The 115,754-nt window shown below is 41.5% G+C and overlaps 1 protein-coding gene and 2 long non-coding RNA genes across 3 annotated transcripts; 1 reads left to right on the top strand and 2 right to left on the bottom strand.

The window, feature by feature from the left end:
* Window positions 1–10,819: 10,819 nt before the first annotated feature.
* On the top strand, window positions 10,820–107,995 carry MERTK (MER proto-oncogene, tyrosine kinase). Its single transcript, XM_037527823.2, has 19 exons — window positions 10,820–11,004; window positions 34,785–35,205; window positions 43,087–43,187; window positions 45,373–45,546; window positions 58,134–58,220; window positions 60,707–60,822; window positions 66,293–66,476; window positions 69,705–69,856; window positions 79,095–79,248; window positions 81,959–82,112; window positions 84,881–84,966; window positions 88,169–88,264; window positions 88,657–88,737; window positions 91,646–91,738; window positions 93,055–93,173; window positions 98,312–98,421; window positions 99,956–100,115; window positions 100,808–100,944; window positions 107,047–107,995. The coding sequence occupies exons 1-19, from the start codon at window positions 10,944–10,946 to the stop codon at window positions 107,552–107,554; spliced, it is 2,994 nt and encodes a 997-aa protein (XP_037383720.1). The 5' UTR covers window positions 10,820–10,943; the 3' UTR covers window positions 107,555–107,995.
* Window positions 16,989–54,738, bottom strand: LOC119259199 (uncharacterized). The gene is made up of 4 exons (XR_005128410.2): window positions 54,586–54,738; window positions 29,123–29,187; window positions 27,687–27,830; window positions 16,989–17,797 (listed from the first exon to the last, which is right to left on the bottom strand). It is a non-coding gene; the product is annotated as an uncharacterized LOC119259199 (long non-coding RNA).
* On the bottom strand, window positions 61,970–78,119 carry LOC129146978 (uncharacterized). The gene is made up of 3 exons (XR_008554409.1): window positions 77,884–78,119; window positions 64,730–64,805; window positions 61,970–63,967 (listed from the first exon to the last, which is right to left on the bottom strand). It is a non-coding gene; the product is annotated as an uncharacterized LOC129146978 (long non-coding RNA).
* Window positions 107,996–115,754: the final 7,759 nt, after the last annotated feature.

The following is a 115,754-nucleotide window of genomic DNA, read 5'->3' as shown; positions in this document are numbered from 1 at the left end:
AGGACCTTTAGGAGGGGATTTGGTCATGAGGATGGGGGCCCTCATGAACAAGTTTATCTCCCTTTTTCACAAAGGCCCCACATAACTCTCCACCCCCTCCCACCAAGTGAGGCCACAGCAATGACAGCTGTCAATCAGTAAGTGGGTCCTCTCTGGTGCTGAATCTACCATTGTCATTTGCGGACTTCCAAGTCTCCAGAACTATGAAAAGAAATAAATGTCGGTTATAAGCCACACAACTTATGGTATTTTTTGTTATAACAGCTCAAACCAACTAAGAACTAGCCTCTTTTTTTGGAACTTGGAGTAGACATGCCTTTCACTGAAACCAATATAACCCCAGACTTCCCTGATCTGAGGATACAGAGAGCAAAATTTTCTGTGGAAATTTTGATCAAAGCAGGAAGGGGCCAAAAAACTTTTTTTTCTCCTTCTGATGGCAAATTCCAAGTCGTGGTTTCTCTGCACAGCCTGTCAAGAGACGACTCATGTGGCTGAGGGGGCACACCTGTCAAGCAGCATGCTGAGTTTTGGCAGCCTATTATAAAACAGCAGTACTACACTACTTCTCATCCTTCCCTGCTTCACTTTACTTTTCTTCCTTCCTTTTCTCTTGGATTAATGCCTCAGCACTTATCAAACTTGCCTCTGGCTCTATTTTTTAGAGATCCAGGTGGTATAATCCACAAAGAATGTCTTATGCTACGCATTTTCCAATCTGTAAAGTAGAGTCACAGAAAGAGTCCACCCAGATCTCCCTTCTGGGTAGTCCCTTGTCTATCCATAAATTATTTCATGGCATTCCTTGTGGCCTCAACAGACAATGTTCTTTATGAGGACACCATGGTCTACGCTGATAGTTCCCTTATAATATTCCCAGGAAACCTTCAAACAGTGCCAGAGCAATGCTGTACTCCTTGAAGAGTAACAGAACACATTCCTCTGCCCCCGCCTCCCCCCACCAGCATGCCAATGTCATTAATAGCACCGCTTGGACTCAATATGACAAAATCTCTCAAAAAAGCAAGTCTTTCTTCATTTGTCACTAACCTCTCTGCTCAGGGGTGTCCAAATCACAAATGCAGGAGTTTCAGAGAACAAACTTTTCCTGTTATCTCCATTCATCTTCCAATTCTCTTGGCCTAGCATTTGAGGCTTCCATTTAGCCTTGGCCACAAAAGCCCTGGAGTAGACACCTGCAGGCTACCAACTCAGTGCCACCCCACAACCCAGGCTGAGAGATCCAAAACACTTGTAACACCACAAACACTCCACAATGGGAAGTTCAAATTTCTGAGTCTCCTGGAGTTGATCCTTTGATGCCTATTGCCCTGATCCTCTTTTATACCTACTACCCCTCATAGTACCAGACCCTAGAATACTCCAATAGATAGAAAAACAACAGTTGAAAATCTATCCCTACTAAAATGTATACAAAATCAAAAATGAGGAGATAGAAGAATGCAGCATGAATGACAAAAGAAAAAAAAAACAGAATGAAAATATGAGGCAATTACATTCAGAAATAATGGAGTCAAGGAATACTATAGCAGATATAAAAAATACAATTGTGGACCTCAGTACAAAGAGAAGCATGGAGAGAATAAACAATCTTGAAAACGCTATGTTGGAAAATACAAGAATAGAACAAAGAGAGAAAGGAATAAAAAATGGAAAAAGTATAAAGATTTAAATATATGACCTGCAACAATAAAATATATAGAAGAAAATATCGGCAAAACTTTCCATGATAGCAACAAAAAGACATCTTTGGTGACTCAATATCAATGACAAGGGAATTAAAAACAAAAGTAAGTAATTGGGATGACCTCAAGTTAAAAAAAAACTTATATACAGCAAAAGAAAATACCAGATGATTAAACAGACATCCTACTGAATGGGAGAAATATCTATGCAATGTATAACTGATAAGGAATTAATATCTAAGATATTTAAAACCTCATACAATTCAACAATAAAAAGACAAATATCAAAACAGATATGCAGCAGGCATGAACAGACAATTCACCAAAAGGATATCCAGAAGGCCAAAAGACACAGGAAAAAAATGTTCACCATAACTCCTAATAAGAATGCAGATTAAAACTACAATGAGAAACCACCTCACACGTGTGAGAATGGCATGTATTAATAAGACCCCCAACAACAAGTGCTGGTGAAAATGTAGAGAATAAGGAACCATACTATACAGTTGATGGGAATGCGAACTGGTAAAAGAAACCGCAAGGGAAAGTAATGCAAATTTACCTTTAAAAATTAAAAATGGGATCTCCCTGGTGGCACAAGGAGTTAAGCACCGCACTATGAAGCAATTTTCAGCCTCTGTAGCATGAGTTTAAACCCCAGCCAGCCAGGGAGCAACCCACATGGCGCAGCAGACCTCTCCTGACTTGCCCGCTGCTCCCCTCAGCAATGTACTTCGGTCAATGTTCCTGTTCTGCTCCCCACTCTGTCTCTGGTAAATCCTCTCACCCCCTGCATCTCTGGCCTGTACCCCAGCTTTTGTATGCATAAATAAATAAATCTTTTAAAAAAATTAAAAATAGAACCAGCATTTCTATGTTTATAACAGCACTGTTTATAACAGCCAAGATATGGAATCAACCTAAATGCCCCAGAACAATGGAATACAACTCAGTGTCAAAAATGATAAACTCATGCCATTTGCAACAATATAGATGGAACTGAAAGGGATTAGCCTATGTGAAATAAGCCAGAAGGAGGGAGGTAAATATTAAATGGTTACACTTGTATGTGGAATATATAGACAATGACAAACTTTTTTTCATTTTTAAATATTTTGATATTTTTATTTTTTTAAAGATTTTACCTATTTATGCATACAAGATCTGAGGTGCAGATGAGAGATGCGGGGATGGGGGTGAAAGGATTCACCAGAGACAGAGTGGGGAACAGAACAGGCACATTGACCAAAGTACACTGCTGAGGGGAGCAGCGGGCAAGTCAAGAGAGGTCTGCTTCACCATGTGGGTTGCTCCCTGGCTGGCCAGGGATCAAACTCATGCTGCAGAGGCTGCGGATTGCTTCATAGTGCAGTGCTTAACCCCCTGCGCCACAAGGGAGGCCCATATTTTCATATTTTTATTCTTTCACTGAATAGCTCATCAAACTGTGCTAAGTAGAAAGACAGGTGAAAATCCCCTTTTACAAATGGAGAAACAAATGTGGTTTAAATTACTCACTTTGGCTAGGGTGTATGAGGCAAGTTGTGCTAACAATGCCCCAAGTCCAGGTCACTTAACAAAAGCTTTATACTCGTGCAGAGTCCAGTGTATACAGTTGTCCTCAGGGAGGAGCATTCAGGAACCCAGTCCACTTGTCATATGCTTGCATCCTCCTTCAGGTGATTGCCACAACATCTTGTCCATTCAGCCAGGAGATGGCGAAAGAGTTCACTTTTTGGCTCAGGAGTAGACGTGGCAAATATCATTTGCTCTCCATTCACCCACACTCGGTAGTCTGAGTAGTTCTAATAGCAAAAGAAGCTGGTATAGCTAGTCTACATTGCACCCAGGAGGCAAATGAGACCAGTTTTGGTGAGTGTGTAGCATTGTCTGCCACAGTCAGCAAGAGATCACAGAACATGGCACCATCTGGGCACTACTTACATGGGAGTTTTTCACTTGTGCCCATGTCACTCCTAATCCTGATTCCAGTTTTAGTTTGCTCAATTCCTCAACATAGGACCTATCCCTAGAAGAGAGGGCATCTTCATAAATTCCATTTATTTCACCAAATCATTCTAAAAGTCACAGCCCCTCCCAAGAGAATTAAGAAACAGGTCAAATAGCTGAGAAGCAAAATGAGCTTTGACAATATCTGGGAATTTGAATTCTGACAGGGACACCTCAATGCCATGAGTTTGTCATTATTCTATTGAGTTTTTTTTAAGGGATCCCCAGGATCTTTTCTTTTTTTTTTTTTTAGTGTTGTACCACTATTTTATATCCTTGTTTCTTTTTTCACAATATAGGATTTCTCCCCTTAGGTGTGGTCACCCATGACCAAAGTACCCATATTTCTCCACCATAATCCATGGTGCTGTCCTCCCCTCCTATTTTCCTACCTCCCCATTTCTTTCCTCCTCTCCTTCCTGTCCCTTCTCCCCTCCTGGATGCCTCAGTTCTATGGCCAACTTTCAAGTGTTGGTTTTAAAGTTTGTTTTTGTCTGATCCTTTGTTAGGTTTCTCTGTATTCCATGTATAAGTGAAACCACCTGATATCTTTCTCCTTCTGGCTCACTGCACTTAAAATAATCCCTTCTTGGGCCTCCCTGGTGGCGCAGCGGTAGAGCGCTGGGTTGCAAAGCTGCCTGCAGCCTCTGCAGCGCCTGTTCAATTCCCGGCTGCTCCCCGGCCACCGGAGGAGGGTCCCACATGGCGCGCAGACCTCTCCTGCTGCCCGCTGCTCCCCTCAGCAGTGTACTTCGGTCCTTCTGCCTGCTCTGCTCCCCGCTCTGGCTCTGGTGAATTCTCTCACCCTCCCGCGCCTCTGACTGTACCCAGTGCTTGTATAAATAAATAAATAAACAAACAAACAAACAAATAAATAAAAATAAATCTTTAAAAAAAATAATAATCCCTTCTAGTTCCTGAAAGGTCCATGCAGCAGGCCAGAATGCAAAAGCCTACCCGGAAGCCCACCTGGGGGGCAGGAATGCGGATACCTGCCTGGAGGACTCAGACAATGAACCTCCCCCCTCCCCCTACGAGTCTCATCTCAGACAAAGAACCTCTACCTGCCCTACAAACTTTTCCCGCCTTACTAGCCCAACTACCCACCTGACCTCTCCTCACCCTATAAAACCCTGCTTCCCCCTAACAACGTGCGCGACTCCACTGACACCCGCCTTGGGTGCGTGAGGTCCACCCGGGGCGCAATAAACTTTCCCTCCCTTTGAGAAATTTAGCCTGGCGCTCCTTTTCTTTACCGCGCCGAACCTTTCAGTTCCATCCATGTTGCCACAAATGGCATGAGTTTATCTTTTTTGATTGCTGAGCAGTATTCCTTTACATATGGGTGTGTGTGTATTTATATATATACACCACATCTTCTTGGTCCACTCCAAAGACAAACTTTTAAACCAATCCTTGAAAGCAGTCCATAAATCTGAGGCATCCAGCATGGGAGGAGGAGAGGGGTAAGAGAGCACAATGGACTATAGTGGAGGACTGTGGGTACTTTGGTTATAGGAGAACTAAGGTGGCCACATTTGAGGGTAGAAATCTTATATTGTGGAAAAATTAACAAAGATGTCAAATAATGGTTAAAATAAAAATTTAAAAAATGAATACTATGAATATTATATATTATGTAAAAAATAAGACATATGACTTCTGTGTAGAACAGTTCCCAGAACCCATTCTTGTCAATGTGCATTGCTGGCTGACTAATGTCAGTGTGGCACAGCAATTCAAACTTACTAGAATTTGGACACGTACCCATCACTCAAAAATATGAGAAATGGAAATACTGTACTACCTGACAATCCCACTGTTGGGTATATATCTACATTATAAAATCACCAGTGAAAAAACCTATCTGCTCCAAATAGTCACAGAAGCATTATTTACAATAGCTACAACATGGAGCATTCTAAATATCCTTCAAGGGCAAATGGATCAAAAGGTGTGGTATATGCACATCATGGAGTATGATGTAGCCTCAAGAAAGGATTAAATATAACCATTTTCAACAAAATGGAGGGAATTTGAGAGAATTATGTGCAACAAAGTCAGTCAGAACAATAAAAACAAATATTGGAATTTACATGCTAGAAGACTAGAATTTACATACTAGAATTTACATACTTGAAGACTTTGAGACCTTAGTCTGAGGAAGGAAGGAGAGAGACAAAGGGACACAGGGGAAAAATATTAAATATCTTTAAGCAGAAAAGAAGGAGTGCTAATTAGCAACAAGAAAACAGGGAAGGTAAATATATCACAAAGTGGTGAATTAATCTTTTAAGGTTAGTATGAAAGTTAAAAGACAAAATAGAAAAAAATAACTGTGATTACAAAAATTAGTTAGTGCTCGCTTCGGCAGCACATATACAAAAATTAGTTAGAGAATACATAAAATCAAAAGAGGTAAAATGTGATAGCAAAAATAAAATATGGAGCAGGGAGAGTAAAAATGTTAAGCTTTAGAATGGGAACAAACTCAAATTGTTACCAACTTAAAAGATGACTGTAGATATAAATTGTTATATGTAAGCCTCATAGTAACCACAAAGGAAAAACAATAAAAGAATAAGATCTTGGTGTTGGTTACACAAGTATATGATTATACCAAAAACTGCTGAATTGTACACTTTAAAAAGGAGAATTTTATGCTATGTGAAATATATTTGAATTAAGCTATTCTTCAAGTTCTTAGATTAAAGACCAAAAGCACAATCTATAAAAGAATAAAAAACCCAGAGATTTTTTTATGCTCTTCTAAACACACTCTGAAGAACAAAAAAAAATGTCCACAGGCTAGGAGAAAATATAGCAAATCATGAAACTTACATATGACTTTTCTCCAAAATATTCTCCAGAATTCCCAAACTCAAGAAATAAAACAAATAACCCTCTTTCTTAATCATGTCCTTATCAGGCTTAAAAGGTAACTGTGTTGTGATCATGGTTTCAAATTGATTTATCCAATTATATCCTGACTGACTCATATTGAAGCTATCCTCTCCCCCCCAAAAAAATTTATAGTTATGAAAAAGCAGATAACACTTTATATAATATTTAGCCAATATTTCTCTTTTCAGAGTGGTCTTATAGGCAACACTAATAAATATATGTCATTGATCATAAGTTTTTCTTTGTTTATATTATAATCTCTTATGACATTGCTTATTCTGAATTCTGAGGGATCTTGGCCAAGATACTATATAAAGGATTTCTTGTTCCAGTTTGAACAAGTATAGTAGGAAAAATGACTAGAGACAAAGAATAAATGCTTTTTAATTACACATTAAATAGGTTATTATCCATAATTAGATCCAAAGTAGGTTTGTGCTCCTGGATTAAGCGGTGTACTTTTATGAATTTGCTGCTTCTTAACTAAAGACTGAATTCTCCCTCTGACCTTTAGTACAGGTTGATAGCAGTCTGTGTTGGCTATGTCAGGTTTTTTCTGGAAAGACTGTATCTATAGAGCCCTCAACTGGCTCTTTTGATGTTCCTTGAAGAAGACCAATTATTCTTGGGCAAGATAGGACCCTCCAGAGGAGTTAATAGCTGGATTAATGCCAGCTATTTTGTTACATGAACATTTTTATAGTACTTGTCCAGGCAGATTGTGGTTCAAATTAGGAGCATGCCTTTTTAGATTTAATAGCACTTTATTGTTGGCACATGGAGCTCTTCTTTACATATTAAACTGACTCATGCAAATATTTTGGAGAGCTCTTTAATAATTTCTTTTGGGAGAAAGAGAGAGAAAGCCATGTTCTTCAAACTTTATTTCTGAAAAGGACCAGAAACTCAGAAGTCAGAAATAATCTTCTATGACCATCAGACACCTAGGTCCTTGGCATTCCCCCACTTTCTTAGGTAATTACAAACAGGTCCTCCTGTCTGTAATATACAGAGAAGTCTTAGCAGACACAGGAGATACAGTGGACAGTGGAGTGGGGGTTCACAGTTAATGTTGCTCCACACAATACAGCTTCTTGGGGCAGAGGTCCCTCAAGCACAGAAATATTTGCATAGTATGCGGATCTAGGTGTTCCCCCTCACATTTGTTTTCACATATTTTGGTCACTGGAATAACTGACACTAAATTGCAAGGTCATTTAGATGTATGACAAGTATGAAATGAATACAGTAAGGTTGACAACACACTTTAGCTATGTGTTAGTATTTGTGGAACTTTTAAAACACAGATGCAAATTATCTGATACTTTCATTGTCAAGAGGCTCCTGTCCTTTAGGGTGGGGTTGTGACTGCTTCTACCAAGAGAGTGTGGTGAAGTGGCGCTAGGTGACTCCTGAGATTAGGTGATGCACTGGAACGAATGCTCATTTTGGAGCCTTGAGCTGTTATGCAAGACTTCTTCAAGGCCACATGGAGATGCTTTGTTTAGCTGCTCTGTTCTGCTGTCCTTGTTTTCAAGTCATCCTAGTGCGAGTGCCACTTATACACAGGAGCAAGTCTTCAGATCATGGGTTGAGTCAATTATTTCTGTAAGAGTCCAGATGCTTGTCTTTATGGCTACACGATCTATGTCACAAATACTCAACTGTTCTATCATAGTACAAAAAGAGATAAAGGTAATATGCCCCTAAATGACTGTGTCCAATTTACAAAAGAGGCAGTAGACCTGCAGACCCCTATATTAGATGATTCTAGTCTCCAGTAATTTTAGCCTAAGATCCCAGTAGAAATACATGTGCAAAAATGACTATCTCCCAGGTACCCTGGCCAAAACTCTGCCCCTCAGAGTCTATGATCTAATGCAACAACTGTTGTTTACCCACACTGTATCTGGAGTAGTATGAGATAACTAGAGATAGTAAGAGATAACTAGAGCAATTTTGTACAAGATATGCCTCATTTAGAAGAGAGATTTGAAAAACTTGAAGGACAGTTAACCAAAAGGGTGTATGTCTGGAGGAAGAGTACTCCAGGTAGAGGGAACAGTCAGTGCAAAATCCTGAGGTGGAGGAGATAGGACAAGGAGACTGTAGAAGAATAGCTCTACGGGGATTCCCTGGTGACATTGCATACCTCCACATAGGCAGGTAGACAAGATTTGACTGCAATCTACCTTACTCTTGGTGAACTGCCCTGTGAATCGTCCTGGGGCAATAGGAGGCTTTGGGCAGCTACTGGGGGGCAGTTTCCTATCCCCATCCTGAGAGTGACAGCTGCAAGGCTCTTTCTCTTCCCCAATAGTCTCAGTTGCAGGTTCCTAAGTCTATAAAACTGCTCACTTGCACCTTACAACTGGGAGTGGTTTGCTGTCTTCTATTCATTTGACACCCTCCCCGCCCCCTTTGGTGTCATCCCCTGGGACTCAGAACACGTGAAGCTGACACCAAGTTGCTGTTGCTCTCAGTGTAAGTAATAACCTGTCAAATTCCTTTGGTCTGGTTAGCTGCCCACAGTCACTCTGCCAGAGATGGTGAGTCAGCCGAGGGGTTAGGGACTGCTTGACAAGTAACCAGCACGAATGGAAGTGGAGTGCGGAGATGAGGTCAAAGTGGAAAGGGGATCAGTTAGGTAGGATCTTGGAGGTCACCGGCAGGACTCGGCTCTTCTGCATTCAAAAAAAGCAGAAGCTACCATGGTTTTGAGCAGAGGAATAACATGATTTGCCTTGAGATGTGGAAGTATCACGTTAAGACACATTTATTGTGAAAGTGTTTCCTTTAAGAAAATATGTATATAAATGTAAGCCATTGTTGCGATTATGAGAAATAGTGGCTCCCGTTCCTTTTACGATTAACGGTCTGTGGGGTTGCCTCTTGGACCTTCTATTCGTGCCTCTTTCCATTCCTGCTCTGCACCTTTTCCTTGGTGTTCCTCTCCCTCTGTAACAGGGCGGTCCCCAGGAAAGGGGGAGGTTCCAGGTTCCCTGCCCCACCCAAATGGAGAGTGGAGCTGAGCAGGGAGAGAAGAAGCTGCAGAGGAGACTGAGAAGGAGGGAAGCAGGATGGAGCCAGAAGAGACCTGGAGGAGGCACATGGAGCCTAGAGACTCGTGAAGAAACTGTGCTTGTCTTTTGGTCGTGGACTGGGTGACACAGATGTGGATGAGACCCGTGGGGAGGTGACAATGGCAGCTTTTATCTTGATTTTGATTTTGCTCTTTTCCCTCCAGACTTGTCTGGTTGTTTCTGACCCTTTTCTGTGGGTCCCCACTGGAAGATGCCTTAGACTTGTGGCAGGCTTTGGGGCCTTGCTCTGGGCCAATCCCATTTGGATGGACTTTTACCCACGAGGGGACGGGTAACTTTGGGTGATTGATTTAGAAACTAAATTCTTTGCCTTTCCTGTATTGTTTCCTAATTGTATTAAAGTTCCTTCCCATTTAAATCTCATAGGTTTTGTGTTAATGCAGCGGATGGCAGAACCCATTTAGAATAAGCAGGTTTGCGGGGTTTGGGCTGCCCCTCTCCCTGCCCTGTAACACCTCCACGAGCATCACCCCTCTTTGACTCGTCACTTGGTGGGGGTGTGGGGGAGTGAAGAGTTCTCCGCTAGAATCCTTCCAAGCCTATGCCTGGCCGGGCTTCACATCTTTGGCCGGGTAGCCAGCAGGTGCTGAGCAGAGTGCCGCCCAGGTAGCTTCAGTCTTCGGGAGCGTTACAGTCGAAGGTTTCTGAGTTTCCCCACGCCTAGATGGCCGGGTCGCCGCCGTGCCCCGGATTCGGAACCTCTTGTAGGCTCTGGCGCTGCCCCTGGCACCCTCCACTCCCTCCCCTCCCTCTCTCCCCCCCCACCCACACGTGTCAGACGCCTGGCCAGCTCGGGAAGCCAGAGTCCCCACCTCCTGCCGGGACGTCCCTCTTCTTCGGAGATCTCCAACTCCCTCCCCTCGCTTTCAGCCCTGTCCCTTCCTCTCCCTCTCCCCGGCCGCCCCGGAGCTGCCCGGGGCCCGCCCCTCCCCGCCCCTCCAGGCCTCCCGGGTCCCTTTCCTTCCCTCGGAGACCCGCCTCTCCCGTCCTCCTTCCCGCCCCCTGCCCACCCCGACTCTCTCGGGTCCGCAGGGACTCGGCCCCCGGCCCGCCCCTTCTAGCCCTTCGCGCCTCCGCTCGTCCAGGCTCCGCCACTCCGGCGCTCGCTGCCGGGGCCGCCTGGACTGGGCTGTTTGGCCGGCGCGCTCGGCCCGCGCCAGGACAGGTTCGGGACGTTGATCTCTGTCCGTCCTAAGAGATTTCCCAGAACGGCGGCCCGATGGGGCGGGCCCTGCTGCCACTTCTGCCGTGGCTCTTCCTCCCCGCCTTCTGGAGAGGAGGTGAGTGCAGGGGCCGGGGGCCTGGCACTGGGGGCCGGGGGCGCGCGGCCCGGAGCTCGGGGCGAGGCTGCGCCCCGCCTGCGGCTGGCGGGCGGGTCTGCACACACCTTCCCCCGCCGCAGCGCTGCCCGGGAGTAGAGGCAGGAGCGCCCACCTTTGACAGGGTATGAGGCTTAGTCGTGGGTGCGCTTCTCGGTGGACCCGGCAAAGGGTCCCCTTTATCGATGAGGCGGAAATTGAGCTCGGCCGGGAGCGCTGCAAGTCCCGGAGTTTTTCGCCAAGAGGAAAGTTAGTGGCAGGTCGGCTCGTCGCAGGGAGTTAGCCGAAAACTTGGCCCTAGATGTCGTGGCGTGGCTGGATCCGTCTCCGGAGCGCGTTCTGGACGCCGACGACCCGCTCTGCCGAGGGCCGGGAGCGCAGAGGAGCAGCCTGCGGGGGTTGGCCTCGCAGTTCAGGTGCCGCGCTGAGCCCAGGCCGGGAGTCCCCCGAGCGGGACGCGCGCGGGTCCTGGCTCACCCCGCTAGGCCCTCAGGGGTAATATTAGCGTCCCTGTGCAGTGACACCCTCTGAGAGTGGGGGTCTGGAAAAGGGGGCATGCCTTCTTTTCACCCTTATTATTGCCGAAGAGAACCTAATATGCTTGCAGAGCGTCTAGGTTTATGCCAATTGCGTCAAGTGTTGTAACAGCATGCTAGGGGGAGATCCTGGATTGTTAAGTGAAGGCGAGGCAAGGCAGGCCTATGTTACATCAACAACTTGTTTGGTAGGTGATTAACAGGGTAGAAGTTTGATCACGAATGTATTTCTTGAGGGAGAATGTAGGAATGTAGCTGGAATGTAAGCTGCAAGAATGTAACCAGGTTTCAGGAAAAAGTAAAAGCGAGGGAAAGTTATGCTATTGATAGCTAAACACTTCCCAGGCATTTTCTCTTAGCTAAAAGATTCCGTTTTCATTCAGCATGCGGTTTTGGTCTCTGAATCATGAATATGACTGAGTAGCTCTCACCTCTTATAGTCAAAGATATTTTTAAAAATATCTAGAAAGTCAAATTTATGGTTAAGCAATTTATTTAAAATCCCTTTTAAGGCTTTTCTTTGAAAGCTCAATTACTCAAATAAATTCTTAAAGCGTAAACCCCCTTTTTGCACATTCAAACCAAGCAAAGAACCAAAATAATTCTGCTCTCCACACACCCCAACCACATACTCACCAAACATAAAAATTCCTCAGCTTTTCTGCAGATCTACTTTTCATAATCTGCTATAAATCTGTTGTATTTTACTCCTTGTGAGAACTGGTTGAAGGTAAATAGGTAGTGAATGTAGTGAAAATTATGGGGAAACTAGTGGAAATAATAGAGTAAGGTTAAAAATTGAGTGTTTTTCTAAAAAAATTTAAAGCTGTAATTAACAAAAATTTATAGCTGACAATCAACTTTCCTCACATAAGCAGTCTGTTAAATTCCAGTCAGCAGGATGAATGAACTATTTCTCCAATTTTTCTTCTGCTTTTTGCTTTTTGTCTGAATTTACCTGAGAGATGTCAGACAGCATTACATCTTACCTTGTGAAAAACTTAGCGCATGGCATCTGCACTGGCAGAATTAGAGCAGAGTAAGAGTGTGGTGGGAAGAAATTAAAAATAAAAATTAGATTGTTCACCTAGTTTTTGAGATTTGCATATTGCACATTGTGGGTCCAAATGTTCTCTTACCAGAGACAGGGAGGAATGTGTATGTAGAGACTCCACTGTGTTGGAATGAACAATAATTAAAATTTATGCATCACTTTAACCCAGGAATTGTCCCACCCCCACCCTTACCCCCCTCCCCCAAACACCATTCCACAAAGACACGTTCTCAGAGAACTGAAACTGCTGAACCAGGGGCATTTTGAAACTTTCCAATCCTTCCTTTCTGCTCAATCTCTGATGGGGGTGCCAGTTAGAAGCAAAACAAGACAAAAGGTGGCTCTCTAAAGGACCAGGGAGAGGACAGAGGAGAAATAGAGTAAATAAAAGCAAAGGACTTAGTTGATGATGAAGCTGTGCCTGCAGCTAAACTCAACCCTTAAAACAAATTGAACTTTTAAAATATCATTCTGACTCCTAAAGTGCTGAATGTAACACAATTTTTTTAAAAGATTTATTTATTTCTTCATACAAGAGCTGGGGTACAGGCCAAAGGTGCCGGGAGGTAGAGGATCCACCAGCACCGAGTGGGGAACAGAACAGGCAGACTGACTGAAATATACTGCTGAGGGGAGCAGCGGGCGAGACAGGAGAGGTCTGCTGCACCCTGGCCAGGGATCGAACTCATGCTGCGGGAGTCTGCAGATAGCTTCATAGTGCAGTGCTTAGCCCCTTGTGCCACCAGGGAGGCCCCATAGTTATTTTTTTAGTACTAATTTTATTTTATTTTTTTAAAGACTTATTTATTTATTTATACAAGAACTGGGGTACAAACCAGATGTGCAGGAGGGTGAGAGGATTCACCAGAGACAGAACGGGGAACAGAACAGGCAGACTGAGGAAATACACTGCTGAGGGAAGCAGTGGGCACAACATGAGAGGTCTGCCTCGCCATGTGGGACCCTCATTGGCTGACCGGGATCGAACCGGTGCTGAAGAGGCTGCGGACAGCTTCACAGTGTGGCACTCAACTACCTGCGCCACCAGGGGAGGCCCAGTCCTAATTTTAGAAATAATTTCCAGATAACCCTAGGGACAGTGGCAGTGAATTACTAGCCAGAGTTGGTGATGAGCTAGTTGAATCTATAGATTCCTGAGAACTGGGAATATGTTTCCAGGTACAAAAGCTGAGTCAGAGCCTGGTTTAAATGGGTTCCCCCCCCTCCAACCCTCCACCTCAGCACCTGCAAAGGATCATACATAATAGACAAAAAGAGATTTTGATAATGAATCCAATTATGTTGTCCCCCTATTTAAAATCCTGCAATGGCTTCCCATTCCTTACCAGGGTTTGCTACTGGAAAGGGCTTCCCATTCCCTCTTTGACTCACTGCTAAATATTCCCCACTTGTTCTCATTGCTGCAGCCACACCTGTCTTCTTCCTAGTGCTTTTGCACTAGGAAGTCTCTGTTCCCTCCAGGTAGACTCTTTTCACCAAGATCTCTGCATGCTGGCCCCTTCTAGTGGTTTTGGTTTCAGCAAAAATGTTCTGGAGAGGCCTTCTCACTCCCAACCCCAGCCAAAGTTAGACACACAAGTGTGCGTGCACTCACACTCACACACACACACCTTCCATTAAATTTAATTTCCTAATAACAATGATCACTCCCCAATGGGTCCCTATTTACTTCCTGAGCCCAGTGCTTGGCCCATTTCAGGCTGACTTAGCGCCTGTGGCTATTATCAAAGAACCAGGCCTCTGAAGTCTCACCATATGTTCTTCCTCCTTCTCTCTTCCTACTGCCTTTTCCAGAAACAGAATTGTGCTAGCTCTCATGCCTGCCCTTGTGCTTGGGATCTGGTTAATCAAACATAGTCTCTTATTTGGCTGTTAGAACATTGAAAGAAAATGGATTTTTGGACTATGTTAATTCCAATGTAGCAGTATTAACTTATTTTTTATTCTCTTAACTATTCCAAATAGAAAAAATCAAAAGTTGATTTTTCATATTAAAAACATAGTTTGAGCAGCTCCTTGTCCATGGTTTGGTTGCACGATGCCCAGGTAACTAGGGTCCTGTGCTTGACTTAGGCCCACTGTCACTAGTTTAATCTTAACCCAAAGCATGTAGCTCTGAGTTGGTATGCATCTCAGCAGGAGGTTAATTATTATAAAAACAAAAAAAAGGGGGGGGGGTGGGCTTACCATTTGTGCTTCCTGGGACTGAAATGAAAGTGTTCACAGGGCTTTGACCCAGGGACCGGGTATCCCTGAAACTGGGTCTCATGTCCTGCCAGCTTGTCTCTAGGGAGGCGTGAGACAGTAACTTTCAGAACCTCTGTTTCCTCTCTGGTATAATGGGACTCCTTATTATTCATTGAGCTATTGGGAGAATGAAATGAGCTAATGGCACATGGTAAGTGCTGCAAAAATATTAGCAATTGTTACCAATGGTTCCCCTCCATTCTTTTGAACTCAAATTCTGAAATCATTTTTTCCTAGAAAAAAGGTGTTGGGGGGCTTCTTTTTTCATTGAAATGAAAATTGCAATTTGAAATAGGATGGAAGTATTGTGAACCACTCCCCACTGTTTGGAGCACTTACGTTAAGGGGACATGGCTGTTTCTCCTAATGCACGGAATTCTTTGCAGCTTTTAGGATTTTGTCTCCTGATTGTTTTGCTACCAAAACCCACACTTACCCTATGTCAGATGAGGAAGGACCTGCTCTGGCTGCCACTGCCCCCCCCATGAACCCCTTATTGCCTTCACTGTTAAACTCAGACTTACTATACTTACAGGAATAGCTTCCTGTCATGTGCCACTCAGGAAGGTATAAAAATGAAGTCCAATTCCTGCTCAACTTTTCCCACAGAACTCTACTCTGAAGTGGGTGTGGTTTTATTTTGTTTTTGTATTTACTTTGTTTGGGGTTTTTTGAGCATAAACATCCAGATAATTCCTTTCCTTTTCTTTTTTTTTTTTAACCAGCTAAAGCCAGGTTTTACAAATGAAGTGTTTTGCCTGCAGTGGAAAGAAAAAGAGATTTTCTTTCTTAGATTGAACTCTGTGTACTTGTCTGAGAGGGGTGTGTGTGTGTGTGTACGCAGGATAGTCCTGTATATACAAATGGAGCCCTAGTACCTAGTAAACTCCTGGCTTCCAGATACTTTCTGCTTAGTGACAGATGTAAGCCAGCTCCCAGGTACCCTGGGGGAAGCCCTAGGACATTTGCTAACCCCTGACCTAAAGATAACCTATTTCCTCTTTTCACCCCTTCCTACTTCAGGTTCTCCTGCCTCCGAATAAATTGCTGAAATTGCAGGCTAGCAGGGGTTGAAAATTCCATTAAGGACCTGTGGGTCCTTCTTAGGAGTAAGAAAACTTGCTGAGAATACCTGCCCATCCATTATTTTCTCCCTCATAGGTCTTAGTTTCGTTGGCTATTGAACTGTATGGAAAATTCTTAAGACAAGGGAGGGTGCGGTGTCTTCCCCAGTTGCCCCCAACAGTGCCGCAAGCAGAGGGGCAGCCCTGTCCTCCCTATCACTGTGTCACCCCCACTCTTGAGTTTTCTGTTAGGGATCAGGATCCAGTGGGCATGGCCCACTGAACTACTGATGATTTTAGTAGGAATTTAGATAACCTTTATTTCTAGTTGACCTTCAGGAGTTGAGTTATAAGTGTGAGGTACCCGTGTTTTAAAATGATGAAGGAAGAATGCGGAATATATCTTACAAATCTCTTCAAGAAACCTAAACTCAATTTAAAGCATTTTATTTCATCCTTTTACCCTTTTCATCTATCGTCAAGTGCTTCTTTTGCTTAAAATTTAGATGGATTTTCCCTGAGTCCTGGTTGTGGCAGGGGAGTGGGTGCAATAAAGCAGAAGGGGAGGGGTGGTGGAGAGAGAGAAAGAGAGAAAAGGGGCAGGTTGAGATGTTGACTTTATGTTTGGGCCAAGATCACATATGAGAAGTTTTACAACAAAACCTAAAAATAGGGCCTCCCCAGTGGCGCAGCAGTTGAGCGCTGGGTTGCGAAGCTGCCCGCAGCCTCTGTGGCGCCGGTTCGATCCCCGGCTGCTCCCCGGCCACCGGAGGAGGGTCCCACATGGCGTGCAGACCTCTCCTGCCGCCCGGTCCTTCTGCCTGTTCTGCTCCCCGCTCTGGCTCTGGTGAATTCTCTCGCCCTCCCGCGCTTCTGACTGTACCCAGTGCATGTATAAGCAAAACAAACCAACAAACAAATAAATAAATAAAAACATGCCTTTATTAAAAAAAAAAAAAAAAAAAAAAAAACCTAAAAATATTTGAGATCCATGCTTAGAGAAAATCCATTTTATTTCATAATCTTAATGCACAGATTTTTTTGTGGCAGTAAATTTTATGCTTTATGTTTCTCTGTGTATTCGTTGTTAGCAGTGTCTTCTAGATATTTCTCAGCAGGTCCCTTCAGAAGTGCTGTTTAGCATTTGGGGAGCCAGCCAAGACCCAGGCAAGCTGAGACCATCAAGGGGTTAGTGCCCTGCCCTAGCTCACTCTGGGACGGCCCCATCCTCAGGAAGTAGGTCTCAGATTGATCCTTGACAATCAAGCAGGTAGATGGCTTCTAACAGATTCTTCTTTGGTTATTTGGGTGTTTTTGTTGTTGTTGTTTTTTGTATGTGTTTGTGTGTTGGCGGGGGGATCCAGTTACCTCAGCTTTCAGGGACAGTAAACATCTTAGACTTTGCCTTAGCTGTGGTCTTTCCTCTCATTAGACACACAAAGGAAAGCTTTGTTTATTTTGGAGAAAGGATTGTTTTGCTATTTTAAGGCTTAGGGCTTGTTAAAGCTACTAATAGTAGACTGGCCTCATTATGGGTTTTGAAAATGATCTTTTTCACAAGTACGAACAGGCTGTCTTTGTGGAAAATATTAGAACATAGATTCAGACTCCCTGAAAGTAGTTTTCTGTCAGGACACTGCTTAGTGAATGCACAGTGAGGTGATAAATATTCATGACTCCCGAGCCGGCCTGTTTTAGGAGCTGGGTTTCCACTTGCTGCCTTTCCGTGGCTGGTTGCCTCCACACAGGAAGTAAAACCAGCCTTTATGCCTTTCTACAATTCTGGCACATGATTTGAAGATTTGTTGATGAAAACAATGTTCTTTAAAAGTCTTGGAGCAAAGGAAAAAAGGAGACTCATTAGATTGAGCATAATAGCTAAAGGATTAGTTGAAAAAACAACCACTTTGGGAGTTCAAAGATGTAAATTCTCATCCCAGTTTTGATATTAACGTTCAGGGGCACCTGGGGTGTAGTACTTTACCTTTTGGAAACTCCAAATATCTTTTGGCCAAGTGACCAGGACAGATAGGTGATTCTGGGACTCCTGCACAGAAAATGGATTCCTTCTGAAGGGAGAGGAGGGCTGGGACACTTTAAATGTGGTTCCAACCAGACTACCTCAGCAGGAGTGTGACCCTCACCCCCACCCCTAGCCCTGAGGTTGGAGGTGGGGGCAGGGCAGAATGTTCTAACTCTCTAATCCCATTGTTTGGATCTTCCAGAGATCTTTTCCTATCTCGGGGCAACCTAGGAGTCCTACCCTAAGACATCTCTAAGCATAGATTCAGGTGTGTTCCACAGGAGCTCATCACAAATAACAAATTGCACTTCTATCATTAAGGAAATTCTGAGTTTTAGGAACTCTGCCCTAGAAAAAGAACAAAGACCAAATATATGTATTTTTATTATATGCCACAATCCATGTATCAGTTTGAAGAGAATTGATATCTTTTACATTGTTGAGTTTTCCAATTTATGAACATTGAATTTCCCCCCATTTATTTAGATATTCCTTCATTTCTCTTAGTGCTTTGGCTTTGGAATTTTCAGATTGAGCCTTGCAAAATTTATACCTAAGTATGCCATTATTTGTAAGTGATTATAAATGTTACTATATTTTAAACCAATTTTTTTTTTTTTAATAGAGGCATGTTTTGTTTATTTATTTATTTGTTTGTCTATTTGCCTGCTTGTTTATACATGCACTGGGTACAGTCAGAAGCGCGGGAGGGTGAGAGAATTCACCAGAGCCAGAGCGGGGAGCAGAGCAGGCAGAAGCGAAGTACACTGCTGAGGGGAGCAGCGGGCGGCAGGAGAGGTCTGCGCCATGTGGGACCCTCCTCCAGTGGTCGGGGAGCAGCCGGGGATCGAACCGGCGCTGCAGAGGCCACGGGCAGCTTCGCAACCCAGCGCTCAACCGCTGCGCCACCGGGGAGGCCCATGTTACTATATTTTAAATTTTTTTTTTTTTTTAAATATTAAATTTTATTTTTATATTCCCCCATACAATTGCAAACGCCCCATTCTGACCCCAATCCTTCCCCTCCCGCCCCCCCACCCCCAAAAAGTGTCTCTGGTTCATAGTTTTTTGTTGATTTTGATTTTCACTTTCTTATATTCATTTTCCTGGTCCCTTATTTAAGTTTTCTAGATTCCTGCTATGAGTGAGGCCATCCGGTATTTTTCTTTTTCTTTTTGGCTTATTTCGCTGAGCATGATCCCTTCCAGCGCCATCCATGTTGCTGCAAATTGCATGTGTTTATCTTTTTTGAATGCTGAGTAATATTCCATGGTATATATGTACCACATCTTCTTGATCCAGTCATCTATTTTTAGGCATTTGGGTTGTTTCCAAAGCTTAGCTATTGTAAACAGTGCTGCTATAAACATAGGAGTGCAGGTGCTCTTGGAATTGATGTTTCTGTGTCCTTTGGGTAAATACCTAGGAGTGGAATTGCTGGATCATATGGAAGCTCTATGTTTAGTAGGTCAAGAAATCTCCACACAGCTCTCCATAGTGGTTGGACCAGTTTGCACTCCCACCAACAGTGCACAAGAGTTCCTTTTTCTCCACATCCTCGCCAACATTTGTTGTTGCTAGTTTTTTTAATATGTGCCATTCTCACTGGTGTGAGATGGTATCTCATGGTAGTTTTGATTTGCATTTCCCTGATTACAAGTGATGTTGAACATTTTTTCATATGCCTGTTGGCCATTTGCATTTCCTCTTCAGAGGAAAACTTCTCTTCAGAGAAGTTTCTTTTTAGCTCTTCTGCCCATTTTTTGACTGGATTATTTTCTTTGTTGTTGCTGAGTCTCATCAGCTCTTTGCAGATTTTTGTGATCAGTCCTTTATCATTAGTGTTGGGTGCAAAAATGTTCTCCCAGTTGGTGGGGTTTCTCTTTGTTTTTGTTATTGTCTCTTTTGCTGTGCAGAAGCTCTTTAATTTGATGTAGTCCCAGCTGTTTATCTTTCTCTTCACTATCACTGCTTTGGGTGATGTGTCTGTAAAGATGTCTTTGATGTGCAAATCCCATAGTGTTTCGCCTATATTTCCTTCTATGTATTTTATGGTTTCAGGTCTTATGTCTAGTTCTTTAATCCATTTTGAGTTGATTTTTGTGTATGGTGTGAGGTAGTGGTCAAGCTTCATTCTTTTGCATGTAGCGACCCAGTTTTCCCAGCACCATTTATTGAACAAACTTTCTTTGCTCCAATGCATAGTCTTCGCTCCTTTGTCAAAGATTAGTTGACCATAAATCTGTGGGTTTATTTCTGGATTTTCTATTCGATTCCATTGGTCTGTATGTCTGTTCTTGTTCCAATACCATGCAGTTTTGATGATTATGGCTTTGTAGTATAGTTTGAAGTCTGGGAGTGTGATGCCTCCATTTCCTTCTTTTTTTTCAGTAGAACTTTGGCTATTCGGGGTTTTTGGTGATTCCATATGAATTTCATCAATAATTGTTCTATTTCTTTGAAGAATGCCATTGAGATTTTGATTGGAATAGCATTGAATCTGTATATTGCTTTTGGTAGGATGGCCATTTTAATAATGTTTATTCTTCCAATCCATGAGCAGGGGATGTCTTTCCATTTCTTTGTGTCTTCTTCTATTTCTTTTAACATATATTTTAAATTTTGATCTCTGTATGCTCATTGTTTAATTAGTAGAAGTAAAACAATTTTGTGTATTTACCTTGTATTCTGTAATTTCTATAACATCATTTAATAGTTCTAAGAAATTTTTTGTAGATTCCATGTGATTTCCTGTATACATAAGCCTATCTGTAAATAGTGGCCATTTTATTTCTTCCTTTTTGATGCCTATTATTTCTTTTTATTACTTTATTAGGTTGGCTAGAACTTTCAGTACTGTTAAGATTGGGGAAAATAGAAACCCTTGCTTTTTCCCACTCTAAAGGGGAAAGAATTCAGTTCTCATAAAACGCAATGAGAGCTGTTGGGGTATTATATATGCTTTTTAGCAAGTTGAAGAAATTCTTCTCTCTTCCTATTTTTCTTAAGAGTTTATTAGTTTTTAAACCATGGATGGGTGTTGAAGGTTGCTAAATTGTAACAGGGTGGTCCCCAGGAAAGGGGGAGATTGCAGGTTTCCTGCCCCACCAAAGGGAGGGTGGAGCTGAGCAGGGAGAGAAGAAGCTGCAGAGGAGACTGAGGAAGGAAGCAGGATGGAGCCAGAAGAGACTTGGAGGAGGCACATGGAGCCTAGAGACACGTGAAGAAACTGCGCTTGTCTTTTGGTCGTGGACGGGGTGACACAGATGTGGGTGAGACCCGTGGGGAAGTGACAATGGCAGCTTTTATCTTGATTTTTATTTTGCTCTTTTCCTTCCGGGTTTGTCTGGTTGTTTCTGACCCTTTTCTGTGGGTCCCCACTGGAAGATGCTTTAGACTTGTGGCAGGCTTTGGGGCCTTGCTCTGGGCCAATCCCATTTGGATGGAATTTTACCCACAAGGGGATGGGTAACTTTGGGTGATTGATTTAGAAACTAAATTCTTTGCCTTTCCTGTATTGTTTCCTAATTGTATTAAAGTTCCTTCCCATTAAAATCTCATGTTTTTTGTTAATGCGGTAGATGGCAGAACCCTATATAGAATAGGCAGGTTTGTGGGGTTTGGGTTGCTCCTCTCCCTGCCCTGTAGCAAAATGACTGATATAAATATGTGATTTTTCTTTTGCTTGTTCATATGGTGCATGACATTGATTTTCATATATTGAACCAACCAATAAATTCCACTTGGTCATGGCATATAATTTTATATATATATATATAGTTGAATTAAATTTCCAATGATTAGGTGAGGGTTTTTTTAATTCTTTTTTCTTTTTCATCAATACTCATGAAGGATCTTGATCAATGCTTTCTTTTTCTATACCATGTTTGTGTGGTTTTGGTATCAGGGAAATACTAGTTTCATAAAATATATTGGGAAACACCTAGTTCCTGAAAGAGATTATGTAGTCAGTATTAATTCTTCTTTAAACATTAGGGATAATTCTCCAGTAAAATCATTTGAGGCTGGAAGTTTGTTTCTTGGGAGTTCTTTAAATTATGAACTCAATTTCCCTAATAATTATAGGGCTATCGAAATTCTCTATTTCATACTGGGTCAGTTTGGGGCTTTTGAAGAATTTGTTCATTTTCTGTATGTTGTCAGACTTGTGTATAGAGTTGTTCATAGTATTTAATTGTTATTGTTTTGATGGCTACAAGGCCTATAGTGATACTCTCTGTTTCATTTCTGGTGGTAGTATTTTGTGTTTTCTCCTTTCTTCTCTGTCAGCCTTGCTAGAGATTCCTCAATTTTATCAATCTTTTCAAATAACTAGCACTTTTTTCCATTGATTTTCTCTATTGTTTTTCTCTTTTTCAATTTCATTTCTCACATTTATCATTTTCTCCCTTCTGCTTGTTTTCCTCTTCTTTTTCTATGTTTTGAGTTTAGATTTGAGATTTTATCTATCTTCCAAGGTATGCATTTAATACTATATGCATACCCTTTAGGACTGTATAAGATGTCTCACAGATTTTGTTATGTTGTATTTTCATTTTTATTTTTTATTCAGTTTTATTCATTTTCATTTGTATTCTGTTAACTGGTTATTTTATTTTCCCTGAGACTTCCTCTTTGAGTTGTAGTTTACTTAGAAGTTAGCTTGCAGGTATTTAGACTATTTTCTTATATCTTTCTGATACTAATTTCTAACTACTCTCAATGTTGTCAGAAAACACAAACTATATGATTTCAGTTCTTTTAAATTTATTAAGATTTGTTTTATACCCAGGATATGGTTTATTTTGGTTTACATGCCATCGTCATTTGGAAAGAATGTGTATTCTGTTGTTGGGTGGAGTGTTCTATAAATGTAGTCTAGATTTTTTTCATTGGCAGTGTCATTGAATTCTATATTCTTGCTTATTTTCTACTAAATTCTTTGATCAATTGAGAGAGAGATGTTGAATCTCCAACTGTAGTTGTTGATTTATTTCTCCTTTCAGTTTTATCACATTGTTTCACAAATTTTGTAACATTTTGCTTTGGTGAATATTCATTTAAGGCTACTCTGTTTTTTTGGCAGAATGGCTGTGTTATCAATATATAATGTGGCTTTCTCTCTCTGGTGATTGCTTTGAAGTGTACTTTATCTTATATTAATATAGTCATTCTCTTATCTTTTGATAAAGGTTGCATGTTATATATTTTCTAATCCTTGATTTTATCATTATATTTGGAGTGAATTTCATATATACAGCAGATAGTTGAGACATTTTTTATTATCTTATTTTATTTTATTTTTTTTAAGATTTATTTATTTATTTATACAAGCACCGGGTACAGTCAGAAGCATAGGAGGGTGAGAGAAATCACCAGAGCCAGTGCGCGGAACAGAACAGGCAGACTAACGAAACACACTGCTCAGGGGAGCAGTGGGCACGGCAGGAGAGGTCTCTCACACCATATGGGACCCTCGCTGGTGGCCAGGGATCGAACGGGTGCTTCAGAGGCTGCAGGCAGCTTCGCAGACCAGTGCTCAACCGCTGTGCCACCAGGGGAGGCTCCAACAGTTGGGTCATTTTTGAAAGGTCCACTAAATTTACTTGTCAAATCATAAAATGTTTCTTTCAAAAGAAGATTATATTCTACACCCTGCTCTGAATAGATACAAGCAACTTGCAGATGATTGTTACTCTCTTTCCCTATTTGACCCACCCCCAAATATTACATAACCATAAAGCAAGTTGTTCACAATAATTACTTGGGGGCAATTTTTCTTTTTAGCCACCAACAATAAAACAAACTAAAACTCACCGTCTTGTCCTGTTTCAAAATTTCAATACTAGTTTTGCATCCCACTCCCCCTACCACACCCTCACTACACAGTGTTTGTAAAGAACTATACAGCATTATATCTGGTGAATAGCCAAGATTTCACTACACCTCAAATTCAGAATACCTATGTGAAGCAGAGGAATGTTGTTATTTTAAACAGAAGCAGGTTTTTAAAAATTAGATGCAGAACTTCAGTTCTTCATTAGTTTTAGAAAAACTTTCCAGACTACTGCTTCGCATTATTCTGCAGCAAAGAATGTATTTTCCGTGTCTGGTCTTTGTTTCTGCAATGGCAATGATTCAGTCTTCTAACTCTTCTAAAGACTTAATCATCTTTGATTGAAGCTACTGATTCATGATGGATTTGTTTAATCTTTTGACCACCTTTGCCATTAATAGATCCAACCAAATCTTTGGAAATAGTTACTTGTGTAGTAATAATAGGTTCACAAAGATCACCAAGTTGGATCATGCTTTTTAATCAACTCTGCCAATTTCTGTCTTTTAAGAGATCATTTACATTTAATCTAAGTATTGACGTATTAAGTCTTAATGTTTTACCAATTCAAGAGAATAATAAAACTCCTGCCTCCTTTTAAATCCCTTACCTTCCCCATTTAAAACATAACTATCTTAAATGTATCCTTTTCATATATATGGCTACATCAGACAGTGTTACACTTTTTCTTCATAATTTAGAAAACTCAAGAAGAGGAAAGTCTATTGCACTGCCTGATAATCTGCTTAGGAAGTTGGGATATTATATTACGAGCCTCTGGATCTTATTTAAATCTTTCATTCTGTCTGGTTTCTTCTGAACAGCTCTGGGAGAGGAATAGAATATATTGCCTCTTTACTGCCTGGTCAGTACAGAATTCTAGGTTTCCCCTTCAGCCTCCATTGATAACTTATTAAGGATGGTCAGAAGTGGGGCTGGAATTCTTACTGCCACTTAGGTCTGCGCTGGTATCCCCCTGGTTGGAGGTTATAGTACCTTACTACTTTCCACTTTACTACATCATTGTCAGTGGGAGGGACAGGGAAAAGTGCATCTTCTGTTTTTGGAGGGAATTCTTTGCCCTTTGTCACTTAGAAGAAACTTTGACAAACTATTCTTGCTTAGGTGTTTGGTCTTCCAGGGATGTCATAGTTTTAAAGGAAATCATCTTTTTCCTTACAAGAAAGACTTCACTAACAGGATTTCAGGTGTTGTTGGGCTGGAGCATATGTGTTGGGGATGGTATGATGGAGGAATTAAACTCAGCGACTGAGTCTCTCCTGGGTCTTGTGAAAGATGCATCAACAACCCAAGCCTAACCCAGACACTGGCGGGGTTGGGGAGCAAGGGTTGGGGGGTGGGGCAGGGAAGCTGCTTCATGACCCTGGCCAGAAAATGTTCCTGCAGTCTTTCTGTGACACTTGGTGTGCTGCCAAGAGGGAAAGAGAAGAAAAACCCTTGGTTAAGTAAACATATATTCATATTTCACTGCAAGAGGTTGAAATGGTCTAAGTCAGTATAATCAGTTCCATATGTTTGGCATTGATAGTCCAGGCATGACTAGTTGCACCTTTGAAACAAGATGGATCAGATGTTTCATGTTATGAAAATCATAACTGCCATTTATTGCATGTCTGTACATGCCAGGCACTGTGCACAGTGATTTACATGCAATAATTTAATCTTATCTCTGAAAGAAGTGGGAGTTATCATTTAACTGCACAGATAAAGGAGACTGCATCTCAGATGGACCAGTGATTTGCCTAAGGTCATCAGGCCTCTGAATGAGTTGGGGTTAAACCTTGTCCCCTTGACTCTGGAGTTCTTGTTCTTACCATGCTCCCAAGCCATACACTTTTAAACCTGGGTCTTTTGTGTGGGATTCTTTGCCTGGGTCTTCAGCAACCTCTTCACCCAAAGTGATCTGGGCTACTGGAGCCATTCACTAGAGGAGGCTGCACATTAAAATAACTAGAAAAGATTTTATTTATTTATTTAGTAGCTTTATTTATTAGAGGAGATTTTAAAAATATCCCAATGCCCAAGCTACATAAACTCAAGCTCTGGGTGATACCAGAACATGGAGAACTTTAAAAATCTTCCCTGAGATTCTGATGTTCTGTTAGGTTTGAAAGCATAAGAGAGAGGGCCTCCCCTGGTGGCACAGTTGGTTGAGCACAGCACTGTGAAGCTGTCCACAGCCTCTGCAGCGCCGGTTCGATCCCGGCCAGCCCGCGAGGGTCCCACATGGCGCGGCAGACCTCTCCTGTCGCGCCCGCTGCTCCCCTCAGCAGTGTATTTCATCAGTCTGCCTGTTCTGTTCCCCTCTCTGTCTCTGGTGAATCCTCTCACCCTCCAGCACATGTACCCTGGTTCTAGTATAAATAAAAAAAATAAATCTTTAAAAAAAAAAAAAAAAAAAGAAAGCGTAACAGAGAGTTGGAAAAGGATGAAGTGCCCCAGTCACATTCTGGAATTCTCTTTTCTGATTGCATTGGTGCCCCATACAGAAAGGATCTGAGTGGGGGAAGAGGTCACAGTCTGCATGGAAAGTTGGTTTTGCAAGGCAGTTCTACCAAGAAAAAGTCTAATACACAAGTCAAAAATTGAAGTATGACTGGAAGGGATCATGAGGTTATCTAAAGCCTTTTGAGGCCTCTGAGGCTTACAGTGCTTAAGTGTATGCATGTGGCTCGGCTTTTGGGGACCAGAGGAAATGGGGAGGTCACGTTAATTTTCATTGTTTGCTCAGAGGTCCAAGTCCCTTCACACTCTCCAGGTGAAGGTTCAGAGAAGTTGCATGACTTGCTTGTTGTCCTGGGGTCCCTGTTTACCCTTTCAAACCCATTCTTCACCCCAGGAGTCCAGCCTGTGGGGAGGGTAACAATGAAGTGCCTGGTGCTCCTGGCTCTGACTAAATGGTCTATTTTGGTTAAATAATACAAAGTGTATCATTGACTAAGTGTATTGTACATATTCATGCATTTCCATTATTTATCAAATGTAACGGGGGTATCCTGTTTTTTTATTTGGAAACCCTATGTCCACCGGGCATGTATGGAAATCTGGCCTGCCAACACCACAGACATCTCAGTGGGTTTTCTCCGGTGCCCACATCTTTCTTCTGTTACCCAGAAGCTGTCCCCCTCCAAGTGGAGGCACCTACCACTGGCCTTCCTTTCCCTCAAGCCTGTGCCAGGGTCAGCTACATGCTTTCTGCTGCAGGTTTTTGTTACACTTGGTGCAGATGAGAGCCCAGGAATTACTTTCATCCCAGGAATGACTTTTTTCCCCCTATTTAGCATTTTCAAGTTGTAGAGGCATTCACTTCAGTAAAGTTAATGTTTACCACTTGCAACTTGGGGTTAATCAAATAAGTGATTTCAGGGTGAAGTTTGGTTTATTTCCAAATATTATTGCTACTCTTAATCCATGGTGAATCCTTCCAGTTTGCATAAAGTTAAACAATATTAGACAGACAGTTTTTGTTTGTTCTGGATTTGGCCTCAGATAGCTGTGGGAAGGAGGGAGAATCCCTAACCTGAGTGACTGGGAAGCTGCTCAGGGGACTTAATTCAAATATCAACCTTGGGGGTTAGTAATACATGGAATAGGGATGAGCAGTGGTCCAGATCTAACCCTTTCTGCTGGAGGAGGCATCAGGCATGGCTGTAGGGTAAGAAGACAGGGGCACATATGGGCTCCTGGACGCCAAAAACTTTTCTGTGAACCCCAAACCCACCCCAGAAGGGGAACCTTTTTCCAACCAACCTTGGGGGCAGGGGTGGGGGGAGCTGCCTGATAGCAAATTTCGGCAAGCAACAAGGCTGGAAAAGAAATCTTAGGGTGAAGTGTATCCTACCTCATCCCCACTTTGGCTGTGAGGAAGGGAAGCAAAGCACTCCTAAGAGTCCAAGATTTAGTCCTCATTCTTGCAACCTCTTCTGGGTCTCCGATTCTGAAGCTGAACATCAGAGCTCAGCTGATCCATTTGTCAGTTCTGTTGCTTGAGAAAGAGTAGAAAGAGATGGGCAGTGGATCCCACAGGCTGGCACTCAGCCCTGCTCTTATTCCACCATTCTGGCCAAGGGGCTTCCCCTCTCCCTTCCCAGAGACTCAGGATTGTAAAACAGGCTGATAGCACATAACACCCAAGGGGTGGGACTGAATTAAACAGGGTTCACCGGGCCTCTCTGGTAGTTCAAGTGGTTAGGCACAGCACTGTGAAGCTATCTGCAGCCTCTGCAGCATGAGTTTGATCCTCAACCGGCCAAGGAGCAATGCACATGGCGTGGCAGACCTCTCCTGTCTCTCCCACTGCTCCCACAGCAGTGTATTTCAGTCAGTCTGCCTGTTCTGCTCCCCACTCTGTCTCTGGTGAATCCTCTCACCCCCCCATACCTCTGGCCTGTACCCCAGTTCTTATATGCATAAATAAATCAATCTTAAAATAAATAAAGTAAACAGGGTTGACCCACGTATACTCTCTATCCTGCAGGGCTGCCGCCCTGCTCAGCCCTCCTCCCATAGCTTGGAAGGACTCCAGACACAGGGAGGCTGCTTAAGCCTGCCACTCCACCCTCTACCCTGCACTGCAATTTCAGCAGTTGCCACTTCCTTTATCCACTTTGGGCTTCAAGAAAATCTAAAAAGGCTCATGTTGGAAACGTGTTGGGGAGGCCATCCTAGAGAAATTCCCTTAAAGTACAAGGCCCTTTGGCCAGCACAAGCCTGAAGCATTTTTTTCCCCTTTTTCCTGGCTGGCAGTTATTTTGCTCCAGTGTTGCTCAGGCCAACTTCAGTGATAAGTCCTAGCACTTATTCCCACAGGCTTGGGTTCAGAATCCAATAACACCAGCCTCTCTGTGGAGCTACACTGGTAGACCTATATGTCCCATCATTCCCTACCACCAAGGTACTCTTACCTTGCAGGTAATCTGAGAGGTTAAAGAATTATCCAGAGGTCAAATCTCATGCAGCAAGGAACTGGGAGGACCATCAGCCAGCACTCAGCAAATATTTATGGATTTAAGGCTGGGGTGCACTAGCTGATCATACAAAAAAACAGCTTCTTCACTACCATACTCTGATGAATTTGAGTCTATGAGACCAAAGTCCCCAAATGTCTGATATACTGGGGCTATACATGGTTAAGGGGAGAGGTTCTCCTTCAATGCACACCAACAGTCCCAACTCAGCCTGAGTAATATCGCTGCCTGTACCATCTCTTCCCTGTTCACTCTCAGAACCTGCCTGCATCACACCATTTATTTTACAAAAGTTCACTGAATATCATACCCATGCATCATGCCAGTTCAGAGGATGCCACCTCCTGCCTTTGAGGAAGATCCAGATAAATTTCTCTAGAAAAAAAAAAGAAAAGCAAGCCCACATGGAACAATAGGAAGTAGACCTAACCAGTGTATTCATTGGATGAATTAACATTTGCTACTATGTCCCACAGGCTTGTCCCTGTGCTAGGCACTGGAGGAAGATGATGGAGGCAAAATCCCTGTCTTTAAGAAGCTGACTTTGGAGTCTGGTCAAGGACTCAGCAGTAATTGGAAACAAATAGGCACACGGTAGGGGGGGGGGCCATCACACAAGTCCAGGACTGGATGGAGTGGCTCCCAGAGTCAGCAGGTGCCACGGCTAGAACACCTAAACAGACTCGACCCTGAGCAGGAGGCCATTTCTCCAGGGTTGCTTAGCGGCATTAGCTTGTAAGGTTAAACATTCCACATTAGGTGTTGTTCAGTCCACACAAGGAAACAACCCAAAAGAAGGTAGAAAGGAGAAGGGGAAGATTTCTTGTGAATTGCAGTCAGAGACAACCCATTTTTCTGTGTGCACTGTGGACCAAAATTCTCATTTAGGACCAAATTAGAAAGGACCAAATGCTCATTAAGTCTCTGAGTATGGGTTGTTAAAACATCTCTCACACCCCCACTAAATAACATTGTCTCCAAAATGGCAACCATCAAACAGATCCACTGCATTTGCTTTTGTTATCTGGATGATAAGTTAACAGGAACACATATTGAGAATGAAAAGGTTTGCTTTAAAATATCTTTTTGGTCTGATTACCTTTTACTCCCATTACTGCCCCCAAAACAATTCCTGGTGGTAACCTGCGGGCACCATTATTACCCTTCCCACCATTATTACCTTCCCCACGAGAAACTGAACCCTAAGAAACAGCATTCTGGTTTCGGTTCTTTAAGGAACAGCCAGTATAAAACCATGAAATATTCACTCCTGAGAACTATCCCATGTTCTGAGATGATGTCCTTCCTAAGTATTTGGTGTCAGATGAATCTTTTTCTTGTGACATGATGGCAGTAGTGAGACTGTTGCTATCAGCCCCTCATCTACCCCCGCATCCTCCCTACTTCCTGGCCACCCCCATAGTTGGGTCTTAAGTGTCTCCTTGGCAGGTTTCCCACTTGGGAACCTCTCCTCTTCCTCTCCCTCAGCCAGATGCTGGTGCCCTTGCCAAGTACAACTCTGGTCTTCTCCCTCCCCTACTCAGGAACCTCCCAGGAATCCCTACTTCCTCAGTCAGGATTCAGGGCTTTCCACATTTAGTGTAATCCAGTTTATTTCCCATTATTGACCTAGCACAGCGGTGCCACCCTACATTTAAATTGGCATTCCCAAGTTATTAGGGTTTCTTCCTTCTTTCCAGTTTCCCAACACCTCTGCCCCTTGAAGTCCTATCCATCCCTCTAATTCATGTCTTTCCTTCATTCAGAAAATTATCTTGAGCATATCTATGAACTGACCATAGAGGTGCTAGGCCTCACAGGGCTCTCAGCAGTCCAGCAGGGGAGAGAACTGAATGTGGAACCACAAGAGATGTTACAAAGGGGGAGGGCCCCAGCACCTTCCTGCGGGGGCTAGCTAGTCTGGGGTGGGGAGAGATCAGGGAAGACCTCTTAGATGCTACCAGTGTAGACATCCCTCTCTACCCACAGTTGGGCTTTTCCCAACTCCCCTTTAACTGCTGGGATCCCCTGCTGCTCTTCTCCAGAGGCAAGTGCTTTTCTTGATCCCGTTAGACTGTCACATGCAATCTCAGAGCCAGGAAGTACTGTAAAAATATTTGTTGACAATTAAGCCCATCATTGATTTAATTAGATCAATTGAATATTTGTTGGCAATTAAATCTTGACACTAAATCCCAGATTAGTTACCGTTTAAACCATCCGTGGTGATTACAGTTTGGTTTGATTGCTCCCTGGCTTCAGTGTCGTCATCTGAGTGGGTGGCCTTGTCATTAGTGTAATTAGCACCCTAGCTCATAGGAAACTGAAGGTCATACCCCAAACTATAATTAGAGGTTATCTAGCAGGGTTGGGACTACAAGACAGGTGTCCATGTTATGCTTTTTGTGCGTCTATAAAATTTTGAATTTCTCACAGCAAACTTACGCCGTCTTCATAATTAGAAAATCTAAATGTTTTTAGTACATTAAACAAACCAAAGAAAATATTTCCTATTCTCACTCCACTTTTTACCTTCTATGAGAGGGACATACATTTAAAGAAAAAAATAGTTATTTGAACAAAACCTCTGACTACCCAGACCCGCGGAGCTGGATGAGTAGGAAGGACTGAACAGAGTTCAGTTTGCCCATGTAAGAGGCAAAGGTGAAATCTAAGTGCTTTGAAGCCTAAGAAAAAGACTCTTCTTCAGGGTCTCTGCTGGCATAAGATAAACAGCCCAGGCATCATTACTATATTATGTATCCTGAAATCAGAGGAAGATGGGGAGCTGGATGAGACCCAGGCACTGAGCTTTGCCTCCCCCACAATTGTGCATTAGGTTTTCCTGATGTGGGGGTTGACGGGGGAGAACTCCTCTTCTGTAAGGTCAGCCTGACCTGGACTCCCTGGAAAGAATGAACACTCCCATCGCTGTACCCTCATCTGTCTGGATGACTGGGTGCAAGGCCAGCCCTCCCCCAAAGCATGCAGAAGGCTCCCGCACTCCCACACCCGCTAAGACCTCAGGCTAAGGACAAGCAGTGAGCCTTCCCTGATTTCTTTTTTTTTTTTTTTTTTAAGATTTATTTATTTATGCATACAAGAGCTGGGTACAGACCAGAGATGAGGGGGTGAGAGGATCCACCAGAGACAGAGTGGGGAACAGAACAGGCAGACTGAGTGAAATACACTGCTGAGGGGAGCAGCAGGCAAGACAGGAGAGGTCTGCCTCGCCATGTGGGTTTCTCCCTGACCGGCCGGGGATCGAACTCGTGCTGCAGAGGCTGCGGATTGCTTCATAGTGCAGTGCTTAACCCCTTGTGCCACCAGGGAAGCCCTTTCCCTGATTTCTTATAGTGAAATCTCTTGGCTGGCATTCACCCTGGAGATAACTCCCCAATGTAGCAGCCATGAGAGTCGAGTTGGTATGGAGGTGAGAGTTGTGCAAAGAGGACTCTTTTTTTTTTTTAAATAATAAATTTTATTTTTATATTCCCCATACAATTGCAACCCCCCATTCTGACCCCAATCCCTCCCCTCCCGCCCCCCATCCCCCAAAAAGTGTCTCTGGTTCATAGTTTTTTGTTGATTTTGATTTTCACTTTCTTATAGTTATTCATTTTCCTGGTCCCTTATTTAAGTTTTCTAGATTCCTGCTATGAGTGAGACCATCCGGTATTTTTCTTTTTCTTTCTGGCTTATTTCGCTGAGCATGATCCCTTCCAGCGCCATCCATGTTGCTGCAAATTGCATGTGTTTATCTTTTTTGAATGCTGAGTAATATTCCATGGTATATATGTACCACATCTTCTTGATCCAGTCATCTATTTTTGGGCATTTGGGCTGTTTCCAAAGCTTAGCTATTGTAAACAGTGCTGCTATAAACATAGGGGTGCAGGTGCTCTTTGGAATGGATGTTTCTGTGTCCTTTGGGTAAATACCTAGGAGTGGAATTGCTGGATCATATGGAAGCTCTATGTTTAGTAGGTCCAGAAATCTCCACACAGCTCTCCACAGTGGTTGGACCAGTTTGCACTCCCACCAACAGTGCAGAAGAGTTCCTTTTTCTCCACATCCTCGCCAACATTTGTTGTTGCTAGTTTTTTTAATATGTGCCATTCTCACTGGTGTAAGATGGTATCTCATTGTAGTTTTGATTTGCATTTCCCTGATTACAAGTGATGTTGAACATTTTTTCATATGCCTGTTGGCCATTTGCATTTCCTCTTCAGAGATGTTTCTTTTTAGCTCTTCTGCCCATTTTTTGACTGGATTATTTTCTTTGTTGTTGTTGAGTCTCATCAGCTCTTTGCAGATTTTTGTGATCAGTCCTTTATCATTAGTGTTGTGTGCAAAAATGTTCTTCCAGTTGGTGGGGTTTCTCTTTGTTTTTGTTATTGTCTCTTTTGCTGTGCAGAAGCTCAAAGAGAACTCTTGTCAGAGCTGTGGCCTTCAGTTGAGGGCTGTGTGTAGTCCAGAGTGACTTGGCAGGGAGGAAGCCAGAGGAATAACTTCTCAGACCCTCCATCCTGTTTCTAGATAAGTACTTACTGAATGTTAATAGCAGAAATAATTTGTTGTTTATCTGAAATTCAAGTTTAACTGGATGTTCTGTTTGATAAATCTGGTACAACCCTAAAAAGAGACCAACCTCCTCCCTGCAAACACACACACACTCAGCGTCCCTGGTGGTTGTGACATCCTGAGCATGGTAGGAGGCCCTTGAGCAGAGACAGGGTGCCTTTGTCTACCCCCAGTCACTAACCCACAAAATACCAGGCCAGTATCTCTCTCGCTTGCCTGTCTCACCACTCATGGTTAATGTGTTTGAATAAATAACAACCAGCATAGAATGTATGTTCTTAAAAGGTCATTGAGAAAGCTAAAAGCACAACTATATTTTTGGAAATACTGTGAGCCCAATGAAATCAAAACCACTCCAGGTCCTTTTCAGCAGGCAAGAATTTTGCTGGAAGTTCCAAATCATTCTACATTTGGTGACCTAAGCACGTGTTGATTTTATTACTCCAACACCTAGGGGTGGGACATTTGAGGCACAAGAATTATAAATGTGTCTCTTTCTGACTAATAGTAGCCTTTGAAAATAAACAGTCATGCATTGCTCAATAACAGGGATACCATCTGAGAAATATGCCATTAGGGAATTTTGTCTTTTTGCAAACATCTTTGTGGTTATGTGCACTAACCTAGATGGGGAGAGCCTACTACACACCTAGACTAGATGGTGGGGTTACAGGGCGACCATTGTATATGTGGTCTGTCACTGACTGGGACAAGTAATGCATGGCTGTAGCAGCCATGCATAGTCTTCTGACTGAGTTGATAGTGAGAAATGTGACCTCAGGCACCATCACCTCCCTACTATGTTGTTGAATTGGGTGTAAAGAACTTGGAATGAGCCACAATTGAAACAAAAAATTTTGATTTTGTTAATTACATTTCTTAAGTACCCTTTAGAAGGTGGTATATGAACAAATGAATGAACTTTTTTTTTTTTTTTAAGGTTTATTTATTTATTTATACAAGCACTGGGTACAGTCAGAAGCACGGGAGGGTGAGAGAATTCACCAGAGCCAGAGCAGGGAACAGAACAGGCAGAAGGACCGAAGTACACTGCTGAGGGGAGCAGCGGGCGGCAGGAAAGGTCTGCGCCATGTGGGACCCTCCTCCGGTGGCCGGGCAGTAGCCGGGGATCGAACCAGTGCTGCAGAGGCTGCGGGCAGCTTCACAGCCCAGCGCTCAACCGCTGCGCCACCAGGGGAGGCCCTGAATGAACTTGTGAATGAGAATATATGTCCAGACATGTGTGTGAAATAAATTTTGCTCACATTATCTGAGGACACTGGGGATGACCTGATTTTCTTTTTCCACGGCCTAATACATTGGGAACCTACTTGGAAAACTCCATTATTTAAAAAGGCTTTATAAACATCAGATGTTCTCTTTTGCAGCTATCGCTGAGGTGAAAGAAGAAACCAAGCCCAACCTACCATCTCCAGGGCCTCTCCCAAGAAGCCAGCAAGCTGACCACGCACTATTTCCCTCTCTTCACACCCGTGGGTACCAGGCTGACTTGCTGACCTCACCAGCTCAGCCCGGAGGACCATATCCAAGAAATGTAGCCCTCCCCAGGCCAACCTCTCCAGGGTCAAAACTTCTCCCGCCTCTCGCGTTTAATCACACGGTTGGCCATATAATACTTTCTGAACATAAAGATGTCAAGTTTAATTGCTCGATCAATATCCCTAATATGTACCAGGACATCGCAGTTATTTCTTGGTGGAAAGATGGGAAGGAATTACTTGGGGCGCATCACGCAGTTACTCAGTTTTATACAGACATTGAAGTTACCACAGTCATCGCTTCCTTCAGGTATGTGTTCTTTCTCCTGTTATGCTATTGCTAACTCAAAAGCCAAAGCCTTGAAAATAAAAAGCTGCTTTTGTTTTCTGTGTTAGCAGTATTAGTCCATACAAGGTGTAGATTAATAGCTGACAGTCTGTATTGGTGACTGTTTTTCAATGGATCTTGGCTCCGCTGGGACTGTTGGTTCTCACAAGCCTTGGGTTCTGGCAGGGGGGGGGCACTTTCCACCTCACCTGTCAAGTCCTCCTTTCCCAGTGAGCAGTGTTTATTATCAGGTCCAAGAGACACCTCACTAACCTGTTGGGTGTGGCACTTTTATTTTATTTTTTTATTTTATTTTTTTATTTTTTAAAGATTTATTTATTTATTTATTTATACAAGAACCAGGGTACAGACCAGATGTGCAGGAGGGTGAGAGGATTCACCAGAGACAGAGTGGGGAGCAGAGCAGGCAGACTGATGAAATACACTTCTGAGGGGAGCAGCGGGTGAAACAGGAGAGGTCTGCCATGCCATGTGGGACCCTAGCCGGCTGGCCGGGATTGAACCGGTGCTGCAGAGGCTGCAGACAGCTTCATAGCGTGGTGCTCAACTGCCTGCACCACCAGGGAGGCCCAGGTGTGGCACTTTTAAAACAAAGTAGCCCTCTACCCTCCCTATGTCTCTCCCCACTCCAGTACTCCCTGCTGCTATAAATGGTGGTGCAAATAAAGCCCTCCGGCAAACTGGGGTTGGGAAACAGAATCTAAAGTCAGGGGAAATGATACACACCTTCATTCATTTGGGTCACTGTCGCTGTATTCGCCTTTGTTTTGGTGAGGCCAAGCAGAATGAGTTAGGGGAGTGACAGAGGATTCAAACCAGAACATAGATCTGGGATGGTTCCTGTGCCCTATACTGAGCCATCGCCTTTCAGAGTATTGTAGACCCCAAGTGATTGCATATCTTGTTTCACTTACATTATATTATGAACATTTCCTTATATTATTAAAAATCCACAAAATATTTTAATGTTTGCAATATGCTAATAATGTGCTATTGTAAAAGAGAAACAAATATAGGAGAAGGCAAATGAAATTATAAGGAAAACATTAAAATTTATTTTCAAAATGCCAAAGCTTGGGGCATGTACAGAAGAAGAAAACTAATATCACACTTCCAATCTTTTGAACTGGACCCTTTTGGGTCCATTCTGGGCTAATAATTCACATTTCTTTCCTCTCTCGCTTGGATGGCTTGGATTAACAAATCATTGATGGAGACAAGCCATCTTTCATTAAGAGGTGTAGAAAACATTCAGTGCCTGCTAGTGGGTTGGAGTACTCCTAATTGATAGTTTGGTGATTAATATTGAAAATGTATACCATCATTTACCCTCCCCCACCCCCACGCCTTGTCCTCTCCACTCTCACCCTAGTTCTGGGTGTTACGGCTCAGGCTGTACCTCCTGATAGCTGCAACACCTCCTGGGTAGGACTTAAGTCACTGGACTTGGACATCCTTGTCACTCCAACCAGTCACCTGTCTCATCTGTACCTGATATCAGTTCAAAAGGATAGCACATCCATTTCTCTGAGCCTTTGATCAAGACCTTTTCCTGGAGTCTAAAGGAGAGTATAATTGTGGGACATGCTTACCTCTAAAGCCTGGTATAGAGTATAGAGAGCTCAGCTCAGCTGGAAATGCCCCCTTGTCAAGGAAAACATTGCAGGAAGACGAGGGAGACTTATTCTCCCCCACTATCAAAAGCTGACTCTCGTGTAGGCTGGAAGGCTGTGCAGACTTAGTTATTGGGTGATTTGTGGTGAAAGCAAAGTGCTCATTGTTTGCTTTCTGTTTAGTCTAGGGATTCCCAGGGCTCTTTAAATGCTGGCACAGGGCCCAGCAGCTGGCAGGACTTTACTTTCTTAGTAGATCTTCTTTATAAATATGTTAAGTGGTTAGTTTGGGTCCCCAAAATGCTGTACCCTTTAAGGCACTCCCCCACCCTCCATTCAGGTGAGATGCTTGTGTTTGTAGGGTCTGTAGGTGCTGTGTGCTGAGCCCCTGGCCCATAGCCTGCCCTGTGTGCCTCTGCCTGATGTGTATGGTTTGTTCATTATCCTGCAGCTTTTGGTGACCCCAAAAGTAGACCCAGACCTGAGAAATTAGCCAAATATCTAGAAAACAAGGACAGCATTTCTTTAGCCAAGGCATCAGCTGGAAAAATTATAATTCCCAGCCGATCCTTGATACTCTGACTTGTTTCACAGATCAAAGACTTCCTTTCAGCTCAGAGTTTACATAAAGCCCCCTGCATTCCAGCTATCTGTTATCCATGGTGTCCCATCGCACCAGTTACTGATGGAGGACAAGAATAGAAAGACTGGAAAGGAGGTGCCCCAAGACCAGAACCTGACTCACACAAGGAGGTGGGGATAGAGGCAAGTAACTTGACCATTAGCCCAGCTGTAGAGGTCAGGACCCTTAGGCACCAGTGCCTTATCACAAGGCATAAGACCCAAGCAGGAGCAGGCTGCTGTAGGGAGTGGAGCACAGGCCTGAGGGTAAAGATATGGAGATTGGACCCATTCTGGAATCTCTGGTCCCTTTCTAGTTTTGCCTAGTTATCCAAAATCAGCGACAAAACAGGCCACTCCACGGAGGAATGAGCCCCTCCCAAAGAGAAAAGGACTCTATCAGTGCAGTATCTGCACTGGCTTGGGGCAGCACTCCCACTGCCCACCTGTGACTATGCAAGTGCTTCCTTTCACCAACTCTCTCCCTCTGCAGGGCAGCAGCCTCCCTGCCTGCCTGTGACCTGTACCATGCCGGGACTTCTCCTCACTGAGCTCCCTCAATGGAGGCAGCTCTCCTCAAGGCCGCCCGCCTGCAACCAATCATGCCTCTCTCAGCAAACCTGTCCCTTTCAGGGCAGCTCTTCCTGCCTGCTGGTGTCTATGCAAGTGTCCTTTATTCTTCTGTCCCTTTCTCTAATAACCTGCTCTTTAAATATGACTAATGTCTCTGTCTCGTGGAGAAACTCTCCTGGGAAAACTCGCCGCATGTCGTTGAAACGGGAGCTCTGGTGAATCCTTTCCCAGAGTGAACCCACGGACCCCGCACTCCAAACCCACTGACTCTAAAAATGACAACATAACTGTGGCAGGACACTTACCAGTGGGTCTTTGTATTTCTTTCTTTCTTTTTTTTTTAAAAAAGATTTATTTATTTATTTATACAAGCACTGGGTACAGTCAGAAGCGCAGGATTGTGAGAGAATTCACCAGAGCCAGAGCGGGGAGCAGAACAGGCAGAAGGACCGAGGTACACTGCTGAGGTTAGCAGTGGGCGCAGCAGGAGAGGTCTGCGCGCCATGTGGGACCCTCGCTGGTGGCCGGGGATCGAACCAGCGCTGCAGAGGCTGCGGGTAAGCTTCGCAGCCCGGCACTCAACCGCTGCGCTACCAGGGGAGGCCCAAGGGTCTCTGTATTTCTTTAAAGAACTTTTTAACATCCCTTTTTTTTGTGTGGTACAAAATATATAACTTAAAGTTTACCATTTTAGCCCTTTTTGAATCTACAGTTTAGTGGCATTAACTACATTCATATTGCTGTGTAGCCATCACCACCTGCCATCTGCAGGACTTTCTCATCACCCCATACTGAACCTATACCCATTAAACATTAACTTCCCATTCCTCTTTACAACCAGTCCTTGTTAATCTCTACTTCTTGTTTTTATGGATTCGATCACTCGTAAGCAGAATTGTCCAATACTATTCTTTTTTTATTTCTTTTAAGAAGACTCTAGTGCTTAACGGATACTCGCATACCATTCTGAATAGACCAGTGCAGTAGTCATGGGCCTGAGGGCCAGAGCTATGCTGTGTCTCTTTGTAGCTGACCTGGGGCTAACCCCACCCAAGCCGCCCTGGGAGGATGGACTTATGCAACTTTTGGCCTGTGAACTCTGTCCAGGGGACTCCTATCTAGACACCACGACTGAATTGGTATGGTTTCTTTGATCCTCCCTGGTTCAGATGTTTGTATTTGACCAAAATGAGATTGTTAATTCCTTTTTTCTTTTTTAAAGCAGGGTGCACAAAATAAAATATTCCAACTGCGCAAAATCTCTCTCCCTTTCCAATACCCAGCTCTTACCAATAGGGACCTGGGGTTACACATTTCTTGGATATCTTTCCAGAGATATTTAATCCCATATGAGGGACACGCACATGTGTGTGTGTTTGTGTGTGTGAAAGAGTGTGTGTGATATGTTAAGTGTGATTTGTTAAAAGTGTGATATGTTAGGTGTGTTACATACTTGGTTAAATCAGTGCCTAAGGTTCACATCACTGTGACTATCTAAATGCTATTTCCAGCGGAATCATAAAGTACACTGTAATTATATTTTGCTTCTTTATACCTTTTTGATTTTCCTGAATTTCATAGTTTCCTTGCTCTGCTTCATTTTTAAAGTTTCACTCAGTCTTCCCTAAAATCTGATGGTCTGCAATTTCCTTGCTGATCGGTTTAAAGCACCTCTGGACTTTTTGTGTGGTCTGACTGCAGCCGAAGGTGTGCTGCTAACCAGTTATTTGTGCCTGACCACTGCTCAGCACCACTGCTGAGCACCCAGTGTGCTTTGTATCTTGGCATCCCTCCTGTGCCTGTGCATCCCTCTCTGGTCTTCACTTTTTTTTCTACAACAAGCATGCCAGCGTCCAGGCCTTGAGCCAGAGCCAGGTCTTCAAAGGCTCTGTCCTTAGCTTGTCAGATCTCGTCTACTCTGCAGAATCCCTGGGCCTTGCTACAAGAAAATGATGCCTCTTCTACAGTGAAGTTGGGGAATATATAGAAAGAATGCCTCTAAAGTAGCCTTGGTTTTCCTTGGAACTGCAAAGAAGGTCAGCTGTGCATATTTTTCAGGAGTTCCTGAATACCACCAGTTAGAGGCAAGATGGGCAGGGCACCATCCTAGACATGTGTTTCTGTTCCTTGTTCTTTAGCCCCTTCCTGTTACAATGGCAAAGGGAGATAGGGAAAAGTTAGGTAGTCCCTTATATGGAGACTTTTTTTAAAATTGAAGTTCCATTGGTTTACATGATTGTTAGTATTTTGGAAGCACAGGATCTCCCTCTTCAGGGGTGGTTACATAGCACCTAACCCAACAAAGTACCCATAGTCCTCTACATTATACATTGTGCTCTCTCCCCACCCTGTTCTCTTCTCTTCCTCTCCTCTCCCTCTCTGGATATCTCAGTTCTATGATCAGTTTTCAAGAGTTGGTTTAAAAGTCTGACTTTTTCTGACCCTTTGGTCAGACATATAAGTGAAACCATTGATATTTATCTTTCTCCTTCTGGTTTATTTACTTAGTGTAATCCCTTCCAACTCCATCTATGTTGCCACAAATGACACAAGTTTATCTTTTTTGATCACTGAGTAGTATTCCATTGTGTGTGTGTGTGTGTGTGTGTGTGTATATATATATATATATATATATATATATATACCCCATCTTCTTGATGTACTTATCTGTTTTCAGGCCCTTAGGATGTTTTCATAGCTTGGCTGTTTAAATAGTGCTGCAATAAACATAGGAGTCAAGTTTCCTCTCAAATTAGTGTTTTTGTATTCTTTGAGTCTATTCCTAAAGGTAGAATTTTGGGGTTTCATGGCAGACCCATGTTTAATCTTTTGGAAAACTACTTGGAGACATTTGTTCTCCGAGGTCTCTTTCCATCTTGTCCTGGTGACCTCAAGCATTGTGACTTTTAACTCCTGACCTAAAGATAGAGGTATCTGGCCTTTCCTTGGCCCCTGGGCCCTCCCCTCTCCAACATCCATTTACCTCTTAGGTACATTCCACAATTATACCATTCCTACACAGGAATGCGAATAAAGGAATGCATGTTCCAACTCATGGGATGTAGCTCAGATAGGCACTTGCTGTGGCTTGGGAACAATAAGGGAGGTGACATTAACCCAAACAACACACCCTAGTTCTGATCTATACAGTTCCTGATATATACTTTAGTTACTGTTTATCACAGGCTAATAGGGATCTGAAAATTGGTATTGTTGGGGAGAAGTTGTATTTAAAATATTCAGTGTTTGTTCTGAAAACTATATGTTCAACCTAAAAGAAATATGACTCTTTGGGCCTGGGGGCCCTCACTACCCTACATGTGAACCACCGGTGTTAAACGCCCCCTCCCCCCCCAGGAGCTACCATCGCCTGGGGGCACACCACTAGGCCAGGCCCCTTCTGACCTTGTTAGCTTCCTGGCAAGGAAGACTTAAACCTCAGCCCTTTCCAGGTTGAGAGAGGGGCCTATTATGCCTTGGGACAAATTAGTTGTGTCAGGGGAGCAAGGTGCTAGGAAGGGAGGTGGAGCCTTCCATTTTTCACTCTTCATTTTCCTCTAGCTATGGTCTCTTTTGCTGTGTCTGATGAGCATAGGAAACCCAGTGCCTTTGCACCAATAAAGGTATCCTCTGTTGGAGAACATCTGAGAGCATTTCAAAGTGCCCCTCTTCTCACCCCTTCCCTGCAAGGCCCCACCTGGGCATGACGGACAGGCGCAAGGAAGAATTCTCAACCTCTCAGAGCCAAGGCCACCTTTTTAATATCAAAGAAGGAGATTTATAATAAAGTCATGTGAATGTGACCATGGAAATGCTGGGCCTGATTGTACCAGGAAAGACAATAGGTTGTGCAGGGACTTGCACCCTGGTGTACCCCTTTGTATATGGCAGCTGCCAATGGAGCAGTGCAGTCAATGACCCACTGAGTCATGAAGAAATGCCAAGCAGGCTGTTCATTTTCATGGTAGCTGCAGTCCTGAGAATTCCATGGAAATTAAAACCAGGCAGGGCCTCCCTGGTGGCTCAGGTGGTTGAGCGCCACACTGTGAAGCTGTCTGCAGCCTCTGCAGCGCGGGTTCGATTCCTGGCTGACCAGGGAGATTCCCACATGGTGTGGCAGACCTCTCCTGTCTCATCCGCTGCTCCCTTCAGCAGTGTATTTCAGTCAGTTTGCCTGTTGTGTTCCCCACTGTCTCTGGTGAATCCTCTCACCCTCCCACACATCTGGCCTATACCCCGGTTCTTGCAAAAAAAAAATAAATAAAATCTTAAAAAAAAAAAAAAAGAAATTAAAACCAGGCAAAATATACTGTGTGTGTATGTAAAATGGAATTGGGGTCTAAGCTCAGAAGGTCATTTGGGATGTGAAATAGTTGCCCCAACCCCTAAAAGCGATGTTTATTATGATCACTTGAAACAACTCCACAGATTTGCAAAATGCCTTGAGGGAACAGTACCCCAATAGAGAGTCCCCTGGAATAAAGTCTACTGTAGAAATCAAGACAAGTGATAGCATATGCATCAGGGTTCTTCAGAGAAACAGAACCATTATTGATATGTCTATATTGATCTATAAATAAAGAGTAGAGAAAGAGAGAATTTATTTTGAGGAATTGGTGAATGTGATTGTGAGAGCTGGCAAATCTGAAATCTGGAGGTTGTCAGCTGGAGTGCAAAGGAAGAGTTGATGTTGCAGTCTTGAGTTCCAAGGTAGTTTGGAGGCAGAATTTCCTCTTCCTTGGAGGATCTTAGCCTTTGCTTGGAAGGCCTGCAACTAATTGGACGAGGCCCACCCATGTTCTAGAGGGTAAGATGCTTTACTCAGAGTCTGCCTGTTCAAATGTTAGTCACTTCTGAAAAATACCTTCATAGAACGTCTGGTATGTTTAACCAAATATCTGGATACCAAGCCCTTGCTATCTTGACATATAAGATTAAAAATTACAGCCTGACAAAGAAGTTGAAGAATGTTTTGTTCCTACGTAAGGACCTTGCAGGTAGTCACTATAAACATCTTTTTGTGTTTTCTCTGAAGCATAACCAGCGTGCAGCGTTCAGACAATGGGTCATATATCTGTAAGATGAAAATAAACGATGAAGAAATTGTATCTGATCCCATCTACATCGAAGTGCAAGGTAAGTCCATAGGCCACAATGTGTCTGGGCACCATTGGACTGTTTGTTTGGAGCCTGTATCAATTTCTTTGTGTATAACACTTTCGATTTCAGCATCCCCATCTTAAACTGTATGCAAACTTTGCAAATCCATAAACACTGAAAGTTTACAAGGCAGTTTTCTTTTTAGACTTCAGGTAGTAATGAAATAATTTCAATTCTCAGAGTATTAACTCTCTTCTGGGCATAAGAACTTCCTTGTTCTCAGGTTACTTATAATTACCAAAAAAAAAAAAAAGCTGGACTTTTTTCTAGGAAGCAGTTCTCAGAGCTGGCACCAGGTAGCACTCACTTGGTCAGGTGGCGATTAGCTTATTATTCAGCAGTAAAACCAGGGAGGCAGTACAGTTTTCCTCCACTGGCTCAGCAACTCGGTGTGGGGTGCCTTTTTCGGCCCTAGGGTTGGTCAGGTGTGTGGTTCTGTGCAAGCCCATGAGGTGACGAGAGGTAGGCTCAATGGGATGAGAAGTGGGGCCTCCAGTGAGGAGACGGCAGTTTCTGTTCTTGAGGAACTTGAACATGAGTGGGGAATATGAGCTAATGTACAGGGGAGCCAGGCCAGATGAACCAAGGTCTGGAAAATGATGCTCTGGACCTGGGTTTGCAAAGGCAGGGCTTGCCTAGAAAGGCTTCCAAGAGGGGGGACTTTATTCTCACCTCAAGCTGGGGCACCTGCATCCCTGTCATTTCTTTTCTACTTTCTCATCTCAGACTTGAAATCAAGCGATAAACTTTTCAGTGAAGTTCAACCAGAAGCACATCCCACTGAAAGATTCCTCATCTATAAACCAGAACCTGATACCCACAAATACTGATACCCACTAACACTTCTTGGGGAGAAGGGCCTGAGGGAGGGTGACCCCTCAGAGGAGTCTCCATCAGAGCTTGCTCTAGGCCCATTCCAGCTTGCACAGCTAGGGTCTCTGGGTTTGTCAGCATTGCCAGAGGATGGGGGTGGGTTCCTATTTTCACTGCTAATCTATAAAAAAATATTTAGAGAGACATTTTACTTGTCAGAATTCCAGAAAAATGTGGGAATATTTTAGGTTCAAATGGAATTATTCAAAACTTTGAAACAGAAAAAAAGAATTCTTTTTTTTTTTTTTTTTTTTTTTTTTTTATAGAGGCATGTTTTATTTATTTATTATTTGTTTGTTTGTTTTGTTTATACATGCACTGGGCACAGTCAGAAGCGCGGGAGGGTGAGAGAATTCACCAGAGCCAGAGCGGGGAGCAGAGCAGGCAGAAGGACTGAAGTACACTGCTGAGGGGAGCAGCGGGCGGCAGGAGAGGTCTGCGCGCCATGTGGGACCCTCCTCCGGTGGCCGGGGAGCAGCCGGGGATTGAACCGGCGCTGCAGAGGCTGCGGGCAGCTTCGCAACCCAGCGCTCAACCGCTGCGCCACCGGGGAGGCCCCAGAAAAAAAGAATTCTATTTTAATACTCCCACATCATTCTGCTGGGACCAGATGTGTGAGTTTCCAATCCCAAAAGAACGCAGTTTAAATAACAGAGGACAATTAGGTTGACCTGTTAAAATTTGGGTACATGCGCCAAATAAGTACTGACTGACGTTCTCTGAGGTATTTGGAAAGTTCCCTTCCTTATGGCTCTGATTTTAGGAATGTAACTGTGAAACTATGTTACTATGCCTGTACTGTTTTCATGAGAATGTGCTTTGAAGATATTCAAGCCCTACATAAGTATCAAGACTTTAAAATTCATTATCATCCACCTCAAATCTCACACATAACAGGCTGTCCTCAATAAAAGGGCAGATCTATTCTGTGGCATCGTTTTTACTCTGTTTATTTGATGAGGAATACAGAAAACCTGTCAACACATCCCAAGGGTTTGAGCAATACCTGATTTCAGAACTGCCAGGCCTCCCTTCTGGTAAAACCAGTTCTGATAAAACCACCCCTTTGAGAGAGTGTCCTAGAAAGCCAGCTGGAACTAGACAAGTCAGAGTAAGCCTCTGATTTCTTTCTTACCCAGCTTTAAGGAGGTGAGAACAGCATTTCAGACCCGAGGTGGTATCGAAGCAATTTCCTACTACCAAGTTCCAGTTCACTTTCCATTCTACTTAGGGCTTTACCTTTGCTTGTGGGTCTGAAACATTCTTTCACTTAACTCTTTCTCTGCAGGACTTCCTCATTTTACCAGGCAGCCTGAGAGCATGAATGTCACCAGAAACACAGCCTTTAACCTCACCTGTCAGGCTGTGGGTCCGCCTGAACCTGTCAATATTTTCTGGGTGCAGAACAGCAGTCGTGTCAACGAACAGCCTGAAAAATCTCCCTCTGTTCTAACTGTTTCTGGTGAGTCTCATTTGTGTGCTGATTTATTGTTTTCTTTCTAATAGAGAAAGGGATTCAAAGTTGGCACCAGCATCAGGGAGTGTAGGAGGATGACAACACAGGTGTAGTGGTGGGGGTTAGAGCCAGGTAGAGGGATGCCAGGTCGGACTCTCAGGTGAGAGGTCACAGGCTGGGCTGTGGAAGTCAGGGGGGGGTCTCTGTTCAAATTGGGCAAGTAGCCAGAAATCCTGGGGCCCATCAATGGGAACTCGCTCACAAGTCCCATTACAGCTGTGACCTGCTGGGCTGACTCCTCTTAAACTTCGGGAACCATTGAGGTGAAGACCTCAATGAGGTTTGACAGTAAGGAAAATGCATTGGTCACAGGGCTGTGGTGGGAAGACTGAGTCATTGTGGGATTGTGGCTGCGTGGCCAGCCAGTGGTCATCTTGATTCCAACCCAGTAGGAGTGCCTGGCTCCTCTTCAACCCTCCCCTGGCTGTGTACTTAGAGACAACACTATTGAAGTTTCCTGGGCTGCTGAAGCCAATTGGCTCCTCTTTGGCTCCTCTCCTTGTGATTTTTAGCAATAAACATCTGGCAAGATCACCCGCCCCCTAATCCTTCCTTTCTTCGTGCATCCAGCAAATGGTTTGCAAGGGACTGCTGTATGTCAACATCTGTTCTAAGCTTTGAGAGCACAAGGAATACTGTCTTCCCTGCTTTCTTCCCACCTAATTTCTCCTTCTCTGCCGTTATAGGAGTTCTGGATGTGGGGCTACTATAAGGCTCAGCCTTGAACTCACTTATTTTTATTCTGAGACCCACTCCCCACCCTTCCCCCTGCTGAGAGCACCTCTGGGCTTCATAGCTTGTCTGTGTGAAGATGACCTCAAACTTGGTGTCTCCAGCTCACACCTCTCTCCTGAGTTTGAGGCTCATGTATACAATCACCTCGGAGGCATTTCTATTTGCTGGCTACTTAGGCATCTTAAAATGAAATTCTTGCTTTTCTCCTAGTTTTGCTCCACCCTAGAATTCCCCATCTTAGTAAATATGGACCCTTCCTTTTTCTCATTTTTTCATGTTGATTGCATCAGCAAGTTCTGTCAGTTCTGCTCCTGCAGTCTATCTGAAATCCGTCTTTTCTCCCTCTGTGCTGCAGTGCCCTGGTGCCTGTCACTGGCAGCTCTTGTCAGTCTCGCTGCAGCAGCTTCCAACCTTGTCCTCGCTACTCCTTCCTCCTCTTATCACCTACGTGCTGGAAACCCTTCAGTGGCTCCTTTTGTCTTTGACCGTCACTAAGAGTCCTTTCTTCCCCTGCTTATAGGCCCTGCATGCCCTGATTCTTGCCCAACTCTCCATCCTAATCCCATTCTACTCTCTCCTCCCTGTGTATTAAGTACCATTCACACTGGCTGTCTGCCATTTCCTCAGACACATCGCCCTCCTTTCTACCTCAAGACCCTTGCACTCCTCCCTTTGGTGTCTGTCTGTAGTATTCTTCCAACTGTCCTTTGTCCCATGACATAATATCACTTCTTCCCAGAGACCTTCCTGGTCATTCCTAACTGTTTTATGTCCTCCCCACTCCTTGATTGACTTTAAGTCACATGTTCATGTAGACTGCCTGCATCGCACACATCATGGTCAGTAATAACCCTGTTTATTTGTTTAGTCTTGTCTGACTTCTTAGAGAATATATACTCAGTACAGACAAGGACTTTGTCTCTGCCAAGGCAGTGCCTGACTCACAGTCCTCACTAAAGATTTATGGCAAGAATGGATCAGCAAGTGAATGCCACTGGGAATTATCTCTACATCACTTTTCTGGCCCCTGACTTTAGGAGGAATATTTTGGTTTTCTCTGATTTCATCCGATTTTTCTTTGAGTTTCTCCAAGGAGTCAATCAATAATCAGTGACTTCTCTCTCAAAATCAATTTTAAAAATACACTGCAGCCTCTCTAGGATGGTTGCTCTGAAGTCTCATAAAGATTTTTTTCACTGCAATAAAACTGACATACAGTTAAATGCAGAGAACTTAAGTGCACAACTCAATGAGTTTTGATATATGTAGACACTGTGTAACCACGACTTTCATCAAGATAAAGAATATTGTTGGCTCCTCAGGAAGTTCCCTCATGCTTCTTTCTGCCAGTCACCACCTCTCGTAGATCACCCTGTTCTGTCATCATCATCCTAGGTTAGTTTTGCCAGTTTTTGAACTTAAAATAAATGGAAGCAGAAAGTATATATTCTTTTGTGTCATGCTTCTTTCAATCAATGTTTTTAAGATTCATCTTTGTTTAGTGTATCAGTAGTGCATAACTTGTTTTTGTTTTGTTATGTTTTTTGCTGATAGTACTCTATTATATGAATGTGCTACATTTTGTTGATCACTTTGTTTGGTGAACATTTGGGTTATTTATTCATGGCTGTTGGCTATTATGAGTAAGTTACCTATGAATATTTTGTGTGCAGGTTTTTTAAAGGTTGTATATTTTTATTTTATCTTGGATAAAAAGCTGGGAAAGGAATTGCTGAGTTAAGTGGTAGATGTATGTTAAACTTTTAAAGAAACCACCAAACTGTGCTCCAAAGTGGCTATACCTGCCATGTTACGTTCTGAGCAACAGTGGGTGAGAGTTCCAGTTGCTCCATCCACATTCTTGCCAATATTTATATGGTCAAGCTTTTGAATTTTAGGCATTTTAATGGATTTGAAATAGTATGAAATGGTTTTAATTTGCATTTCATTCCCCCCAGGTCTGCTTTTAGATTGGATGTAGAAAGGATTTGTAGTGTCTTTTCAAGTGCTTATTGACATATATCCTGTTTTGGTGATCACAATTCAGATTTTTTGCCTATTTCCATCTAAATCTTAGAATAGCTTGGAAATTTTACCAAAAAGTCTGCTATGCTTTTGTTTGCAATTATGTTTCATTTATAGAACAATTTAGCGAGCAAGTCTATTTTAATGGAATTGAGACCAATCAATGGGTACATTCCCTCCATGTATTTTAATCTCTTAGCAATTTTTCATAATTTTCAAAGTGGTGTTGATATGTCCCTTGTTAAACTTATTTTTAAAGATTTTATGCTTTGATGGTGGTAAGTAGCATATTTAATTTTACTTCCGAGTTGTTTACTATTATTATATAGAACATAAGTGGATTTCTGTATGTTGATCTTATAATCCTACAACCTTGCTAAATCCACCTATTAACCTAATTATAATAAAGTAAAAATCAAAATCAACAAGCCACTATAAACCAGACACACTACGGGGTGGGGGGGTAGGGAGGAAAAAGTAGGATCAAAACAAGGGGGGTGGGAATTGTATGGGGACTATAACCAAGATGAAAATGCAAACATTGTGCAAAAATGAAAAATGATGTAAAAAAAAGTATAAAATAAATAAATAAATCCACCTATTAGTTCTAAGAGTGTTTGTTGTTGGTATAGATTCCTTGGATTTTCTATGTAGACAATAATGTCACCTGCAAATGAGAAAAGTTTGCTTTTAACCTTTCCAATTGTTATCCTTTTATCTCTGTTCCTTTCCTTATTTCACTGGTTAGGACTGTAGTACAGTCCTGAATAGAAGTGGTGCAAGTGGATATGTCTGTTTCCATCACCATAGGTTTTTTTGTAGACGCCCTTCATCAGATTGAAGAAGCTTCTTGTTTTCCCACTTGGCTGAAAATTTGACAGTTTGTTTTCTGAGATGATCATATGGTTTTTCTCCATTATTCTCTTACTATGGCAAAGTACATTGGCTTGACTTTCCAATACTAAAGCAATTTTGCATCCTGAAATAAACTCTAGTTCATCATGATAGTGCATTCACTTTACTGATATTTAGTTAATGATTTTTGCATTCATACTTATTCTGTTTCACCATATGTCTGGAATTTCACCAAGGATATTACAACGCAATTCTGTACTAATTACCCACAGTTAGTGCAGATCTCACAGCTTAAAAGGACAAAATCTGTCACAATACTACTCTCACTTCAGAGGCCAGCCACAAATCAAGGGCAGGAGGCCTGTGTCAAATGCACATTTTACTGATGGGCTATAAATATGAAGGTCCCCCCTTTCACTTCCATAGTTTGGGAGAATAACTCATAGAACTCAAGAAAAGGCTCTACTTAGGAATACATTGTATTACAAAGAATACTCACATTTCCATGCCCTCTTATCATGGAATTAGGGTGTGTTACTGTCCTGGTGCTCACAGAACAGGAAACAACTGAGATTCAGGGTCCATGGTTTTTAATGGGGTTTCATTGTCTGAATTATTGGCCATGAATTTGAGTACAACCCCCAGGCTTCTGTCCCCTCCCTAGAGGTCAGGAGGTCAGGTTACTATCCCAAGGCTCAAAGCCCCAACCTCTAATGAGATGATTGATCACTCTGGTAACCAGTCCCCATCCTGAAGTTATCTAGGGACCTATCATGAGTCACCTCCTTAGCACAACAAAGCCACTCCTGTCTCTCAAGAAATCAAAAGGGACAAAAGTCAGCCAAATTCCTTATTATACAATGTTCATGAGAGATATTGGTCTATAATTCTGTTTTTGTAGTGAGTTTTTGGTATCAAAAACTTATAAACTTTTAAACAATTAGGATTGGGAAGTGTTCCCACCTCCTCTGTTTTCTAAAAGAACTTAATAACGTTGTTACTTTGAAAAGACACCCATAAAGTTCCTGGAGTCTGTAACTTCTTGTGGTCTGGAGACTATATTCCCCCTGACACCTGAGCACTCCCAGGAATTTTATGTTTGGGGAGCTAAGTACTGAGGTCAATCTGACCTGAGATGCCTTTGGGGGAACTGTTCCCAAACTGCACATCACAAGCTGATGTAACATCAGGAGCATTTGCAGAAAGATGCCATTTTATCTTGACATTGATCCTGTTGTAGAGCAACCCCGGGAGTGGGGGTGGGGTCCACAAAGCCTGTGTAGGATTAGCTCAGGACATCATTTCCCCCTAACAATCCCAAAGTAACTTTTTGATCCCACCACTGAACAAACGTTAATAGAGCAGTAATTCAAAAGAAGCCCTTATTGTTGAGACTGCTTTGAGTAAACAGGAAGGTCATGCACTTTTTCCCTCCTGATACCAGTTTTTGTGTTTTTTTTTTTTTCTTCTGTGACGTAGAGATGTCTTTTAATAGACATGAGCAAAGAAGTAATTTGTTTTAAGGACATTATTCTGAGTCGACAAAACCAATCTCAAAGGTTGCATGCTATACGATTCCATTTATATGACATTCTCAAAATGACTAAATTATAATGATGGTGAACAGATGAGCCCTTGTTAGGGCTTAGGTTTAGGGTAGGATTTTCCTAAAAAGAGTAGCATGAGGGAGCTCCTTTTTGTAATGGAACAGTTCTGTGTTTGTCCCCACAAATCTGTATTTGTAAAAAAATTTCATAGAACTGACACTCCTCCCCATCTCAAAATAAAGTGAAAGAAAAAAAAAAACCTAGTGAAATATGAATACGATGTATATTACAGTTATATGTACCTATGTACCTTATACCTAAGTCATTTTCCTTGTATTATTGATCATTGTGTTGTGATTACATAAGATTTTATCACTAGGGGAAGCTGGGTGAAGGATGCCCAGGGCCTCTAAACTATTTCTTTTTCTTTTTTTTTTTAAAGATGTATTTATTTATGCATATGAGAACCGGGGTACAGGCCAGAGTTTCAGGGGGTAAGGATTCACCAGAGACAGAGCGGGGAATAGAACAGGCAGACTGACTGAAATACACTGCTGAGGGGAGCAGCGGGTGAGTCAGGAGAGGTCTGCTGCACCATGTGGGTCACCTCCCTGGCCAGGGATCGAACTTGTGCTGCAGTGGCTGCAGATAGCGTCACAGGTTATGCCTTAACCCCTTGCGCCACCAGGGAGGCCCCACCTCTAAACTATTTCTGCAACTACTTGTGAACTGGAAATTATTTCAGGACAAGTTATTGTAATTATTTTTAAATAAAGCACTTTGTCATGGGCAAAATCAAATTTCAATCCAAAAAGCAGAATTGCAAGAAGCATTGATGCTTGGTGTTTAATGAAGGAATGGTTAAGATCACTTGCTTTAACATATAGACTTCCCCATTTTGTGCCCCCAGGCAACTTCTTTATAAAAATAAGAATAATAACAGGGATAGATTGGAATAATAATACTTCAAAGGACATTTATAAGGATCCAGGAAAGTAGTGACTATAAAGCCCTCAGTACAAAGCAACCTATAGGAATGACTCAAGTGCTGTTACAATTTTTTTGTGTTATTTTTACATGCAATTAATACATTGTCTGTTTTGAGCTACCTTTCTATTAAAAGTATTGGGCTTATGCTGAGCTTTGTTTTATTTTTAAAAGGTGCTCATTTTATAGGCCAGAAGGAAAAAGAGAAATATTGTATGGCTTCACTTATAGCAGGAATATAGGGGAACCAAATAAGACATCAGTGTAAAAAATAATAACAGTACAAAACACAACAAAGCAAAAACAGACAATTATAAATCAGAGACATACTGCAGGGGAGGAGGAGGAGGGAGAGGGATCAGAGGGAGGGAGAGAGGAGCATAGGGGACTGAGGTGATGGTGCACGGGTGCATTGGTGAAGGAAACTCTATGGGGACTATACCTGAAGGGGTGGTGGGAAGAAAATATTGCATAAAAATGAAGAATGATGTAAAAAATTGAAAAATAATTAAAATTAAAAAAATAAAATAATTATTAAAAATAAAATTAAAAGTGTTCATTTTATATTTAAATCTACATTTAGAAAATAGCTAAGCTAGTTTTTGTTTTAGTTAATTGGATATATTTTTTAATATTCATTATAACAAAAATGGTACCAATAATAAAAATTTTAGTTCATATTTCTCATAGTATTTTGGTACAGATTACTTTGAACCTCATAACAAGTTGTGATATAGCTAGACAATAATATAGACATTATTGGTACCAATTATGCAGATTAAGAAAAAATGTGGAATGATTACGGGACCTACTTGCTTAAGCACTAGTCTCTAGATGGCAGCTGGAGCAATCCCCATAAATCACAAATTAGGTCATCTCCACCTTCTTCAAGTTCCCACCCATTCAGGGGGAAAAGCAAAAGCCCATCCACTTGGCTCTGTACCTCACCCCAAGTCTTTCCTGAGCCCATATCTCAAGAAGCAATCTCTAACCCCCATATTTAAAATTACAGCCTACTTCCCCGGCCTTCCTAGGCCATCTGCACGTCTTCTGGCTTTTTCCCTAGTACTAATCAGCTTCTGATAGAGCATGCAGTTTACTTATTAATTAAGGTTATTTGTTCTTGTCTACTTCCTTCCATGAGAATGTGAATTCTGTAAAACAAGATTTTTGTTTTTTTTCATGGATATATTTCCAAGAGCCTGGAAAAATGTCTGGCACATAGTAAGTACTCAGTAAATATTTGTTGAGTGAATGAATGAACTCAGGACAGAGAGTGAGTTCCAAGTTAATAAGCTCCTTCATTTATATAGGCTATTCTTCTATTTGTTGCCTCTTTGGGTAGGAAGACGGACACTGGACAAAAAAAAAATGAATAAGATTGTTTAATCCAAAACTCAAAGAATTGGTCTAACTGTGCTCCTAGAAGTTGCTTCTGAAGGTCCTTCCCTCAAGGGAACATCCTGTTACCGAATGTTCCTTAAAATATCTTTCAGATCTTTTATCAGAGGCTCTCTCTGAAAGAGGTCTTTTGGCAGCAGACCAAGCAAGAGGGGCATGAAGCATCACAATGGAGTTAAGTAAGATGTAATGGAGTAAAGGGGTTGGCCCACGGAAAAAGCATGCGGCTCAGAGAGACACGGAGACTCGGGTGCCAGGGCCACTTGGGAGAGAGTGGGTGGTAGGTGGAGACTTTGAGGGGGTAGATGATTTTCTCCCTGGAAAGCCACAAGAGTTTGGGCTATAAAACTTCAAGATCTATTCTAGTCAGACGGCTATCAGTTATCCAGAGGGAAAACAGAAAAGTTAGAGGGAACAATCTTTACTAGTGCAGTCCCATTGCTATATTCAACCCCAGTTTATAATTGAGTCTCCAGTTGAGAAACTGGTGCCATTAACCAAAAAGTGCAATTGAGTACATTAAGCATGGAAGGCTATATTTGACCTTAAGAGCGCATCTAGTTTTGGAGAAAATTAACTTTGGTTTGTACTGGTTTCCACTAGTCTCTGCTGGCATCCCTTTGGCCTGTGGGCATTAACCACCTCAGCCCATAGGGAAAACTGTTGTAATAGGTGGTTCGAGTACTTGGAGCAATTCTGAATTGGTGTGAGTGCCTTGTGCTGGGGAATTTGCTACACATTGTTTTTTCTGACTTTGTATGCACTTTGAAAGGAACACAGAGAGGAAATATGACTTCCTGTTTCCCTTAAAATCATGTCTATGATAAACAGTTTCACTTTCAGCATTGATCAACCTTGCAGGACTTTGCAAGGGTAGACCCGAACCGTCTTACTTTGGTATCTCTATCTGGATAACCGATTTCAATGAAATAAATCCATCCTCTTCTTTTATATCTAGGTCAGCTTTTTCCCTTGGGATTATTTAAAATGTGATTGTAGTTTGTACTCAAGAGTTTCCCAAGAGTTTTGAGAGTAACTGAAGTCAATCTTTATCTGTAAATATCTGCTTAAATATATAAATTGTATAGCAACTCTTTCTGTCTTCTGATTGAGCCAAAAATGATTTTCCTAAATACAAGTCAATGTTTTGCAAGTTCATGGAGCTCAGTGTAATGGGCATCCCATTTGGGAGCTTATGACCTGGAAAATTAGAAGTTATAACTGAGTGTGAAAACCCATGTCACAGGCCTGACTATAAAAGAGGGGTCAGGGTCTTGGTCCTCGTCCAGTATATGTGTTCTTTACTAAAATCAGTGCCTAACAATGTGCCCCCAGGCCAGATACTATACCAATTCTTCTGTTCTACCTTCTGCTTCCCACCACTCCACATTCCTCTCTCATTTCATAGAAGAAAACAAACACCCCTCTGACTTACCTGGAGATTCTCTGGGGCATCAGTTCTCAAATGTTTTGGTCTCAAGATCCCTTTACAGCCTTTAAAAGTTATTGAGAACCAAGTAAGTTTGGTTTATGTGCGTTAGATCTATTGAATTAGAAATCAAAATGGAAAACTTAAAACAGAAGAATATACAGGTCCATATTCCAATAGCTAATAGAGCTAGTGACATCATAATACATAACACAACCTCTGGAAAATTCCATCATTCATTCCTGAGAGCATGAGAGTGGAAATGGCAAATAAAGCGTATTATTATCACAAGAATAGTTTTTACTTTTGAGCACCCCTAAAATGGTTTCTGGGATACACAGGAGTCTCTAGATCTCCCTTTGAGAACAGCTGCTTGTACTTGCTTGTGCTGGCTTGAGGCTAAGAAATTTCCAGACGATCACATGGAAAATTCCAAATTTTCTCCAGCAAAGGAGTTGCCCTCTAGTAAAATTTATATTTAAAGATTATATATAGTGTTTTCATCATTTGTTCCTTAATAATAATTGCAAGGATGATCAATCTAGAAGAAAAAAATTTCCCCAGTTTCAATATTTCAATATTTGAAAGTCAATGACTTTCAAACACAGGTACCAATGCCATTAAGATAAAATGCTTCAGGGGAAGTTGAAAAGTCCTAATGACAAACATCTGACTGCTGGTGGGGAATTATTTCAGTGGGTGAGAAGGTCCCCAACCCTGTAGTGTGTATATTACACACTTCAAGACCCTTTAAAAAGGCGTTTCATTTTAAAATATCAGTATATGCAGAACACTGAAATTACATTCTTTGTAGAGATTATTGCAAAAACAACAACAAAGCAAAACCAAAAAGAAAAAATTATACTCAGCTACAAACCTCAAAATGAGCGATAGGCTAAGAAATAAATACCCATGAGATAAGGTATTCACAGGTGCCCTCATATAGCTGTGACTAGTGGGTTTGAGAAAAATGCTCCCCTTGAGTGAAATAAATGTTTTCCAAGTCATCACACAGACTAGTGGCAGTTTTATCTTTCACTCGAGGGAGGTGACCAAGATGTGTGAAGGCTTATTCCTGACATCTCACTTTTTAGCAGTTGCGCTCATCAAAACAGTCTTAATCAAGCAGTCCAATTTAGGATTTCCCTCCTGTCTCATGGAAATTCTCCTCCTCTTGGAAGATTAAAATACCTGAAGTGTCTGTCACATTCTTTGAGAGTAATACAGGTCACTGCAGAATTGTGGCTCAGGTGTACAGCTTTTTTTTTCCCTCAGATAAAAAACTCAGACACCAAGACAAACTTCTATCTGAATGGAAAAGTATAAAACACCTTCAGCATGGCCTTTTTTCTGTGCACATCCAGTCCTTCAGGAGAAGTACTAACAAAATTTGGATCAGACTGTGTTTCTTTCTAGAACATCTTGCAGACACCGTCCTCTGGCCACATGGCCCAACCTCCTTGTGGCATTTGCCAGGAGGCATCCACATGACTCAGGCTTCCTTGCTCATGCCTGGCTGGGCTTCACGTAGCAGCGGGCTCCTCCTAATTTTTCAAATCTTTAACTACTCTGTTAATGCCAAGTTCTGAATTTTAAAAGCAACAGATGGAAAATTTCCTACATAAATAGATGGGTGAAGAAAACATAACAAACTCTTCAGGCAAGAAGCAAACAGGGGCGTATTTTCAATAATTTTATCTTTGTCCAGTATGTGATGGAAACCGCGCACCGGATGATGCTCATGTGTGCCAGGGGTACAGACGTTTCCAGTTGCAACTAGATGGGATATGTGGCTGTGCCTTTTAAAGATAACCTTTTTTAAAATTTCAGAATAGTTTTAGGTTTACAGAAAAACTGTGGAGATAGTACAGAGAATTCCCATAAACCCCACCCCCACATTCCTCTATTAATAACAACTTACCTTATGGGGATTACACCTAAAGGGAGAAATCAAATTGTACAAAAATGAACAAAGACAAAAATAAATAAATATATTTTTAAACTAAAATAAATTATGAAAGGAAAAAATCTTATTAAAGTTCATACTTTATTCACATTTCCTTAGTGTTTACCTAATACCCTTTTAACAGTGCCAGGATTTCACCCTGGATTTAGTTTTCATGTTTCTTTAGGTTTCTCCTGGTTGTGACAATTTTTCAAACTTTCCTTGGTTATTATGACCTTGGCAATAGTGAGGAGTACTCAGTACTGATCAGGCTTTTTGCAGAATGTCCCACACTGGACCTGTCTAATGTTTTTCTCATGATTAGATTTGGGTGATATGGTTTTGGGTGGAAGAAGGGAGAGAAAAAGTGCCACTTTTATCACATCATATCATGGGTACATTCTGACAACATAACTTATCCCTTGGCCTTGATCATCTGGCTGAGGTAGTGTTTGTCAGTTTCTCCACTCTAAGGTTTTTCTTTTTCCCCCTTTCTGTCCTGTCCAATTTGTAAAGAAGTCACTAGGCACAGCACATGGTGCTTGAGTTGAGAGTTATGTTCCATCTTCTTGAAGGCAGAGCATCCATGCAATTTATTTGGAATTCTGGGCAGATTTGTCTATTCCCCCCCATTTATTTATTCATCATTTATAGTGGTATAGACTCATGGATAGTTATTTATATTTTGGGTTATAATCCAATGCTACTTCATTTATTTTCTTGCTCAAATTATTCCAGTGTCAGCCATTAGGAACTCTTTCAGTTTGCTCCTGTGTCTCTTTGCCTTGCCCCTGTCACTGTGTGTGTGTGTGTGTGTGTGTGTTATGCTTTTTCTGTTGTGTTTTGCTCCAGGCTCATTGTTTATGTTCCCTACCTTAATCTAAGAATCAGCTATTTCTTTAAGTGCTCTGGTTCCTTTTTTTGGAGAATGGTATCATAAATCAAGATCTGGATTAATTCTCTTACTTTCTATTCAAAATGAATGAATCAACTATATATTTGTTTTATTTTTAAGAACTCTTCAAACCTCTGAAATGATACTTTTTTTCTTCACTTACTTCTAGTGTCTCTTTGAGCAATAATCATGTCCTATATTTGTATAATATGTGAATTGCCTAATTTTTACTATTCCAAGTGGATTCATTATCACATATTATCTGAAAATTTAAGCTGTGACTTTTTTCCTTCTATTTCTGGTATTTTGAAATGTCTGTAGTGCGTGACGTAGTACATCCTGGGGCACTAAACAACAGGGGCTTAGGTTCAGCCTCAGAAACTACTTTTCTTGATATTGGGGCCAGCGATCCCCTTTAAGAATCCAAATGATACTGCTTTACTACCTAACATCTCACCAAAAAAAAAAAAAAATCTCATATAAATCAATCAATCAGTCAATCAAGGATTTGTATGAAAAATCAGCAGCTATTTAGGTCCATAGTTGTCTCATGCCTGACACCTAAGGTTTAATACTAGGTTTGTTTCCCAAACACCAGCACACTTTAAGAATTAACTTTGCATTATGCCTTGAAGCCATAAATCCAGCATGAAAGAGGGGTGAGACAACAGCAGGGTTCTCTGTGGCTTGGCTCACGGTCTCCTTCCATTCCAGGACTGACCGAGACAGCGATCTTCAGCTGTGAAGCCCACAATGACAAAGGGCTGACCGTGTCCAAGGGCGTGCAGATCAACATCAAAGGTGAGTAGCAAAGCCAGGTCCTTTGCTTGTGTTGTGGGAGCTGATGGGGGGACACAGCCTGAGCTCAGCAGCCAGCTGCTTGGGTTTCAGCCCTGAACCCCCCCATTGACTTCCTTTGCGACCTTGGATGTAACACTTAACCTCTTTTGGCTTCAGTTCTGCCCTCTGTCAAATGAGGATAATTACAGAACCTACCAATATTTGAAGGTTAAATGAGATGAGGAAAATAAAGGCACTCACAACGTGCCTGGCACGTGTCTTTGGTCAACATCATCTAGTTTAGTTCTACTTGGTCTGAGAAGAAAAGAGGCACAAAAGGGAAGAGCAGGTCAGAGACACTGTCCTCCCAGGTCCCATGCTCCCATCGCTCCTTGTAACCGCCCTCAACTGGTTTCTCTGAAGTGGGCTGTAACAGATGTTACATGTGTTTGGAGGCATGTAGTTTGGAGGTTCCCTGGGCTAGTGGAGATATTCTTTTATGGGATCAAAAGTATTTAGATCTAAAACTTGAAAAGAAAGGAAAACTGAAAGGAAATATTATCTTTTTCATTCCTTTCAAATCATCTTCTTTTCCCTCTCTCATAGAAATTCAAGAATATTTTATGTGTTAGTATTTGTTCTTAATTCAGATATTGAGAATCAAATATCAAACCATATTCCCTGTTGTCTTATTTTGGAGGAAACATCACAAGGGAAAAAGCAGAACATATTTAATAATGAGCTAAAGGTTGGATAATCTATGGTAGGGATCTCAAAATTACAGAAGTTATACTTTAAAAAGATACTGATATTTAGTATTAGCATATCAACTAGATTAAAGGGTATAAGAGGGCATTTCCTAAAAGTTCATTGGAAAAAAAATGAGTAAGTGAAAAGTTATTACTGGAGGAACTGTATAACTTCCTTCATTACTAATCCCATTATTACTATTTTCAAAAGCAATGTTGGGAATTTCAGGAATTCACGAGTGGGCGTAAATTTAGAAAGACATTTCCATAAAGAATAAACATTTTAAAATTTAAGAATCTATAAAGTGAGATGCACTTCTTTGATTTTGTTCTTCACAAAGAATCTCAGCTAAGATTTTTTTAAAACAAATCCTATTTCCAAACCTGCTGTGGCTTTCACTTTATATCCAATCAACCAAGATCCTTTTCTTCTAATCTGTTATTAACGAAAGTATCTGTGGCCAAATTTTGATCTGGAAAGGTTGCTATTTTAGCACTATTCTACAAATAAGCTCTTTAGGGAAGTGAGTTAAACAAAATGCTGAATCCTTCCCATTCAACAAGCTATGTGTCTCCTAGTAAAACCGAAACTTCTAAATACGGTACCCAGTGGGTGCTTAATATGGTCCTGGCCCGCCTCCCCAACCCATCCTGCACCACCACCACACCTCCACAAATTACATACACATTGAGTCCTTCCTGCAGCCCCATGGAACAGTGCTATTACCATCCTCATTAATAGAAGTGGGAACTGGATTTGGAGAGGGCATTAACTATGCCTGGTGCCAGACAGCCACCCCCCAGGCAAACTCCAGTGTCCTGTTGAGGGACATGAGCTCTGGGATCAGAGAGACCTGAGTTTATCCCCATTCCCTGATAGGATTATAATAATTATTAAACAAAGTTCAAAAAATGCAAGCACATCATAAGCACACAAAAATAATAGTCATTTTTTGGGCCTCCCCTGATGGCACAGCGGTTGAGCACTGGGCTGCGAGGCTGCCCACAGCCTCTGCAGTGCCGGTTCGTTCCCCAGCCGCCGGCGAGGGTCCCACCAAAAAAAAAAAAAAAAAAGTCATTTCTTAATATGTGTATCATTGCTATGTAGTGAGAATTAAATTAGCACCAGAAAATAAGCTCCCCAAACTTCGGATCTTAGATTCTAATTGAAATAGCTGTCCTCATCCCATATGTAGCCAAGGTCATTAAACACTCTCTACAGGAGCCCCTCCCATCCCTGAAGCACATTCAGGTGGTTCCTTTACATGAACTGACTTTCACCTGTTTTCTTAACCTGAAAAGCTATTCACACACACGTGTGTTTTCTCCCGTGACACCCCACTCTTGTCAGCATAACTCACATTTAAAATGGGTCTCCCCCACACAGCCATTCACTCAGAGCTCCAAAAGTGCAGGACCAAGACTTTCTGTCCCCATTTGTGGCACTAGCACAAAGCAAGGTGCCTGCACACAGAAGCACTGTGAACATGAGCTCAGGGAAAGACAGGCACAGCTCTGCATCCTCTTTCAGCTAAATTCTCACTTCGTAGTGGCCTGGAAAGCAGGTCTGTGTTCCACACCTCTGACCCAGGAGGGCTCTCCAATCCCTGGATAGACAGGATGCCTTGTCTTTAAAATTTGTGTTTGGTTTTACCACTCTAAGAAATGGAAACGGGCTTGGTATTAATACATTTGTTTGGTAGCTGTGGCCTCCTGTGGCATATAATTGTATTGGGGTGTATACGTTTATTTTCACAGTGATCCCCTCCCCACCAGCTGAAGTCAGAGTCTACAACACTACATCACACAGCATCCTGGTCTCCTGGGTCCCAGGTTTTGATGGATACTCCCCATTCAAGAATTGCAGTGTTCAGGTAAACCTCCAGGGTGAAGGGGAGAGTGGCTGTTCAGTGCTGTGTGGGTCTACTTGATTTCTCTACCTCCTGAGTATGGGCACTGAGGGTGTTCAGCACCTCTGTTCAGAGTCCTTTAACTTCCTCCCTGCTCATTGCCCAACACTCATGAACCCACTGATGGTGTTCTGCGCCTAGGATGCTGCCTCCACCCTGTACATAGTCCAGGACTAAAGTTATAACATCTGAGACCAGGGAGAATTAATTCTTAAAATACAAAACACGTCTCTAAATGAGGACTGGCTTGTGACCAGGAATTCAGAAAGCCAGTCTGTCTCCTTCTGCGCTGGTGACCACGAAGGAAAATGGGCAAGCTCAAGATGGGTTATCTTTGCTGTTGAAAGTAGCACCTTGGCCCATGGCTCCCAGGGAGACCTGGAGATTACAAGTTTTGTAGTCTTTACCCATTCTTAATAAATGACTAAAATTGGCATAGAATAGTGCTATAGGAAATATAGATTAGCCATCCTAAAATGTTACGTTGCCATGAAGTAAACTCTGCTCTGAGTATTCATTTCATGAAATGGAAAGGATAGCAGTAACATTACTGATTAATGAATGCCCATATTAGCAGACATCATTTTACTTAAAACTCATAGCAGTACTGCAGGCTCAGAGCAGAGCATTCATGTAGCCTGTGAAAGGCAGAACCAGAATTCAAATCCAAAAAACTTACTTAGGACCATCTGCTCCTGTGTCTCAGGAGAGTCCTTGCAAGTGGAAGCAGGTAACTGAACACTGGATCATATGCTAGAAACATGAATGCATTCTGCCCTGTACTCTATCACACAGTACAGTCAGGAATAGTTCTCAGTTACATAAATGTTGAGTCTGGGGCTTCCCTGGGGGCCTAGAGGTCAAGTCTCAGCGCTATTACCACTACAGCAAGAGATCTAATCCACACGGCACAGCAGACCTCTCCTGTCTCACCTGCTGCTCCCCTCAGCAGTGTATTTCAGTAGATCTGCCTGTTCTGCCCCTCACTCTGTCTCTGGTGAATCCTCTCACCACCACCCCCCCACACACACCCTTGACCTACATCCCATTTCTTCTATGAAAAATAAATTTTTTAAATTAAATAAATGTCCAGTCTTATTAGTTTAAAACATGTTAACCCAACTCAGGACAGTCATGCCAACTCAAATGAGAAAAGTGACTTCCAAAGAATTTTATGTATTGACAACCAGATGTTTTTAATACCAAATGGGATTGATTTCTTGGCTCTTGTTGCCTCCTACTCTCATCTAAGAACTGTTCCTTCTCTGAAGAGTAAAACATGTATTATCCCCTAAATAGCCTCCACCCTTAACTTACCCTGCCACCCATAGTCTTACTTCATTCTTGCCGAACTTTATGTACAAACCTTCCGAGTACTGGTAAGTGTTAGAAATTCTTATTATGTCTATAAATTCCTCAATGGAGGCCATCATTTTTTAAAAATAAAAAACAAAACAGCTTTTTGGGAGACCTTTCATACAATAATATTCACTCATTTAAAGTATCCTGTTTTTAACATATTCAGTTTTTAACATATTCAGTGGTTTTTAGTGGACTTACGCAACCATCACCATTACATAATTGTGTCTGTGTTTGTAAATGATACGGGAGTGTATTTTTCTTGTGTGAGCTTTTTTTGCTTCTGGCATCAGGATGATGCTGCTCTTACAGAATGTATGGGGAAGTGTTCCTTCCTCTTCTGTTTCTTGGAAAAGTTTGTGAAAGATTGATGTCAACTCTTTAAATATTTAGTAGAATTCAGTGGCAAAATCATCTACTCCTGAACTTTCTTTGTGGAAAGTTTTTTCAATACTAGTTCAATCTTTGTATTTGATATATAGCTACTCGGATTTTCTATTTCTTCTTGAGTCAGTTTCGGTAGTTTGTGTGTTTCTAGGAATTTGACCATTTCCTCTTATCTACTTTGTTGGAATATATTTGTTTATAATATTCCATTATAACCTCTTTTTTCCTTTGAGGTTAGTAGTAATGTATCTTCTTTCATTCCTGATTTTAATAATTTTTGTCTTCTGTAATTTTTTTTTGGTCAGTCTAGTTGCATATTTGCCAATTTTATTGCTCATTTTATGAATAATAAACTTTTGCTGTTATGATTTTTTTCACCTTTTCATTCATTTCTGCTTTAGTCTTTATTTCCTTTCTTCTTTTTGCTCTGTCTTAGTTTGCTTTTTTCAAGGCTTCTTAAGGTGACAGATTCGGTAATTGAGTTGAAATTTCTTCTTTTTTAAAAAGGCATTTATACTTTACATTTTCTTCTTAGCTTGAGCTTTTGCAACTTCGCTGCATCCCATAAATTTTGGTATTTTGAATATTTTCTTTATTCATCTTAAGATTGTTGTCATTTTCCTTGTGATTTCTTGCTTGTCCTATGATTATACAGAGTGTGTCATTCAGTTTTCACATAGTTATAAATTTCTCAAATTTTATTGCTTGTTAATATATAATATTATTCCAGTGTATTTGGAGAATATAGTTAATATAGTCTTACATCTTCTTATAGCCTAATATATGTTATATCTTGAAGAATGTTTCCTGTGCATTTGAGGACAAAGGTGTATTTGGATATGATTGTGTAGATTGTCCTATGTGTCAGTTAGGTCAGACAGTTTATACTCTTGTTCACATCTTTTGTTTTCTTGTTGGTCTTCTGGCTGGTGATTCTAGTTATTAAAAGAGGGGAATTAAGGTATCAACTGTTTTGCTTCATGTATTTCAAGACTGTCGCTGGGAACAACTAGGGCTTGTTTCCCTATATATGGACATAACTATCCCTGTATATGGACATACATGAAATGGACCGGCCCTTTTAAAAACAGTTGCTAAGCTGCTTGAGGAGTCCAAGAGGACATGAAACTCTTTTCCACATGAAGATAGTTCATGTCAAAGAAACCGAGGGAAAGTGCTCCCCCACCCTGCAGAGTGGATCTCAGAGTACATGTGAGGTGATGTAGATGTGAGTAGGATGGTCGGTAGATCTCAGAACAGCGGGTTGCCCCTGACAGTGAAAGGTGATCACATACAAACTTCCTTAGCCTGCTCTCTTTTCCTTTTCCTTGCTGGATGGCTCTGGCTCGTGTGAAAAGTCATCCTGTGATTGGAAAATAGGATCTTATAGTCAGACATGGTTATTCTCTCTTTGCCCCACCTCAACCTTCCTTCACTCATTTAAAATAAGAATAAGAATAGTTGTTTACAAATTAAATTACATGAGTAATTTTGTGACATACCTATACATGTAATTATTTGTTTTTTTCCTGAAATTCAAGTATAATTGGGTGTGCTTTGTTTTTTCCTGACAGTTCTAGTGGAGTTAGTAAGGGCTGGCTCCAGAAGTTATACTTCTATATTCTGTTCATAAACTGTATTCCCTATTTTTGAAGGGACTAAGAAAGGTTTCATAGCAGGTGCCCAGTTCATTACAATTTTTAACTCTGACTTGGTAACAAATGAATGCTTTGGACAAATTCCAAATCTATGCACTAATAGGACACACCCTCTCATTTCCTTTGGTCCTGGTAGTTCCTTTCTTCACCCACTTTTGGACTACATACTCCATTTCTATTTTTAACCCTCCCACATACTTCTAGCCATTTCATGCCCTCTTTTCCCCTAGGACCCACTGAGAAGGACTGTTATAGAAACCCTGTCTTCTTCCAGGAGCATGCTCTTAAGGAGTGTCCCTCTGGCTGGAAATGCTCCAGAAATTAGACGGGGATGGAGAGCAAAAGGTTTCCTTGACCCCAGTTTCAATGGTTGGTCACCAGGAAGTAGGTGCATAGTCTAAAGAAACAAAAAGTAATGTCTGCCAGCAACCGCCCCCCCACGCCGCCCACCCCCAACAGATACGCACACAGTTTTTTGTTTTTCCTCTGGTGGCTCCTCAAGGCAGTAGGTGCTGTCTTGTCACTCAGTGTGGTCTGCTGGATCTAAGACATGAGACCGGGCCTTAACATCACCTTGTGATAAGCACTAGGGGGATAGAAATTCCAAACTATTTATTTGTGGCCCCAAGCCCTAAATTTCAAACACATCTCTCCTGAAATGACAGCATTGTCTACCCATATCCCATAATTGCAAGTCCATTATTATCAGGAACATAATTTGTGGGTTTAAGACTTTTTTTCCCCCAAATTGTTTTTGGTTGCTTCTGTTTTGTCCAAAACTATTTAGTTATTTCTGATTTTATAAGTATATAATACAGAAAATTTTAAATTTAAATTCTGAATTTTAAAAATGTAATGGAGTAAAAGGAAAACAACTCTCCTTCATCCCCACTCCCAGATAGGAGGTGTGCATAAAGAAAAGGGTGGCAAGTTTGACCTAGACTAAAGTTTTGCTGGGAATCTCCCTCTTGCTTGTGCACACAAGGGATATCTAGAGAGCGGTGTGGAGATACTGATGGAATTTATGGAGGGAAAAATGAGAACTCAGGAGAGAGCTGATATGTTTTAAAGAGATTTGGAGAAGTTTATTGGGTGAGAGGCAAATGATTCCTTTCTACATCTTCCTATCAAAAAAATGTCATAGCATCTATATTTTCTGTGTCTGCTTTTGAATTTATATTGAGGTGGATGTGGTAGGTAAGAATAAAGGACATGCAAAAATCAGCATCAAGATGAGAAAAGTTCCTCCTGTTAAATAATGAAAAGAATGCAGATTTGGGGAAAAATCAAGTATCCCATCTACAAAGGAGAAATGTTTTTTTTTTTTTTTTTAGATTTATTTATTTATGAATACTAGAGCTGGGGTACAGGCCAGAGATGGGGTGGTGAGAGGATTCACCAGAGACAGAGTGGAGAACAGAACAGGAAGATTGTCTGAAATACACTGCTGAGGCGAGCAGCGGGCAAGACAGGAGAGGTCTGCTGTGCCATGTGGGTTGTTCCCTGGCCGGCCGGGGACTGAACTTGTGCTACGGAGGCTGCGGGTTGCTTCATAGTGCGGTGCTTTACCCTTTGCACCACCAGGGAGGCCCCGAGAAATGGTTTCTTGAAGGGACCAGATAGTAAATATCTTAGACTTTGCCACCCCCTATAATATCTATTGTCTTTGTTAAATATTCTGTGAAACAAATCAAGAACTGAGGTGGTTCTGAGAGAGGAAAGGCTACTTTAATTTATTTTTTTAATATGATGTTACAAATTATAATTATTACAATTATTTGCTGTAACTTGCCATAGTGAGAACATTAATTTGAAGTATTTTCCTCAGGTCCTCAACTGTTGCTCAAGTAGCATGAATAACACACACACAGTAATGCTGGTAGGAAAATCTGTGTGTGACCTGAGAGGAAATAGGTACTTCCCCGCCTCCCTAGTGGAGAGGAAGGACCACGTGCACTGAATACGTGAGTGCCCACAGCTACATCCCGCCACCTTACTAATGCTTTGTCCACAATTTACTCTTAATGTAGGCCAAGGAAGTAGACCCGCTGACTAATGGCTCAGTCATGATTTTTAACACCTCGGCTTCACCACAATTCTATCAAATTGAACAGCTGCAAGCTCTGGCCAATTATAGCATCGGTGTTTCCTGCATGAATGAAATCGGATGGTCTACACTGAGCCCTTGGATTCTGGCCACCACAACTGAAGGAGGTAATTCCTGGGGTTAGAATGAATATTGCCCTGATGACATGTTAACTTAACAAATCCTTCCCAATGGTCTGGTTTAGAGATTTGAGTTTTGCTTTGCTTGGTCTTTGTCTCTGGAGGAGAAACTTACTGAGGTGGTTAATGAAAATGAAAAAGAAGATAATTCCTTCTGTTTCAGAGCTCCCAAAATATGTGGGTCCAGAGACCTTCTAGAAGAAAGAATTCATCAGGGTGTTTTGGGTGAACCAGGCAAAGTTTATTAAAAGTGCTATAGAGCAACCCCGATATTAAATGGGTTCCTGGCTGTGGGTCCTCACCCGCGCGCTTTAAAGGGACTTATGAATACTCTACTACAGACACACGCCAAAGGGTTAATAAAAGGTTTATTTACAAGAGAAAAGGAAATAAGGAAAATGTACAACTCAGGGAGAAAATAGGGAAATAAAGTCTTTAATGCGTCCTACCCATCCGACGACCTGGAAACCCAAAGTCACTCTCAGAGCTGGCCGGACGCTGCTAGCTGGTGGAGAGCCAAAATGGGGGACCCTCCCAAAGCCCACGTGTCTGCCTTTTGTATCCACCTGGCTGCTTAACCCCACCCTCAGGTCCCAGCCACCTTCCCTTTGGTGGTGATGGGATTTGGAGTTCCCAGTGTCTTTGGCTTTGACCTGGGGTGGGGGTGGAGTCCACAAAGCCTATATGGAATTTGCTTTGGACATCCTTTTCCCCCTAACAAAAGCTCATGCATGAGGGAAGCCCACACTAGGAAGGATGATGCTACTATGTGTTCTATACCCAGTCCTCCTTGTGAAGGTGACTAAACTTCAGCAAGAACCTACTGTGTGCCAGAGAAATCATTAGACTTCCCAGTCTGATTGATTAGAACAGGTTAGAGAACTATTCTGAGCCCTGACTGAGGCTCACACACTAGAAATAAAGAATTATCTCTAGTTCTTTCAGGTGGTTCTTTTCCTGTCTTCCTCCAGAATCATCTAGTGATTCCATTGTCTTCTTCTGAGCATTGTCTTTCTTGCTTTACTCCCTCATTTGCATGAAAAACATCCTCAATTGGCTCCTGAGAGAACATGTGTAAAAAATACAAACTGTCACAACTTACATGTCATTGTGTGATACTGGACTGATAATTTTTCCTAGTATAGAATTTTACATTGGAAATTATTTTCCCTCAAGATTCTAAAAGCATTTCTGCATTGGTTTTTAACTTCATAGTTTTGAGAATTCTGAAGAACTCTGGTGCTTGTATTTTCTAGGTGAACTACTTTTTAGTTTCTAAAGATATCTTTTATAATCATAGTGTTGTAATGAGCTATGAAGCGGAATTTGTTTCAGTCATTATCATGGGTGATCAGTGGCCTTTTCAACCTGGAAAGAAACAAGTGCTTCTGTTTTGAAAATTTCTCTTATGCATTTTCTTCTTTGAAAATGTTCCATGTTTTTCTTTTCAGAAATTATATTAAACAGCTGATGGACCTCTTCAATTGCTTTCTCAATTTTCTTTTTTCAAACTGACCTCTTTGACTTTTTATTCTACTTTCTTAGAGATTTACTTGATTTATTTCTAATTCTAATGAATATTTTATTTTACTAATCATATTGCAATTTTCAAGAGTATTCTTGAAATTCTTAGACTATAAAGACACATTGAGTTGGCCTTGTTTACTCAAAAATTCTACAACAGATTAGAAAGTATATGACTCATAGGCACAACTTTACCTATATGACATTCCCTAAGCTGAAATTCATTTAACATCATGATTGCTGTTCCTGAAACCTCCCCTAAATACAACTACAGGCACTTGTGCATTATCACAAGTGTTTTAATTTCTTCTAAATATCAAATACTTATTTTTTCATTTCTAAAATGGATCACACTTATATCCTTTTTTGCAATTTGATTTTTCCCCCAGTAGATATTTTTCATATTAAAATACCTAATCTACTTAGTTCTTTTCACTGTTAGTATTGCATTGGAAAATGTATCAAAATATATGATGATTTTTGGCTATCACATTTATTCCTTTTTGTTGCTATTATGCTTTAAGGACAAAAAATCCTTATAAATCTTTATAAATAAAATACAAAATAAAAGAGCATATTATTTTCAGTTTTAATGGAATAGTCAAATTCCTTCTTCCCAGATAAGAAAGTACCATGACGTTGACTAGTTTCCCAAATTATTTTATGGAAATACATACATACATATGTACATTCATATATACACACTTTTTCTTGAGTGCTGTTCCTGTGACCTTATGAGGGTATTTTTTGCCATTTTGACATAAAGGGGTACATGACTTGTGTAGAATTTACTACAGAAGATAAACTAGAGTTTATCTTCTAACTTTATTAATATTTTGTTTTGCTTTTCATATTGTTAATTTTAAGAATAGTATTCTACATTTTGCCATCTCAATAAGTAATTAACATTTGACCCTCTGATCTTCAATAATGAAATAACAGTGAATGATTGATTGATTGTTCCCTGCTTGGACATCTCAAACACATAGAACCAATCTCCTCAGCCTTGTTGAACTCTCTACCCCAAAGGTTTCTTTTTTTTCCCCCCCTTGGTTATAACATTTTTTTTATTCAGTTCAATTTTATTTATTTTTATTTTTTACATCATTGTTCATTTTTAAACAATATTTGCTTCCCCCACCCCCTCAGGTGTCGTCCCCATAGAGTTTCCTTCACCAATGCACCCGTGCACCATCACCTCAGTCCTCTGTGCTCCTCCCTCCGTCCCTCCTGATTCCTCTTCCTCCTCCTCCCCTGCAGGATGTTTCTGATTTATAATTGTCTGTTTTTGCTTTGTTGTGTTTTGTACTGTCATTTTTTTTATTTGTTTCCCCTATATTCCTGCTCTAAGTGAAACCATCCGATATTTGGTTTCTATTGGGAAACCCTGTTGAAGCTGTGTCTGCTTTGCTTCCCTAACAGGAGTCCATGAATTTCACCCACCTTCTTCCCTCCCTTCCTCTTATTTGTGATTTCAGTTTGAAAAGTGCTTACTTATACAAACAAACAAACAAACAAAAACCTCACTGGTCTTAAATTGAAAACAGAGTGAAAATATGCTACTAATCTTGGAGTCATTTGAGTGATTTTTCACAGAATGTTCAAAAACCAGACATTCAAAACCAAGAAGAAAACAAATCTCTGTGTGTTTTTCTCTGGGTGCTTCAGCCTTCCCTCCTTTTTCTTTTGTAGCCCCATCAGCAGCACCTTCGAACATCACTATGTTTCTGAATGAATCTAGTGATAAGTTGGATGTCAGATGGATCCAGCCTCCAATTAAGCGGCAGGAGGGGGAGCTGGTGGGCTACCGGATATCCCACATGTGGCAGAGTGCAGAGACTTCCGTAAGTCTGAATCCCAAAGGCTGTGTCTTTGCTTTGATTTGATGATTTAAGACTGTTTCAGAAGCTTTCAGTTTGTGGTGAAAAAACCTGGTAAGACTGAGTTAGGCAAGCACCTTTCAGGGAATACGAAAAATATGAAAAATAGCAATCCCTGTCAGCCACAAAGTTCCAAGGATCCTTTGGGACTTACTCCACTCACTCATCCATCCATTCATTTACTTATCCAGTGAATGTGTAGAGAACTTATCCTCTGTTATCACCTGGTTCCTGCCTTCAGGAAACAGACTTTTATAAGAAGACGATGTGTACTACCCAGATAACCAGAAAAGAACAAGGGACTACAGGGTTTAGCAGTCCAGCAATTGATAGCCTCTTGGAAACTTCAGAGGATGGTTTTCTGAAGAACCTCAGCCTAAGAGAAAATGGCAAGAAGCAACCAGTGTCCAAAGCAGAGGGCTAAGCAAGCAAGCAGGAAGGCTTGTTGGTGCAGCAACATAGTGGCCAAAAATCGGACACAAGGACAACACTCAATGGACCAGAATAAGGCTGTTTACCAGCCCCTGCATGGCAGACCTCAAGGGCATCAGCCTGTGGCACAAGTTCCCTGTCCGCAGGCTCCATGATGCTATGCAATGAGTCCAGTTAGTTTATTGTACCTCTGAGGGTCTCAGAACCAAAAACTTGGCCCTTATGCAGCAAGGAGCAAATTTGCAATTTGGGGGCGGTGGGGATAGGCGTGGTGTGTCCGTGCAGGTGCTGAGGTGAGAAGCTGCACCCCTGACCCACAAGCCTGGGCTCTGTGTGGGTACATGGTGTTCCTGCTGCAGCCACTTGACAGACTTCATGCCTTTGTGACCAGCCCACAAGTGGCTCAGGCTCAGGGGATGGACAGGCCTGGCTGTTTTGCATGCTTAGCCAGGCTGCATACGATGCTTGGGCCCATGGCAGACTGCCTGTACTTGACCTGGGCTGGGAATAATTTGAACAGGTAAAGATTGAGGTATTTCAGATGGGAAATGATAATGTGAGATGGCGTAATTTAACAGTTTTGGGGGAATGTGACTCAGTCAAAGGCCTGGAACATGAGTCATGGCCCAAGTATGCCAGGATCTGAAAGTCAGGCCAAGATGTCAGGGAGAATTTGGCAGATGGCAGGGAGCCAGTAAAAATCTTGAACCCAGGAGTACCATTTGAAAGTTAGCTGTTATGAAGATGACTTATTAATTTTATTCTTTTACAAATGAGAAAATTAAATTTATTGAGAAGTGTAACCTTCACATCTGCCTTTTGGCCACCCAGGCATATAGCCAGCTGCCCAGGTAGCTCAGCAGCTTGCTCCTGCCACTCTCTGAAAAGTGCCCTGAGGATGTATAGAAGATGCTGGCCTGGATAGCACCTCCACCATCCCCATAATATGATTGGCCATTCTTTTAATTTAAGAAAGAATTTAATTCCATTTTGCTTGACATCACGTTTGGCAACAGTCATCAGACTTTTTTTGTCATAGGACCCTGTCACTCTCTTAAAAATCATTGCATCTCCTGACAACAGAGTGGTGGCAACCAGAGGAGAAGGGGGTAATCAGACAAGTAGAAGGGATTGGGTGGTGAATAGTGAATAGTGACTGGACATTTGGGGATACGCATGGTTTGTACGTGCAATTGCTGAGGTGAGAAGCTGTACCCCTGACCCATACAGTGTTATAAGTCAATATCACCTTAATTTTAAAAAATGTTATTAAGTCTCTCAGCTTTGATTGATATGGGTATATCTGTTCATATTTTCCATATTCAAAATTAAAGTAGTTATACATTAGTTCATTTTAAAAGGGTAATAATAAGCCCAGTACATATTAAGATAATCAGTGCACTTTAGTGAAAACCTGTATTTTCCAAAGAGAAGTGCACTGATTGTGATAAGATATCTAGGGTGACATGAGAGGCAGCCTCAGCCCTGAAGACAGCCTGCTGTCACCCACTAAGCATCCATGGGCTTCATCAGTAGAAATCAGCAGGGAGCTAAGTATTTCTTGTTCAAGACCTTCTTAGGTAAACTTATTTCCCCAACTTACCCCCATGGACAAAATGGCCCTTTGAAGAAAAATATTTTAGGGCTCTATATTTCTTTAACTTTTGAGGAAATAGACCACCTGATTTAGAATGATCCCTAATCATTTTCTCACATATATATCCGGGGTCAGCCATGGTGTGGACCTAGAAAGCAATGTGCCATATACCCTGAGTGCACACGTGGCACTGTGCTCTGGCCATAAAAGCTGGGAACTGCCTCTAGAACATAGCTTATCTCTATAAAAGCCTGAGTGGAAATCACTTCCTTCCTAAGGTCTATTTCACTGACAGATTAATAGCAACGCTAGCTATTTGGCCATTTTGAAAGTTTGGCTTCTAACTAAAAATATATCATAAAATGTATTTATTTGATGTCTATTCAGAGAACTGTGTACCTGAGAAAGAGTAAATTCTTTATGATATCTTCAGAAATAAGGATTATGAGTTACCTCTTGGGTATTTCAGTTTAGACCTTTGTGTCCATATCCAGAACAGCAACTGGTTCTGCCATCACCAAGCTATACTCTCCCTACCCCACAAAAAACAACATAGGGGCCCTCTCTGGTGGTGCAGAGGTTAAAGACAGTGCTATCAAGCTAGCTAGCACCAGCCAGTAGCACAGCTACACAGCACAGCCAGCTAGCACAGCATAAGTTCAATCCCTGGCCAAGGAAGGTGACCCACATGGTGCAGAAGACCTCTTCTGTCTCTCCCACTGGTCCCCTAAGCAGTGTATTTCAGTCGATCTGCCTGTTCTGCTCCCTACTCTCTCTGGTGTATCTTCTCACCCCCGCACCTATGGTCTACACTCCGGTTCTTGTATGCATAAATAAATAAATCTTTAAAAAAAAAAGCCACACAGGCAAGAATAGATACATACTGGAAGTCACTCCCATGCCTGGAACTCCTGTGTCGGGCTGGCTTTCAGGCCACCTGAATCCAGGTGCACTTATGATGTCATCAGAGTTTGGTCTCTCCCTTTCTAATTGGTTCTTATTGTACACTTAGTTCACAGTCAGAGACCCCACTTGGACTGAGATTTGGGGAGGGAAGTTCCCAAGGAAAATCAAGGTGATAGTGCTAGAAAAGAGGAGCTGTGGCTGCGAAGTCCAGAAGATCAGTGACCCACCATGCCACTTACATTATTGGCATATTAGTCAATCAGGATTTTCCAGAGGAACATAGAAGAAGAAGTTGGAGTAAGAGGGGGTTTTATGTATGTCTAGAGAAAGAATTGGAGGCAGAGAGATTTATTTTAAGAAATTGGCTCATGGTGTTGATCTGCAGATGAGGCCAGCAGGCTGAGAGACAGGCAAGAGTTGATGATGCACCTCTGCTGGCAGAGCTTGTCTTGCTCAGGTACCTCAAGTCTTTTTCTCTTAAAACCTTTTAGTGAGTGGATGAGATGAGGCCTAAATACATTATAGAGACTCATCTGCTTTACTCAAAATATACTACTTTTAATGTTACTCTCACCTTACAAATACCTTCATAGCAACATCTAAACTCATGTTTGACAAGAAACTTGGGTACCATGACTGAGGCAAGTTGACACATAAAATAACAATCACAATTGTCAACAAATGTATATTGAATATCAGTCGTATTCAGTAAGGATTTTCTAATGTAAATTAGTATATTACTAATGTAACTCTTTTTTTAAAAGACTTATTTATTTATGCATACAAGAACTGGGGTACAGGCCAGAGGTGTGGGGGGTGAAAGGATTCACCAGAGACAGCAATGGGGAACAGAACGGGCAGATTGACTAAAATACACTGCTGAGAGGAGCAGCGGGCAAGACAAGAGAGGTCTGCTGTGCCATGTGGGTAGCTCCCTGGCCGGGGATTGAACTCATGCTGCAATGGCTGGTGATATCTTCATAGGTTGTGTCTTAACCCCTTGCGCCACCAGGGAGGCCCACTAATGTGACTATTTTTTTTTAACATTTTTTTAAAGATTTATTTATTTATTTATTTATACAAAAACTAGAGTACAGGCCAGATTCACAGGAGGGTGAGAGGATTCACCAGAGACAGAGCAGGGGACAGAACAGGCAGACTGACTGAAATACACTGCTGAGGGAAGCAGCGAGTGTGACAGGAGAGGTCTATTGCGCCATGTGGGACCCTCACCTGCCAGCCAGGATTGAACTGGTGCTGCAGAGGCTTTGGACAGCTTCACAGCACTGCGCTCAACTGCCTGCGCCACGAGGGGAGGCCCTAATGTGACTCTTTAATGTAGAACTCTGCTATTTCACAACATCAAATAAGAAGCACAGTGGGTATTTCCATATAGCAGATATTTCCATCACCTGCTTCTTTCAACAGTCTGCTTCCTGATGGGTAAACTGAGCCAAGAAAAGAGCTACCTCCCTAAGCACCAGTCAGTGCCCTTCTAGTGGGTATGACTTGATTAGGTATGACTCTAGTCAAGCTCAGGAGGATGTCCAACTTTAATTGCAATGAGGTTTTAAAGATCACTCTTATGATATGAACACTGGGCCCAAGACATGATAGGGCAAACAGCTGGGTGATGATGCCTGAGTGTGGTTGGGTGGGGAGCACCCAGACAGGTCCCCTTCCTACTTGGGAAAAGAAGAGGATTGAAGTGCACTAATTTCTTTGTGACATGGAGTGTGGGTACACTGCTCTTCTCTCGGCTATGTTCTTTTCCACCATCATAGAAAGCATGTTTCTTTTGTGTTGTCACACTCTTAATTGATGTGCCCTGGTGACAGATCAGATCTTAGCATCCTGGTAGCTCTTGTATGGGCTAGCATGCGAAGGAACACAGCTTCTTGGCAGGAAGGTGATCTACTGTACTCACTATTGGCATCCAAGCTGGTGTGGCCATTTTCAAACTCACATCACCCAGTTTTTATTAAAACTTATGTTTTTTGAAAGGATAATTGGGATTATTTTTCTTCTTTCCTTGCCTCAGTTTACCCATCAGGAAGCAGGATGTTGAAAGCAGCAGTTGATGGAAGTATAAGAAAAAGATGAGAGCTAGAATGCCACAGTCCCTCTGTCTCATAATAAATGATAACAGGTTATTTGTACCAGTCAAAACCCTGCTTAAGAATTGTAACTCTAGAGGTCTCTCATTTCCTGGTCTTTATCTCAAGGCATTTGTGCAAGGTGTCTACTGACCAACTGCATCCCCACATTAACTGAGTCAAGGGAATCAAATGTCTTTCTTAAAACAAAGCTCTGTTTCACAAGGTTAAATTCTTAGTATAAATGCATGAAGGTTCGATAACTATGTTCTAGTTTGGTAGCATTTTATCTTCTCTAGTTGGCAGAAGATAGTGATTATGAGCATCACTTGAGTGTTATAAAAAAAAAAACGGTTTGTTTAAATAGCTGCGGGTCATTCTACTTCTCCCCTGGCGTGGGTGAAGTCATTGCTTTCAAATGGTCCTCTTGCGCTAAGGCACGCTGAAGGGTGGGAGCGAGGAAACCTAATGAATGATGCAGCCGGAGAGCCTACTACACTGAAAGTCATTAACACTCAGCCGTGCTGTTCATGCTCGGTGCCCTTTGTTCAGAACGATCCCGTCTATGGTGAGAACAATAGGGCCACAGTGAGGGCTGTGACCTTTCCAGGCATTACCTCCTTGAAGATGCTGGGTCATCCCAGTGAGAAGGTCATTGCACTGTACTTGGGCTGTGCGTTGTGCATCATCGAGGTCTTGTGACAACAAAAGGCTTAGTGGCCAACTTGACTTTGGATAACATTCTCTGATGCAGCTAAACTTCAAGCTCATGAGCCACAAGTGGAAGCAAATATAAACATTGAAGAAAAGCCAACCCTGGGGGGAACCTGTGCCCAAAGTGAAATTTGAGATGATTTCTGCACCCATCACCTCAATTTCCTGAACTCCTTTCGTTTGGAAAGGTTATGAACAAGGCACAACTATACCTCTTGAAGTTGCCTTTTTATTTGTTTTTTGAAAAATGCTACTAAAGCTACATCTTTATTCAAAGCTTGGGTACTTTTAAAAGCTATTCTTACTTATTCCTCTAATAATGGTGTTTTGAGTAATATCAGAAAATTTTTTAAAGCAGACTTTGATGGGTTATTGCAATTACATTGAAAACCTAGTTTTCAAAGTTTATACTTTTGTTATCCCACAACTGTTACAATACACTTTCAGGCTAAAACTCCTGATATTTGCTCTGTGGACATTTACTATGTCTTGAAGATGTTGGTGGTGGGTTTTTGTTGTTGTTGTTGTTGTTGTTGTTCTATTTTTCTTGATGTCCCTTGCTTTCTAAATCAAGGCTTAAAATCCAAAGGTCAGAGCAAGTACAATCTGTTCTCCTTGAAGTTGGACCTGTGTCTGCTCTCCTTTTTTTCCATCTGAATACACGACTTTGAATATAGTGACATTTATGACACTATGGACTCAATGTTGAACATCTAAACCAGCTAGAGAGTTTCTCTCCGAATGGCATGGTCTTTGATAAGTGTAGCTAGTATTTTTCATTCCCATACATTCAGTAGACTTGTGAGAAAAGAATTCATGAGCAAATAAGTTTACAATGTATTGGGTATTTTTTTAGCCTTTCTTGAAGATCAGAGTGTATACTAGCAAGTTCAAGGCTCTTCAATGTTCTGTTACTTTGACCCAGAATTGCCAAACACTACACAGAGATAAATTATGTGTCATTTTTGTAGAGCTCCTTGTTTGGGCACTGTGGCTCTAATGCTGGCTTAACTGTGTTTGGAAAGATTAGAGATCTTAAATGAGGAGAAAGTTTCATAGCAGATTATTATGGACCAAGTGACAGCATGACATGTAGAATCAACTTCCTTAAAGAGCCAGGAAAATCATAGTGAACTCAAGGATTCTTTGGGCTAGACTTTGCTTCCAGACAAGCTATGAGGTTACCTCCTCCTTTCCTCCTTCCTCCCTCTACTCACTATCAGAAGAGAACAGAACATTTGAGCTGATGTCATTTTGAGGAAAAAGAAATCAGCCATCTAGGGGTCTGAAATACTTCTGAAATCCAAAGATGCTATTTTTTGCCTGGAGAAGAAATCTACAAAGAAAGTGAGCTGCATTAATGGGTCAAATAAGCTTCTTCTTTGGTAACTAGACAGTTTAATTATTTTGTCAGCATACCAAGACATGAACAGTACTACAAGTTCAACTCTGTAAAAGGGTTTTAAATGTACAGAAAAAAAGGCCCAAATACAGCCCCTTCTAGGTGCAGTAGGGCTATAGACATTACTAATAGCCAGAATTGGTTACTTACAGTGGCCAGAATATGAACAAAGTGTTCTGCATAAAGACCTCATTTAAACTTTACAAAAACACTGTAAGAAAGGTATTATTATTCCCAATTTGCATTTGATAAAATTGAGGTTCAGGGATGTTGAGTAACTTGCTCAGAGTCACAGAGCTTGGACATAGCGGCACTGGGATAACTACCTGGGTCTGGCTGATTCCTGAGCCAGTCCTTCTCAGAACCCCACGACTCTTTCCCAGATGCCCTGGCTCTCTTTATCATACATCATCTCTCATTCAGATTCCATGGTGTAACCTCTTAGGAGAAAGAAATAAGAACAAGACATGTCAGCAGAGAGGATGTGAGAGTTTTGCAACCAAGCCTGTGAATTTGAAATCATTTTGGACAAGTTACCATGTTGTAACAGAACAGAAACCTATTTTGTTCTCATTGAGTGTTACTGTTCTTTGAGGCAATAAAATGGGTCATTCTTAAATACACTTACCACTTATTTGTGAGTTGTTACAGAGTTGGAGACAGTAAAGTCTTTTGATCACTGAAAATAAATATCACTGTGTTGCCTAACTCTGATGCTACATGTGAAAACAGAAATTGCATTTCCACAGATGTGTTATTACTTTAAGCAACAGATAAGGCCCAACATGTTTTCTTTGCCAGTAAAGTAGTAATCAAATGACATATTATAATCTGATTTCATTACCTGAAAATGCTCTTAGACTTTAAATCCTCGGGGATATGGGCCTGTATTGGTAAAAATGAAAACTCGCTGAATGAGAAATAGGCGGTTGGCCTGTGTGTGTGTCCCAGGTCAGATCAGCTCCCACCAGGGAGGTGACATCATCTGTGTCTGTATCCTGCCCTCTCCATAAAGGCTGAGCTCCCAGTACCAGTATTAGAAGTGACCAACGTGAGACTGAGGAGCAAACTAGTGTTTGGTTCTAGAGTTACCTCGTTACTAGGTTCTAGAGTTACCTAGTTACTCTAGTTTAGAACTAGAGTTACCACTCAAAGCCAGGCCCCTCCTGTCGCTGGTGATCCGTGACCACTGTGTTCCACATGGTGTGACATTTCTCTCTGCATGTAATCACACCTCAGGAATTCAAAGAAAAGATATGTTCCAAGGGTGCCATTTCAGCCCTCACAGCCTCTACAGTGCCCACTGGAAAAGCCCACCCCCAACGCGAAATTAGTTTCCTACTCTAGAGAATATCATTATAGTCCAGGTTTGGAAACAAAGAGGAAAGTGTAAAAAACTCTTAGCTCTGGGTATTGTTCAAAAATAAATTTCCCCCTATTTTCGTAATCAGAGTAACATTGGTTTATAACACTGTGAGAGTTTGTTTTTGTTTTGTTTTGTTTCTTTATCTTCCACATTTAAGCAAAAACTGAGCAAACTAAGCACGTGTCTCACTGGGAGAAAATAACTAGTGTCAGCACCTCCTAAGTGTAGAATTTAGTCAAAATTCTTATAACTGCAAGGAGCAGGGGCCCACTCAGGCTGGGTCAGGAGAGGGTGGCAGCGGGCAGTGTCAAGGTACAGGATGGCTCTTGGCCATCACATGCAGGGGCTGCAAAGGGGGTCTGGAGGAGCCAGCATTACTCTCATCAGCCTGGGCACATCAGCTACCTGCATCCTCTCTCCAGAGGCGTCATAGTTGACCACTTTAGGTGCTTTGCCCTCCCAGGCCCACTGGGCCAAGGCCCCCAGTGCAGTGGCTGCCAGCTGGTGCTGACTCTCGCCTGCCTTCGAGTTCTATGGGCTGTGGCCTGAATGAGAAGGGATATGTGGAAATGTGGTTGTGCTCCCCTAGGATGTGGATGGAACAGCTCCCTCCGAGGAGCTGTAGGGAGCAAGCAATGTACCCTGGCACCTCAGTATTTCATTTCCTTCCCTTTCCTCTCTGCCCCCAGAAAGAGCTCTCTGAAGAAGTCGGCAGGAACGACAGCCAGGCTCAGATTTCCATTCAAGTCCACAACGCCACGTGCACAGTGAGGATCGCAGCTGTCACAAAAGGGGGAGTTGGGCCTTTCAGTGACCCAGTGAAAATATTCATCCCTGCACATGGTAAGAGGGGGGTCCTTATCACTGATAGAACCTGTCGGCCCAGGCAATGCCCAGATTGTGCAAGGGTGATTTGTGGGATAGAAGCTGGTTTAAGAATGAAAAATAAAGACCAAAAGGGATCTTTTCAACAATAAAGGTAGTTGATATGATGACACATGTCAGAGTGACCAATACCCACTACTGTTACTATCAATAGTAATAACTTACTAGGAAAAGTGGTCTTTCAGAATACTAAGCTTGGCTTGGCCTATTGAACTTAGTTTCAATGACATGTACATGACTGAATTTCAGGTCAGTGGTATGGGTGTTCCTTAGCTTTCTGGTGCTGCTTTTCCTGTTGTTACCCACTCAAGCCTTTGGTAAAGTGCTTAGTGACTGATCAGTACAGAATAGGAAGTTGTGTCCTCCAGAAGCTGTCCTCAGACAGTGCTGGTCTTGCTGAGCTAAACACCCAGTTCTGCCTGCTGGTTTTTGCATGTTGGAGGGAGCTTTGGCAGGTGCTATCACACTGGCCCAAGTGGTCCAAATGCTGTACGTGCTTCCATAGACACCTGGAGTGGCCTTTTTCTACTCCCCTTGATTCAAATAACTCATAAACTCCCTGCCTGGGTATCTATATCAGTGTGACTTGTACAGTTATAAATGCTTGCCAATATGGCATTTGTACCCAATGCAGATTGGACTTGTGAGCAGATCACTAAGTTTCTGTCCATCTGTCAGTGACCCTCAAACATGCTCTCCCTTTTCTTGCTGAACTGGAGTCACATTAGAGTTCCTGCAGCCCAGGGACCGTCCCTGGGAGACATTAACAACTGATAATGGGGCACAAGGCATGTCTATCTGGTAGATATTCAGACATAAATTTCTAATTCTAAGTCACATATAAAAACTCAGAGTTGAAGATTACAGAGCATTCTTCCTCATACTCACAAAAAAAACTGTCAACATTTAAAAAATCTTTGCTGCGCTGGCTTTCCATGCTTTACACAGTTCCAATATGCACACACTTCAGTTTCAGTATTGAGTTAAATATATAATAACACCAGTTTCCCAAGAATATGGTTTGAATTTGAGTTATCATCATTTATTAACTGTAACTGCATAAACATAAATTTTGCTGCTAGCTCTTTTGTCTGTAAATCACTATATAAGTAACAGATGTGTGCGAATCACTACACTTATTTCAAAGTCTGCCAGTTCACACTCTTATAACAAAGCAGTGGCTTTATTGCCTCCTTGTCACCCAGTGACAAACCCATGTATTTCGAAAGTGGTAGTGAGCAAAGATGAAATTGCAGCAAAGAGAAACAGTGAGAAACAGTGAGTGTTGGAAGTGAAATTTAAACTGAAAATATGTGGAGTTGTGGGGGAAATAGCTGTTTGAGGCAATGTCGCTACTCCTGCCATTTGATGGACCTAGATATGCAGTTACAGAAGCCCATGAAGGTGAGTTACTTGAGTTACTCACACCAGTGAAGTGATGCTCCATAAAGTATGACGATGTCCCAACAGAAGTCACCCCAAAAATCTTGACACAAAGGAATTCTCAGAGATAGTTTATTACATCGAAAACACAAAGGATAAAAATATTGAAAGCTGCTCCAAACAATTCCCCAGGGCATGGGAAATGTATTCTCTCTGTATCACAAGTTATGACTACAAAAGGCAAGCACTGTTCAAACTACTTTTCATTGAAGAGTGTTACAAAGAAAACATTTAACTCTCAGTGTTTCTAGTGCTTTTAATTTCAGTGTACCAGGTAAGTATTTGTTTTATCATTGTTTCAATTCCTTCTACATTTATAACTGACGTGAGGAGAGTTTCTCATTGGTTATTTGGGCCACTCTCCAGAGTCCCAGTTGGCAGCATCAATGTAAGAACTCCTTGCATTAGTAGATCACAAAATATGATAGGGCTAAGTTCTAAAACTTTTGACTCTCTATTCTTCCCTACTTATGTATTTCCAAACCCAAAGAGATGTTTTGTTTTGTTTTGTAATTTTTAATATTTTTATTTTATATAATTCTTACATCATTTTTCATCTTTGTACAATGTATGCTTTTTCATTTTGGTTATATTCCCCATACAATTGCACCCCCCCCCTTTTTGACTCTAGTTCTTACTCACCCTGCCCTTTCCTAATTCCCCCCCCCATAGTATGTCTCTGGTTTATAGTTGCTTGTTGATTTTGATTATTACTTTGCATTGATTAGTCTTTTTCCTGGTCTCTTATTTAGGTTTTCTAAATTCCTGCTATGAGTGAGACCATCCGGTATTTTTCTTTCTCTTTCTGACTTATTTTGCTGAGCATGATCCCTTCTAGCTCCATCCATGTTGCTGCAAACTGCATGTGTTTATCTTTTTTGATTGCTGAGTAATATTCCAGTGTATATATGTACCATATCTTCTTGATCCAGTCATCTATTTTTGGGCATTTGGGTTGTTTCCATATCTTAGCTATTGTAAATAGTGCTGCCATAAACATAGGCATGCAGGTGCCCTTTGGAATTACTGTTTCTGTGTCATTTGGGTAAATACCTAGGAGTGGAATTGCTGGATTATATGGAAGCTCTATTAAACATAGTAGGTCAAGAAATCTCCACACAGCTCTCTATAGTGGTTGGACCAGTTTGCACTCCCACCAGCAGTGCAGGAGAGTTCTTTTTTCCCAAAGAGATGTTTTGAACCGATTCTATTGCTGTTTTTCCAGGTTGGGTAGATTTTGCCCCCTCATCAACCCCAGCACCAGGCAACACAGATCCTGTGGTCATCCTCCTTGGCTGCTTTTGTGGATTTGTTTTGATTGGGTCAATTTTATATATTTCTCTGGCCATCAGAAAAAGATGCCAGGAGACAAGGTTTGGGTAAGTTTCCCAGTTAAAAGTGTTACCCAGTGGTACCGATAAGATCATTATACCAGGTGATAATGTCTCTCCTGTTGGCCCTGCTCCTCCCGTTGTACCCAGCTCAGTACCCTGTTTTATGCATATCCTGGTTCCAGCAACTTCCTTACTCAGGCCAGCACCTACAAAGACAGCCAACAGTGAAGGGGGCTCACTTCTAGAGAGGGGTACCAATATGCTTTCCCTACTCAAAATGAGTTGCTAATAAATAAGGATTTTTATTAGAAGTCTTAAAAATTATCCTAATTATCTTTTTTAAATTTTATATAATTCTTACATCATTTTTCATTTTTGCACAATGTATGCATTTTCATTTTGGTTATATTCCCCATACAATTGCACCCCCTTATTTTGACCATAGTCCTTCCTCTCCCCGCCTCTCCCCCCCATAGTGTGTCTCTGGTTTATAGTTGCTTGTTGATTTTGATTTTTACTTTGTATTACTAATTATCTTTTTTAAAGGCAGTATATATACAGATAAAAATACTAGAAGAAAATTCACAAACTATTAGCAATTCTGAATCATGTAATTATAGCTAGATCTGTGGTTTTTTGCTGTACTCTATGCATTTTCTATAATGAAAATTCATATTTTTCTAATAGAAAATAACTGTATTTTCACATTCAAAGGAAACTTTTTTTATTGTCTGTACACCTGACTTTTATAACCAAATAGCGGTTAAATAGCAACAAAATTGGGAAGCCACATTTCAGCAACCTATGAAAAGATTATGCAGGTGAAAGTTGTCTCTGGAACTCAAGTTTTGTATTCCAGTGCCTCTGCAGTGAGTTTGGATTTCCATGAAGTCTAGTTTATCACTCATGGAGCAGCGAAAGTATTTTGGAAGAGACAAAGTGTTAACAGTTTGGAATGGGAAAAGAATGAAGGAGGGGCCGGTGACAGTATTTTTGAGGAAACTAAACAGCCTTCTCTTATTGTTAGACCCTCCACTCATTTCAAAACTTCCCATGGACACGGAGAAGGGGCTTAAGAATGGAAGCTAAACTGTCCTGTATTTGTGTCTGTTCCATTCTTAGGACTTGGGTCTTTTCTATGTTTACAACTCTATCCTTGTAATTTTTATAACTTACTGTGAATTCTAAGAATGAATATTTTAAATAACAAAATCTGTTCCAAATTCAGAGTATATAGTTGACTAAAACATATCCCAGAGTCTAGGTGTGGTGTGTGGACACACTATGGAGTAAGTGCACAGAGCCCTTAAAGAAGTGGCTTGAGTAGCTCATTAATATGTTTTGAAGACCAGGTGCTGCTAGGCATCTGTGAGCCCCAGGATACAGTGAACAAAAGCAACCACTGCTCTTACTCAGTTAATGACAAATCAGATAGTAATCACACAAATAAATAGAAAATGTGCATCATGGTTATAACCAATTGCTATACCTCTTTCAAAGTCTGTCAGTTCACACTCATCTAACAAAATAATGGCTATATTGCCTCTTTGTCTCCCAGTGACTAACCCATGTGACTAGTATATTTTGAAAGTGGATAATTAAAAGAGATAGTGAGCAAAGATGAAAATACAGCAAAGAGAAAGTAAGTATATAAACATAAATTTATATAATTAATATTATATGTAATAATATATAAATTACTTATATAATTATATAAGTATATAAATATAAAATGTGCATCATGGTTAGGTGAAAGAGATGGGGAAGAGTATTCCAGCCAGAAAGAAAAGTTTATGCAAGGGCCCTTTGGTTGCAGAAAGCCTGACATACAGAAGGGAAGGCACTGGATTAAAAGATAAGACAAAAAAAAAAGCCAAAAAAAAAAAAAAAGATAAGACACCTGGGTTCCAGCTTTAATTCTGTCACATAAACAAGCCTTTTAACTTTTTCAGTCTTCCTTGTATTATCTATTTTTAAATGATGTCCAAAGTCACTACAATTCCAAATTCTATGATTCTGAATGGAGACTTTCAACTTAGTAATTAAGAGGTGCTGAGTCTAATTTGCTGATATCCTTAAAAATTAATAGTAGATGCGGTTTATAGCATTAATTAGGAATTCATGGTTAGCTTTGTTGAAACAGTAATTAATATAGAACAATTCATAGATTTATTTGCTTAAGATCACCTAGCATATAGGCTCAGTAAAACAGAACCAAGAAAATGAAGGCCAAAGCTCCTGAACCCCCAGGGAGCCTGTGACCATATGTATGTGTGTGTACATATATGTGTGTATATATGTGTGTGTGTGTGTGTGTGTGTGTGTGTAGAGAAAGAGAGGCTTTGGATATTCATTTTATACTTTGGTTATAATCCAATACTACTTAAATTTTTTGCTCAGATTGTTACAGCTTTGGCCATTCAGAGCTTCTCAGTTATTCTATGCTTTTGATGATTCATCTTTGTTTGATGGTATAAAACAGATGTTTTACATATGTGTGTATATATAGTGTATATATATTATATATAAGTACATATTATATAGTGTTATATACTCTATATACTATATGCAGTATATATAAATATATATATAGTATATATAGTGTGTGTATAGAGAGAGGGTATATATACACATACATCTACACATATGTCTACGTATATAGCTAAGTAAGCTTACTAAAATAGATTTTGATATTTCTCCAGCTAGGAAATGTCTTTATCATAAAAGAGCCCTTTTATGGGAACCCTTAGGAAATCAGCACCTGCTTTGCAACCCTATCTCTACAGCATGAGTCTTTGTTTTCATTTACCCAGGAATGCCTTCACAGAGGAGGATTCAGAATTAGTGGTCGATTACAGAGCAAAAAAATCCTTCTGTCGGCGAGCTATTGAACTCACCTGTAAGTTGATTTTTATTTCTACCTTTTTGGCAAAAACTATAGTAGTTGAGAGCAAAGAAAGAGCAAATAAATTGAGATTTCTAATAAAAGTCAAAGGAGATGAAATGGATATTTTTAATGTCCAAAATGTCTTCAGAAATGGGCAAATACATGTCAGACATTGCCACATCCATCCATGTCTGCCAGTTTGCTGGAAATCTAGAACCGGACATGAGGCTAAGTAGCTGGGATTAAGGACTCATTAGCCACAAACTCTAATGAAGTGATAGGAGAAGATGTGGATAGAGGTCAGGGGTGTAAAAGAAACAGCAAAGCATCTGACTTAAAGTCAGGCTCATTTCCTGTTTTTTTCCTGGCAACCAGCTCAGCGACCAATATGCCAACATACTTTATAACAATTATGGTTTGAGTTTTGCTGAATCAGAGAACAGAATCTTCTACTTTGAAGAGTGGGACTAAACGGATAACTGTGTTCTTGAATACTTTCCGAAACAGTGTAGAAAGTATGTACAAATATTATCAAATTCATGTTTAGGGATGTTTGCCAAAAAGCCAAAAACATTACCAATAGCAAAATAAACACAAGAATGATGGAATACAAGTTGCTGTGAATCCATTTGATGTGGATTGTTGTTATTCTGATCTAGAAGTTTTGACTTACTGAAGTCTCTGCTCTTAAGTTTAAAATACTCTTTTTTTCACATTTTATTTAAATTTTATTTTTTATATTCCCCATACAATTACAACCCACTTATTTTGACCCCAAGCTCTCCTTTCCCCGCCCCCCACCCCCCATAGAGTGTCTCTGGTTCATAGTTGTTTGTTGATTTTGATATTTTCTTTCTTATAGTTATTCTTTTTCCTGGTCCCTTATTTAAGTTTTCTAGATTCCTGCTATGAGTGAGACCATCCAGTATTTTTCTTTTTCTTTCTGGCTTATTTCACTGAGCATGATCCATTCCAGCACCATCCATGTTCCTGCAAATTTCATGTGTTTATCTTTTTTTGAATGCTGAGTAATATTCCATGGTGTATATGTACCACATCTTCTTGATCCAGTCATCTATTTTTGGGCATTTGGGTTGTTTCCAAAGCTTAGCTATTGTGAACAGTGCTGCTATAAACATAGGGGTGCAGGTGCTCTTTGGAATTGATGTTTCTGTGTCCTTTGGGTAAATACCTAGGAGTGGAATTGCTGGATCGTATGAAAGCTCTATGTTTAGTAGGTCCAGAAATCTCCACACAGCTCTCCATAGTGGTTGGACCAGTTTGCACTCCCACCAACAGTGCAGAAGAGTTCCTTTTTCTCCACAACCTCACCAACATTTGTTGTTGCTAGTTTTTTTAATATGTGCCATTCTCACTGGTGTAAGATGGTATCTCATTGTAGTTTTGATTTGCATTTCCCTGATTACAAGTGACTTTGAACGTTTTTCATATGCCTGTTGGCCATTTGCATTTCCTCTTCAGAGAAGTTTCTTTTTAGCTCTTCTGCCCATTTTTTGACTGGATTATTTTCTTTATTTTTGTTGAGTCTCATCAGGTCTTTGTAGATTTTTGTGATCAGTCTTTTATCATTAGTGTTGTGTGCAGAAATTTTCTCCCAGTCGGTGGGGTTTCTCTTTGTTTTTGTTATTGTCTCTTTTGCTGTGCAGAAGCTCTTTAATTTGATGTAGTCCCAGCTGTTTATCTTTGCCTTCACTATCACTGCTTTGGGTGATGTGTCTGTAAAGATGTCTTTGATGTGCATATCATGTAGTGTTTTGCCTATGTTTCCTTCTATGTATTTAAGTTTAAAATACTCTTCTTTTGGATTGCTTTCATTCCTTTATTGGTGGGGCCGTAGGGTAAAATGTTTTCTCTAAGAGCTAATGTTTCTAGTTAGCTGCATTTTTTCCTTTTTCCTTTTTTAAAAAGATTTATTTATTTATGCATGCAAGAACTGGGGTATAGGCCAGAGGTATGGGGGGGTGAGAGGATTCACCAGAGACAGAGTGGGGAACAGAACAGGCAGATTGACCAAAGTACACTGCTGAGGGGAGTAGCGAGTGAGACAGGAGAGGTCTGCTGGGCCATGTGGGTAGCTCCCTGGCCAGCCAGGGATCAAACTTACACTGCAAAGTCTGCAGACAGGGCCTCCCCGGTGGCACAGCGGTTGAGCGCTGGGTTGCGAAGCTGCCCGCGGCCTCTGCGGCGCAGGTTCGATCCCCGGCTGCTCCCCGGCCACAGGAGGAGGGTCCCACATGGCACGCAGACCTCTCCTGCCGCCCGCTGCTCCCCTCAGCAGTGTACCTCGGTCCTTCTGCCTGCTCTGCTCCCCGCTCTGGCTCTGGTGAATTCTCTCACCCTCCCACGCTTCTGACTGTACCCAGTGCATGTATAAACAAACAAACAAACAAACAAATAAATAAATAAAACATGCCTCTATTTAAAAAAAAAAAAAAGTCTGCAGACAGCCCCACAGTGCTATGCTCAACCCCTGTGCCACCAGGGAGGCCCCCTGCATTTTTTTCTTTTAAAGACTTGCTCATGTGCCTACTATGGCACAAAATCAATCATTTGCTGACTGGTTAGTGAATTGGTCTCTCTCTCTGGCTAATGCCTCTTATGGGTAACATTTGTTGGAGGTGCATATCTATACTTTGTTATAGATCCTATTTCCCCTCCAGAGTACCCAATTTAGCACTTTCGATGTCATTATGATGAAGTTACATGTACCATATGTGGAAGAGTGATGGGTTCTCTGTTTCCTGTGGTTCTTGTGCCTCCCATTCTGACAGGGAAGGGCAGCAAGAGGTGTCCTGGTCCTAGTCCTCTTCTATATACAGTAGTCAGGCACCTAATAGTAAATACTCCACTAGAAAGGACCGATTACTAGTCTTCCTACCTCCTAATGTCCAGGACAAAGCTCTGCTACCTAAGTCTGCTTGCTGCCTGCTGCTGCTACACACTGGGGAGAGAGAGACGGTTATGGTTTTTATAATCTTTCAGAACGAATCTTGCCCTGAAGCGTTCATTTTACTCACTTTAATCATAGAAGCTAATTAACTGTGATATTTTACTGCTGGCATTTTGGGGGAAGAGCTATGCATAACATATAAAACAAATGTTTAACCATTTCATAGGGCTTTATACATAATTTTAATTATATTCAAATAAAAGGTAGCACAAATGATTCTCATACCTTCCCTTTCCTCTACAGTGAGCAGTTTGGGCGTCAGCCAGGAACTGCAAAATAAACTAGAAGATGTTGTGATTGACAGAAATCTTCTCATTCTTGGAAAAATTCTAGGCGAAGGTGAGCAATTTAGTCCTTTTAAAGTTGAGGTAAAAAAAGTAAGCAGTTTACAGTAATTTTTAACAATGTGTATTTATGAAAAAAAAAAACACTATTTTGTAGATTTAAGTTATAATACAAATTGTCCTATTTTATAACTAAAATGGAATTATTTTATCACCTTATAGAGTGATGAGCTAAGTGTGAGCCAACCAAACTTGTGACAGCAGGAGGCTGGTGCCCACCTGCACTCTGGTCCTCAGGCATGGGTGGCCTGCATGGGTGCCCCATCCCTTGCTGCCGGCAGATGGGCAGCTGTCAGCCCATCTGACACATAGCTCTGACATGCCAGCATTTTTTGCGTGGGGGGAGATTTTGCATAGACTCAGTGTAGATGTTGTTTGACTTTACAGGTGAGTTTGGGTCTGTAATGGAAGGCAACCTTAATCAGCAAGATGGCACCTCTCAGAAAGTGGCAGTGAAGACCATGAAATGTGAGTTATCACTGATTCCACCTACTCTTCTGGGTGTGGGTAGCTGCTTCGGTGCCTGGTACTCCATGAGGTCAGTGATGAAGCTCATGTATCAAGAGCTCAGTCTCTGATGTGTCACAAGGCCACCCAGAGGTCACTGAAGGAAAGTAACTGTGATGAACTCTTCATACCTGCTTCATAAATTCTTTACACTCAAGACAGTAACACTGCTCTTGAGTACTCTTTCTCACTCTCTCACTCTCTGCCTCCCCTAAAAAATCCCCTCTCTCATCTGATGACCCCAAAATAAGGCATCGTGTCCAAGGCAGGGCTGACTTGGTGGCAGCACCTGGCCACAAGGGTTGGCCTTGTGGCTGATCTGGCTAGCTTGGTAGGGCCATTTCTCCCTTAAGGATGATTGTGTGGTCCTCAGGAAGCAATGGGCTGCCTGGAAAGTCAATGTCCCAGGGGAAAGAAGAAATACTCTGTGGTCAAAAGCCTATGAAGAGCTGTAAGCATAAGCTAGAACTTCCAAGCAAGATGAGAGAAAAGAGCCTACAGCTGAGTCAGGAAGAACCTTCTAAGTCCTAACAAAGAATCTGTTTTTATGCTGCAAGTACTACAGGGTTTTTATGTGTCTTAAGCCAAATGAGGAACAAAGAACAGATTCGTTCTAGAAAGTTCACTTCCATGGCAGTGTGGAGGAGAATGAATTACAGCATTGACAAAAACAGTGGCACTCTAGAATCTGCAGCTATTCATCTAGATAAGGAAAGTAAGGCTCAGAGACAAGTGACTTGTCTAAGAGCTAGAAAGGTTGGCTACAGTAGCATTTTCTTCATACCTGTCTCCAAAAGTGCATTTCCAAGGCCTAGACACACACAATTGTCTATGTTTGATTCTTCAGGTGCCCACTTGGTCATACATACAATGAACCGTGATTATGTGGTGTTTCATCTGTGCTTCTCATCACAGTTCATGTGGATGGAGGTTATTTGATGCTCGGTTTGGTAATATTCTTAATTGGCTTTCTCACTAAGCCCATCTATATGTTTAGTATTATTTTTGATCAAGGAGTAAAATAAAAGTTCATAAAATTGTCCTTCATAAAATTGAAACCCACTGTTTACTGAGCATTCAAGAACAAACTAGATTACAAGTATGAGTTTATAGATTATAACCAGAGCTGCTTCAATTATAACCAATGCTGGTGGCTGGAGTTTTAGGTACATTATAAAAAGGACTATGTAACAATCAACAATTAACATGGACCTTTTGCTTTCTAAAGCCTCTTATGTATATGTTCGTGGGCCATACTTATGTAATACTCACTGCGTGGCAAAGGACACTCCTGTTATTCCCACGTTCTTCAGTGCAACAGAAACAGGAAATCAGTGCAGCTGAGTGAATGTTATCACCCCCACCCCCCCACCCCCCAACAAAGTCACAGTGAAGTTACAGTCGTCACTATGAGCTGACGCCATACGAACCAACCTGGTACAAAACCACACTCAACATCATTCCTGCTGCTTATGTTGTATTCTATTTGCACCTCACATTGTGTGTGTGCCATTGTTCCACTTACCAAGGATGAGGCAGAGGTTGAGGGGACCCTGTGAAAGGACCTGGGTCTGGAAGCTTCCTTTTGGCCTTGACTCTGCTGTTCTTTAATCAGAATCACTTGCATATGAATAGCTAATTACCAAAGGTTTAAAGTTTCCGGCCTCACACCCCATGCTCATCACCTGGAGGTTGGCCCCTTGGGGGAGGGTTTGTCAGCCGACCCTCCCTGCTTCTTTTCCACAACTTGGTTGTTTCCAGCAAGGGGAATAGGTTGAGGGTGACATTGGCAGATATGCTGCAAGTCCATAGAATCAAAAAATTTTTTTCTTAAATTTGCCTTAGTAGGATGTATAGACACTGTGCTAGATGATCTCACATCTGATTTGAGTCAATATTTATACCCTGTTAAAGAAAACACCTGAGACTTGGTCTGTTTAATTGTCATAAAACACAGAACATAAAACCATATTAATCATTTTCAAGTTCAGTGACACTGAGCCACATGCACATTGCTGTGTGCCGCTATCACCACCACCCACCTCCAGAGCTTTTTTCATACTGCTCAGCTGAAACTGTCCTCCGTGCAACAGCTCCCCAGTCCCCTCCCACCCTTCACCCCCACCTCCTACACCCACCATTCTGCTTTCTGTTTATACAAATTCAACTATTCTAAGTGCCTCATATAAGTGGAATCTTGTGACTGCCTTACTTCACTTCATATAATATAAAATTTTAAATCTCTTTTAAACTGGCTTAAGTCTATAACCTTGGTATGAAAGTATTTCCAGTTAACAAGGTATAACTAAGCAACTAAATTTGTAAGATCAGTGCTGATAGAAAGGGAAAGCATGTTTTCTTTTTTTTTTAAGACAAAAATAACTGCAACAGATTGATTGGATTTCATTTTAGCTTTTTTTTTTTTTAACTAAAATAGCTTCATTGCTAGAATAGTTTTAGATGGCAGAACAATAGGCAGGGTCCTGGGTTCCCATGTGTCCCTCTCCCTCGTATTTCCCGTTATTAACATCCTGCTACAGATTTTACAGTTGATGAACATATACTATTAGCTAGTTGAAGTTATCTATAAGTTACACTGAAGTTCACGCTATGCTGAAGTTTTCTGAGTTTTGTCAAACGCATAATGTCACGTATCCACCGCTCCGGCATCTGACGAGAGTCTCACAGTCCACACTCCCCTGAACACCACTCATTCACCTCTCTGCTTGCCTACCCCCACCCATCCCTGACGACCACTCATCTGTTAATCGTTTTGCCTTTTCCTGATTTTACTTTCAGAGAACAGAAATGCTATTTCCCTTCATTGGGTAAATTAATTGTACCTAACATTTTCCATCTTTTCCTCTAGTGGACAACTTTTCTCAGCGAGAGATCGAAGAGTTTCTCAGTGAGGCAGCGTGCATGAAGGACTTCAACCACCCAAACGTCATCCGACTCCTAGGTACCACAGAGAAACACAGCTTCGGGTGGCCAGGGGGACTCAGCTAGATCCACTCTGTGCCAAAGGGAAAAATCTCTGGCTCAGAGTAGTTTGCACTTTGTGTGCCTCAAAAGTAATTTATAACATTCAGTTTTTCACTCAAAAGACTTCTGCTATTACATTTAGTAGCTGAGAGTGAATGTGGGTCTGATTGCCTGGACACCAGTGTGCTCAGGAGTATTTAGAGTGGCCCCAGAGTACAAGGTGAGGGTGAATTAAAAGGGACTCCAGTCACTCAAAGGCAAGTCATGAGAGCTTATAATTTTTATTGATTTAAGATTATCCATATATCTAGTACCAATAAACTAAAAGTGGAAAAGTAAACAAATTCCAATTCATTAACATATTTTAAAGCACTAATTTCTTCTCCATTAATAATTTCATGAGCTATGGTTTAACAGTCAGAATTTGGCTTTGTAGCTCTGTTAGCTAAAAAATATAAAAGGAGAAACCAGGTAATGTGTGGTCTCCATGTAAGTGATACTATTTCAAGAGAGAAAACCTGAAAGAATGATAGGATATTCTGGCCACATTTTTTTGTTGCTCTTGTCTTATGACTTGAAAAATGCTAAATTCATCTGGGAACTTTTAATGTTTTAATATGATTATGATACTCCACAGAAATGTGAAAACTAATGTTTGGATACAATATTATGTCCGAGAAGCAACTGTTAAACTTTTGCAACTATTCACTTTAGCTGACTGAGAACAATCGGACTTTGTAAGTGCCCCACAATGTGTAAGAGCTTTGCAAGCCTGTATCAGGTGACAGACACTTTAGCTCTAGAATTCCATGATAAATGGCATTGAAGCTTTTTCCTGTTAAAAAATGAGGGATGTGGATTTCACCTACCGACTTTCAAAATTCTTTTCATCTTTTTAAGCATTTGGTTGCAGAGGACTTCTTCACATGATTAAGTATTTAACTGTCACATGAAACTAGTTTGCATTTGAATTCTAAGGCAATAGCTACCCCTAACTTAGACTCAGTATAAGAAAACTCCATTGGTTTCTCGAATGGCTATACTCATTTTGGATGAATTTTTGAGAGTTTTCATGCAACAGGGAATCTGAAAGGGAAAAATTTACCTAGAAGTGGACACAGAGTGTGTTCTATATTGTGAAACACAGTATGTGAGTTATGGGCCTTTGTTTTGTTTTGTTTTTTTAACTGTTCATTCGGGAGCACATGGTTTTAATTTGGCCAGTGCCCCTGCCTGCCTTGCTGGTCACATATAACAAGGGGTCTTTGTAACTTACTCTGTTTTTAATTTCAGGCGTGTGTATAGAAATGAGCTCTCAAGGGATCCCAAAGCCCATGGTGATTTTACCCTTCATGAAATATGGTGATCTACATACCTACCTGCTCTATTCCCGACTAGAGACAGGACCAAAGGTAATAACCTGTGTGTTACCACTTACCAGCTCTCAGGCTTATGCTACAATCTAGCCCACATTAGTACCTACGGAAGGGCAACGATGGGAAGGAGGGAGAGAAGGGACTTTGACCTTTTTTCAGTCCTCACTGTGCATCCTAGGCTTAAATATATCTTTCCTCATAGCAGGCCTGCTCATTGGTCGTATTATTTATTCCCTTTTAATGGAGGAAGAGGAAGAACCTATCTGGGAGCATAGTCTCATGGCCTCACTTCAGTGCAGCCAAGGGTCCCTCATATTATCAGAGTGACCTCGTTCTTTTGAAGTTTCCTCTCTCTGGCCCATTCACTATGAAATCCCTGGATGCAGGTTTTGTTTAAGTTCCCGGAGGGAAGTTGCACAAGCTCTTTTTCAGAGATGCTGAGGGTGAATTCAGTCCATTCATCTTTCTCTTTACCATGAGCCCATCCATCCTCAGAACAGAAAGCATATTGGGAACTGGGGGGCCAGCATGCTTTCCTTCAACGGTATCCTTAAGAGGGACAGTGACCCTGCAGGTCAAACCCTGCCCTGAACCCACACAATACAAACTGAAATTAAAACCTTTAAGTGATGTTTCCAATCCAAGCAATGGGTGGCCCTGAGGTCACAGGTGATTTATAGGGATGTGATGAAACAATGTTCACAAGATGGATGACGGGCTTGACAGGCAAAGTGAACTTAAAAAAAAAAAAACAGTCCCCATCCTAAAAGAGTTAATTCGGTAGGAAGAGCTATTTTTTGTTTAATTTGATAAGGCAATTGAAAAAAAAAAACCTGAAAAAAAAAAGAGACTGAACTCAGGGTAATCATATTCTGGAATGCTATAATCTTATATGTTATAGACGGAGGAAATTTTTTCTTTTCTTTTTTTCTTCATTTATTCATTTCTTCCCAGGGAAGGTAAGTGATCTAAACAGGAGCATAACCCCTTTCTTCTTCCAGGTCCCCCTGTGGTCCATGCTCAGATGTATTTTTGCTCCCTTCCTTGTGGCTTCTTTTAAGTTGTTCACCAGCACAAATACTAACCAGAGACAGGAAATTGTAGCCACATCACAGAGTTATTATAAAATCACTGAGGCTCCTCCAAAAGAGGGCAAGGGGCTAATTTCAAGCAGCGGACTCAGCAAGACTGCGAGTTTTCCCTTCAGTGAAAAAAAGACAATAATCTTATAAGAACCCTGGAAAAGAAGAAAAAAATTACCCAGTTTCCCAGTCTTCAGAACAGTCATTGGCATCTTCACACATTCACATCCCAACTGCTTACTCCACACCTAGTATTTCCCAGGCTGGTCAACAATATTGGCTGACATTCTTCAAGCATTTAGCAAAGGTCAGCCTATATATATATATATATATATATATATATAAAAATGAATATATATATAAATGCATATATATATATATATATATATAAATGCATTAATGGCACAACCACTCCAGGAAGTAATTGTGAAAAGAATCTCAGGTGAGGAAACTGAGGCGCAGATCAGGCAATGGTGGAGGCAGGACTGGCCCTGGGCTGGAGAACCTGTGGCTTCAGGGGCTCTGATTGCCTCGCCTGATGCCCTGACAGCATCCAGACAGGCGGCTGTGAGTGGAGGCACAACATCCTCTTGACTGGATTTTTGTTTAATGTTAATGAACAATTTTACTCACATTTAATTTTCTGGTATGTTGAATGATTTTTTCTAATAATATTGGAAGGCATGGGGATTTCATGTGGCACAAGAGTGAGTTCTGTAGTTAAAAAAAAATACATGGGGCTGTTTGATGGCCAAGAATCATCTATTTTTACTTGTGAAGCTCAGTTCTGCTCCCTTTTTTGGATCTTTATGTGATTGTAGTAAGCCTCGCCATGGAGGTTTCTCTTGAATTTTTGTAGAGAAGTAAAGAGATCATTTATTTTCTTTATAAAAACACTTGTTAAATTATAGAATAAAATTAACATCTTTTTCCTTTTAGGTGTACAGATCTATCTATGATTTTAAACATGTGTAGACTCACGCTCCCACCATCACATTTAGGACACAGAAAAATTTCATTACCCAAAAAGGCCTTCTCTTGCTACCCCTTTGGTTTGAGGTCACATGCAATGCCCCATACTGTTCCTGATGACCATGGGATGTGTTCCCCATCACTGTAGTTTTGTCTTTTTTGAGAATAGAAACATAGTTTTTTGTTGTTTTTTTAAAAAAGATTTGTTTATTTATGCATAGAGGAACAGTGGTATAGGCCAAAGGTGCTGGGGGTGAGAGGATTCACAAGAGATAAAGTGAGGAGCAGAACAGGCAGATCTACTGAAACACACTGCTGAGGGGAACAGTGGGCGAGACAGGAGAGGTTTGCTGTGCCATGTGAGTTAGCTCCCTGGAGATTAAACTTGTGCTGCAGTGGCTGGTGACAGCTTGATAGTACTGTGTCTTTAACCCCTGCACCACCATTGAGGCCCAAAACACAGTTTTTAACTAGCTTCCTTCATTCAGCATGATGCTTTTGGGATCCGTTCAAGTTGTGGTGTACATCAACAGTTCATTCCTTTTTTATTAGTGTGTAGTCCTTTGCTGTATAGATATACCACAGTGAGCTTATCCATTCACCTGTTGAGAGATAGATGAGTTGTTTCTAGTTTCTGGTAATTATTAGTGAAGTTGCTATAATTTGCATGGCTATGCTTTTCTGTGAACACAGCCTTTCATTTCTCTAGGCTAATGCTAGGTCACATGGAAAGTACATGTTTAACTTTATAAATTACTGCTGAACAGTTTTCCAGAGTGGCTGTACTATTGTACATTTCTACCAGCAATATATAAAGAGTTAGTTGGTCTGGATTGTTGTTAACACTTGGTATTAAAAATAGTTTTGTTTGAGGATGGTATTTTGGTTTTAGCTGTTTGGATATATGTGTAATGACATCTCATCATAGTTTTCTTTTTTTCATTTCTGATTAATTTTGTTAAATATCCTGTTTTGTATAAACAAACATTTATATCCTCTTTGGCAAGTGTTCAAGATTTTTGTTTAATTTTTAACTAAGCTATTGGTTTTCTTACTGTTGAGTTTTGAGAGTTTTTTATAGCCTAGATACAAGTTCTTTGTGGACTGTGTGATTTGCAAAGATTTTTCTCCTAATTCTCTTGTCTTTGTATTCTCTTAACAAGAGTCAAAAATAATTGAATTTTTATAAAGTGCAATATAATAGTTTTTCCTTTTGTAGATCATGGCTGCAGCCATGTCTAAGAAATCTGCCAAACTGCAGATAAAAAGATTTTCTCCTGTTTTCTTCTAAACATTCTTTGATTTTATGTCTTACACTTACATCTATGGCCCATTTTTAATTAATTTGTTGTGCAAAGTATGAATTTTAATATTTGCTTTTTGCATATTGATGACCAATATCATTTGTCAAGACTATCCACAATCTATTTAATTGCTTTTGTAACTTTGTCAAAAATCAATTAGCTATGCATGTATGGATCTCTTTTTTAGTTTTCTCTTCTGTTCCATTCTATTCTGTTCCTTTGCTCCTCCCACATTGTCTTGATTAGTGTAAGTTTTAAAATCAGGTTAACGTGTTCTTCCAACTTTATTCAACTTTTCCAGGATTGGTTTAGCTATTCTAGCTTTGCTGCCTTCCATATAAATTTTGGAATCTGCTTCTCTGTGTCAGCTGAAAGTTCTGCTATCATTTTTGTGTTCTTTTAAATAAAATAACAATGAGGAAAAACAGTACCCAGCATCTTACTGATTAATGAATAGTTTCTATTTGCAAAAACATAAGTATATCTTAATGATGGAAACTAACTCCCAGGTTTTATAATATAAAAAGTATTTTAATATTTTGATACTTTGTAGCCACCAGTAAAGCTAAAAGTCAAAAAATACAGGCCAACTGGAAAATCAAGCTTTTATTCAAATCTTTTCTTTCTGCCTATTCAGCAAATTCCTTTGGGGAAAAAAACATTTTGTTCCTGTTAGTGTGGCCCAAGACTAGGTCTTAGTTATATAAATGTGCTTTCCTGAAGGGTCAAAGTGCTGGGTGCTGGGTGCCATGTTGTCTTCTTTTGAACCTAAAGGTGTGCAGGGCAAACATGCAGATGACAGGACAGACCCTCAAATACCCCGTTCTCATGGGTGTGGACAGTACAAAGGAAGGCAGAAAGTGTAAATCAAGCATTATAGGAGCATACTGTTCTAGAACTTCATTTAAGAATTCTGAATGGAGAAATTTTCAAAATATCCCTTACTGCCATCATGGCTGTCCTCCAAGAAAAGGTAGGAATGATATGGCAAATTTGGAGAAGTATACAGGAAAGATCAGAATGAACAAAGACTGAGGTATCTGAAACACTCATGCTTAGCAAAAAACCGGTTGCCTTGTGCGTCAAAAGCAAAACAATGCAGGGTGTGGGGTGACAAAGCAGGAAAGATAAGCTGGGATCAAATTTTGAGAATCTGTAACAGATTCTCAACAGATTCAGATTCAGATTTATATTTATATTACCTGCATGTAATATAAAACCTAACTCAAAATGTCCTCCCAAAAGGAGATAAAGGTCCTTATGTGATAAAACCCAGAGTTAGGAGAGCTCCATAGTTACCAATTTTATCCTCGACAATACCATCAAGTATCTAAAATTGTTCCACCTTTCTAAAATGATAGCAGATGTGGGTGCATAATTGGAAATCAATCCTTGCAAGTGGACTTGTTGCCTCCAAAATACTAGCACTCCCCCTCACCCCTGGCCCCACATGCTTTGCCACCACTGGTGCCAGATTACCCTTTTATCGCCTCTTTGCATGGCATGGGTGCTCCATTCCACTTAGGATGGAGAGGGGTGTTACATTTGCCTTGGTAACTTGCAAAAAAAAAATGCTAATCTCTATCACTGGGGAGAAGAGAATATGCTATTGCTAAGCTTTAGGATATGTTTTTCATTCCTTTTTTCAAAACCTTATTTGTGATATTAGTGACACAGATATGAGAGACTCGCTTCCTTGTTTCACTACCACCCCTTTAAGAAATACAAACACCATTTACCCCCCTCAGAAAAATACAACTTGCCAGGTTTTTCTTTTAAAAAACTAACCTCGTTTCTTGTTTCTTCTACCCCCTAGCATGTTCCTCTGCAGATACTGTTGAAGTTCATGGTGGACATTGCCCAGGGAATGGAGTATCTAAGCAACAGGAATTTTCTTCATCGAGATTTAGCTGCTCGAAACTGCATGTAAGAGTCCTAGCCCATTCTGGAAGGGTTGGACCTCATGGTGGTTGATATTTGTTAGGGTGGCCCATTGTTATTAAAATATTGAGAGCTAGCTTTGGGAGGGAACTGTGTGGCTGGCTTTGGAGATAGGCTGATGTATGTCTGGGTTTTGTTGGGGTTTCACTTCATCTGCTTCCAAGAGTCTGGTTAGCCCCTAAATTTTCTCCCGGGATTACTTTTTTGTTTCACACTCTCACTCTGTTAGGAGTGCTGGGGTGATCTGTGTGACCCTTCCTTCCTGCCATCAGCTAATTTGGACCCAGAGTTGTATGTAAGTCTGCTGATCATGCAAAATAACAAAAATCTTAAAGATTTTTCCCTAAGTTTTCATGGGGCTGCCTTGTAAAGTTGGGTGTGTGGCTACATTGAAACTTTGCTTTTGCAGCAGAGACAAGGACTTATACAAGAACTTTGAACTTAAGCCCCTCTCCCCATCTCTTTACCCTACCTCACCAGATCCACTGTCTGCTGTGAATCTTCAAAAGTAACTATTTCTTGATTTTAAGTTTACTATTAGGAAAAAAGAGAGTGTTCATTAAACATGTGATATTAGTTTTTTTATTCCTCCTAACCAACCTCACTCTTCCCATGTCCCCTGTTACTTTCAGGACTGCTTATATTTAAAATCCAGAAGGAATTTTTTTGTTTTTTATTTAGAAATTTTTTTATAATGGAGAGAAAATCACAAAACACTATGTCCCCTCTAAATATTTCCTCCATGTTTTTCCACCATATACAGTGGCTAAAGATCCAATTTGCCCTGCACTGGAGGGTTTTCCCTTCAGGACATGTCTCAGTTTTAAAGGTCAATGCCAGGCAGACAGGGACAAGATAGTGACCTTGCCTCCAGCCCACCCTAGTCCTCTTGCTTGTCTAGAATATGTTTTAATAGTTGGGGCTATCCCTTGCTTTTTCCAATTAATTCCTCGAGTACCACTTACCCATCTTTTAGAAAGTCCAGCATCTTCCTCTTATAGCATATATATCTTTCCCAAACTCCGAGGAGGCTTATTTAATCCACAGAGCCATGCTATTGCTTCCAAATACCAGGCAGGAAGGCCACTGGGGGTGCTGGTTTTGAGTCCTGGTTTTGAGCTGGTGCTCTGCCTGCTTCTAGACCTCTGAGGCTGCCACATATCTCCACCCTCTGTGCACAGATGCCTCTGCTGGCGCGTGTCCCCGTACAGCCCAAAGAGACGCAAGTTATACCCCTTCTGGCTCCCTCTCATTTGCTTTGTCGTTCTCCCAAAGCAGGGCCCTCACAGGCTGATGGGATCTACATATCTTTTGCTTACTTATCATATTTGTTTTCAGCTGAGTCTGAGGTAGGCCTATGATTTAAAACTTTTGCCTCTGAGACAATTCTTTTCTGACACTGCCCATACTCACTCTTGAGTGTGTACTTTCACCTACAAAAAAGATTCCTTTGTAACTCAAAAATAAATAAATAAAGTTTTCCCTTTGAGGGCTGAGGACATGAACTCTCTCTTTGCAGGTTGCGAGATGACATGACGGTGTGTGTCGCAGACTTTGGTCTCTCTAAGAAGATTTACAGTGGCGATTACTACCGCCAAGGCCGCATTGCTAAGATGCCTGTGAAATGGATTGCCCTAGAGAGCCTTGCGGACAGAGTCTACACAAGTAAAAGTGACGTGGTATGTACATAATTTTCATTTGGAGTCCCACAGTGTGCAGATAAAAGTATGCTGAAAGAAGGGACTGAAGTTGCTCTTGCAAAACATTTTACTCTTTGGCAGACTCAGGATTAAAAGCATGCACACACCTTTTTTATTTATCACTGGATATTTGGTGGAGGTGGAACACTGCTCTCTGGTGGAGCATCTTTACATTCAGAAGATCCGAGCTTTGCATAGATAGATAGATAGAGCTATATCTCCTTATTTATCCCCATTTTTCTTTGCTATAAAATGGTGACTATCACTACAGCAAAGATCCTTAATATTTGTATTATATTGAATTAGTTGATCTGATGACTCTTTGGAACCAAGATGCTAATTAAACAATATTGTGCAATTATACCCTTCACCAGAGATTGGGAGGAGAAAACACTTGACGATGATGGAACAGAGCATTAAACAGTGTTGATGTAAGAGAAGGCTCTATCTGCCTTTGTCAAATTTCCCGAAACAGCTTTAATAAAAATGGGGGACTGAGATTCTCCGACCCCATGTTATTGTCGGGTGGGGAAAGCAGTGTATTACAGACATAATTGTCAGCTTTGTGCAAGATCATTAGGACTTTAAGGAAATGACCTTTCTCAATGAAAAAGTCCATTCAGGCTTTCTGAAAAGATTCACATCCTGACTCGTTGTTGCTTTGTTCATAGTGGGCATTTGGCGTGACCATGTGGGAAATAGCAACACGGGGAATGACTCCCTACCCTGGCGTCCAGAACCACGAGATGTATGACTATCTTCTCCACGGCCATAGGCTGAAGCAGCCCGAGGACTGCCTGGATGAACTGTGAGTGAGCTGTGCCTTGGCTCAGTTAGTTGGCTCTGCAGAGGTCTGGGGGCACAGTCCGGGGCAGGGGGATACTCTCAGCCAGGCAGGGCGAGGGTCAAGGAAGGCGGCCTGTGCAGACATGCAGACATCCGAAGGCCTTAGCCTCAGTGGAAGGGCTCTGTCGAACAAGGTAACGGCACATATGCTGAAGTTCTTTAAGCACCTCTGACTTTATAGTGCATGAAATGACTGAGTGAGCACCTATTATCTTCTGCTGCAATTATCCTCTTTCTGTATACAGCAGTTCAAACACAGCAATCACAGTAATATCTTAAATCAGAACATTTAGATATCTAAGCCAGGGACTTTAAGATCAGGCTGGTCTTCAGAATTGCTGGAGGCTGGGGGCGTTGTCTGGTTATGTTAGTACACAGTGGACCCAGAAATGGATATTTTAAAAATTCTCCCTAGGCTCAGCCAGGCAGAGAGTCCCCAACTCCCAGGGTGCAGGATCCCAGTGCACAGCCCGTCCTGACAGACCTTCTCTGTCCAGTGTGGGCAGTATGGGGAGAGCCCGGACCTTAGAGCCTGACATGCCAGGCTCTGCTGCCTAACTAGCCACATGCAAGATCCTCACAACTGATTTGACCTCTCCCTGCCTTGTTAGCAGCCACCAAAAAAATATATGTGGCCTGAATTATACACAGAGGCATTGGAGGAATTAAAGAAGGAGCGTGGGGTTCTCAGCCAGTAGTAGACATGCAGAGTAAGTGCTCACATAAGAGCACAAGTTAATAATGGAGTATTGTAGATCAATCTCCCCCAGGCATCTGGCTGACCTTTTAAAAATAATGTTGTATGGTGCAACCGCTGGCTTGGTGATTTGAACCTTTCAAATAGGGAGTCTCTGCCCAACATGACAGAGATGGTGGACTTGGAGAGCATGATTTTCACCGTATTCAGCAAGAACATTTCAGAGCTGTGTGCCCTCCCAGGTTCACGCTGGAGTGTTGAGGCACATGCAGGACTGTCATGCGCACACGCACATGCACACATACACACATACAACACACATGCACACTCATTACAGCAGTGGTTGTGGTTATACAGCTATAACATTAAGAACAGAAAAAATAATGTAAGCCCTTTATTAAATTAGATCTGGGGTTTCATGGTAGTTTTTAAAAGGACCACATAAATGAAATGCTTGCTTTGAACATGAGAAAGCAATTTCAACCAAGCAATATTGAATTTCGAAGTGCTTTGTTGCCATTTCTTTCGTAGCTTCTCTTGTACACCAAAAGAAGTTGATGTTTGCAGTGATCATCGTGGGTCTTACCGAGGTCTAAGCTGTGTCACATTGTGGTTTTTAGATATTTCACACAGTGTCCAAAGGAGAGAATGCTGACTCTGTTTTCTGTAAAAGAGTCGCCGTGTCAGCGCATGGTGTGCGGGTGGAGAAGTGGTCAGGCCTGGTCCCCACACACTGGACTGCTCCCTGCATAGTGGGCTGTGGTGAGCCAGACCTTCTGCCCACCCCCTCTCACACAGGGACTGGTGAACAGCAGACTCCCACAGAAGGCCCCTGTGTTTCCAAATTTTTAGATAAGAAACAGATACTTTTGGGCTTCTCATGTATGTTTGCTGTCTACGTTTAGTTGAGACGAGTTCACTCCTGTATTTAATTGCCACTCCAGCTTTTTTAAGTCAACTTTAAGAACCTTTAAATGACAGAGTACCTGGTGCCCTTTGCTCCAGTCCTGCCGCTCTGAGGGCCACGTCTTCTCACGGTCTCACCCCCACCTCTAAACAACCATGCCCAAGAGGCTGCTCTGTGTGATGCCCCTGTTGCCAGCATGGGCCATTGTCTCAGCTCACACGGTCTCCCAGCTGTAGCCCTCAAGATACGCCTCACCAGCTGACCATTCATAGCACTGGTTCTCACTCAGTGTGCCATTTGGGATCCACCTTCTTTTTTTGTTCATTTGGGTCCCATCAGCCAACAGATATATCCTTCAGCAGCCCCCAGCCCCTTGTCCAATCCCTAAAATCATCCAACCCCAGAGCCCAGAGTGGGGCAGGGCTTGGAGTCACCTTCCCACCCCCCCATCACATACAACAAGATATAGCAATGGCATCACAGTGTACATAGGTGGATGGGCAGGTCAAAGCTAGTGCTGTTTCCTACAAAATAGTGATACGTGGCCCTTTTGTCTCCTCTCATGCTCTCCTCATTCCCAAGTATGGTTGGGTGACAACCAAAACCATCTTTCTAGAGTCTGATCATAGGATGTAGTTAAAGATAATCTTTCTATGATTCCTCATTGACCACACCAACCAAACCCATCCGGATCTGACCCTTGGCAGTCAGGGCAGCTGAGTAGTTAAGAACATTGGCTATGATGCAAGACACCCTGATTTGGTGCTTGGCATGACCCTCATCCTGGGGCAAAGAATCCCCTCATGCAATCTGCAGCAACATGGATGGAGTTGGAAGGGATCATGCTCAGCGAAATAAGCCAGAAAGAAAAAGAAAAATACTGGATGGTCTCACTCATAGCAGGAATTTGGAAAACCTAAGTAAGGGACCAGGAAAAAGACTAATTGCAATAAAGCAAAAATCAAAATCAACAAGCAACCATAGACCAGAGACACACTACAGTGGGGAGTGGGGGAAGGAGAAAAGGGATTAGGGTCAGAAAAATGGGGTGGGAATTGTATGGGGAATATAACCAAAATGAACATGCATACATTATGCAAAAATGAAAAATGATGTAAGAATTATATAAAATAAAATAATTCATTTTATTTTTAAAAAAATAAAAAAGAATCCCCTCTCAGGGTCATCTTCTATAAAAGGGAATAGCAGTACCTGTATGGTGAGCCTGGTATGCTGACTGAGCAAGTTCCACCTATAAAATACCTCATGTGATGGCTATCAATTAGGAAACCCAAGCAAAAGGTTGGCCATTATTTTTTTCAGTGGAGGTCACAGACAAGAGCAGGGGCCCCGGTGTCTCACAGATGCTGCCACTGAGAGTTAGTGGGACTTAAATCAGTCCCTCTTTTATCTGAGCTTCAGCAGCCCTATCTGGGAGAGGAATGCATCTCTTCCTTCATGGAGCTGCTGTTGGTTAAGCAACCTCAAGTGGCTGAGTCACAGCAGGCTACACACAGCCAGCTGTGTGCCCAGAATCGGGGGCTCCCACAGGCCAAGGCTCACCTGCCATGTCGTAGTACCACCCTTTTTGTTCCCATGCCTGACCACCCCCAAACCTGACCAACCTCCACCTGGCAACTCCCCACCCATACCTGACCACCCCCATGCCAGATGCCCCCTCCATCTGGCCTCCACACACACACACACACACACACACACACCTGACCACCCCCACACCAGCCTTGCGATTTCATGCACGATGGATGATCCAAGGCCGATCCAAGGCCTTGGATTTCATGCACGATGATCATCCAAGGCCGATCCTGACTCCTGTCTGCTCTGAAGACAATAGCTCTCATCCACTTTCCCCCTCAGAAACCCTACTCCACTCATTGATCAGTCCCTCCACTTCCCACCAAGGTAGCCCAGGCTGAGAAAAGGAGAGAGTCTCCTTGGCTGAGTGGCAGAGCTGCACTCAGGCCCTGACTAGCACTGTAGAGATGCCCAGCTACGTGGCTCCCCCACCAGGCATACCTGCAGCGCTACACACGGCCCTCTGCAGAGCTGGGTGTAGAGCCAATGCTTGGCCAATATGGGTACATTCATGCATTTATAAATTGTATGATTATATCTTTTAAACAATTATGATAAAATGACATAAGATAAAATGTACCATCTTAACCATTTCTATGTTCCGTGGTCTTAAGCACATTCACATCATTTGTGCAGCCACCATCCCTTCCATCCTCATGACTCTTTAGCCTATAAACCGGAAACTGTCCCTATGAAACACCTCCCCCTGTCCCTTATGACTTTATGATTACATCTTATATAAAATCTCAACAGAAAACCAAAATGACTACTCTCAAAGGCAACTACCAAATTCTCACATTCATAAATATTGAAAATTAAGAGAAAAATAAATTCCAAGGTTATATTGTTACTATGTTACACACACAAAAAAAGATTATTTCAATGCTTTCTCCTAAGACTCCGAGTAAATGGAAGTAAGTTAACTAGCACAGCACATTGATGGAATAATGAAAGGAGAGTTTCTAAGGACCAAACTTCTCAAAGCTCATCTCAGACGGAGAACAATCAAGTCCCTGTAGAGAAAAAGGAAGTCATGCAAATTGATTTATACCATGAAAACCTCAAAATTTAGAAACAGAAATTGCTTGCCAAGTGTTAGTTAATGATCATCTAATGAAGTTAAAAGAACTGCTAAGTCTGCAGTTCAGGTGAGAATCAGGATTATGAGATGGGGAAACATGACCCGTGTTCGTGGTCATCACATTAGATTTACAAATCTCCACCTTCCAGAACATGTGCAAGTGATGACAGATGCTGGAAAAGTAAATAAATGTATCACGTACCTTGTTAGAATTAGCCAAAAAACCTACGTGATGTAATTAAATGTAAATATGGGCACTGTATGTTTACATTCATAAGCTATCAGCAATCTTCTATATGTGTCTGATGATTAAATTTGGGTCATTTTCTTATCCAGTGACATAATATCAGCTTCTCCAAACAGGAAAGAATCCAAATGAAATAATGGTATACCTCACACTTCATCTCTGTCAAGTCATTCCTAATTCAGTCATCTCTGTTTTATTGTGTTAACATAAATGTCCATTGTCACTATATTGGACACTGGACATGAAGAAACTACCTGGAAGAGGGGCCTCCCTGGTGGTGCAAGGAGTTAATTCTCAGTACTATGAAGCTATTGGCAGCCACTGCAGCAAGAGTTTGATCCCCAGCCAGGGAGCTAACCCACATGGCACAGCAGACCTCTCCTGACTCGCCCACTGCTCCCCTCAGCAGTGTATTTCAGTCAATCCCCCTGTTCTGTTCCCCACTCTGTCTCTGGTGAATCCTCTCACCCTCCTACCCGCCCCCCTTCCTCACACCTTTGGCCTACACCCCAGCTCTTGTATGCATCAATAAATTTAAAAAAAAAGAAAAAAGAAACCACCTGGAAGAAAGGGTCCTCCCTCCATAACATAGCAGCAGGGGTCATGAGGAACACCTGGGAAGGTCTCATATTGTCCCCTGCTTTCCCATAGCCATGGCATGTTCTGTGATGCCCCTGAGTCTGCTCTCATTTTTCTTACAAAACCACAATGACAGGGCTGTTGAGATTAGATACAGTGACACACACAAAACACCCAGCATAGTGATGCAATCATTCTTAATCTTTCCCCTCTCCCCAAAGGCTAGCCTCCTTAGCTCTTGCCCCAGGGCCCTCCAAACTCAGCTCTCCTTATAACAAGCCCAATTTGATGGCATAGAACAGCTCACTTTTTCTGTAAAGTCCCAGATTTTTTCAGTTTTGCAAGGAACAGATGGTGGACTGGGTTTGGCCTGTGGGCCATAGTTGGCTAACCTCTGGGCTAAGGAAAACGATCTAAAGTACCCCTTCTTTGCCAAGGTAGATATAATTGTCACATATGTTCTTTATTCCTAGAGACAGGATCACTTGCCACATACCCATGGAACATTTATAAAAGTTAAATATTATGCCACAAGAAAAACCTCAGTAAAAAACTTCCAAAAAGTTGGGGCCTCCCAGGTGGTGCAGCAGGTTGAGCGCCACACTGGGAAGCTGTCCGCAGCCTCTGCAGTGCGGGTTCGATTCCCGGCCAGCCAGGGAGATACCCACATGGTGTGGCAGACCTCTCCTGCCTCGCCCTCTGCTCCCTTCAGCAGTGTTTTTCAGTCCGTCTGCCTGTTCTCCCCAATCTGTCTCGGTGAATTCTCTCACCCTCCCACGCCTCTGGCCTGTACCCCAGTTCTTGTATAAATAAATAAATCTTTTTTAAAAAATTCCAAAAAGTGGAATGAGAACAGACAAAAATGTGGTAAAATCAAAACTTAAGTGAGAGCAAGGCCTGGCTTGTACGAAGGGACCTGGGTGTGGGGCCAGGAGATAACTCTCTCTTCTTTCTTCGTAGGTATGAAATAATGCACTCCTGCTGGAGCGCCGAGCCCTTGGACCGACCCACCTTTTCAGTGTTGAAACTGCAGCTAGAAAAGCTTTTGGAACTTCTACCCAAAGTTGAGGACAAAGCAGATATCATTTACATCAACACTCAGTTTCCAGAGAGCTGTGAGAACCTAACAGCAGACCCTGCACTTTCCCAGCTGGACATGGACATCGACCCTGACTCTATCATTGCTTCTTGCACACCCAGCGCTGCCATCAGTGTGGTCACAGCTGAAGTTCACGAGAACACACTTCATGAAGGAAGATACATTCTGAATGGGGGTAGTGAAGAGTGGGAAGAGATGGTCTCCGCCGCCCAAGCCACAGACACAGCGGGAAAGGAACGTGTTGGACCAGAAGACAGACCCATGAGGAGTGGGGCCTCCTGGTCCCAAGCCAGCACGCTGCCTTTGAGGAGTCCATCCCCGGATGAACTTCTGTACGCTGATGACTCCACAGAAGACTCAGAAGTCTGAGGAGACAGACTTCTGAGGAGAGGAAGCTGAGAGACGTTCCCCACCAAGCAACTTGTTCTGCTTTAGGAGAATCCGTGTGCTCTTGGTGTTTTTTGTATTTGTCTTCCCTGCTAAGCAAGCACTAAGGCCCCAAAGCACCAAATGAATGTTATCAAGTCAGTCATCATTAAAAATACCTAATATATATTTATTGAAAGAGAAATATATGTGTGTGTATATATGGTGGACACAGATTTTTATTTTATATTTTAATAAAAGAAGATTTATTCCATTTCACTTATCTTGCTGATCTTAAAATTTAATCTTGAAGTCTTGTCTCTATAGCTATTCTTTGATGTTAACATTTGCAGAGTCATAATTGTTTTTTTTTAAGTACTTCCCTTTTTCATGACTATTAAGTGTGAAATTATTTTTAAAATAAATGCCATATTTGACTTTGCTTCTGATTTTATGAAAAGTCTGATATCTACATTGAGAAGAATGATTAGTTTAATATTTAAAATTTTACAACTGGTTAATTCTTTGATATGACTTCCTAATAAAATATGAATGAGAAGGATATTATTCTTACTTGAGACTTAGGAAGACAGTGATCACCGGAGGTCGTGGTGCCTTTGCCAAGGAATTCCCTTAACATCTGGCCCTTGATGTGATTCTTCTGAGCATTCTTGACATTGTTTTTTAGAGCTATAAAAAACCACTGCAGGGTGTCCCAAGATGAAGAGCAAAAAATTGACAAAGGATTAAAAAACACATCTATGTAAAAATATTTAAAATCAGTTGTAGAAAAGAGGCTGATGGCAAAGCACACTTCTAATGGGTGGGCAGGATGCAGATTTCATACTCAGCGCTCCTGAGCTCATATCTTTGCTCCACCGCTGCATAAACAACCTTTGTTTGTGAGCACTTGTTATCTCCCAAGCATTTTATGTGAACTGTCTTATTTAATCTCTTCATCACTATCATGGGTACCAGTAGCATGCATGAGCCAGGAAACTCAGACTAGACAGGCTGAATAACCTCTATGGCCCCGATCTAGAGGGGTGGAACAGAATTCAGAAGCAGTCTGATTCTAGCTGGTGCTAAGCATCTGGTTTGGGGATCAGTTCCAGAGCCTCTTAACCTTTTAGTTTATAGACACATCGATAGCACGTATCTCCTTAATGCTCAAAACCACCCAACCAAGTAGGTGACTCAATCATTTCCATTTCATAGATGGTCAGACTGAAGCAGGAAGAGGCTTGCTTACTCTACTAGTTAAATGCCCTAGACTGATGCAGTTAAAGTGTTGAGCCCTCTGCCTTCAGGGTAGCCTCACAGGCCCAGGGCTGATAGTGGCTAGACAGGGGGACACCAGGTAAGATACTCTGCACGGTGTAGTAGGAAATCTGCACACACATAGAGTTTATGGCCTGTCTGATCTAAGTTAATTTTCCAGCCCAAGGACACATCTGGAGGAGGGCAGGGAGCCAGTGCTATCTGAAGAACAGCCTCAGCACACTGGGACGAGCCCTGGGCAGGTGTCCAGGAGGACGATAAGGAGCTCCAGGAGCCGGACCTCACACGCTCCTGACAGCAGTGGAGGCCTGTTTACTACTGAACTGTCTTTGTTTAACTCACTATAAAAAGCCAGCTAGAAATGAAATGTTAAGGTGGTTTCTTTAAGGTGTAAAACCCGCTCCACCCCATCTTCCAGATTGCCAGCTATCTGATCAAAGCACATCTTAAAGATTCAATTCCAACACTAATGATAAAGGACTGATGACAAAAATCTACAAAGAGCTGATGAGACTCAACAAAAACAAAGTAAATAATCCAGTCAAAAAATGGGCAGAAGAGCTAAAAAGAAACTTCTCCAAAGAGGAAATGCAAATGGCCAACACACATATGAAAAAATGTTCAACATCACTTGTAATCAGGGCAACGCAAATCAAAACTACCATGAGATACCATCTTACACCAGTGAGAATGGCACATATTAAAAAAACTAGCAACAACAAATGTTGGCGAGGATGTGGAGAAAAAGGAACTCTCCTGCACTGCTGGTGGGAGTGCAAACTGGTCCAACTACTATGGAGAGCTGCATGGAGATTCCTCAACCTACTAAAGATAGAGCTTCCATATGATCCAGCAATTCCACTCCTAGGTATTTACCCAAAGGACACAGAAAAGGTGCTCCACCTTTTGAATTAAAAGGGCATCTGCACCCCTATGTTTATAGCAGCACTGTTTACAATAGCTAAGCTTTGGAAACAACCCAAATGCCCAAAAACAGATGACTGGATCAAGAAGATGTTGTAAATATACACCATGGAATATACTCAGCAATCAAAAAAGATAAACTCACGCAATTTGCAGCAACATGCATGGAGCTGGAAGGGATCATACTCAGCAAAATAAACCAGAAAGAAAAAGAAAAATACTGGATGGTCTCACTTATAGCAGGAATTTAGAAAACCAAAATAAGGGACCAGGAAAGAGACTAAGTATAATAAAGAAAAAATTAAAATCAACAAGGAACTGTAGACCAGAGACACACTGGGGGGGAGGGGGAAAGGAGAGGAGGGATTAGGGTCAAAATAAGGGGGGTGGGAATTGTATGGGGAATATAACCAAAACAAAAATGCATACATTGTGCAAAAATGAAAAATGATGTAAGAATTATATAAAATAAAATAGCAATAATAATAAAAAGATTCAATTCCTCTCTCTATTGGCATTCAGTGGTGACAGGTGGCCTGAACTCCGGTCTCCGATCTACAGGGCCACTGGTTTCTCCAGGCCAGATGCACCCCACTTGTGAGCAGCCTCACGGAGACCCACACAGCCTAGTCCAGTTACCAGCCCAAGTGCTCCAGCCTCCAAGGAGAGCCAGTTCCACTGCGCCTGTGAAATGTTCCATTTGAAAAAGTTCTGAGGGTTTGAAAAGAATCAACATTGTTAAGAGAAATGCCAGCATTACATTTTATCAATGAAAGAAAAAAAGAAATGTTAGACTATTAAAATAATTTCTATTGTTGAAAACATTTGCATGGTTATTAAAAAAATCAGTTAAAAATGTATACTTGTGGTGCCTCCCCGGTGGCGCAGCAGTTGAGCGCTGGGTTGCGAAGCTGCCCGTGGCCTCTGAAGTGCCGGTTCGATCTCCAGCTGCTCCCCCACCACCGGAGGAGGGTCCCACATGGCACGCAGACCTCTCCTGCCTCCCGCTGCTCCCCTCAGCAGTGTACTTCTGTCCTTCTGCCTGCTCTGCTCCCCGCTCTGGCTCTGGCGAATTCTCTCACCCTCCCGCGCTTCTGACTGTACCTAGTGTGCTTGTATAAATAAATAAATAAATCTTAAAAAATAAAATAAAACAAAATAAATCTTTAAAAAAATGTATATTTGTGCAAACAAAGTTACTTATTGATGGTGACGATTGAAATTTTTAACAGCTCATCACCTTAAATCTTGATCAGGAATTCACTGACTAGATCAAACAAAAAACCCAAGGTATAATCACATGTGTAAGTTAAATAATCAAATACAAAAATTGAAAAACTATAAAGTTTCATATAGATTTAATATTAAGTTCTTACACAAATGGACCTTGTGTTTTATATTTCTAATTTTAATTATAGAATATAAAATACATAATGAACAGTTCATTGAGTGCCCACAGATACAGTCCAGTTTGCTCAGTAATTTTCATGTGGCCTAAGAAGGGTGGGAAGCCTGGGCCAGTTCTGCCAGGGGAGAGTAAGAAGTGAATGAGTTGTGGCTTATGGCTTTTCTCAAGACAACAACAAACAGCCGAGAAATTTGCTTCATCCCACCAATAGCCATGCTCCAAGGCATTGGTTAAAAGTGGTATGATGAGCAGTGTTTTCTCGCTCAACAACCTATCACCAAGAGAAGAAGAAAGTGGACTACAGTATTTAGATGCATTTATCTCCTCACTGAGAACCTTGGGATTGCGTGTTTTACTTAGCCACACTTGAACAGTTTAAAGTTTAGAAAGAACGAACTTTCAACAGAGCTAGTCCTTGGCAAACTCTTGTACTGTCTTCTGAGCATGAACTGAAAATAGCCCTTCTCAAGTTTTCTTTTGTATAAACTCAAAGTGACTCTTAAGTGAAAAAAGTGGGGACAAGAAACCGGAAGAAACAAGTCAGGTCATTGTCTTCTGTGGCCTGAGAGGACTGGGCTGAGCAGATCAAGCGGACAAGGGAATAAACAAATGCCAGAAATACTCGTGACCTACAGGTTGAGACTAGCTCTGCCTTGTGAAGGCTCTGTCTTTGTCTTCCTTCTTTCCTCTTCTTCTCTTTGCTTCTTCCTTTTTCTGGCCTTTCTTTCTGAGCAGAAAGGCAAAATGAGTATCGGGACCCCAGAACCCCAGGCAGGGGCCAACAGCAAAGGCTGAACAGAAACCAGTCTTGTGACCTCTGCTTGGGCAATTTGAGGATGTCCCTTGGCTCCCCTAAAGCCACAATAAGTGTATGGTAAAGATAGTGACGCCTCTCCTGCAGCCCCTGGGTGATTGTGTAAGAAGGGAAGGAGCAAGGTTTTTGAAAGAACTTTATACTTGCTAGAGGCTTTTTCCAATTAGAGGAGACTCCCAATTTCATTTCCGACGTAGTGCAAACTCACTATTTGTCATATTAGAAATATTTCCCTGATTATATTATCAACTCCCTCCAAAAGAATGAAAACTAACTCAAATACAAAATAAAAGACTTTCATCTATGCCCATAACGCACACAGTTAAGGAAGTTGATAGAATGGAGGAGACTAACCTTCATCTCTCACCTAAAAGGCTGTTGAACTCCAAAGAGGGCAAATCCCTATACATTAGTGCCCAAAGGAATCTCTCCTACCAGTCTCAACCTGGAGTTTAGTTACCTGTGAGCCTCAGTGCCCAAATATGGGAGAGGGTAAGCAATGCTGACTATACGGACAGGATCTGGGAACACAAGGTGGGTCAGAGTGTGGTCCAGAGAGGAGGATGTTCTTCCTTTGCCTTCATGTCCCCTAGATTCAGCACAGTTTTCTCAATCAGGAAATGGGCCAAATCACAGTCTCTTATCTTTTGAATCAAATTTATTCTGGCCAGACTAGTCATGACTCATAAAAGTCAAGACCTTTGTAACTTCTCCTGGTCAATGGCAAAAGCAAGTTGGAACTTCTGCTGAGTCAATGGGAAAATGACCTCAAAATAAGTCAGCTATGACAGCAACTTAACTTCTCAAAAGACATTTAATTGTCTTGGGCGACAAATGTGAAAACAGGAAGTTTTGTTTTCTTTTTTTTCTTTTTTCAAATCAGCTAATTTTTTTTATTTTAATAGTGTACATAGAGCTTAGAAAAAATTAGTTTCTGGAGGGATTTTGATTATCAGTTATTTTCCTTTTGTTAGTTCTCATTATTAGGGTTTAAAAATGTTGAAAGATTAAGACTGATTAAGACAAAAAAGATTTGAAAATTATTGATCACAAACCTGGATTATAGTTAGATAAGTGATTCTTTCATTTTTAAACAGTATATCCAGTAGAACCTATATTGGTCAAAACCTAATAAACTAAAAAAAATTTTAAAAAATCTAATTAAGTATAGTACTTAGTTTTATGGCATTTTAAAGTGTTCTACTACTAAGAATGTGGTTTAATCACAGGCATAAAAAAGGGAGAGTAATATATTCATCAATAAGATAACTGTAGTGTGTACTTGAATTAGTTTTCATTTGATATGTTGCTCTTCCTTTGTATTGTCCATCAATGTTTGATTTTAGAATAATTTTTAAAACAGTATTTAAAAATCTTTATCATAAAAATCAAACTGACATAGGTATTATGTTTATTACTGTTTTACTATGTAGAAAAGTGTACTGGTGCATTTAACAGTTTAATGATATTAAAATAAACAGGATGCCTACATATCTCAACTTTTGAACATTCAGTTAATCAAGTTTTTTTTTTTTTGAGCTTGTGAAACCACATTTTATTTATTTATTTATTTTAAATAATAAATTTTATTTTTATATTCCCCATACAATTGCAGCCCCCCCCCCCATTCTGACCCCAATCCCTCCCCTCCCGCCCCTGCCCCCCTAAAAATGTCTCTGGTTCATAGTTTTTTGTTGATTTTGATTTTCACTTTCTTATAGTTATTCATTTTCCTGGTCCCTTATTTAAGTTTTCTAGATTCCTGCTATGAGTGAGACCATCCGGTATTTTTCTTTTTCTTTCTGGCTTATTTCGCTGAGCATGATCCCTTCCAGCGCCATCCATGTTGCTGCAAATTGCATGTGTTTATCTTTTTGGAATGCTGAGTAATATTCCATGGTATATATGTACCACATCTTCTTGATCCAGTCATCTATTTTTGGGCATTTGGGTTGTTTCCAAAGCTTAGCTATTGTAAACAGTGCTGCTATAAACATAGGGGTGCAGGTGTTCTTTGGAATTGATGTTTCTGTGTCCTTTGGGTAAATACCTAGGAGTGGAATTGCTGGATCATATGGAAGTTTTGTTTTCTTTAATGAAAATTTCAGTAACGTACACTTGTTTCAAATTTAGATTTTTATCATTCCTCTTTTAAAGTTCTGAGTAAGAACAGAAGTGAAACTGTCATTCCACTATCTTGAAAAAACATGTTTAAATTACTCATGTTTAATTACTGGTATTTAAATGTCATGAGTATGTCTAGAAATTATAACCCAAAGACCACTTACTTTACAATATTTTCGTTTTCCATGGCTTTTACTGAAATGGACTTCGTGTTTAGATATTTGAAAGAAAACTTGAAATTCATATAGAATTTCAATATACATATTCCTACCTTTTAAGAACACAATAATTTTAAATTAATTAGTGGATTTATTCAGGCTGCACAATTACACATCATAACCCAGAAAGTGCTTTTGAATAACAGTCACAGGAGGACAAATGCAATCGTTTCATTCCTTCACTAATATTTACTGAGAAGAAGGCTGTTCTAGACAATGGGATCTTTCAAAGGATAGCAATCTAGAATAACAATCCTGAAACGGGAACACAAGGTTTCAACTGAATACTTTCTTTTACAGAATTTTCCTCAGAATACTCTGACATTTTGTTTATAAATACCACAGTGAAGTGGATCATCTAAGCCTGCAGATCTGTTTAGCTCAGCAACAAAGCTCACAACTAGGGATCCAATGCTTTCCCTGGAAGCAGGCTCTTAGGCCCTGCCTCACAGAATTCACAAGAGAAGGCCTAGCAGTTGGAGTTTGAGAACCAAAATTCCACTCTACCACAGTGTGAGCAGCTCAAGGGAATGCATCTTACCTCTTTATAAGTACTGATGACTTGCTTTAATAAACAAAAACAGAAGACAGGTTCGCTTTACAAAATTGGTAGCTAGCCTCCATTTGCCTCCATGTCCCCCAGATTAAGCAGTTTCCTCAATCAGGATACCTGCCAAATCACAGTCTCTTGTCTTTTTATTCTAAGTCTTTTTATCCCTGTACTTCAGATTATGTTATCTCTAATGAGTTATCTTCAAGATTGCTAATTTTTGCTTTTGTCAGTATATCTGCTGTTGAACCCTTCCCAGAGAGTCTTTCTCCCAACAATTGCACATTTCCAACTATAGAAGTGCCAATTGGTGGGCCTCCCGGGTGGCGCAGTGGTTGAGCACTGGGTTGGAAGCTGCCCGTGGCCTCTGCAGCGCTGGTTCGATCCCTGGTTGCTCCCCGGCCACCGGAGGAGGGTCCCACATGGTGCGCAGAACTCTCCTGCCGCCCGCTGCTCCCCTCAGCAGTGTACTTCAGTCCTTCTGCCTGCTCTGCTCCCCGCTCTGGCTCTGCTGAATTCTCTCACCCTCCCGTGCTTCTGACTGTACCCAGTGCTTGTATAAATAAATAAATAAATCTTTAAAAAAAAAAAAAGAAGTGTCAATTGGTTATTTTCATAACTTCTACTTCTTTATTGACATTTTCTAGTAGATTTTAAATTAAAATTTTTAAACATGGTTTTCTTTAGTTTTTTGACTGTATTTTATAAAGATACTATTTTTTTAAAGATTTATTTATTTATGCATACAAGAATTGAGGTACAGGCCAAAGTTGTGGGGGGTGAGAGGATTCACAGAGACAGAGTAGGGAATAGAACAGGCAGACTGACTGAAATACACTGCTGAGGGGAGCAGCAGGTGAGTCAGGAGAGGTCTGCTGTGCCGT

Source organism: Talpa occidentalis, unplaced genomic scaffold (genome assembly GCF_014898055.3).
Source record: "Talpa occidentalis isolate TD23 unplaced genomic scaffold, MPIMG_talOcc4v2.1 talOcc4.5, whole genome shotgun sequence".
Lineage (NCBI taxonomy): Eukaryota > Metazoa > Chordata > Mammalia > Eulipotyphla > Talpidae > Talpa > Talpa occidentalis.
Note: the sequence above shows the minus strand (reverse complement) of the source record. Positions and strands in the feature narration are given on the sequence as shown.

Excerpts from the sequence above, each read along its gene's own strand:
- MERTK (XM_037527823.2), top strand. The coding sequence starts at position 10,944 with ATGGGGCGGGCCCTGCTGCCACTTCTGCCGTGGCTCTTCCTCCCCGCC. Across the intron at positions 60,823-66,292 it reads TCAAGAATTGCAGTGTTCAG|GCCAAGGAAGTAGACCCGCT; the intron begins GTAAACCTCCAG and ends CTCTTAATGTAG. Across the intron at positions 69,857-79,094 it reads GGCAGAGTGCAGAGACTTCC|AAAGAGCTCTCTGAAGAAGT; the intron begins GTAAGTCTGAAT and ends CTCTGCCCCCAG.